At 36.1% G+C, this 144179-nt stretch overlaps 4 protein-coding genes across 6 annotated transcripts in view; 1 reads left to right on the top strand and 3 right to left on the bottom strand.

Annotated features, from left to right (window-relative positions):
- Positions 1-12665, bottom strand: part of LOC123534678 (uncharacterized) — a 21374-nt gene extending 8709 nt beyond the window's left edge. Inside the window, exons 1-5 of one of the 3 annotated variants that reach the window (XM_045317019.2) lie at positions 12433-12665; positions 7388-7513; positions 6457-6560; positions 4133-4210; positions 853-1006 (exon numbers count right to left, since the gene is read on the bottom strand). In XM_045317019.2, the coding sequence (XP_045172954.1) occupies positions 853-1006; positions 4133-4210; positions 6457-6560; positions 7388-7513; positions 12433-12515 (545 nt within the window). In that variant the 5' untranslated portion in view covers positions 12516-12665. The remainder of the gene's footprint in view (positions 1-852; positions 1007-4132; positions 4211-6456; positions 6561-7387; positions 7514-12432) is intronic. The other 2 variants (XM_045317020.2, XM_045317021.2) reach the window with 2 other exon arrangements.
- A 13739-nt stretch (positions 12666-26404) lies between these two features.
- On the top strand, positions 26405-56764 carry LOC123533978 (dCTP pyrophosphatase 1-like). The gene is made up of 5 exons (XM_045315990.2): positions 26405-26445; positions 26826-26864; positions 52755-52865; positions 54831-54865; positions 55757-56764. Coding segments are annotated over exons 1-5 (405 nt in total). The 5' UTR covers positions 26405-26443; the 3' UTR covers positions 55975-56764.
- LOC123533977 (uncharacterized) lies at positions 33663-52192 on the bottom strand. Its single transcript, XM_045315988.2, has 3 exons — positions 51823-52192; positions 40200-40395; positions 33663-38447 (listed from the first exon to the last, which is right to left on the bottom strand). The coding sequence occupies exons 1-3, from the start codon at positions 51847-51849 to the stop codon at positions 36532-36534; spliced, it is 2139 nt and encodes a 712-aa protein (XP_045171923.2). The 5' UTR covers positions 51850-52192; the 3' UTR covers positions 33663-36531.
- A 2984-nt stretch (positions 56765-59748) lies between the features above and the next one.
- Positions 59749-137609, bottom strand: LOC123534583 (two pore channel protein 1-like). The gene is made up of 25 exons (XM_053518980.1): positions 137530-137609; positions 119095-119201; positions 112308-112505; positions 111160-111273; positions 108160-108290; positions 104580-104668; positions 99541-99575; positions 96661-96719; positions 90703-90802; positions 89386-89502; positions 88891-88954; positions 88428-88537; positions 87725-87791; positions 87277-87321; positions 86180-86302; positions 78830-78902; positions 77534-77638; positions 74437-74508; positions 73444-73533; positions 72667-72758; positions 72115-72230; positions 70786-70876; positions 69786-69907; positions 66962-67039; positions 59749-63428 (listed from the first exon to the last, which is right to left on the bottom strand). The coding sequence occupies exons 1-25, from the start codon at positions 137597-137599 to the stop codon at positions 63321-63323; spliced, it is 2376 nt and encodes a 791-aa protein (XP_053374955.1). The 5' UTR covers positions 137600-137609; the 3' UTR covers positions 59749-63320.
- Between the last annotated feature and the right edge of the window lie 6570 nt (positions 137610-144179).

Genomic DNA, 144179 nt, shown 5'->3' with positions numbered 1-144179 from the left:
AAGCTAACGTGCATACTAGTAAAATTATAGATTATGCTGACTTCTACGGATATCAATGAAACTAAAATACACTGAAAAGTGTTAAATATCCGTATTTTCCTTCTTCTTTCAATATGAAATACCTTTGGATGGTCATGTTCTTCAAACCTGGATAAAAATTGAACTTGAAAGGACAGAGACAAACGAAACTGAGATTTTAGCAGTTAAAACTTCATATTACACGAAATACAAAAAGATGCTGCGGTTCAACTAATTTGAATTTACCCTGGTAACAAGGTAACCTACCTCCTTAAGTAATTAAATTCAATAAAATGTTAAATACGAAATTTCTTTCCAACAAATAAATTTTTCTTATCAAAAAATGCGAATCTGTTACTTAATATTGTGATATTAATGACTGACGTCATATCATTCATCTGCAAGAATGGCTAAACATTACAGAAGTCCACTTGCGAAACCTGATTTTAATTAATGAGCAAAACATTAAACATAGGTCAAAACTATTAAACTGTGCACTATGAGAACTGCAAGGTTTAGATTCCATAAAGAAAACGGTACTTATATAACAGGCTTGCAGTTTTGTATCATTATAAGTTGTTGCTGGTGATCTGTGGTTCGATCTGTGAATTGTCAGCCCTGACTCGCAGATCGGATCAGATCGCCACTTGTCTGACGATCCACAGCCCTAGTATGGTTCACAAGTAATGACCAGAAGTATGGTTCATATCTTCTTTATTTAGGTAGTCTTGAAATTATTGATAGACTACCTAAATTTACAAATGTACTGTCATCAAGAGTTTTGCTAGCTTAAAAGTGTGAAATCATTTCCAGGTTTACAGTTTTGTTCCTCACCTTTTCCGTACTGCTATAATTATGAAAGCCACTATGGTAACAATGAGTATAAGACCACATGCTATCCCTGCGTAACCTCCGCCTGATATTTCCATCTTCACACGCTTCTCCTTCTTGGGACCAATAACAGGATCTTCTTTATGATTAGGATCCACTGAAAAAAAGAAAAACTTTTAGTTAGGCTTCTACAAATCTATTTCCTCCTTAACTGTTAAGAAAGCTTAATCCTTACCCTGCTGAATTTCTATAATGAACTTGTCCATCTTCCAATTTGGACCGTACATTTACTGTTAAAAGGGGTGCTTACCAAAAAGATACTGACTGAATAGCGAACAATGCAGATCAAGATCAGACTGCACGGATGTGCAGGCTGATCATGATCTACACTGGTCGCAAAGGCAGAATCAATCGTGTCCGGCATGGTAAGGGTTAAAGCTAAAATGTAGGTACTGTGAAAATGACCAGCGGTACAAACTTATCATTATATGATTTGTGCAAGATTTTTAAAAAAAAAATTACCAAAAATATTGTGCAGAAAGGTGAAAACCGTTTTGAAAAAACCCCTGAGAAAATCATTATTCTTCCTGCTTTTATAACAATATCTAACTCTTATTTTCACTCACTTTACCATTTTTCAATGTCATAATTATTCACTTTACACTTTTCTTAATACATTCTATGCCAAACTTGGTGGAAATGAAGATATTAAATTTTTTTACCTGAACAGTTGGCAAATAGCTTTAATCACTGTGTATTATATTTCTTGGAAAAGGCAAGTTTTGTGATTTCTCAGGTGGCATCAAAGTTTAAACAAAATCTATTCTACATCTATTGCACAGAAAGTTCTCTTGCATCAAGAACTTGCATTAACTACAAACTCTGACCGGATTTCTGTCAAGTTCTCATGTCTCAGTAAGAGATTATGGAGACTGTGGGCAAATTTCATTGTCACAGGTATTCAAAACCATGACCTCTGGATCAAGGCACTCTACCACATCTTCCACTGTGCTCCCCTGAGTGGTGTGGTTACAACCTCAGCAAGACTTAAACGCATTACTTCCAGAATGAGTGAACAAGAGGACCATGATGGTCCTGAATCGCTCACCTCTTCCCACATGACCCAGTTTTGAGTATGACATCGTTTTTGACCAACTTTCATGAAGATCCCATGAAAAATGTGACCTCTAGAGTGGTCACAAGGTTTTTCTATTTTTAGACCTACTGACCTAGTTTTTGAAGGCACCTGACCAAGTTTCGAACTTGACCTAGATATCATCAAGATGAACATTCTGACCAACTTTCATAAAGATCCCATGAAAAATGTCACCTCTAGAGTGGTCACAAGGTTTTTCTATTTTTAGACCTACTGACCTAGTTTTTGACCGCACGTAACCCAGTTTCGAACTTGACCTAGATATCATCAAGATGAACATTCTGACCAACTTTCATGAAGATCCCATGAAAAATGTGACCTCTAGAGTGGTCAGAAGGTTTTTCTATTTTTAGACCTACTGACCTAGTTTTTGACCGCACGTGACCCAGTTTCAAACTTGACCTAGATATCATCAAGATGAACATTCTGACCAACTTTCATGAAGATCCCATGAAAAATGTGACCTCTAGAGTGGTCACAAGGTTTTTCTATTTTTAGACCTACTGACCTAGTTTTTGACTCCACGTGACCCACTTTCAAACTTGACCTAGATATCATCAAGATGAACATTCTGACCAACTTTCATGAAGATCCCATGAAAAATGTGACCTCTAGAGTGGTCACAAGGTTTTTCTATTTTTAGACCTACTGACCTAGTTTTTGAAGGCACGTGAACCAGTTTCGAATTTGACCTAGATATCATCAAGATGAACATTCTGACCAACTTTCATGAAGATCCCATGAAAAATGTGACCTCTAGAGTGGTCACAAGGTTTTTCTATTTTTAGACTTACTGACCTAGTTTTTGACTCCACGTGACCCAGTTTCGAACTTGACCTAGATATCATCAAGATGAACATTCTGACCAACTTTCATGAAGATCCCATGAAAAATGTGACCTCTAGAGTGGTCACAAGGTTTTTCTATTTTTAGACCTACTGACCTTGTTTTTGAACGCACGTGACCCAGTTTTGAACTTGACCTAGATATCATCAAGATGAACATTCTGACCAACTTTCATGAAGATCCCATGAAAAATGTGACCTCTAGAGTGGTCACAAGGTTTTTCTATTTTTAGACCTACTGACCTAGTTTTTGAACGCACGTGACCCAGTTTCGAACTTGACCTAGATATCATCAAGATGAACATTCTGACCAACTTTCATGAAGATCCCATGAAAAATGTGACCTCTAGAGTGGTCACAAGGTTTTTCTATTTTTAGACCTACTGACCTAGTTTTTGACTGCACGTGACCCAGTTTCAAACTTGACCTAGATATCATCAAGATGAACATTCTGACCAACTTTCATGAAGATCACATCAAAAATGTGACCTCTAGAGTGGTCACAAGGTTTTTCTATTTTTAGACCTACTGACCTAGTTTTTGACCGCACGTGACCCAGTTTCGAACTTGACCTAGATATCATCAAGATGAACATTCTGACCAATTTTCATAAAGATCCCATGAAAAATGTGACCTCTAGAGTGGTCACAAGCAAAAAGTTTACGGACGGACGGACGGACGCACAAACGGACGCACGGACGGACGACGGACACCGCGCGATCACAAAAGCTCACCTTGTCACTTTGTGACAGGTGAGCTAAAAATAACAGCATACAAAACTCATGTACATTTCAGATTCTTTATTTTCCGCACAGACGCTTCAAATATCAAGGAAATGCATCTACTTTCCATCAAAATGTTACAGGTCAAGATGTTTCTTAAGGAGCACTTTAAAGTTTAGTAAACAGATGATTATTTAGCAAAAATAAGATGACAAAAAGGAAGAAAGTCACTCAAAGGCTGTTATCAAAGACCAAGAAGGAGAATTCTACTAAGTAATAATATTTAGAGATAAAATATACCTGGAAGTTATACTGTAATGACAGTAGTAAAAGTAAAGTAAAGTAAAGGGTTTGTTTATTATAGTGTCACCCCTACTGAAAAGGCCAACCAAGAGACACCTACATACATTGAACAGCATTACTTCCCGATTCATATATTTTAATGCCAGGCATCAGACAGGTAAGCAATGCATATAATTATCGACTTGTTTTGGTGAATAAATGTGCCATTTCTAGAATATTTTTACTGTCTACATTCTCATGAAAAGCTTGATTCTTACATATTATACCTGCTGACATATGTGAACTGACTGATGGAGGTGTGGTCCTTATATCATATATGACACCAGGCTTCATTTCTGAAACGTGCAACAAAAATATACATGCACACATCAACACAACATAATTATGACAAGGAATCAACTAAACAATGTGCAAAAATAAAACAGTTCTTTAACCTTTACCCTGCTAAATTTCTAAAATGGACAGGTGAGGTCCATCATTCAATTTGGGCAATATCATTTATTGGAAGGCGTGTTCACTGAAAATTTACTGACTAAACAGTACAGACCATAGTACGTCCATGCAGGCTGATCTTGGTCTGCACTGGTCGCAAAGGCAGAAGCAGGGTAAAGGTTAAAAGTGATTAAAACCTACCCCAATTAAAACACAGATGTAAGATAAAGTCAATTAATGTTTTTCAGTGGATTACAGAAATATAATAGTAGATAAAACTGATAAGACTGTTAAGGTAGTTCTGCACTTTCGGATCGAATTTTTTTCTACAATGTAGAATTTGATTAAACTCTGATTTTTCAGAACTTCAGAATATGCTAAGAAAATTCAATAAACAAGAGGACCATGATGGTCCTGAATCGCTCACCTATCTCCACATGACCCAGTGTTCAACTATGACATCGTTATTTCTATTATTTGACATAGTGACCTAGTTTTTGAGCACATGTGACCTAGATATCATCAAGATAAAAAATTCTGACCAATTTTCATGAAGATCCATTGAAAAATATGGCCTCTAGAGAGGTCACAAGGTTTTTCTATTTTTAGATATTCTGACCTAGTTTTTAACCCCACGTGACCCAGTTTCGAACTTGACCTAGATATCATCAAGATGAACATTCTGACCAATTTTCATGAAGATGCATTGAGAAATATGGCCTCTAGAGAGGTCACAAGGTTTTTCTATTTTTAGACCTAATGACCTAGTTTTTGACCCTACGTGACCCAGTTTCGAACTTGACCTAGATATCATCAAGATAAACATTCTGACCAATATTCATGAAGATCTCATGAAAAATATGGCCTCTAGAGAGGTCACAAGGTTTTTCTATTTTTAGACCTACTGACCTAGTTTTTGACCCCACGTGACCCAGTTTCGAACTTGAACTAGATATCATCAAGGTGAACATTCTGACCAATTTTCATGAAGATCTTGTGAAATATATGGCCTCTAGAGAGGTCACAAGGTTCTCTATTTTTAGACCTACTGACCTAGTTTTTGATGGCACGTGACCCAGTTTAGAACTTGACCTAGATATTATCAAGATGAACATTCTGACCAACTTTCATAAAGATCCCATGAAAAATGTGACCTCTAGAGTGGTCACAAGCAAAAGTTTACGGACGCACAGACGGACGACGGACACCGCGCGATCACAAAAGCTCACCTTGTCACTTTGTGACAGGTGAGCTAATAAAAAAGATAGGGTCGTGTGCTAGACTGATTTGAAAAATTTGGACCTCAAATTATTTTTTATAATGGGAGTCTATGGGAAAATCGCAACTTTCGTAACATTTTCGCAAATAGAAATTTTTCTAAAATGTAGATTTTAGTGAAACTTCTCACAGTGGTAAATAGACATATGGCCTATAATATGGTGAAATAAAATGTATAGGTCGGTGTGCTTATTTTTTTAAATATTTGGCCATCATTAAAGTGAACTGTCCATTATAAGCTATATTTCAGACATTATTTTGAAGTATCTAACGTGTCACATGTTTTCATATGATATTTTAAGTTTAGAAAGGTAGAAACATTGCCATTTTAATAAAGTAACTCACAGGTTGCCATTAATTCATAACTGATTTTCATATCCGTACGCCGAATCCAGGCTTTCTTCTACGTTTTCCGGATAAATGACGTTACGCCATCACTTCCGGTTTATTAAACGTGCAGAACTACCTTAAAACTGAAGAACTTCTATCAATTTTTGACTTCAGCCCAGCAATCCTGTGTTGAACTACAGACCTGACAAGAGCAAAGGTGTGAAGACAAAAACCAATTTGAAAGAGAAAACAGAAAAGGTGTACAACAAAATTATTTTAAAGTTCTATCGATGGTGCATTAGATATGAGTTACCCCTTCTTATCTATCATCATAAAAAAAAACAACAAAAGAATATTTTGAAATAAATGTTTCACAGAACTGAAACTGTCCCTCAAATTCCCCTAACTTCTCTACAAAACTGATTCTATGCTAAATGAATGAAAAACATTTACTTTTCTACACAACACTTAGTGTGACAGAAAATACACCCACATTTACTGGTCTACAACATTTAGTATAACAGAGAATATATTAACATACTTATACATGATCCGTTTCTGGCCATGAGGAATCCTTTACAGCACTCTGTCTTCACATAATATTTCTTTATTGTTTCATTCACCTTTTTGTCACAGTATGTGTTGCTAAAAATAGGTCAAAATAGAAAATAAGTGCACTGCCAATTCATTTACATGTAATTTCATAGGCATGAAATCTAGTTTTGGTAAAGATGACTACTGAAAGCTTAATCTCAAATGATTTTGTCAAAATGTGGACTGGTACGAAAAACTTAACCAAGGTGTGATGATGATGCCCTGTTGAGTAAGGATAGCTCAGCCTCTACTTATTCCTTGAATAGTGGAGCTAAAAATGTGACCACTTCCAAAAATTCCTTCTTTATCTACATGTATATGAAAATTTCTGAGAAACTGCTTACCCCTGGAAAGATAAAATTTAAAATGATAGATATCATGCTGAATACTTGAATATATAATTAGAGGAAAAATACTAGAAATAATATATTTTTTGCTGGAATTAATGTTAGACCATTTTATATGAAATGGAAGTGACACATACATGAATACATTGTATATTCTATTTTGAATGCGGGTGCATCCTGACCTTTTTTGGGTACATTTTGACTTAACCATGTGGGTACATTTCAGTTTGGATATGTGTTGACCTGCACCCATGAGTTTGTTTCCCAGGTGTTGTGTGCTTTGTACATGTTATTTATGTGACAATTTGACAGACGACATAAAAGATTTTAGTCTTTCGTCCTACACCTCTGAGTCATGTGCTGAAGTTGTCATTTACTTGAGGGAAATAAAACAGCACTGGTAAGGAATACAGGAACGTTGGTTATATCAAATGACTGGGATAACATAGCTGTAATACTTTTGAAAAAAAAAATAACATTACAACCTGTTACCTAAATTTTTTGGGGGTAAAATTCTTGAAGTATACTTACTGATAGAAAGTGCAGTAGTTGAGACTAAGCCAGCCACATCTTGCTGTATATTTCTGTATGCATGGTTCTTTAACAACAACTTCATGGATCTCATTCTTGCCCAAAACATTTGTACATTTGTTACCACTGGGACAGAAAAGAGAAAATTTGTACACTTGTTACTGCTGGAACAAAGAAGAGTCTAACATTTATATACCTACCAATGGAATAATGTTAATATATGCTATTTTGGATCTCTGAGCTGAAACCAACCCCATATTGAAACCTATCCAGAAATCGTCCCAGAAATATGTCACGCTATAATATATTTAAATCAAATGCCACAGACTCATCTCTTACTTTAATATATTTTTAATCCATTTTTCTTTTGATCTGACATAAAACGAACTATGCAATACCATTTGAAAACAAGCTATACACACAAGTTTCAAAGTGGTACCACTGTCTGCAATATTTTGTCCACCATTGCAGTTGTCATATGACTGAGGTACTCTTCAATTAAAAAAAAATCTAGCGGTAAAGAATCCTTATTTATGGAAATTTTTGTGAATTTCAATTTAAACTGTCTAAGGTTTACTTTTATGAATGTTTATAAAAATGCCTGCATTGTATAAGTCAATTAAATTCATTACATATAAAAATATGTTGATCCTGATATTCAAAATTAACCATGTGCTACCAACTTTGCATAACGTCATCGATTTCTCATGAGAGTCAGCTTGCAAAATTAATGTAGTGGTTCAACCTGATTAGGTCTAAGGAAAAGTAAACAAGTGGGTTAAGCCGTAACTTAATGGACAAAAAAATAGCACCCAGGGATCAAATTTAAATTTTTTTCCCACAAGCATTTTTTTGTTAGTGCCATTTTTTTCCACTTAGTAGCAATTATTTAAAGGCTGTTTTACATGCTAAATTTATTAAGTTGTTTTGTTGCTGTTTGGTTTCATATAAAAGTTTAAAGTTCAGCTCCGTTTGCCACTTTTTCATGGTTCGAACAGGCCGAGACTTTCTGGTTTTGGAAGTACAAACCAAAGAACTTGATGATTCTTTGGACTTTTGGCTGGACTCGGGAAGTTTAAGTTCTTTTAGGTCACTGCCCGTGGTGTCACTAGCATTTTAGGTCTCCGCGGGACTCTGAAGAAACTTGTAATTTTCCTCCATTTTCGCAGTTGCCCCATTTTCGCAGTTGCGAATTACCGACCAAAATGAAAACAAATATTGTCTAGACGCTTACTTAGATATCCAATAATTACATTTCTGTAAAGCGACAAGCTTCTACCAGCAGTCACGTGATTATCGGTAAAATAACTACTAAAGGAGCAAAGGATAGTTTGAACAAATTTGTTGATTTTTGAACGTGATCGCGAAAATATTTGAGTGCCATGATTTCCTACTCACATCTTTTGATTCTTACTCGAAATTAGTCAGTTAGGGACCGCTAAATTCGATCCCTGCCATCACCCATAAGAATTTAAACAAGAGCTGTCGGAGGACAGCAACGCTCGACTATTCAACAGTCTTGTCAACTGAATGAATACGCAAGTCGAAAAAGGGGCATAATTTTGTAAAATGCAAAGTAGAGGTATTGAACCTCTGTACTGCATGTCATATTATGACAGTGAACAAGTGTGTGAAGTTTCAATCCTTTCCAATTTGTGGATACTGAGATACCAGCTTACATACAAAAACTTAACCAAAAACTGCTAAGTCAAAGGGGCATAATTTTGTAAAAATGCAAAGTAGAGTTATGGGACCTTCACAGTGCATGTTAGATCATGACAGTGAACAAGTGTGTGAAGTTTCAATCCAATCCAATTAGTGGATACTGAGATATCAGATTACATACAAAAATTTAACCAAAAACTGCTAAGTCGAAAAAGGGGCATAATTTTGAAAAAAAGGAGTAGAGTTATGGGACTTGCTTAGTGCATGTCAGATCATGACAGTGAACAAGTATGTAAAGTTTCAATCCATTCCCATTAGTAAGTACTGAGATACCAGCTTACATACAAAACATTAACCAAAAATTTCTAAGTCGAAAAAGGGGCATAATTTTGTAAAAAAAAAAAAAAATAGAGTTATGGAACCTGTGCAATGTAGGTCAGTTCATCACAGTGAATAAGTGTGTGAAGTTTCAATCCATTCCCACAAGTGGTTACTGAGTTAACAGCTTACATACAAAACCTTAACCAAAAATTTCTAAGTCGAAAAAGGGGCATAATTTTGTAAAAAAGCAAAAAAGAGTTATGGAACCTGTGCAATGTAAGTCAGTTTGTCACAGTGAATAAGTGTGTGAAGTTTCAATCCATTCCCACAAGTGATTACTGAGATACCAGCTTACACACAAAACCTTGACCAAAATCGGGATGCGGACGCCGACGCATAGGCGAGTCCAATAGCTCTACTATTCTATGAATAGTCGAGCTAAAAATAGCATCAGATAAGTCATGGTAGCCAGAACTACAACAAAACAGAACATTTGTACAATAGCTACCACTGGAATAAAAAGAATACATTTATACAGATAAAACCACTGGAATCTTAGCTGATGGCTAGAAATCAGGCTAGGCAGGTTTCGGTTACAAAACAGCTAGACATTGCCACTGATGCCACTGATGGAAGTTTTCATGAAAGAGGGCATGGACGATAGCTTGCATTTCCACTACTGTCCATGAACAAGCTCAATCAAAATTGAGCCCCGCAACATTTTTGGCAGTGGCTACGATTACGGTACCGTAATCCTAGCCTCTGGTTCTAGGATTACGGAAGTTCCGTATTCTTAGACAACCCTATGAGAATAGGCTAGGATTACGGAAGTATTTAAGAGGCATCAAATTTATGTTAGGACATGCATAAATGACATTGTAAACTTACTAATTTCACTAATATTTCCTGCTATCGATCGGCTGTTTTGGGTTAGTATAATCTTATCGCATAGTGCGGCAATTTTCCTTTGATCTTTGCAGCATGTTATACATAGTAACACACATTATTACTACAAAACTGTGCTGATATCTTACAAAACTGTTGCGATATATATCAACACGGAAATCTCTATGGAGTTCCATAAGAAAAAAAGTGTTCCGATATATATCAGCACAGTAAAACTGTTCCGATATATATCGGAACACTTTTTCTCTATTGAGGCCCTATCAAGGGAGTATAATTTTTTCCTTTCAAAGAAAAGATGATTTTAGCTCCAATTTACAGTTCACAGAGAAAGAATTGTCACAAACACCTACATTTATAAAGTAAAAGAATAAATAAACTAGAATATTTCAAAAACTTGATAGTTATTGCCAAATTCAGAAATACATGAAATATATGAAATTCTGAGATTTCTCAAATGTTTCTTTTTCTTTGATTTTTTTTACAAACAAAACAACAAGTTTTACAATATGTCTGGCCAATGAAAACCAATGCAGAAATTTGTTGGGTACTTTTATCTGGGGAACACATTTTCTAAAACAGAAGTTTTAGTGTTTCAGTCAGCGAGGCGCAGAAAGGGAATCAAAATAGTAAAAATAATAATAAACAAATTTAAATGAAAATGATATATATATTTTAATGATAAACTATGCGATAAAACAGTTATAATATGTAGTGCTCGTGTGTTACCAGGATATATCAGAGCTAGGGGTACATCTCGTTATTTTTCTCTTCACATATCTGTCTCGGCCTACCGGCCTCGACGATATGTGCAGAGAAAAATACCCTCGATGTACCCCTAACTCTGATATATCCTGGTAACACACTCTCACACATACTATAACTATTACTTAATGGCGGTGCGTGGAAATATTATAGAATTATCTATGTTTCGTATATACCTGAATTTTTTTCATCAAGTCAACACAAATGGTCTTTAATAATAAAATATGGTTAAAAATCATTTAATTCAAAGTATAGAATTTTTTTTTAAATCCAACTTTGACACTCGTATTTCTAATATTAATATATTTCCGAGCGCCGCCATTACGATTATGCTAACCCAAAACAGTGGATAGAAAACACGTAATAATAAGGCAGGCATGAAAAATTAAGTGAAATAAGTAAGTTTACAATACAACATCATTTATGCGTGTCCTAAAATATACTTTATGCCTCTAAATATACTTCTGTAATCCTAGTCTATCCTAGTTCTGGCTACCATAACTTAACTGACGCTATTTTTATTTTCTGATGGTTGCGTCCATTAAGTTATGGCGAAACCCAATTTGGTTAACTAACCAGTATCAAACCGCAACATCTCGCACACTTCTCTCGTGAGAAACGGATGACGTCATGCAACAGTTCAGAGCACGTGGTTATTTTTGAGAATCAAGTTCAAAATTTCACTTATTAATGCATTTATTTTAATCATAAACATAACCAATTCCGATAAACATTCATTAAAACATATCTTAGAAAGTTAAAGTTCTCAGAAAAGGTCAATAAATAACAATTCTATACCGATTATTGGTTTTCAAATGAAGAGTACCCTGATCAGGTGACAACTGCAATGGCGGACACAATATTGCAGACAGGGGTACCAATTTGAAACTTGTGTGTATAACTTGTGTTCAAATTACATTGCATGGATTATTTTATACCAGAGCAAAAGAAAACTTAATTAGAAACATTTTAAAATAAAAGGTGAGTTCATTGCATTTCATCTGATGAAATTATAGCGTGACAGACTTCTGGCACGATTCCTGGTTAGGTTTCAGTACGGGATTCGTTTCAGCGCAGAGATCCATAACAGCATATAAACATCTCTGAGCTGAATATTTTTAGCTAAGTCTATCCTCATAGGGTTATCTAGGAATATGGAACTTCCGTAATCCTAGAACCGGAGCCTAGGATTATGGTACCGTAATCGTAGCCACTGCCAACATTTTTAGTGTCGGGCGACCCATGGTTTTCCACTTTTTCTATTCAAAAGGTTTGCCTTACTGTAATGAATAGATTTGCTGTCTTTGATTTAAATGATTTAATCTGGCTCACTTTGTATCTTTGCCCAAATTATTATTTCACATGATAAAATAAAATAATTAGATACAAACCTTACAAAATACGCAATAGAAAGAAATATTGCCAGTAAAATCAAGGAATTTTTCTTGGAAACGCCAAGCATCATTATTGTCATCAGTTGATTAGACCAATCCTCTGAAAGTGGCTAACTAACAAACGACAATTCATCAAAGATGACTTGCTTTAAGTGGTTAAAAAGTGCAAATATGGACTTTGGTAACTCTTTGTTGACATTTTCGTATCACATGACCTTCACCTTTTACATGAAAATGAACTCAAAGAAAAAATCTTTACACAAGAAATTAAATTATATTAACCCAACGAATTTGAATTGCTACCGATTATGTAGTTCAAATCCGTAGTCTGTTCCACTGATCTGTTTTAGTTAATATGTAGTACAAGTATGAAAGTTGCTGCAAGATGCAGCGAAACGAAACTCTGCGCCAAACAAAGCAGCGTACGTAGTACTTATAGAACAGGAGATGATATAACGATACTGGTGTCCTTGTAGACCCTAGGCAACAGACAGTCTTATGAGGTTTCATGAATATGTTGGAGAAAAAACATTGCCTTTGTAGCCACGCCTTGTAAACTTCAGAGTTACCTCTTTAAGAGGTATATGGTAAACTGCTCTGTCGCAACTTCCGAGGTAGTGCACGTCGCGATAAAAGAACATCCACTAAGGTGGGTGTCATCATATGTTTTGCATTTTTACAAGCAGTGTATCGAATATCAAAAATCGGGTAATGGTAGGCGATGAAGATATGATTTAACTTTATAGAGAGCTTTAAGTTTGCTAATTCATTCTTAATTTGTGGTCGTGGTGATGTTTACCAACAAGCTGATTTTCTACATCTACATCTACATGATACTTCCAACAATCATTAACGATTATGACTGGAAGGCGCTTGTCTGGGCAGTGTTAAAAATGAGAAAACTCATTAGGTGCAAAGAATAAAAATTACTACAGGTGCTAAGTTAAAAAACATAGTGAAGGAAGTTACTGCAGATGTACAGTGGCCAGCCGCTCAGCAAATGTGTTGAGGCTGGGGCTGGACTGTACATATTGGGGAAGGCCATTCCATAGTCTGATTGTACGGGGGAAGAAGGAATTCATGTGGTATTGAGTACGGGACTGTGGAATTAGGTAGTTCAGGTTTCTGGTCGGTGTTAGATGGTTATGGTCGACGCATACATGATTTGTTCGGATTTTGTAAAAATAGATGAGAGAAGATTGTATGCGCCGTTGTTCTAAAGTTTGCCAGTTTAGGGTGTTAATCATCTGGGTTACACTGCTTGTATAGTTATAGTCGTTAAAGATAAACCGTGCAGCTGATCTTTGCACTTTTTCGACTTTGTATGAGAGGGACTTTTGCCAGGGGTGCCAGATGGATGAGCAATACTCGAGTTGTGGACGGACATAGGTGTTATAGGCTTTCTCTTTGACCTTTTTGTTTGTTGTCTGAACATTTCTTTTGATGAATTTAAGAGAGTTGTTTGCTTTAGAGGAAATAGTATTAATATGTTCAGACCAGTTTAAGTCTTTAGTTAGTGTAACACCTAAGTATTTAGCGGTATCGGTAGATTTCAGTTCCTTGTCATGCAGGGTGTAAGGAAACATGACAGGGTTTCGTTTGCGAGTAATTCTCAGCACCTCACACTTGTCTGGATTGAATTCCATTGACCAGTCCTGATTCCCACTTTTCAAGGGCGTACAAATCTTTTTGTAGTGTTTGGGCATCAGATGAGGACTTGACTGTAAGGTATACTATGGTATCATCTGCAAACAGTCTTGCCTTACTTCTAATAGAATCTGGTAGGTCATTAATGTAAGCCAGAAAGAGACAGGGCCCTAGGACGGATCCCTGAGGGACACCGGACAGGACAGGCAGGGTGTCAGAAGTGCAGCCGTCTACAACTACTCTTTGGGTTCGACCCTTCAGAAATGACTTTATCCACTGTGATACCAGAGGGTGGACACCCAGCTCATTAAGTTTAAATATCAATTTATTGTGATCAACCTTGTCGAATGCTTTACTAAAATCCATTACTATTACATCTGTTTGTTGACCTTGCTCAAGGTTGTCGTAAACTTCTTGTGTAAAGCTGATCAGTTGTGATTCACAGCTATGCTTATATCTGAAGCCATGCTGGTACTGGCTTAAGAGGTCATTATTGTCAAGATGTGTCATGATGTTGGAGACTAGAATGTGTTCCAATAATTTGGAAGCTATGCAGGTGAGAGATATTGGCCTGTAGTTACTGGCCTTGGATTTCGGGCCTTTCTTATAAACAGGGGCGACAACTGCACTTCTCCAATCTGGCGGGACACAGCCAGTTTCCAGGGATGACCTAAATATAATTGTAAGGATGGGCGCTATCTCGTGGTGTAGCTCTTTTAGAACTCTTGGTGAGAGTTCATCTGGGCCAGAGGCTTTGTTTGGAGAGAGCCCCTGCAGGAGTTTATCAACACCCTCTTCTGTAACGGAGATCATGGGCATGTTGGGTGCTGAAGTGTTTGTAGTAACTTTTTTGCAGAGTTGCTTCAAACTGAGTGGTTGTGGTTTTGAGAAGACCGACTCAAATTGCCTATTTAGTATATTGGCCTTGGTGGCAGGGTCAGTATATGTTAGACCCTCATGCTTAAGAGGTGCTACACCACAATTTTCTGTTTTCTTATGTTTTATGAAGGAATAGAATTTCTTATTTTTACCTGGTTGTGAATCGTCCATGAATATGACTGATTCTAGGTAAGACCAGTATGAGTTCCTTAGCTGTTTTTGGATGCTATATTTAAGGGCTTTGAAGGTGTTACTTTTACATGGGGATTGGTTGGATTTCCTCAATTTAGTGTACATTTTATCACGCTTGCGGATTTGCCTAAGGATCTTGGGAGTTAACCATGGGAGGTCGCAGCGTGTCTTAGTAGTTTTAGTTGGAATGTGTAGGGAACTAAGTCGATTTAGTTCATCTTTGAACAGATTCCAATCTGAGGCAGGGTCAGAGTGGTCAGAATCAGCGAATTTCTTTCCAAACTCTGATAGGTCCCTTTTGAAATCATCCCAATTTGCTTTGTTAAAGCATTTTATTGACCTTTTGGGCTGGAGGGGACGGCCTATCTTTATGTTGATTTCATGGAAAACAATGTCGTGGTCAGATTTACCTAGACAAGGGATTGTTTTAGTACATTGAACTAGGGAAGGGAAGTTAGTGAGGAACAGGTCCAGAATATTCTCATTTCTGGTTGGGATCTTGACCATTTGCTGTAGATTAAAGGAATTTATCCTATCAATGAAGTCCTCATACATTTCCTTGAATCTGCATTTGGACTTGGGGGCCTCAGATGACCAATCTATATCAGGTAGATTGAAGTCACCGAGTAACCAAATTGTACTGTCTTGGGGTACTTTAGAAAGGGATGACCATAACTCTGTGAGGGAGTCCTCATCATTTTCGTGGGGCTTATAGTATGTGCCAATGTATATATTCTTGGCCCCTTTGATAATAATTTTCGCCCAGGACAGGTTGCAGTTGGTTTTCAGTTCAGGTTGTTCTTGAGAAATGAGGTGTTTGGAGATTGCAGTAAGGACACCTCCTCCCTGGCCTGAGGTTCTATCATCCCTGAAAACCTGGAAGTTTAGGTCCTTGGGGAAGATTTCAGAGGTTTGGATATCTGGTTTCAACCAGGTTTCCGTACAAGAGATGATATCTGGTTTGACCTGTTGTATTAATTGATGGAGATCTGGGATTTTATTTTTTATGGACCTACAGTTAATATTAAGAATGGTTATCCTCTCGCTTTTGTCATGTTTGACTTTGGAGGGTTTTTTGACCTTTGTTTTGGGAGTGGAAGTATCTTTTGGGGAGGGTTTGAAATTTGGGGTATCTGAGAGTGACCTAACTGACCGATCTGGTCGGTGACTCGCATCTAAAATGGTAGAACTATAATCTAATTGGGAGTATTTGTTACTATCATTAAGGGAGTCAAGGGATTCAATTAGGGAGTAGGAATAGTTCGCCTGTCCACAGTATTGACAGTGCCAGGCAAACCTTGAGTCAGAAAGACGATCATACGTGCTGTCTCCGATACCTTGACAGTCTGTGTGGTACCATTGTTCACAGGTGTCGCACAGAATGCCCTTCTGGGTCCAAGTGACTTCCTCTTCACAGTGACCACATAAGTATTGCGATTTGGAAGTACTGGGTCCAGGATTTAGTTCAATATCTGGGCATTGACAGACCAACAAGCAGTGTAAGAATACCAGGGTCGTTTTACCTAGGACAGGCCTACTCCTGCCCATAACAGATCTAATGGTGTGGTTGACAATGGCATTCTTGGTTTGGACTCTCACTGACAAACCTGTAATATTGCTGGTGCTGACCAAGTCTGGGATCTGGTACTGTGCTGTTAACCTAAAACCAAGAATGATTATGAATAGGAACATGAGGGTTATGAAAAGTCTCATGTTTGGTTCAGTGGAAGTTACCTAGATCAGTCAGTGGGTAAACAGTACTGGCAGGAACTGTATAAAAGCAGACACGGTGTCTATAATTAAAGACAACCCGATGTTATACCCTGGAAAGTCCTCAAAACTAATTGTTTACCCGAATTGAGTATTACTCGGATAAACCGGAAGTGACTGAAAAAAAAATGTTACAACCGGAAGTACTACCTAAAATTCCACAGAATTCCTAAGACTAACAGAACGATGTAAATTAGTAGGTATGTTATATTTGGCGATTAATTGGGCACTGTTTTACCTGTTTGCAGTAAATTTGGCCATTTCGTCATGAGAGCACTTTCATTGTCAAATATTTAGATTTTAAATATATCAAGAAGCAAACCTAGTAGGCGTGAGATAGCTGTAAAATATACAATGCATTTGGAAATAAAATATGTACCGAAAATGGTTCGGGAGTAAAATTATTCACTTTTTATTGTGAGAGATAGCTCTGTCGTGAAGAAGATAGTCATGTCGCTAAGGAGATAGATCTGTGTTGCATGAACAGAGCTCTGTGCTCATAATTTAAACGTTTTAATATTTACTTTGGGTTGTCCTCATTTGAAATAATATAAAGTTACTGTTCCATTTGATATACATATGTATGAATTTTCCAAGCATTGTTATCCCCCGACGAAAGTCGGAGGGATATTAGTTTTGGCGTCGTCCGTCCGTCCGGAGACATATCTAGGAAATGGTTGAGAATATTTATTTGTAACTTCATATACATGTTTATCACTATGAGTTCTTGCGGCCCGTCAGGTTTCAGTCAGATTGCCCAAACAACACCAGAGTTATGGCCATATAACTATATAGGGTACTATAAATATGGGTTTTTCTGCATCATAACTTTTGATATATTTGACCTAGAACTATGAAACTTAAACAGAATTTAGATCGCCATAATGTGGTTGTGTACACACAATTTCGTTCGGATTTATTTGTAAATTAAGAGTTATTGCCCTTTAATTGTATAAAAATCCACATATTTGTACATAACAAACTTACCATTTTTAGAATTTCATTAAATTTCTTTCATTCTTTTCCATGAACATTTATTGTAAACATGTGAAGTTGTGTACCCACACCTGTTCACCCCTTTATTTTAGATTTTTTCAAACAAACTTCATATACATGTTCACCACTATGAGGTTATGAGGCCCATCAAGTTTCAGACAGATTGTCCAAGTAACACCAGAGTTATGGCCCTTAGAAGTTTCCAGTGTTAACTATATAGGGTACTATAGATCTATAGATATGGCAATTTCTGCATCATAACTTTTGATATATTTGACCTTGAACTATGAAACTTTAACAGAATTTAGAGCACTATAATGTGGTTGTGCAAACACAATTTCGTACGGATTTCTTTTGCAACTTCAAAGTTATTGCCCTTTAATTGTCTAAAAATCCACATATTTGTACATAACAAACTTACCATTTGGCAGAATTTCATTAAATTTCTTTCATTCATTTCTGTGAACATTTATTAGAAACACGTGAAGTTGCGCACCCACACCTGGTCACCCACTTGCCTTGGTCACACCCCTCCCCCTCCCCCTCCCCCCCAAAAAACATTTTTTTTTTCATTTCTTATTTTAGATTTTTTTCCAACCTTCCATGATTATTTATCAACATGCAAGTTGAACCATTCCCCGACCTCACTCCTCCACCCAGTCATGCCAACCACTGATTATGCATCCTCTGCCGCAACCCCCCCCCCCCCCACCCTCACCCCCCACAACCAACTCCGCCCTTTTACCCCCTTTTTTTCATTTCTAATTTTCCTTCAATATTTATAATCAACATGTGAAAGTTTGTTTCCTCTCCCGTTCCCCCGCACACCCACCCCCTAAAAAATAAACACATACATATATATATTTCCATTCCTTTTTTTTTTTAAATGTTCAAGCCTTCAACATGTTCAGTTGTGGCTACACGAACCTTGCCCTCAGCCATGTTCAAGGTATCTTACCTGTGTTCTCTTAAGGACATCTGTTCTTTTAAGTTCAAATGTACATGTTAAACAGCAACACCTGGTGCCAAACCACTCAAAGACAATATTTCGTTCCAGTTAAACTTCAAGCTCACATTTCAATTAACTGCATTTGATTTTAAAAGCTAAGCTTATTACAGTAAGCATATCCCATTCAAAATAAATTCTTTAGTCAGGATCAAAGTATTATACATTTATTATGTACTCTTTAATTAAACATTTGTTTTCTGTTAAATTGATTTTGACTAATGAAATTATTTGCTTCTTATTAACATCCTTAACTTTTTGCCGATTATCTTTTTTTGCCATTCCTCACCACAAACCCTTTCGGCGGGGGACACCAATTCATCGAATTTGCTTGTTTTGATAAACGTTTTTCATGAGGTTATAATTGTAAATTTTGAATAGTTGTACATTCTGTTTACTTTTTTTGCTCAAGTGAGTTATTGTGATCACTCGATGTCCGTCGTCAGTCGTCTGTCTGTCTGTCTGTCAACATTTAGCTTGTGTATGCAATAGAGGCTGTATTTTTCAATTGATCTTCATGAAATTTAGTCAAAATGGTTGTCTTGTTTAAATCTAGGTCAAGTAAGAAAATGTATTATCTTCGGTCAAAAACTAGGTCACTAGGTCAAAGTAAAGAAATACCTTATCTATGCAATAGGAACTGCATTTTACACTCTATCTTTATGAAAATTGATGAGAATGTTTGTCTGGATAAAATCTAGGATAAAACTGAATACGGGTTGACTGGAATAAAAAACCAGGTCACCTGGTTAAATCAAAGGAAAGCTTTGAATATGTGATAGAGGCTGAAGTTGTTCAAATGATTTTAATGAAATTTGGTCAGAATGATTGACTTGATGAAATCTAGGTCAACTTTTTATATGCGCTATCTTGGATCAAAAACTAGGCCACTAGGAAAAATATAAAAAAAATATGTTTGCAATTGGAACTGTATTTTATACCGGACAAATGCTATGCTGGCGATTTATGAAAAAAATTAAATTGAAAATTCACGAATTAAAGCCCGCGTGAAACTGCTTTTTGCCGTTTGCGCGGAATTTCATGCTAGCGAATTTAAATGATTTCACAGTATATGAATAAGGAAATACGATTACCGGCTGGGGCATATTTTTTTCTCTCACAATTTCGCAATTTAAAGATGCTTATGCTCTTACGTCATAATATGACAAAATTCAAATTCTAAAGAAAAATAATTTTACTCAGAATCTGAAGTCACGACCCTTTCGACAAACGCGTCTGACTGGTTCAGATAAAAGATAAATTGATAGAAATGAAAATAGCCGAGAATATTAGAATTTCAATTATAAAGAAAGTTCTTAAAATTAGAATTCGATCACTGCAGTAATTATGTCAGTAATTGTATGTTAATTTGAGGTTGTTAATTAAATGCGTACATTGTTAAAACATTAAATGCATTATGATTAGCCTCCACGTAAAGTTGTCCTATAAAGTTTATCTAGCTCGTAAATCAGTATAATTGTTTAAAACTTTCAAATTTTAGATTCGTTAGTGTATTTGAACGTACTCGTACATTGATAAAGTCACAGCGACTCTGATATTTGTACAAAGTATATGTTATTTACCGGTACGTACAAACAAACTGGTCGTGTCCTCAACGAAAAGCAATTATGGTATCATTATATTCAGATATGATTTTACAAGCCTTGTAAAATCATATCTGAATGTAATATAGTGTAGTAGGTAGTGTAAACAAGTATCAGAGCCACTTCCACTAAAGTTAAGGCAACCCTTGCTTTTCACAAGATAATTTCACGCACTAATTATTCTCTAACTGAATTTATCTTTTTTTACAGAAAAAAATAGCACCTGCCGATTCTAAGAAAATATAGCCCTCTGCTTAGTGCAGATTCATTGATCATGGGCTTTGAGTTAGAACCCCCTGACTATTTTACAATGTGTCTGTATGAGGACTTGATAGTTAGTTGCCGAGAACAAGTTAGTACTGGTGCTGAATCCAGAAGTATTTGTTAAAACGACACTAAATACAAAACAAGCAAAATAAATATAAGAAAATATAAGCAATATGTATTGTACAAATGATGTATAAATATAAAAATCAGATAATTGAATTGTATCTCGTAAGTGGACATAACTACTATCCGGATACATTCAACTGTTAATGCATCACAGAGCTATCTCCTTAGCGACATGACTATCTCCTTCACGACAGAGCTATCTCACATATTACAAAGTGAATAATTTTACTCCCGAACCATTTTCGGTATATATTTTATTTCCAAATGCATTGTATATTTTACAGCTATCTCACGCCTACTCGGTTTGCTTCTTAATATTAGTGAAAATCTAAATATTTGACAATGAAAGTGCTTTCATGACGAAATGGCCAAATTTACTGCAAAATCACCTTGTTGGTAAACATCACCACGACCACAAATTAAGAATGAATTAGCAAACTTAAAGTTCTCTGTTAAGTTAAATCATATCTACATCGCCTACCATTCCCCGATTTTTGATATTCGATACACTGCTTGTAAAAATGCAAAAAAAATATGATGACACTCACCTTTGTTGATGTTCTTTTATCGCGACGTGCACTACCTCGGAAGTTGCGACATAGCAGTTTACCATTTACCTCTTACAGAGGCAGCTCTGTAGTTTACCAGGCGTGGTAGTGTGAGCAGGATTTTTATTGTTTTATTTATTGACCTAATTATCGACTGATCATGACCCATATCTGCCATCACAAATACTCCACGCCCACAGGCGCGGAGAATAAACACGTGGAAGAGTCTACCAAAATCAGTGTGACTCTAGTTACCTCCACTGACATTCCGTACATATAGTCATAATAAAATCGGCGTAGTCTTTCAGGCATGATTGCAAGCATAATGATGATTAAATGGAGAAAGGAAAACTATTTTTAAATAGCAAATTTATTCTTGTACTTGATTTTGTGTATTACACGATATGCCATGTCATGAGCACTTCGCAGTACCTGAAGAAAGTCACCACTGACCCATATTATCGATTTGTTTTTCCTCATTGGTGACGTCACAGCTTTATTACGTCGCTATTGGCGCATTTCGATCATAGGGTTCAAATCGACTCACTTGTGCAGGGGTGCACATTTTGTGCCATATCTCATTTCATTCACCATCATGTACCGGTACCGGATAGCAGATAATGGGGAGCACAAGGTCTCATGCTAATTCTGAATGTATTAGCACAATGTTATTTGTATATTTACAAGAATGTAAAGTTAAATTACAACATTTGAAAACAAAACAGATCTGGGGAGAGATCTATTCATATGTATTCTCGTTGTGTTTGTTCCTTCATGAACACCCGGAATAAAGTTGTGGGGAACAAGTCGAGCACGACCTCACACTCTGCTAAATGCTGTATGATCATGCATGTATTTGATAGCTGTTTTTCTATAGGTTTTATGCAGAACACCTGATAACGTTTCTGTTCACGAGATAGATAAATTACATTGTACCTACAGCAAATTAAAATATTTCTTTCTTTTTTCATACTGTGAAGCTTATAATATATGTTCGGATGTTAATCACGCCTGTTTTCTGACATGGCTGAGTTGGACTTAATATCAGACTGAAATGAAATGGGTTGTACTACCGACTATGATAATGTTTGGATTGACTGATCAGTTATTTCAGATAATATCTTTATTTTTTTTTTTAAATATTTCCCTACATTTATATTCCTCTCTTTCACCATCGGAGTAAATTCCCTCTTATCTCTGATTAGCATATATTTTGAAAATACATGGTAATATAAGGAGTAACTTGCTAAAGGGTGTTCGAATCTAGACTCGTGCTGGACGCCCCTAGTGTTAACTAGGGATGTGACTCACACATAAAACTGCTGAAGATTTACAGCATTATTATATATAAGCATAATATTTACAAACAAAAGAAAACAATCCAGTAAATAAATCCATATTTCAAAAAAGAGAGAAAAAAAGATACAAATTGGTAAAACATCCCCTTATGCAGCGCCCAAGTTTCTCTTAAGATAACATGAAATCGAACATGTGTCAGACAGTCAGTCAGTGTTTAAGTTTAACTACGGTTCATCCGCCCTTTCAGTCACAATGAAGCATAAAGACTAGGTAGAGTACAGTTTCATGTTCTTAAATGGTATTTGTTCCCAAATAAGGATAAAGATTACCTCACTGCGATTCCCAGAAAGTGTCGACCAAACATAATGATTTTTGTTGCCAATTAATGACTATAAGTACAACGGCCAATAAGACTTGGACGAACTTAAGTACGAAAATTGAGCGGAGGTGGAGGTGGAGGAAAGCAAGCTCATCGGACTGGACCGGACGCGCGTGCCTTGCATTGACAATATAGCAGGAGTAGAGAAGGTAGACTTCCGAAGTATCCAGCAGAGCCGTGCGCAGGCCAGCAACTCAGGTCTTCCACAGTAGAGTCGCTTCCACACCCGTCGTTGTCGTCTATGGATCCCCTTCGCCATGGTCTTTAGACTGTTCTGTTACTACCAGACTTCAAGGGAAACACATTGAGCATGCAGTCCCTTTTAAGGATTGAACCATGTCGTTTGTTAATCTTCTTCATCGGTCTTCAGCAGATGTGACCCGTCACCACAGCGGGCTGCAGATGATTGTAAAAACAAACGTTCCTTTCGGGGGCCACTCAGTGTTTTAATTTTGAAAATGTTCTAAATTTTGTGCCAAAAGGAGATAGAGTTTGTCAAAAGTGATTTTTCTTCTTCAAACTTTTGTCTTAATTGTTTGTATATTATGCCTGGTTACACCATTGCGCACCTATTAAGCAAATCCATTAAATAGATCATTTAGTTGGCAAGTATGGGGGCTGTTAATGGTTATTTACAATTTTATAGGGGCCATCGTGTCCGAGTGTTCAAGGTTGCTGACTTTAAAACACTTGCCCCTTACCGATGTGGGTCTCACTCGGGTCGTTGAATTTTTTTATGTCAGGAAGTCACCAAGCTGGCTTACTGAAGGTCGGTGGTTCTACTCAGCTGTACCCGCCCTTGATGAAATAATGCTCGGGCGGCACCTGGAGTATTCATCCACCATCAAAGCTGGAAAGTCGCCATATGGCCTATAATATTGTGTCGGTGCGACATTAGATACAGCAAAAACAAAAACATACAAACAACAAAAACAATCTTATTTGTTAAACTATAAATTTGTCATGGATGACTGATTGACCTTTAATGTTGCAATTAGATGTCAATAAAATTCCTGTTTTATTGATTCTACCTTCATTCTTGAAATTTTACAATATATATTGTATGCAATCGCCATTGAAATTTAACTGGACTACTGATTATTTGCTTTATCTAGTTTTAGGGCAATGCCACGACTAACAGCTGGCAAATTTTACAACTTCATCTTTCATTGATAATGAGGCTGTAAGATAAGATATCTTTGCAGCAATTTTAAGCATCTCTAATATGACCAAAAACAACATCTAAAGACAGACCCAAAGACACAGATACGAATGATAAAATAAAAAAAATATCTTAAAATGAAAAAAAAAAAGAATTAGATAAGAAAGATAATGAAGGAAGTTGGATACGAACTATGAAATAAATTACATACACATATGAAATAAATTAAAATCAATTAATCTTTATCAATATTTTCCTTTGATCGTCTGCTTGTTTACATTACCTGTCATCTATTTTACACTGTACTTGTATTTAAGAAGTGTATTTCTTTCTTATTAAACACATTTTTATACAAATTTCTATCTTATTTCTACACCTACTTCTACGGGTTACTCCCCAACAATCAACGAAGATTATGACTGGGAGGTGCATTTTCGTACAAATCATTATAATTATTTATATACAAATAGTACATACTTATTAGTTTTTATTTGATATGATATCTTTTCATTATTCATACCGCTTTTAGAAATTGGATTTTATCAAGCTGAAAGTAAGAATACATGGTATATTAACTAAAGACTTTAGATATAATTATATGGTTTCCATATCATTAAAATGCTCCAATACTGAAAATGAGCATATTTTTAGTCTCAAGATTTAACTGTTAATGAAATAACGAAGGAACTGAATTAGTATATTGTGAACTCAATCTCTCCAAGTTTTATCCGTCTTTTAGCACTCTGTATACACAGGTGGCAGTAACGTACCTAGGATACAGTATAGGTCCATGAGCCATATGCCCTTAAATTTACTACAAATATAATGTTTTCTTAGGAAAAAAATGACAAAAAGCCATTTTAAAAAAAAATTTGCTTCTGTGACAATGAGCAATGAGAAAGGTGACCAAGAACAGTTTGACATGTGCATTGCTTCCAGGTCCGTATTTTTTTCAAAACAATATTTCCTTATTAATGGTTGGCCGCCTTTTCGGCAAAAGATTAATCTTTTAGAAAAACCTTACTTCAAAACCCAGTTCCAAACCGTTTACGCATCACGAGCGAGCAACGGCATACGAAACGATAATGATTTCTCCACCCGAATAAATCCCACACATTTTTCGCACCGAAGTCTCCCCCGTAAAACAAATCAAGTACACCATGTCGGTTAAAAATAGCACTGCAAGCAGTCAGAATAGGCTAAATGTAAACTAACAAGACTAAAAATAAGGTTCAATTCTACTTAATTACTTACCAGTTATTATTTATTTGAATTTGGTAAATAATCCTCGTGAGCCATCGCTGCTTGTTTATATTCGGGTACTCTTTGGATTTTATCGCTACGTTTGAAATACGTAAACTGTCTCCGCCAAAAAATGTTCTTTACAACCACCGTCTTGTCAACGGTTATCATGGCAGGCGAAGGTAATTTCCGAAAGCGAAAATGTTAAATAGCGAATTTGTAAGTAACAAAGTAGGATTTAACCTAGTTTTCGGTCTTGTTAGCTTGTGTTTATTCTGTTATGAACGGTTATAACGTTATTTTAAACTCGCACTGTGAGCTTGATGTGTTTTAGGGGGGAGACTTCGATGCGAAAAATGTGTGGGATTTATTCGGGTGGAGAAATCATTATCGTTTCGTATGCCGTTGCTCGCTCGTGATGCGTAAACGGTTTGAAACTGGGTTTTGAAGTAAGGTTTTTCTGAAAGATTAATCTTTTGCCGAAAAGGCGGCCAACCATTGATAAGGAAATATTGTTTTGAAAAAACAATACGGACCTGGAAGCAATGCACATGTCAAACTGTTCTTGATCACCTTTCTCATGGCTCATTGTCACAGAAGCAAAATTTTTTTCAAAATGGCTTTTTGTCATTTTTTTCCTAAGAAAACATTATAATTGTAGTAAATTTAAGTGCATATGGCTCATGGATCCATACTGTATCCTAGGTACGTTACTGCCACCTGTGTCTGTATACTGTTCTAATTCTCCGAAACCTCACTGTTTTAACTTTGCAAAATCCTTTTCTCCTTTATTTTATTCTTTTCTCTAAATCAATATCCGTTGAGTTTATTTTCCTTCAATTCTTCAAAGGAGATAGTCCGCGAAATTCCAAATTTCGACCCACACGTGAAATTCATAATTTTATCATGACATCACAGTACATTAGGGGTTCTAATTGACCAATCAGAGAGCTGCATTTTCGAGTACCTGCCAGTTTCCACTTGGGTATAATGGAGTATATTTACAATGAACATATAGTGACTTTAGAAATAAATATCACACTATTTCAGTAATCAAATTAAGATTTTTCACTGCACATGCCCCAGATGATGCTCCAAACAACAAAACTTTGAAGTTTCACTGAAATATTATATCGATTTAATACCTTTATTTTAGTTAAAAGTTTGAGATTTTACACAGGGAGTCTATGATAAAGTCCGAGTAAAATGTAATCAATACCCAAGTGAAATTAGTATCATTCCACAATGTTTTGGACATGTTGAAATTATGAATGGCTTTTAAATTCAGTGATGAACCTTCTCTTGAAAAAATGTAACTTTATTTTATTTTCCTCAGGCACAGTTAAGTTAATTGTTAACAGTAATTCAATGTCGACCTGCTGGAGATCCCTTTGTCACTTTTTTTTTTTTTTTTTTGCACCTGTGATTAAGGGGACGCATATTGCTACATTCACAGTTCATACAGCAATGCGGAAGGGGTGCATATTCAAGAAATCGATGGTGGGAAAATAAAAAACATATTCCTAAACTGATATAATACTGATGGACACCTGTAATATTCAGTATTTTGTGGATAAGGACGTGGTACTATGAATGTAATAGGAAAACAGAGGTCTTTGTGAAAGTACATTCAACACAAAATATTAAGCTTTTGTATAAGGAAAATACAGGTTTTTTACAATAACAGTGTTCCAAATAATGTTGAAGGGATGAGATTTTCTTTCTAACACACCAGGTTTGCTTAAACATGTAAAAATTTAACGCCACGTCTGTTCATCTCGGGATGGACACCATATTTCTCATTGATAAAAAATGTAAACAAAAAAATCAGAGTGGGATTAGCATTGCATGGGCATAACATGACATTCTACACAATGAATACCTTAGAACAGATATCTAAGATGCTACACAGGTCAGGCGGGTTAAATGCATAATGTCGATCACTTGAATTTCATCTTGAAAAGGTGGTTAATTTTAGTTTGTTTACATGGTTTTTAATTTTCCCACGACTTCTCGGCGATTCACTGCAAAGGTATTACTGCGCCGGACGAAAGGTAACTCTGATAAACAACGGGAGACAACTTAGGTGTCAGCACGTGTACGATTTTTAAAAATACATGTCAATGATAATAATTTCTTATCAAATAGTGAATCCTATTCAGATATTCGTCTTTAATATTAGAAAATTATTAATTTCTGTGGACATTTGTCAAAAAAATTACTTACAGTGGACTACTTTGCGCATCAAATTGGTTTCCGCTTCAGTTGTCAGTCAGGGGTGTAACTGTTTTAAGTTATGTAACCTATTTCAGTTACTTATTCAAGCATTTTATAACCTGTATTAGTTATAAAATATTGTTAACTCGGGTAAGTTATTCAATAAAAGTCTTTTTGCTCTTCTTACAAAGTGACCTTTATAGTGAAATTAGTAGCAAACTGTGATTAATCAAATTCTCTTTTAGTCTGATCATGACCTGATAAGCATAATGGGATGTTAAGAGTTTTATAGCTTTAAAACTCTTGCGTAAAACTTTATCAGCCTTGCGTAAAATTTTTTACTGCAGAGCTGGAAAGATAAAACGTCAAGGATTCAGGTAATAATAGCATTAGTCACATTCAAAATACGGAATTGGCACAGGAGGGCTTTATAATATTTTATGATAACTGAAACAAGTTATGAAAGTATAAGCAATAACTCAAATGGGTTATAAACTGCGATAACTTTAAACAGTTACACTCCTGACTGGTTGTGAGGCACTTCCGTTATACTTTTTGACAACAATAACAAAACACAAAATGAATCAATAAAGTCACTTATAAACCGACTGCTACTTAAATCAGTGTAAGTAAAGTTGTTGTTACAACATTATACATGTTCGTTACCAGTGATTTTTTTTGCGCCGATTTGACTCCGAAATTCGGCGTCTTCCCAACTGACAAAAATGGTCAAAATTCCCAAAAAATGCTTAAAAATTCCCAAAAACGAGATGATTTTTCCCAATTAGATTGATTTCTTGTGAAAGTTTAACTAAAATGATGCAAATAATCATAAAAATTCTGACTCTAATTATGGTTTATTCGCAGAATTTTGTTGCCAACTCGAAGTGCGTTGTTTACATAAAACGGGTCACGGCATAGTACGGCATTTAGTATGACTTTCATCACGGTCGCTAAAGGTTTCATGCGTCAAAATGAGTCGGAAAAACAATTGTTAGAAACTTACCTAAATTATCGAAAAATGTCGCATAATTCCAAATATTATAATAAGAAAATAAAATTTAAACACGCCATCGGTACTCCGGACATTCGAACATCTGTTGGTAAAGTTAAAGAGAAATTAAATTCAAATCAAACGTCAGAAAAGCAAATTGATCTGTCCAAGAAATCTGAGTCCCCACAAAATGACCCTCAGAAATCAACAGAAGCTTATGGTGACCCTAAGCTATCTGAGCCATCAGATTCTGTGACATCAGAAAATAACCTGTCTGTCCTGTCTGTTCAACCTCAGTGCATATTTGAATGAAATAAATTTACCTTAAAACAAAACTTTTCAAAATGATTTCTTTATTAATATTAAGGTTTGTTAATTTTTCCCAATTTTGAAGGTTATCGCGCTAAAAATTCCCAATTGAAAAGGCATGGGCTGTTGCCAAAAAAAGTAAAAAAATCACTGGTTACGTTATGAGATAAAGTTTATCTTGAACTGCATAATCCATTAATTACGTTTAGATGATATTGCATTTACAACTTATTTGACCCCGTTTTTTTACGTGAATGACAGCATTCATAACAGAGTTATGAAAAGTATGGTGGAGAATTCAAAGACAAATTATAAATGACATTAAAGTGAGGATAACTGTATATTCGTCCAGTTTTGATCATTGACATTCCTGCTGTGTATTAGTAACTTTTGTGAACAAGACTAGAATGTTGCTTTTGCACATATACACATTGATTGGACCTCTCAACCAAATTTCATACCTTATTTTAGGGATTTTTAAGACAATACATTTTCAAAAGTTTGTTGAATGTGTTTTGATATTTAAGTGCATTGTAGTTCATGAATACCAAGTTAAAAATTAATAATGGCAACATTTCTAGGCCTTTATTGTAAGCCACTAGACTTCTATAACGGTAAATGTTTAATGTATTCAGGGGAATATACTCTTTTAGTTTTGGAATGTGGCATTCCTTGACCACCGTATCTTTTCTTATGCACTAATTTGTAAACAAACTAAATAATGTGTTTTAGCTCACATATGCGAAATGAAAAGCAAGACAGTGAACTTATTTCACATTCTTTCTTTAAATTAGAATCTGTAGGACATTGATAAATGTTTGGACAAAGTGAAGCACTGTTATTTTCGCACCAAAAAGTCTTAATTGTTGACTTTGAATGTACACAAGAAGTCTTATGTAATTCAACAATAACTTTCTTGTTTCAGTTTTTCTCATTTTTATTTTAGTGAGCAATCCTTTGTGTACTTATAACAGTTGAAACAGTATTCATTTCATTTACCAAAACCTTGTACTTTTTTGCAGGTAAATTTTATAATACCCCACCCACTTTTTTTCTAATTTCAAAGTATGCGTCCCCTTAAGTTTAATGACATATTTTTGAGTCCTAGAGCCATAATTATGAAAAAAAAATCATACTAATATAACTACTCCCTAGACAAGCCTGGGTTTTTACCCTGCAGAAGCTATGTTTTCAACTACTTTCTTTACATGGCTAGGAAAAAATACAGCTATTTTCCCATTCAAACATTGCATTCAGTTATTCAAATGAATCGACTTTTGAAATTGGCAGTGGCTACGATTACGGTACCGTAATCCTAGCCTCCGGTTCTAGGATTACGGAAGTTCCGTATTCCTAGACTATCCTATGAGGATAGGCTAGGATTACGGAAGTATTTTAAGAGGCATAAAGTATATGTTAGGACACGCATAAATGATGTTGTAAACTTACTTATTTCACTTAATTTTTCATGCCTGCCTTATTATTTCGTGTTTTCTATCCGCCGTTTTGGGTTAGTATAATCTTAATGGCGGCGCGCGGAAATATATTAGAAATATGAGTGTCAAAGTTAGATTTAAAAAAAAATTCTATACTTTGAATTTTATGATTTATAAACATATATTGTATGTTATTAAAGACCATTTGTGTTGACTTGATGAAAAAAATGCAGGTATATAGGAAACATAGATAATTCTATAATATTTCCGTGCGCCGCCATTAAGATTATACTAACCCAAAACGGCCGATCGATAGCAGGAAATATTAGTGAAATTAAGTGAAATGAGTAAGTTTACAATGTCATTTATGCATGTACTAACATAAAGGTTTGATGCCTCTTAAATACTTCTGTAATCCTTGCCTATTCTCATAGGGTTGTCTAGTAATACGGAACTTCCGTAATCCTAGAACCGGAGGCTAGGATTACGGTACCGTAATCGTAGCCACTGCCTTTGAAATTACCTCAACATATTTTCATATATTTATCTGTTTTTCGACATCGTACCGAACAATACTAACAGCGAATCCAAAGTCTAACAATATCGCGTAACAACAAATAAAGATGTAAGCAGTCAGTAAAATCAACGTTCTGTACCATTCGCGAACAAAACAACCATTGCAATATGAGTTTTAACTAAAAACTACAAACTAACTGCCAAGGTACAAACTAACTGCCAAGGTTGTGTTTACATAGCACCAACATCAGCCATAATCCTTGTTTCAAATTCAAACTTTTTTTCTTTCTAAAATATCTAACCGCTACCATTTTGCTTCGTACGTCATATGTTTGCACATACGCACTCTAATTGGCTCACTATTTTTAGCTCGACTATACGAAGTATAAGGAGAGCTATCCTACTCGCCCCGGCGTCGGCGTCTTTCCGCGTCTCCACCTTGGTTACAGTTTTGGTGCACTTTCTCTTTTTTCATCATATCTCTGTAATTACTTGATGGATTTGATTCAAATTTGAAATACTTATTCCTTATCATCATCCACATCATCTGACATAAGGGCCATAACTCTGGCACCAATATTTCATGAATTATCCACCCTTTTCGCTTAGATTTTCAGGTTAAAGTTTTGATGCACTTCCACTCTATCTCTGTTATTACTGAATGGATTTGATTCAAACTTAAAATAGTTGTTCAGCATCATCACCCACATCATATGAGACAAGGTGTATAACTCTGGCACCATTTTTTCATGAATGATTCCCCCTTTTTACTTAGAATTTCAGGTTAAAGTTTTGGTGCACTTTCACTCTACCTCTGTTATTACTGAATGGATTTGATTCAAACTTAAAATAGTTGTTCAGCATCATCACCCACATCATATGACACAAGATGCATAACTCTGGGACCATTTTTTCATGAATTATTCCCCCTTTTTACTTAGAATTTCAGGTTAAAGTTTTGGTGCACTTTCACTCTACCTCTGTTATTACTGAATGGATTTGATTCAAACTTAAAATAGTTGTTCAGCATCATCACCCACATCATATGACACAAGATGCATAACTCTGGGACCATTTTTTCATGAATTATTCCCCCTTTTTACTTAGAATTTCAGGTTAAAGTTTTGGTGCACTTTCACTCTACCTCTGTTATTACTGAATGGATTTGATTCAAACTTAAAATAGTTGTTCAGCATCATCACCCACATCATATGACACAAGATGCATAACTCTGGCACAATTTTTCATGAATGATTCCCCTTTTTACTTAGAATTTCAGGTTAAATTTTTATGCACTTTCACTCTATCTCTGTTATTACTGAATGGATCTGATTCAAACTTAAACAATTGTTCAACATCATTACCCTTATCATATGATGCAAGGTGCCTAACTCTGGGACCATTTTTTCATGAATTATTTCCCCTTTTTACTTAGAATTTTAGGTTAAAGTTTTGATGCACTTTCACTCTGTCTCTGTTATTACTGAATGGATTTGATTCAAACTTAAAATAGTTGTTCAACATCATCACCCACACCATATGATGCAAGGGGCATAACTCTGGCACCAATTTTTTATTAATTATTCCCCCTTTTTACTTAGAATTTTAGGTTAAAGTTTTGATGCACTTTCACTCTGTCTCTTACTGAATGGATTTGATTCAAACTTAAAATAGTTGTTCAGCATCATCACCCACACTATATGACACAAGCTGCACAACTCTGGCACCAATATTTAATGAATTATGCCCCTTTTTGCTTAGGATATACTTATATAGTGTTTTGATACATTTTATCTTTACCTCTCTTATTACTGTAAGTTGATATTTTTGACATAGCCTCAGGCTATTGTGCAATATCTTCATCCACAATTGGAGTCATTAAACACTCCAGTGACAGCTCTAGTTTCCTCAGATGTGCCCAGTTTCACTATCCAGCATCGAAATAGTCGAGCACGCTGTCTCCTGTGACAGCTCTTGTTACCTGACCAATCGGCGACTTAATTGTATTACGGGTTTTTCCAGAGTCGCGTGATTTGTAATTTGACAGCTACTTTGATCGAATAAAGATAATAAAGTGTTGAAGACAACCTTGGCTTTACAGGAATTGAACTTTGCCGGTTAGATTATTGTTTTTATTCACCATTTGTATTGCAATGGTTGCTTTGTCCGCGGAAGGTCTAGAATGTTGTCTTTACTGACTGCGTATAGCTTGATATGTTGTTAGGCGATGCTGTTAGACTTCGCATTCGCTCTGTGTATTGTTCGGTACAATGTCGAATTGTCGAAAAACAGATAAATATATGAAAATATGTTGAGGTGATTTTAAAAGTTGATTCATTTGAATAACTTACTGCAGTGTTTGAGTGGGAAAAAAGCTGATGATATTTTTTTCCTGGCCATGTAAAAAAGTAGTTGAAAACATAGCTTCTGCGGGGTAAAAACCCTTGTCTAGGGAGTAGTTATATTAGTATGATTTTTTTCATAATTATGGCTCTAGGACTCAAAAATAAGTCATTAAACATAATCCACTCATGTGCCAGACCCCTTTGATACTTGCCTTGGGTTTTAGACCAGCTACGACCCTGCCCTGGCCTAAAATTGGTCAGATACAACAAAGAACATTGAACAAGTCTCAAAATAACAATTTAAATTTTAATAAAAATCAATCGTCTTTTAAAACAGTAGAAATTCCCATTAAGGGCTTGTGCTAGGGGGCAACTTCACTTCAGTGAAATACTACTGAATCTCCTTTTGATACATGTAAGGTTCATTTGAATTTATCTCATATTCGCAACAAAATTAGCATTTAAACCCAAGTCGGCAGCGATGACAATTTCATCGCACATTTCCTCCACTATTTTGGTCTTTCGTCTTCTGAAAGGACCTGCCACCCTTCCCCAAAACCATAAAAAAAGCATCTACACACAATCGGGTGAAATCAATAAAAACCTTGTAAAACTGATAAGAAGACTGATGGAGAAGTAAATGAGACAATTGGTGGAGAAGTAACTGATGAGGAGGAGGATAATCGGGTTTCATCTCCTGACATTTATTTCTAAATATTGGTTCCACCAGTGCTCTGTGTACATGTAACTCATTTACACATTGGGAACCAACATGTTTATTTTGTGGCGCATGCTGGAATATAGGTTAGAAGTTAAAAATAAACGTGTTTGTTCCCAGTGTACATAAGCTACAAAGAGCATTGTGGAACCAATATTTAAAAATAGATGGCACGTGATGATGGAGAGCAGTCACATGATATTTATATCGGGAATAGGTAGAACAGAGTAACTGTTGTGTCCAGCCAGCTTTACAAGGTTTTTATTGAAAAATGTCAGGTGATGATGTTTAAACACTCTAGAGGCCACAGTTTTGACCCGATGTAAACACCCTGTATAAAAAAGCCACAGTCTGCAAATAACTTATTGACAAACATGTCTCAAAACTAGGACAAGCTTTATAGTAAACAATGAGTCATCAAGATAAAACAGTATGCTGAACATAATAGGGAATGACATGTACGTAACAACTCCCCAACCCCTGACTTACTAAAAAATTTGGAGAGAAAAAATATGTTACAGTTTAAGCGTAATAGCCGATTGATCCTGCAGTAATATAACTATTTTCTTAATGCATTTGTGACTGGTATTGCAGTCGTGACTGAACAAAAAGAATCTAAAGCAATATCCTACCTAGCTGTTTTTAGGCCTTTGCCCAAATCACAGAATGTTGTTTTTTGTCTTAATTCAGAGAGAAGTATGTAAGAATTACTGGTACCTGTGGTAATACAGGAGCATGGACTTTGAAAATAAAGTACTACACATCCCAGAACTAGAAAAAATGAATCAAGATTTAAAAAGTAACAACTAAAATCACTTTATTGTCTGATCTGAATTGCTATGTTCCTGAGCGGAGTATTGTGATTTCTTTTTAACCAGAGTTATTAGATTGGGGTAGATGTCGGTCGGGCGGGCGGACGGTGGCGGCGGCGGTGGCGGTGGGGGCGGCGGCGGCTGGTCAAACTGGTGTTTCCGGTCAATAACTTTTGTTTCGGTAAAGATATTTGAATAAAACTTGGTATGTTTGTAGCTTATATCAAGACAAAGGCTGGGATTGATTTTGGGGTTTCTGGGGTCAAGGTCAAGGTCACTGTTACTTAAAATAGAAAAAGGGTTTCTGGTCAATAACTTTTGTTTCGGTAAAGATATTTGAATAAAACTTGGTATGTATGTAGCTTATATCAAGACAAAGGCTGGAATTGATTTTGGGGTTTCTGGGGTCAAGGTCAAGGTCACTGTTACTTAAAATAGAAAAAGGGTTTCCGGTCAATAACTTAACTTAGGAATGAGCTATCTTGATGAAACTTAGTGTATAGAAAACTTATATAAAGTTGTAGCTTGGGATTGATTTTGGGGTTTCTGGGATCAAGGTCAAAGTCATTGTTACTAAAAATAGGGTTAGGTTAGGGTTAGGGTTAGCATATCTTCTACATGCATGGAGGGATTTTGATGAAAGTTGGCACAATTGTTCACCATCATGAGACTGAGTGTCATGCACAAGAACCAGGTCCCTAGGTCTAAGGTCAAGGTCACACTTAGAGGTCAAAGGATACAAGAATGAAAACTTTGTCCGGAGCATATCTTCTTCATGCATAGAGGGATTTTGATGTAACTTGGCACAATTACACACCATCATGAGACGAAGTGTCTTGCGCAGTTCCCTTCTTTAGAATTACTTCCCTTTGTTGTTACTATAAATAGCTTATATTGTAACTTTTTCATTACTAGACGTAGGGAAAAATCGAGATCACTTTCCTGTAGTACAACATGCATGTTACATGCAATTTTGAGGTGTATTTTGACCAATCTCTACCTGGTAAGGATTTCTGTGTGGACTTACAATTTTTTTTTTTTTATTTTTTTTTTATTTTTTTTTTTTTTAAGATTAACTTCCCTTAGTTGTTACTATAAATAACTTATATTGTAACTTTTTTATAATTGACCATAGGGAAAAACCAAGACCACTTTTCTGTGGTACAACATAGTTGTTACTTTCTAATTTTAGGTGTATTTTAAGGTATCTCTACCTGGTAAGGAGTTTTTTTGTGGACTTAGAAAAACAAAAGAATTACAATGATTACTAAACAACCACAAAATTAAAATTACATCTGCAAATACAGGTGCTAGAGTAAAGAAATTTGCTGTGACGGGCGTATATTGTGACATTCTGGCACTCTTGTTTATTCTTATGAAAAGTGTTGAAAACCTGGTTTCGTGGCATTGCCGCGTTTCTTGTGTAATTCTTTGATATTTGATCATCTTCATGAGTTTCATCTATATTTGCACCTTTCTCAACATTTTTGACAAATAATTTCTGTTTCCTAAACATTTTCTAAATATTACCTTGTTTTCTAACTGTTGTGTGATCTTACAGTAGAGCACTCTAGCTTTGAATGCACCAAAAATTGGAACATGCTTAAGATGTAAAATGTTCCAGAATGTTTTTTAATCTCCCTGACTGTCTAATGAGGTTGAAGACACTTGACTGCCATCGTCTACATTTCCAAGTTTTTCAGCATGTTGAGGAGTATTTGTAAGTCTGTTAGATGACTTCCTTTGCTGCAGACTAGCATGGTCAAATGTTGTAGAAGAAACCTGATTATCCTCCTCATCAGCTACTTTTCCACCATCTGTCTCATCTACTTCACCAGTATTTTTATCTACTTCTTCACCATTCACCTCATCAGCTACTTCTCCACCATCCATCTCATCATCAGCTACTTCTCCACTATGCTGCTCAGCAGATACTTCTCTAGCATTCTCCTCACCAGCTACTTCTCTACTATCAATCTCGTCATCAGCTACTTCTCCACTATGCTGCTCAGCAGCTACTTCTCCAGCATCCTCCTCAACAGCTACTTCTCCACCATTCTTCCTGTCACCAGCTACTTCTCTAGCATCCTTCTCCATCTCAACTTTATCTCCAGCTTCCTCCTTATCAGCTGTTTCTCCACCAACACTATTTTGTCCTGTATACGTAGTTTCTGTAAATATATCTTCTGCCTCTTTAGCTTTTGTGTTATCCTTTTCCTCACCATTATCTGTTGTTAACTCTTTTGGAAAATTTTTAACTATGCCATCAGCTTTACTTTCTTTTGTGGATATTGTTTCATCATTCAGATCTTGAAATTTATCATTATCTGTTTCATCATGGAAAACAGAATTGTTTTCATCGTCTTTCAGCTCTGATTGAAACAGAATTTGCATTTCATTTGTTGGAACTGTGTCATCTGCTGCCCCAAGAGAACTGAAAGAATGAATTGCGCAAATTGTTGAGGTGTTACTTACTGTACTGATACTATGCTTTAGCTCTTGTCTCTCCTTAGTTTCTGCTTCTGTGACAATAGCTGAAGATTCCTCAGGTAATGTAGATGAAAGATATTGTGTTTCATTTAGATCAGTTTGTGGGACAAAACTTTCAGAGTTTAATCTCTTGGAATTCTCATTTTCTGCCGTGAGTTCATTTGTGACGGTAGTTGTGCTGTCTATAACTGAACTCTGAATTTCTGGTTGTGGAAAAGAAATGTTCCCCATGCTTTCAAATACCTCTGGCAATTCGTACGAAAGAAGGTTACTGCTTTGCAGTCCCTGAGAACTAATTACTGACTGGCTGTCGTCTGAATAATTATCGTCATCTAGAACCTTTGGTAGTTTGGCTGAAGTTGTGCTGACATCAGTCTGGCTACCAAATTCTGATACCAGAGGTCTCGGTCTGGCCCGTCTACTTTTTCTGCAGCACCAACAACTCAGGGACGGTCTGTCTGGATTTTGATTTATGTATTTCACTATATGTTCATATTTTGGTGTGAGAGCATTGATTAGAATAGCTTTAGCTTCACCAATGTCATTGAAATCATTTAAGGAATTGATAATGCTACTCCATATCATGGGTCTGCTTCTGTATAAACTTTCACTCTCAATAATATCTCCGTAAATATTATCTGTTATGATTTTTTGTTCCCACAGATAATCTGCAATATCTTTCAAATCAACAGTGTATTGCATCACACAGATGGCACATTCTGGTTTGTCTTTATATTTTCTCACTATTTCATCAAGTGATTTATAAACTTCCATGTACAGTTCTGGATGATCTTTTCCAATAACATGAAGAAACTTCTCTATAACCTCAGGTCCCCTGGCTTTTATCTTTCTGATAAGTAGTCTCGTTTGATCTTTTTGGCTCGGTTTTGAAGATATAACGCTGCATTCATCCTCACTGAGACATTCCATTGATATGAGGTCGTCGGGAATGTTTGATGTTTTGAACAGGACGTTTTCAGTAAATTTACTGATGTTTCTTTGTAAAGCTTCTGGTAGATGAAGTAGCCTTGAAACATCACTCTTGGATGGCTGCTTGTCTGAAAATCAGTTATTGTAGAAATTAATTGTGATAATTATCTGAGATGATATACAGTCTAACCTGTCTTAAGCAGCCAGCCAAGGGAAGCAGACAATTTGGCCGCTTAAGCCAGGTGACCGCTGATCGGAGGTGCAGCCAGTATATGTATTTTTCAGACTTCTGACCAGTCTATAGCCTTTAGGCCCATTTCTTTTTGGGTTTTCTTTTATTATTTTACCAGGATACAATGACGTGCATTTGCCTTCGCAATACGAATGGTATTCTTAGCAATCTAGAACTCCGGCGTGGTTTTTTTATTACAAAAATTGTTACAGACAATTTTCCAACTTCAAAACAAGTTTGTTTACAATTTTCGCCATTTTGGTAAGGGACCCTACTCTCGGCGCTTATTGTCTACGCTAAATCTAAGATTGCCGTTACGTTCCGTAAAAGATAGAGTGGTTAATTATTTTTTTTCAAACACAATTTCGTATAAATTTAAAAGTATTTTGATGACAAAAGTATAAAAAATCACCAATATTATGCTACTAATTAATTATCGAGTATTATCTTTAACCGAGGTCAAACTGTGAACAACAAATTTGACACGAGGTGACACGTTAATTGCCGAGAATTACTGGCCATTTGATCATAACAAAAGGGGATTACACCTTTGGTTATCAGTTTTAATTGAGAAGCTCATGTCATTTTGTCGTTCTTGTGGTGAAGTCACGCGAAACTTAGCAACCACGTGCTTCTCAAAATCGGGTATCTTCGGCGATTATTGCCTAAAAATAATTCGTTTTGGAAGAAAAATGGCCGCTGAAAGGGGTCAAATACGGCGGTCGGGAGGCAATTTCGGTGGCCGCTGGCCGCGGACGGCAGGTGGCCGCTGAATAAAGTGATAAAATAGAGGAAAATCCGTCGGGGGCGTCATAAAATGGCCGCTGAACGGAGGTGACCGCTGATCGGAGGTGGCCGTTAGTACAGGTTAGACTGTATTGATTTTGTCTTGTCCATCTGTCCGTCACAAAACTTTGTCCAAACTACTTTGACAGTACTGAGGGGATTTCAGCTTAACTTTTTATAGGAATGCTCACTAGCTTTACTAGTTTTACTTATTGTTGCCTTTTTCAGGTTGAAATGAATTTAGTTGAAAATATTGTTCAAATATTTACATACAGCTCTGGTTTAATTTTTGTTGATTTGTTATGGTTGCATACAATCTCTTATGCAATAAATGTCGTTTTCTTTTCTGTTTTCAAAAAAAAAGTGCTTTTATTTCCTTTTTAAGCTCGACTTTTCGAAGAAAAAAAGTAGAGATGTTGCACTTGCCCCAGCACCGGCGTTGCCGTTGGTTAAAGATTTTGATAAAGTCAAATATCTCTGTTACTATCAAAGCTTTTGATTGAAACTTAAAATAGTTATTGATAATCCAAGTCTATACCTGGAGAAACAACAATCCCCATAACTGATTTGAATTTTGACAGAGTTATGCCCCTTTTTAACTTTTTTGGTTAAAGTTTTTACTGACAAAGCTCCAATTCAGAGTCAAGCACTGAGAAAAGTCAAGCGTGCTGTCTTACGGACAGCTCTTGTTTTAGTTTAAACATATTTATTCCCAAGAATAACATAACATAGACTTGTATATTTACAACAACAAGTTAACATGATATTAAGGAAAGGATAAGAATGAAAGACATGTCTTATAGAATTCTTCTCTTGTTTTGTGGAACAATGAAAAACCATAAGCTCAAAAGGATAGACTTACTTTTTTGTCCAAGCAGTTTTTGTTTAGGTGGTTTTTGCGCTGCACGTCTTTTGTCTTTCTTTAAGGTTCGGTTAATTGTTCCAATGATTAATTGTTGACCATCTATCAGTGTTTGAATTTGACTTTCCAGGCCATCAAAACGCTGATACACGAGTGAGATATCTTCTGACAGTTGCACTTGATTCCGGATCATATGCTGAAATGTGTGATTCTTTTTTTATAAAGTCAGTAGATCTTTTTATAAATAAAGTTGTTAATATTATCGTAAAGAGTTTTAAACTCGATTATTCGAAGAATATGAAGAGCTATACTACTCACCCCGGCGTCAGCGTTGGTTAAAGTTTTTATGAAATGGTAATACCTTGTACACCATAAAAGATATTTACATCAAACTTAGAACACTTGTTTATTATAACAGTCTCTACCTGTAGGCAAGAGTACATAACTCTGTCAACTATTTTGGCTGAATTATGGCCCTTTGTGAACTTGGAAATTGGTTCAGATTTCGTACAAGTCCATGTGTTGTAAAAACTATTTGACCTATGGCTTTGAAACTTTGATCTCCATCTGTAGGCAAGAGTACATAACTCTGTCAACTATTTTGGCTAAATTATGGCCCTTTTTGGACTTGGAAATCAGTTATTTTTTTCATACCAGTCCATATTTGTCATATGGCTTTAGACCAGGCTTTGGAACTCAGATTGACCACTTGTTTACCATCATAGTCTACATAATTATGTAGGCAACACTACATAACTAGTACAAGAACTTTAGCTCAGTAACTGTTATGGCCCTTTCTTGACATAGAAATTAGTTAAGTTTGGCATACCATTCCATATTTTGTCTAAATTGTTTAATATATGGCTTTGAAACTTTGAACACTTGCTTACCACCATGGTCACACATTATCATATAGTGCAAGACTTATCCAAATCCACAAATACAGGTACATTGTTTGTCTTATCTCTTTATCTCCTTTAGTCTGAAAATCTCTGGTAATATTTTGACCCCATACTTCCATCAATTCTTCAAGTAGGTGAGCGCACTGTCAACAGACAGCTCTTGTTTCTTTCCCAATCACCAAAACATTCCAAAGTTCCCAGTTATATTTTTAGCTCGACTATTCAAAGAATAGGTAGAGCTGTTGGACTCACCCATGCGTTGGGGTCCGCTATGATGTCCGGATTTGGTTAACTTTTTGTATGTAGGCTGGTATCTCAGTAACCACTTGTGGGAATGGATTAAAACTTCACACACTTATTTACTGTGATAAACTGACTTATATTGCACAGGTTCCATAACTCTATTTTGCTTTTTAGCTCACCTGAGCACAAAGTGCTCAAGGTGAGCTTTTGTGATCGCCCTTCGTCGTCAACAATTTGAATGTTAACACTTTAGAGGTCACAATTTTGACCTAATCTTAATGAAACTTGGTCAGAATGTTACCCTCAATAAAATCTTTGACGAGTTCGATATTGGGTCATCTGGGGTCAAAAACTAGGTCACCAGGTCAAATCAAAGGAAAAGCTTGTTAACACTCTAGAGCAATTTTGGCTCAATCTTAATGAAACTTGGTCAGAATGTTACCTTTAATACAATTTTGGATGAGTTTGATATTGGGTCATCTGGGGTCAAAAACTATGTCACCAGGTCAGATGATAGGAAAAGCTTGTTAACACTCTAGAGGTCACAATTTTGGCCCAATCTTAATAAAACTTGGTCAGAATGTCACTCTCAATAAAATCTTGGACGAGTTTGATATTGGGTCATCTGGGGTCAAAAACTAGGTCACCAGGTCAAATCAAAAGAAAAGCTTGTTAACACTCTAGAGGTCACATTTATGAATATATCTTCATGAAACTTGGTCAGAATGTTAATCTTGGTGATCTCAAGGTCCAGATTGAATCAGGTTCATGTAGAGTCATAAACTAGGTCGCCAGGTCAAATCAAAGGAAAAGCAGGAGGCCACATTTATGACCATATCTTAATGAAACTTGGTCAGAATGTTAATCTTGATGATCTTTAGTTCAAATTCAAATCTGGGTCAGGTGGGGTCACAATCTAGGTCACCAGGTCAAATCAAAGGAAAAGTTTGTTAACACTGTAGTGGCCACATTTATGACCATATCTTAATGAAACCCGGTCAGAATGTTAATCTTGATGATCTATAGATCAAAACCAAATCTTGGTCAGGTGGGGTCAAAAACTAGGTCACTAGGTCAAATCAAAGGAAAAGCTTGTTAACACTCTAAGAGGCCACATTTATGACTGTATCTTCATGAAACTTAATCAGAATGTTAATCTTGATGATCTTTAGATCAAGTTTGAATCTGGGTCATGTGGGGTCAAAAACTAGGTCACCGGGTCAAATCAAAGGAAAAGCTTGTTAACACTCTAGAGGCCACATTTATGACTGTATCTTCATGAAACTTAATCAGAATGTTTATCTTGATGATCTTAAAGTCAAGTTTGAATCTGGGTCATGTGGGGTCAAAAACTAGGTCACCGGGTCAAATCAAAGGAAAAGGTAGTTAACACTTTAGTGGCTAAATTTATGACCATATTTTAATGATCGCGTTGTGCCCATCGTCGTCAGTTTTCCTTCGTCAACAATTTGACTGTTAACACTGTAGAGGTCACAATATTGGCCCAATCTTAATGAAACTTGGTCAGAATGTTACCCTCAATAAAATCTTGGACGAGTTTGATATTGGGTCATCTGGGATCAAAAACTAGGTCACCAGGTCAAATCAAAGGAAAAACTTGTTAACATTCTAGAGGCGACATTTATTATAATATCTCTTAGACTATGAAACTTGGTCAGAATGTTAATCTTGATGATCTTTAGGATAAATTCAAATCTTGGTCATGTGGGGTCAAAAACTAGGTCACCAGGTAAAAAAAAATCAAAGGAAAAGCTTGTTAACACTCTAGAGGCCACATTTATGACTGTATCTTCATGAAACATGATCAGAATGTAAATCTTGATGATCTTTAGGTCAAATTCAAATCTGGGTCAGGTGGTATCAAAAACTAGGTCACCAGGTCAAATCAAAGGAAAAGCTTGTTACCACTCAAGAGGCCACATCAATGAAAATATCTCTATGAAACTTAGTCAGAATGTTAATCTTGATGATCTTTAGGTCAAATTCAAATCTGGGTCAAGTGGGATCAAAAACTAGGTCACCAGGTCAAACAATCAAAGGAAAAGCTTGTTAACACTCTAGACACAACATTTATGACTGTATCTTCATGAAACTTGGTCAGAATGTTAATCTTGATGATCTTTAGGTCAAGTTCCAATCTGGGTCATGTGGGATCAAAAACTAGATCACTTGGTCAAATCAAAGGAAAAACTTGTTAACACTCTAGAGGCCACAGTTGTGACCCAATCTTTATGAAACTTGGTCTGAATGTTTGTCTTGATGATCTCTAGGTCAGTTTTGAAAGTGGGTCATGTGGGGTCAAAAACTAGATCAGTAGGCCAGATCAACTCTGGTGAGCGATATAGGGCCATCTTGGCCCTCTTGTTACAAAATTATGCCCCTTTTTAGCTCGACTATACGAAGTACAAGGAAAGCTATCCTACTCGCCCCGGCCGGCGTCGGCGTCTTTCCGCGTCCCCACCTTGGTTAAAGTTTTGGTGCACTTTCTCTTTTTTCAACATATCTCTGTAATTACTTGATAGATTTGATTCAAACTTGAAATACTTATTCCTCATCATCATCCACATCATCTGTCATAAGGGCCATAACTCTGGCACCAATATTTCATGAATTATCCCCCCTTTTCACTTATATTTTCAGGTTAAAGTTTTGATGCACTTTCACTCTATCTCTGTTATTACTGAATGGATTTGATTCAAACTTAAAATAGTTGTTCAGCATCATCACCCACATCATATGAGACAAGGTGCATAACTCTGGCACCATTTTTTATTAATTATTCCCCCTTTTTACTTAGTATTTCAGGTTAAAGTTTTGGTACACTTTCACTTTACCTCTGTTATTACTGAATGGATTTGATTAAAACTTAAAATAGTTGTTCAGCATCATCACCCACATCATATGACACAAGATGCATAACTCTGGCACCATTTTTTCATGAATTATTCCCCCTTTTTACTTAGAATTTCAGGTTAAAGTTTTACTACACTTCCAATCTACCTCTGTTATTACTGAATGGATTTGATTCAAACTTATAATTGTTGTTCAACATCATCACCCACATCATATGACACAAGGTGCATAACTCAGGCATTAATGATTCCCCTTTTTACTTAGAATTTCAGGTTAAAGTTTTATGCACTTTCACTCTATCTCTGTTATTACTGAATGGATCTGATTCAAACTTAAACAATTGTTCAGCATCATTACCCTTATCATATGATGCAAGGTGCATAACTCTGGCACCAATTTTTTTTTATTAATTATTCCCCCTTTTTACTTAGAATTTTAGGTTAAAGTTTTGATGCACTTTCACTCTGTCTCTGTTATTACTGAATGGATTTGATTCAAACTTAAAATAGTTGTTCAACATCATCACCCACACTATATGACACAAGCTGCACAACTCTGGCACCAATATTTAATGAATTATGCCCCTTTTTGCTTAGGATATACTTATATAGTGTTTTGATACATTTTATCTTTACCTCTCTTATTACTTTAAGTTGATATTTTTGACATAGACTAAGCAGCTATTGTGCAATATCTTCATCCACAATTGGAGTCATCAAACACTCTAGTGACAGCTCTAGTTTCCTCAGATGTGCCCAGTTTCACTATCCAGCATCGAAATAGTCGAGCACGCTGTCTCCTGTGACAGCTCTTGTTTGACTTAGCAGTTTTCGGTTAAATGTTTGTAAGTTAGCTGGTATCTCAGTACCCACTAATGGGAAATTGATTGAAGCTTCACACACTTGTTCACTGTCATGATATGACATACAGTACACATGTACTATAACTCTACTTTGCATTTTTACAAAATAATGCCCCTTTTTAGCTCACCTGAGCATAAAGTGCTCAAGGTGAGCTTTTGTGATCGCCCTGTGTCCGTCATCGTCCGTCAGTCGTCAATAATTTGACTGTTAACACTCTAGAGGTCACAATTTTGGCCTAATCTTGATGAAACTTGGTCAGAATGTTACCCTCATAAAAATCTTGGACTAGTTCGATATTTGGTCATCTGGGGTCAAAATCTAAGTCACCAGGTCAAATCAAAGGAAAAGCTTGTTAACACTCTAGAGGTCACAATTTTGGCCCAATCTTAATGAAACTTGGTAAGGATGTTACCCTTAATAAAATCTTGGATGAGTTTGATATTGGGTCATCTGGGGTCAAGAACTAGGTCACCGGGTCAAGTCAAAGGAAAAGCTTGTTAACACTCTAGAGGTCACAATTTTGACCCAATCATATTGAAACTTGGTCAGAATGTTACCCTCAATAAAATCTTGGAAAAATTCGATATTGGGTCATCTGGGGTGAAAAACTAGGTCACCAAGTCAAATCAAAGGAAAAGCTTGATAACACTCTAGAGGTCACAATTTTGGCCCAATCTTAATGATACTTGGTCAGAATGTTACCCTTAATAAAGTCTTGAATGATTTTGATATTGGGTCACCAGGTCAAATCAAAGGAAAAGCTAGTTAACACTCCAGAGGCCACATTTATGACCATATCTTTATGAAACTTGGTCAGAATTTTAATCTTGATGATCTATAGGTTATGTTCAAATCTGGGTCAGGTTGGATCAAAAACTAGGTCACTGGGTCAGATCAAAGGAAAAGCTTGTTAACACTCTAGAGGACACATTTATGACTGTATCTTCATGAAACTTAGTGAGAATGTTAATCTTGATGATCTTTAGATCAAGATCGAATCTGAGTCATATGGGGTAAAAAACTAGGTCACCAGGTCAAATCAGAGGAAAAGCTAGTTAACACTTTAGAGGCCACATTTATGACCATATCTTAATTAAACTATCTTGATGATCTTTAGGTCAATAGGTCAGGTGAGTGATACAGGGCCTTCATGGCCCTCTTGTTTGACTTAAAAGTTTTGGGTTAAAATTTTGTATGTAAGCTGGTATTTCAGTATCCACTAATGGGAATGGATTGAAACTTTTCACACTTGTCCACTGTCATGAGCTGATAAGCACTGTGCAGGTTCCATAACCCCGTTTTGTATTTTTCAAAATTATGCCCCTTTTTTGACTTTTGTTGACAGTTGACAAGGCTGTTGAATAGTCGAGCGTTACTGTCCTCCGGCAGCTCTTGTTGTGATCTGTTTTTCCCCAATATTCATGTTTTCAGGTCTACATGTTTTGGTGTTAAAAAATTCACAATTTGGTACTGGTATCAGACAGTGCAAAAAAAGGTATTAAGAAATAAATGGTAAATGGAACTACACATCTTTAGCTTTTTAAAAAAAAAATCTTAAGAGGTATTGTTGTCACTTAGTCGTCGGCATTGGTTAAAATTTTTGTTTAGGTCCACCTTTTCTCAAAAACTATAATAACTATAGCTTTTAAACTTTTCACACATGTTTATAATCATTAGATGACAGTGTAGGCCAAGAACCGTAACTCTGATAAGCATTTTATCAGAATTATGGCCCTTCTGTACTTAAAAAAATTGAAAATTTCTTTGTTAAAATTTTTGTTTTGGTCCACTTTTTCTAATCTGTTTGCAGATCCTGTGTTTTGTTCACAGGAGACAATTCCTGAGGCTATTCAAATTTTGTGTAATTATGTCATTTTTCTTCACAAAACACTGGTAATCAGAGCCAACAAAGATTGGTCAGAATATATAGGAGAAATGGTTAAAAAAAAATATTTTTTTTTAAAGATTTGCTAGTCGGTAGTTGACTACACTTTTTCCCAAAAACTATAAGAGCTACAGCTTTGAACCTTTGCACGCTTGTTTATCATCATTAGATGAGTAAGTAGACCAAGAACCATAACTATAACATGCATTTTGTCAGAATTATGACCCTTTTGTACTTAAGGTCTACTTTGAGCACTAGCTTTAGTACTTATGCCAAGGACCATTAGTCTGATATGCATTTTGTCTGAATTATGTCCCTTTGTTTACGTAGAAAATTTGAATTTCATTTTATTTAGGTACTTTTTTCTTGAATATGGCTTTGAAACTTTTATCACTTGTTCATTATAACAGTCTTTATCTGTAGGCGTAACTCTGTCAAGTATTTTGACTGAAATATGACCTTTTTTAGACATAGTGTGCAACCTACTTTTTTGACCAATCAGAGCGAGCTATTTTTCAAAAAGTGTGGCTTCTTATTCCTTAAGACCAATGTGACTGTAGCAATAATTTTCGAAGAGAAGAGCTCTACACGCTGAAGAGCATCGAGTGAATGCGCATGCATACCAATGACCGCCCCTTCATCGTATTTCAAAGGAAGACGAACCATTTTTGTTAGTCAAAGATAGGCGGAGAATCCGACATGACTGACGGCAATTCTGATTGGTCAGACGTAGATTTCACACTATGTCAGATAGAGTCCATGAAGAGAATTCTTCAAGAAAAAGAAACCTCAGTCGGTCACGCCCAGGTATCAGTTTCTTTTTCACGAAGAATTCACTTCATAAACTCTATCTCTAATTTGGAAATTGGTTCAGTTTTCGTACAAGTCCATGTTTAGTCAAAATTATTTGACGTTTGGCTTTGAAACTTTGAACACTTGTTCATCGTCAAGATGTCCATCCATAGTCAAGGGAGTTACTATGTCAAAGATGATTTGGGTGAATTTGGGCCCATTTTCTCTAGACTTTTCAAAGAAAAAGTAGAGCAATTGCACTCGCCCTGGTGTCGCCATCGCCGTTGGTTAAAGTTTTTGATAAAGTCAAATATATCTGTTACTATCAAAGCTATTGACTTGAAACTTAAAATAGTTATTTACTATCAAAGTCTACACCAGGAAAAACAATTCCCATAACTCTGATTTGAATTTTGAAAGAGTTGTGCCCCTTTTTAGCTCACCAGAGCACGAAGTGCTCAAGGTGAGCTATTGTCAGGCGTCGTGCGGCTTGCGTTGTCCATCAACATTTGCCTTAGAGACTCCATCAGTAGCTGGCTCTGTATAGCAAGAAACATAACTCCATCCTGCTTTTTGCAAGAATTATGGCCCCTTTTGGACTTAGAAAATATCAGATTTCATTTTAGAAAATATCAGATTTCTTGGTTAAGTTTTATGTTTAGGTCAACTTTTCTCCTAAACTATCAAAGCTATTGCTTTGAAACTTGCAACACTTGTTCACCATCAAAACTGACTCTGTACAGCAAGAAAAATAACTCCATCCTGCTTTTTGCAAGAATTATGGCCCTTTTTGTTCTTAGAAAATCAAATTTCTTGGTTAAGTTTTGTGTTTAGGTCAGCTTTTCTCCTAAACTATCAAAGCTATTGCTTAAAAACTTGCAACACTTGTTCACCATCAAGAGATGACTCTGTACAGCAAGAAACATAATGCCATCCTGCTTTTTGCAAGAATTATCGCCCTTTTTGGACTTAGAAAATATCAGATTTCTTGGTTAAGTTTTGCGTTTAGGTCAACTTTTTTCCTTAACAGTCAAAGCTATTGCTTTAAAACTTGGAGCAGTTATTTGCCATTATAAGCTGACTCTGCACAGCAAGCACCGTAACTCTACATTGCTTTTTGCAAGAATTGTGGTCCCTTTTGGACTTAGAAAATCATGGGTAGGACAATAGTTCTTTTAGACAGAGACAAAAAAATCAGATGTTGGTCTGCACCCGCAGGGCGGTGCTCTTGTTACACAGTTATGCCCCTTTTTAATTTAGAATTTTTTGGTTAAAGTTGTATAAAGTTTTTACTGGCAAATCTCTAGCTCAGAGTCAAGCACTGAGAAAAGTCGAGCATGCTGTCTTACGTACAGCTCTCGTTAGACTTGGAAAAAAACTTTAGTTTTTTGTACCAGTCCATATTTTGTCTAAACTGTTCGACGTATGGCTTTGAAACTTTGACCACTTTCTCCATAATTATGTAAGCAAGACTTCATAACTAGAACAAGGATTTTGGCTCAGTTATGGCACTTTTTTGACATAGAAATTAGTTAAGTTTTGTGCACCATTCCATATTTTGTATAAAACTTTGATATCTGAAAATCTGGTGATATTTTGACCCCATTCTTAACTAATTCTTCAAATAGTAGATCGTGCTGTTAACAGACAGCTTTTGTTTTGTCATCAATGAAGATGAGTAAAATGGCCAAGAACCATAACTCTTTTCTTGCATATTGTCCAGCACTTGTGGACGAGCAATGGCACCAGCATTTGGTACTCTTGTTTTTCTTAAACATGGCTCCCATGTTATTATAAAACAATTGAAAAATAATACTAGTATCACACTGTCCTTGGCTCTATTCCAAAATAGTAACATTGCATGTTTCATAAATTAATACACAAGTTGCTATTTTTACATTCCAGTTTGCAGTAACAAGGCTTTGTACTGTGTTATCCAGATATATGATGCTCTACCATAATTCAGTTTTATCAAGTATACAGAATTAAAGTAAATTTAAGAACAAGATACAATATATAATAGGGTTATTATAACAGTTCATGTACCTTGATTAATAATGTTGTATTCAGCTTGGATGGATTTTGCCGGGCCTTTATCTCAGGAGGCACTTGTGCCAAGTATAATCCGAACTTGCAAAATCCATGAAAGCTGATTGCTTCATTGCAGATCATAAGGTACTGTTTTGATACACATGTACCTATTTCTAGCGTAATATTAGTAAAAATCTACTATGATTTTCAATAAAATTAAATAAGACTGAAAACTTGTTTGAAAGAGTGAACTTTATGATGTGTTGAATTTCGAGACGCCATCAGTACATCATTTCTGATTGAATATTTTTCCGTATCTGATGGAACATGAAAACAGGGTTTTGTATTCGTTAGAGAAATACATGCTATATTTGAGACAGAAAATTCATAGGTATTGATTAATAATGTTGTATTCAGCTTGGATGGATTTTGCCGGGCCTTTATCTGAGGAGGCACTTGTGCCAAGTATAATCCGAACTTGCAAAAACCATGAAAGCTGATTGCTTCATTGCAGATCATTAGGTACTGTTTTGATACACATGTACCTATTTCTAGTGTAATATTAGTAAAAATCTACTATGATTTTCAATAAAATTAAATAAGACTGAAAACTTGTTTGAAAGAGTGAACTTTATGATGTGTTGAATTTCGAGACGCCATCAGTACATCATTTCTGATTGAATATTTTTCCGTATCTGATGGAACATGAAAACAGGGTTTTGTATTCGTTAGAGAAATACATGCTATATTTGAGACAGAAAATTCATAGGTATATATAATAAAAAAATATTTATAATAGGTCGAGGCATTAAAACAATACAACATTAATAGCTATGATGTGACTTTTAACAAATATCACAAATATCCGACTTTAACAAATATCACAACTTTTAATATTTATAGAACATACATATATAAATTATACTCAGACAGTTTACAATAATTAAAGAATAATAAGTAAAGGTAAAGACAAACATAGCATGTAATTCAGACAACATAGTTATTGAACAAGAAATGATAAAAGAAATCACAGTTAAAGAATAGTTTAAATTACAGTCAAACTTTGCTCTCTCGAACTCAGATATTTCGAGCACCACCCTTGGCTCAAACGCATCATCAGGTCCCGGCAACATCCCTATATAAAGAGAGGATATTTGTTTGTTTTAGTGTAAGGTCGAAATATATTTCACCGAGTGAACACTATAATGCAATATTTTCACGAGTGGCGCAGCCACGAGTGAAAATGTAAATTATGGTGTTCATGAGTGAAATATATTTCGATCTTACACTAAGACAAACAAATTTTCTATTTATTTTATGCATTTTTAATGGTTTTAACCAAATTATATCCAGTTTGTCCGCGCAACGTCACGTGCATCGTATCATGACGTCATAATACCGTGACGTTAGAATATCTTTGTAGAAAAAATGTAAATATTTCTATTATATTTCCTGATTTGTTTTACATTTATTTATAAAAGAATTCAAATATTTATGATCCTGTTATTATCTTTATACATTTATACCTTTACTGACATATATTTTGCAAGGAATTTTCTTTTATTTATAATTCATATTCTTTCGCATTCAAGTGTAGTTCCGTACAAGTGAAAAATAAAAATGATATTTTCACTGTTTGAAACAGTGAAAATATCTATTTTATTTCACTGATAAATTTCAGTATTCCACTGAAGAGCATAAAATAATGTATATTAATTGTAAGCTCGAACTGCCCGTAATTCAAACAAATTTTGATGGCCCTGTCAATTTAGTTCGAGTGGACGAAGTTCGACTGTGTATCACACAGTTAAATTCGCAAAAAAAAATTACTTATAGATAAAAGATGAGATAATTTAAGATAATAATAGTGGTAATAAAAGTTTACTATTCTTACCAAAGTAAAGTAAACAAAGGTAATAATAAAACTCAGTGTGCACTGTTGTAGCATTTAATGGAACGATAAAATTATTACATGTACTGTTGCAAAGAAGTGAATAATACATTTGTATTTATAATTCCTTTAAAATACTTACGCCATTAAAAGTTAAATTCCAATCCATTTTGTTCAGTAGCAATAATTCTTTTTTCCAAAATGTCTGTAAATAGAAATTAACCTGGTTTAACTCCACCGCAAATAATCAGTGCAAGAGTAAATTGTTTATTAGATAAAAATGTTACTGTTCATATAGGTTTAACAAATGCAAGCGTAAGCACTTTATTAAAACACATTAAACACTTCCTGGTGATAACACTTACACAGTTGAAGTTTAACCTGAATACTTATTGATTGAAATATTTCCTCTTTGTATTGCATTTTTCTTATAATATCAATTAATTTCCCTCATTTTAATTCATATATTTATATGTAGCCTGTAATTTACGTCGCACTAGGCCATCCTAAAAAATGGTTGTTTCCTGTGCTGTTGTATATAGTTTATGATGGGCCATTATTGTTTTGCTTTCAGTCAGTGCAGAAATTAAACAGTGTGATATTTTCACTGTTTGAAACAGTGAAAATACCATTTTTATTTTTCACTGGTACAGAACTACACTTGAATGCAAAAGAGTATGAATTATAAATAATCGTGAATTTCCTTGTAAAATATACATCATTGAAGATATAGATGTATATAAATACTTACAGCATCATGAAGATAAAAGTCCCATCAACGTTGCGTGTGTAAAATGGATATTATTTGTTTAAAACGTTACAAAATATGTAGAATGAAAACAAATTGAAACAACAAATATTCTCTATTTCATCAGTAGACAAGTTTAAGCTTTTTATATGATTTTGGCAAGAATTGTTCATCTGATTTTCATCAGTCAGGCATGTTAAGAACTGATTAATCAATGCTGAAATTTTGACTGATCCCCATCATTATAAAATGAGACAGGAACTTTAGGCATATCCTTAAAAGCACAGATAAGAAAATTATAAATGTTTTTTGTTATTTTATTGTAGACGGGAGCTGCAACAAAAGTTTGCTGCAGACAGAAACTGGGGCCAATATCACACTCCCAGGAACCTGCTCTTAGCTCTGGTTGGTGAAGTTGGCGAACTTGCAGAGATATTGTAAGTCCTACATTTGTCTTAACCCTTACCCTGCTAAATTTCTTTAAATGTCACATGGATGTGCAGGCTGATCTTGATCTACACTGGTTGCAAAGACAGAATCAATCGTGTCCAGCATGAAAGGGTTAAATGTTTAGTGCCCTCAAAATTAGGGAGCACTTAGAATTTCACTTGTCTGTCCATCTGTCCGAATTTGTGCCACATGTATTTCAAAAAGTGTTTGACTTAGGATAATAAAACATTACAGGAGTATTAGTCAGCATATGAGGTTGTACACCGTGGGTTTTGGTTGATATTTCACTCAGCCAGACCAGAGATATGACCCTTAACTTAGTCAAAATTATGCATAAAAATTTTTGCCTGCGTCTCAAAAAGTTTTTGATTTAGAGTCGTAACACATTACAGGATTGTTAAACAGCAGTAGACGTTGTGCATGTGATGCTCTTTTGGTATTTCACTCGACCAGACCAGAGCTATGGTCCTTGACATGTACTTGTACATGAAAATACACACAAAGTGCTTAAAAGTTTATGTTGCAGTTGCCTTAAAACATACTTAACCTAGTCATGAAACCATGTACAGTGACAGGAAGGGGAATTCAGTGTCCTATGGACACTCATCTAGTTTTTTTTTTTAAGCTCACCTGTCACGAAGTGACAAGGTGAGCTATTGTGACCGCTTGATGTCCGTCATCAGTCGTCTGTCAACAATTTCTAAAAACATCTTCTTGAAAACCACTGTGCAGAACTACACCAAACTTCACAGGAATGATCCTTGGGTGGCCCCCTTTCAAAATTGTTCAAAGAATTGAATTCCATGCAGAACTCTGATTGCCATGGCAACAGAAAGGAAAAACTTAAAGAATCTTCTTGTCCAAAACCACAGGGCCTAGGGCTTTGATATCTGGTTTGTAGCATCATCTAGTGGTCCTCTACCAAGATTATTCAAATTATCCCCCTAGGGTCAAATATGGCCCCGCACCGGGAGTCACATGGTTTATATAGACTAATATAGGGAAACTTTGAAAATCTTCTTGTACAAAACCACATGGCCTAGGGCTTTGATATTTGGTATGTAGCATCATCTAGTGGTCTCCTCTACCAAGATTGTTCAAATTATCCCCCTAGGGTCAAATATGGCCCCGCCCCGGGGGTCCCAAGTTTTACATAGACTTATATAGGGAAAAAAGTTTAAAAATCTTCTTGACTGAAACCACAACACTTAGACCTTTGATATTTGGTTTGTAGCATTGTCTTATGGTGCTCAACCAAAATTATTCAAATTGTACCCCATGGGTGAAAAGAGGCCCTGCCCTAGGGGTCCCAAGTTTTATATAAAAGCTTTAAAAATCTTCTTGTCTGAAACCATACAACCTAGACTTTTGATAATTGGTATGATGCATTGTCTAGTAGTCCTCTACTAGAGTTGTTCAAATTATGCCCCTGGGGTTAAAAGAGGCCCCACCCTGGGTTTACTTAGTTATTATGCGAGTTATATAGGAAAAATACTTAAAAAATCATCTGATCCTATTTCCAAGACTGTTTAATTATAATTACCTGATGACCCCAAGTAATATGATGTCACTTGACTGTGACCTTGACCTACTGACCTACTTTCTTGTTTTTCAAGATACAGCCTTGAAATTTTGATGACATACACAGTTTTGCACACAAATCATAACTGACTTTCTTAATATTTTATCATCAGTTTGACATTTGAAACATGTAGCTCATATTACTCAGGTGAGCGATCCAGGGTCAACATGACCCTCTTGTTAAGTTGATAACCACTCTTACAAATTTCGGATTACATTTAATATGCCAATTCCAAACATGTGTAAATACTTCCAGTAAACTTGAAAAAGAATGGTCGTGTTGTTTTTTTAAAACAAAAACTCTTGCATTTACACAAGATCAGTATTAGATATTATTAATTGTTTTTCACAATCATAATTTTTTGTTTCAGCCAGTGGAAGGGAGAGGTGAAGGAAGGATTACCAGGTATTGATTTTTGATGCTTTCTATGATTGGGGACGTCCGTGTTCTAATGATTATTGTCCCTGACCTGGAATCTCTTGCCTCTCGATACTTTAGGTTAGAAACCATGCTAATGATGAAGAATTCTTCCTAGGTGTCCGTTCACTTCTGAAACAAAGCCCAGAGGGGCACGTGGCGTCTTCCTCTACCATTAAAGCAAGAATGCAGGCAGACTAAACTGTGTAAGTGGGTTTAAAATCCAGCTAACAAAGTAGACAATTGTTTTATGTAAGGAAACTCTCTAGCTGGTATTTTACCTGGGTGCGTTGTTGATTCTGTCTTGAATCATCAATTCAGAAAGTTCATTAAACCCCCATAAACAAAGTTTAGGACGAGGTGTGGTGGAGTCATTGTGTTGGTGGTTGCATGCATCCGTTTTAAGTACACTAGTGTGTAATTATAAATACTGGCCAAGTTCAATTTAAATTACAATCCATAAAATTTTGGTAGAGTTTCAACTGTTAATGTTTATACCCATTAGATAACTTTTGAAAGGACAATTGAGCCATGCCATGAGAAAACCAACATAGTGGGATTGCGACCAGCATGGATCCAGACCAGCCTGCGCAGTCTGGTCAGGATCCATGCTGTTCGCTTTTAAAGCCTATTGGAATTGGAGAAACTGTTAGCAAACAGGATGGATCCTGACCAGACTGCGCGGATGCGCAGGCTGGTCTGGATCCATGCTGGTCGCAAACCCACTATGTTGATTTTCTCATGGCACGGCTCAATTGGATTGATTCATTTTTGGTAATCAGATACATGATTATAAAATGCAGGCCAAGATCAGTGTTTGTTACAATCCACCAAATTGTATATACTCAAATTTTCATCAGGTCTGTGTTGTTGTTATAGATTTTACAGACTCCGAGAAGGAGCATGTGGGTCAAGAGATGGGTGATGTTATGTTGTACCTTATCCGACTAGCAGAAAAGTGTCACATAGACCTGCCTACCGCTGTGCTGAAGAAAATCAAGCAGAACGGTCAGAAATATCCCGCGGATCAAGTTTATGGAAAAAGTCACAAATACACTGCATATCAGGGCAATGGCGATAACTCAAAGCAGACTTGAAACAGTGAAAAGTTTGTAATAGTTTGCAGTCTTTTTGATAAGATAGATTGTATGTGAATGTAAAAGACTCGATAGTTATGCACTAATCTTGCTTTTCTCCAGTATGATGAAGAGGTGTTTATAATATTCAATGTGTTACATCAAACGAAATCAGTTCAACTTGCCAGAAAGAAACAAAGGCTTTTATGAAGCTTGATTGAGCAGTTCTAGAATTTGTATATTTCTGGTTATAAATTTTCTGCAGTTTTTTAAGTGTAATGCAATTTTAGAAATTTGGTTTTATCAGTCTTTTCAAAATGTTTTTAATTGGCAGAAATAGATTTTTACATATATATTCAATTGAGAATTAAGAGTGTAAATTTTCAGTACAAAGCTTTTTACATTATGATGAAATAGTAGACAAATCTTTGAATAAGCTTGAATCATTTGAACTTGCTAACCTCTATAATGAACAATGCTAGGAAGAATATTTATAATAAAGATTTATCATTATTATTGTTATTATTATAAAATGTGCTTGCTGTTCAGAGGTTATTACTAGTAAGAATTTCAAACATTTTGGATTGAAGGTGTTTACTCTGAGGTTTCACTGTATATCAAGTTAGTTTTACTGTTGCAATAACTTTATTGATTTAGTTATGAAGTTAATAGTGAAGGATAAAGGTATGCATTATGAATGATATATTTTTAACATTGAAAATATTTTTAAATGTAAATGCAATACTTTGTGATGTTTATTTTAAATGTGTTATCGTATCAGTTGAACATCAAAATAAATTGCATTCTTATATATGAATGTCACTTGAATATAAATGGCATACTCCCAACATTTTTTGACAAACTTGCTTACACTACAATAGAACTTGAATGGGTTATGAACGGTGGTAATTTGATAGCTTTATAGAAAAATTATAATCCAAGGCCTTCAAGTGCAGTACAAAAAAAAAAATGTTTGACAGACACCCTGTTTGGAAAGTAAAACACTTTGTGGCGAGGAAGCTATCCTGCTGTGCCTTGAAATATACAAGTGGCACTTGCCAAAATTCCTGTAACATAAAAATTGAGAAAAAAAAATGCAGTGCTGTGTATCCTTATTCTAGTAAAAAATAGCGATATACTGTAAATCATTCAGTTTTGTTTGGCAAACAATTTTGTGGTTTCAGTGAAATGGACTACCTCGTGGGGACAAAAATTCACAGATTTCAAATTTTTAAGCCCCTTTCAAAGGAGGGGTATATTGTTTTGCAGAAGTTTATCGCTCCGTAGACCAGTCAGTTTCTGGATGATAACTCAAAAATGGTTGGGCGTAGGATCATGAAAGTTGATCATGATCAGCAGATGACCCCAGTTGATTTTAGATGAGTAAGTCAAAGGTCAAGGGCACAGTGACCTGGAACAGTTAAACAGTTTTCGGATAGTAACTTGAGGAACGCTTGGGCCTAGGATCAAGAAACTTAAAAGGGAGGTTGATCATGATCAGCAGATGACCCTGACTTAGATCAGTAGGTCAAGGTCACAGTTAAACCGTTTCTGGACGATAACTTGAGAACACTTGGGCCTAGGATCACGAAACTTAATAGGGAGGTTGATCATGACCAGCAGATGATCCCTAATGATTTTGAGATCAGTAGGTAAAAGGTCAAGGTCACTGACCCGGAACAGTTAAACCGTTTCTGGACGATAACTTGAGAACGCTTGGGCCTAGTATCACGAAACTTAATAGGGAGGTTGATCATGACCAGCAGATGACCCCTGTTGATTTTTTGATTAGTAGGTGAAGGTCACTGTTAAACCATTTCTGGACTATAACTAGAGAACGCTTGGGCCTAGGATCACGAAACTTAATAGGGAGGTTGATCATGACCAGCAGGTGACCCCTATTGATTTTTCGATTAATAGGTCAAAGGTCAAGTTCACAGTGACCCGGAACAGTTAAAACCATTTGCGGACAATAACTTGAAAAATAAAACAGATTACTGAATGCATCAAGGGGGGCATTTCGTGTTCTACAAGCTCTTGTTGCCAGTCGAGGTAAAATATACAAATTGAGAAACTTGATTTAATGAAATGACACAACCATGAAAGCTACGAAATTAGATTCCCACAAATGTTAATGATTTCAAAGGGTATATCAATCTAATTAAGATATATTGTATAAAAAAAACTGTTATAACATTATTAATGCACAGAAAGAGGTTTTTCGTCTGTAGAATAATTTCACATGTGCATAGCTTGAGTGAATTATTCTGAGTGTATTTATTTAGGTAAAACACAATTTTACTATACATTATTTCGTATAGTAGCACTCTTTCATGGCCGCAACAAAAACATTGACGTCGTCACACGTTAGCATGATGTCATTTTAGCGTAAGCATGTTTTTAACAGAAACAAGCATATTAGAATAAAACCTAACACATGGGGGTGATTACTGGACAAAACAAGAGGGTCATGATGGCCCTATATCGCTCACCTGATTACCATTGCACTTAATGATAAGATCAAGTTTTGACATAGATCACATAGACATACACTTTAAGTATCATCAGGATAAATATTTTCTTGTAACAGTCCCTTTTGACCTACGAGTCACATACTAGTCATAACCAATAACCATACCAAGTTTGAGTGTCCTTGGCTCAAATGCTGCATTTTTGTACTAGCATAACTATTCCTTACCCTGGAAGACTTGAATAACAAGAAACGCGGCAGTGCCACGAAACCAGGTTTTCAACACTTTTCATAAGAATAAAAAAGTATACTGAATCACAGTGCACCATTTTAAAGCACAACTCTAACCCTAACCCCTAACTCTTAACCCTAACCCCAACTTTAGTAACATTGACCTTGACCTTGATCCCAGAAACCCCAAAATCAATCCCAAGCTACAACTTTATATAAGTTTTCTATACACCAAGTTTCATCACGATAGTTCATTCCTAAGTTAAGTTATTAAGCGGAAACCCTTTTTCTATTTTAAGTAACAGTGACCTTGACCCCAGAAACCCCAAAATCAATCCCAGCCTTTGTCTTGATATAAGCTACATACATACCAAGTTTTATTCAAATATCTTTACCGAAACAAAAGTTATTGACTGGAAACACCAGTTTGACGCCGCCCGCCCGCCAGACCAACGACATACCCCAGTCTAATAACTCAGGTTTTACGAAAACCTGGTTAACAATTAAAACCAATCTCATTAGATGCTGCTATATTCATTTACATAAAATAAAGGAAGGTAATTTGTCATAAATTCAGTCAAAAGTCAACTACCCTGATTGAACCGAGATATTATGCCAATACAAGTGTGCAAGTTTTATTAAAGTTGATTGTAAAATGAGGTCTCTATCATGTTCACAAGCCAAAAATGGCAGATTTTGGCCCTTTAAGGGGCCATTAACTCTGGAACCCATGATGGGATCTGACCAGTTTTCGAAAGGAACCAAGATATCATGCCAATACAAGTTGAGTGCAAGTTTGATTAAAGTTGATATCAAAATGTGGTCTCTTATCGTGTTCACAAGCCAAAAATAGCAAATTTTGGCCCTTTAAGGGGCCATAACTCTGGAACCCATGATGGGATCTGGCCTGTTTTCGAAAGGAACCGAGATGTTATGCCCATACAAGTAGAGTGCAAGTTTGATTAAAATCGAATACAAAGTGTGGTCTCTTATCGTGTTCACAAGGAAACTGTGGACAGACGGATGAAGGGTGATCACAAAAGCTCACCCTGTCACTACGTGACAGGCGAGCTAAAAACAACAAGAGACATACATAAAAATCTTTATTTTTATTCTCTCCTATAATACTTCTATTCTCTTTCCTTCGTATTATAATGTTAACATATATAGCTTCAGACAATAATTAACATAACCCTGGTAAATCATCATAATAGAAGGCATAGAATAAACAAGTTTCAGAATTATTGCACCAATGGGTTATGCCTATTTAATACAGATAGACATTCTTCTGTAACAAAATATCAATAAATTCATAGCAACTTCTGATACTGTAGACCAAGTGATATTTGCGGAAGCTTTATTTAGTGATCTTGTGTTCACGATGTTAACAATTTACAAAAGGCGTTTTATTTTGGATTTTTTGAATTTACGGCATTGATTTTAAATGGTACTGAAAAAAAAAACCATTGTGAAAATCACCAAATCTACAGTAAATCTGCATCACCAAAACTACTTCAAGTAATTGGTATACTGTAATATTTTAGTTCCTTAATTTCAAAGTCTTATGTCAACAGCTGTATTTTCATATTATCTTCCGACAAATGTTTCCAAACTTGTCCTAAATATTTACGCCTGCCTGTATTTATTATTATTATACCAGATTTATATAGCGACCTTTTCATGATAAACACATTCAAAGGCGCTTTACATATAGCAAATGCAGCCACACAGGGTGCGAAATTATCCTCTACTAGCACAGACACAGAGTGATCTGACCAGAGAGACAGAGTGAGATAATGCCCACAGAACAGATACAGAGAAATCCTTTTTAGATACAGGCCGGTCCGGCTAACTTAGCCTAGCTCTTTGCGAATAGACAGTCTGGTTCTTTAATGTGCCCGGTGTATAGCACCGATACACGTGAAGCCAGCTTCCCTGGGAAGAACCAATACAGGCCTCTTTCAATTTCCTTGTCACACTTGCAGGTATTATGAGCAAAAACAACCATATTACATACTCGTTACTATTCCCCTTTAAGTTCCACTGCTATCGAAAACGTCAATATTTTTCCATACACCGACGCCTGAATTTCATTATGGGTGCATGACGTAATTCAGTGTGTGTTGTTGCACTATTTTTTTCTATTTAGTTAGTATTGTCAATCCTACATAGGCTATTGAACATATTCATGATTTTTACATAATATTTATACATGTAGATGCGTATGTAATAAAAAGGTTATTATCTTTGCATCAGGAAATATGCACTCATTCTTCAGTGGAAGAATATTGCGCTCCTAAAGTCGCGCAATATTTCCGCTGAAGAACTCTGCATATTTCCCGATACAAAGCTAATAACCTTTAGTTACTATGGTACTGTTACTGGTATGTAATTAATATATTAAATAGGCCGAATCATTCCAGCCATTGCATAATTATACAAACATGCTAATTATGTGACAAGTCCATAATATGCTGTCATTACTGAAATATCCCATATGTTACTCGTAGTGGTATTGCGAGAACTAATACCTTTCTTTTTTTTCTTGACATGATATTTCTATCTTCAAAAATCAAACATCAGTACGAATGAAAACTGTAAGTAAGACTATTTTTCTGCATGTATTTGATTTTAAATCGGGGGCCAATGTTCATTGAAAATATAATAATATCCAATCTACAGATTAGAGTACATACAAAACAGACATGCAAAGAAAGTGGGAACAGATGAGAAAAATGTCTCTCAACATTTAACAATGAATTGCACATATTGCAGCAATAACCACATGGTTATCAAGACCAGTACATGTAATTCATATGTGTACAGTCTACACTTGGCAAAAACAGGTGTTTAACCTTTAGCCTGCTGGTGGAAAGCGATTCAACCTTTTCATGTCCATTCAAGCTGATCATGGTCTGCACTGTTAGCTATTCAGTCAGTAAATTTTCACAGAACAACCCTTCGAATAATAAATGGTATTGCCCAAATTGAAAGATGGACCATTCCATTTTAGAAATTCAGCGGGCAAAATGTTAAAATTTACATTAACCAAGTCACATATAGAAGTCATTCAAAAAGGCAAAACAAATAGTAATATAATCATAACATGATGTTATCAAAATATGTTTATCAGGCCTGTGTGTCGAATTTTGTCCGAGAAATAGATCATGGTCAAGTATGTTTCTTTTTGTGGAATGTCTATTAAGGCCATAACCCATACTTTTAACACAACAATGTATTTTATACCAACATGGAAATTACATAAACTGTGGTTTTATATCCTTTACTTAAAGTCCTTTGTATTCTTTGACTGTCCAGAGTATAACTACAGAAATACAGAAGACATTTAAAGGTGCATGCTAGAATTTGGGTGAAATTTTCCCAATAATAGAGTTTCTTAAATCTTTGGACACTGAAAGAGAATCATCTAGGAAACAAAAATATGCAATAAAATCATAGGTCACTGGTATTGAAAAAAGATTTATTAGGTCACCGGTATTGAAAAAAAAAAGAGAGTTATTTGCCCTTGAAAACTGCATTCTGGGGAAAATATAAACAGACACTAAGAGGAAGTGCAGTGCCCAAGAACCATAACTCCATTTAAGTTTTCAAATTATCTCCCTTTTGTACTTTAATCCTTCCTTGTTCACAACATAACTCCAAAATTTACTGACACTGTTTCAATGAAAGATTGGACAGTTCACATGAATGTGACTCTACTTTTTTCAAGTTATCTCCCTTTCTGTACCCAACTTATTTCAACATGGAGGAACAACAAACTTTGTATTTAAATCCAATAACTGCAAATTCATAGTGGCTAACAAATTAAACAAACTTTTATGGCAAAGCACTCTTCCCTATAAGCACATTTAAAATAAAAATGTCTTGGACACAAAGCACATGAAATGACAATATAATATGATTTTTTTATAACAAGTACTAAAATGTGACCATTTTGAATGTTATTATAACAAGTACTAAACTCAAACTACAGTAATACTAGTATACTGAAAAGCTGTACATGATTGCCTCCCAATAAAACACAGACTGCTGAACAAAAAGATGCTTCACCAAACAATTTCAAATTTGTTCCTTACACGCTGCAACATTTAAATAAAGTTTTAGCTTCCTGGCTTTAAAAGAATCTATTAAAAATTACACACAATGTAATATTGTCATGTTACTTCAATTAACACAACATGTTAAGCACTTTATGTACATTATATACATTTAACATAATTTAAAAAGAAAAAAGCAAATGTACAACATTTCATATAAAATATGACAAAACAAAAATGACAAAAATAATTATCACATGTTAGTATCACAATATTGCTTGAAATTCTGTTGCAGAATTAAAATGAAACAGTCCAATAAAAGTCAATGATATTTCATCTTAAATTAAAAAATAATGCATATTTTAAAACAAATATACAATACGGGCCTACACACGGAGTATACAAGATATGAACACAAGTCGTTAGGCAACATCTGAAGTGCTATTTTCTGATAATTAAGTGGTGTCAGTTAATCAGGAAGCTGAAATATCTTCAGAAACTAGCCTGCAACAGCACTTATCTATACAAGTTCTTTTTTTCAAGTCTTAACCATAAACCTTTGGTTTTGTCTTACAAGCTCCCTGGACCCTGAAGCTCGTGTCTTTCAATTACATAATTCCATTATGTGAGTTAGCCGTAGATCTACGGCTTCGTCTCATTTCCTCAAGTCCATGAATAACTTCCTCTCTCTCGGCAGATTCTTCCTCCACCCACGACTATAAAATAACAAGGAACATATATATTTTACATTAAAGATACAAAGGGACATTATTACAGCTGAAATCTACAATCTGATATTTTTTCTATAACAGCATGATTAAAACAAAAGATTTTCAAGGATATCAACATTTCTAATTATTGAAGCCATTATTAGTCAGCTTGGCAGCATAAACTTTTCAAAGATTTGAAAAAGAAAAATTAGTTCAAGTTAAAGCTTTAGATAGTTCAACACGTTTGATTAACCGGAAGTAATAGCGTAACGTCATTTATCCGGAAAATGAAGAAATAAATTGGGATTCGCGTACTGAAATGAAAACCACTTTCTGACTTGATGGCAACCGGTGAGGAAATTTATTACAACGGCAATGTTACTATCTTTCTAAAGTTAAAACATGATATTCAAATATCTGACATGTTAAATAATTCCAATAGATATCTTGAAGTCAGCTTGAAATGTGCGGTCTCTTATCACGCACAAATATTTAAAAAACAAGCACACTGGCCTATACATTTTATTTCACTGTATTATAGGTCATATGTTTATTTACAACTGAAAAGTTTGATTAAAATCTACATTGTACAAAAAATTCTATTCGCGAAAATATCAAAATATTGGTTTTCTCATAGACTCCCATTATGAAAACTTGTGTTAGGTCACAATTTTTCAAATGAGTCTAGCAAATAATCAAGCACACAACCCGATGTTTTTTTTATTTGCCAAATTTTCTAAGTATATTCTGAAGTTTTGAAAAAACAGTATTTTATCATATTCTACATTGACCCAAAAGTGCGGTAAATATAAGACAAAATCTGCATCATTATCTCTTACACAGAAACTATGAAAAGTGCAAGGGCGTAGCGCCCATTACGCAGTTTACGCAACTGCGTAATACTTTTTTGGCTGACTTGACTTTTTGAAATATGAAATATTGAAGAGCATGTTTTTTTTTGTTTTTTTTTTTAAAATCAAGTTCATATCCAATGTATTTCATTTACTACACGTATAATTTATAAACATGATATGGTGTAAACGGGTTTGAACTTAGTGCAAGAGTACTGGGTACCGAAAGTAACCTAAATCAATAATCTGGGTCAGTTTTGACACCTGCCAAAATCATTAAATGTCACATTTAACTCCGTCTATACCGATGACGTCACTCCTACGTAGCACTAACTTATCGTTTACATGTATGTGTAGCGATTCGGTTCTGGTCACTATTTAGAGTACAGCATTATATTAATATAATACACGTACGAGTACGCAAATATCTAACTGAATTTTTTTTTCATACTTTGTAATTTCTGTAAAAATTACAGATTATATATGTGATAAATATATATCTATATACATGTATATATATTACAAAGGCATTTTTGAGCTCTATATAGATCTCTCTATATATATTTTTAATAGAGATGAGCTCCAGAAAACCTCCTCGACCTCTTCCTGGACAAAAGTCCATTTTTCAGTGTTTTAAAACCCCAAATTCTACTCCAGATGACAGTGAAAGTTCATCAACTGTTCCTGCTGATAATTCTCAGTCATTTTCGGATGACAACACAAAATCTCCCAGAGTCCACATCTTCCCCAAAACAATTTCAGGCAGATCACTGCCATAATGATGGGTACTCAGCGGTTTGCTCCCTGGGTGCGCGGTTTCTAGACATTGGAACCATTGTTGTCACAAGAAGACTCCGGATGTCTGATTCCATGAAAATGCCGACTTTAATATCAAGGTTTGAGCCTTCGCGGAGTTGGGTAAAGCCTAAAAGCACTCACAGCAAAAGCGGGGCAGCTAGGCGTGTACCTGACCTAGTGTTTGATACTGAAAACTACCCGTATTTAAGGTATAGTCCTCCAGTCAATGGTGTTTTTTGTGCACACATTTTTCTTTGTTTTTTTTTGTTTTGTCTTTAATTCATCTGAAAACACTCTCGTTGCTAAGCCCCTTGTAGACTGGAGCAATGTGTCTAGGATTATAGGGATGCATAAAAAATCACCTGATCCGTGACAGTAATGCAATGACTAAAGCTGACAAATTCATGAAAATATGTCAAAATCAAGAAAAAAGTGTTGTTGAGTTTGGCTCGAACGCTTACAGTAACAAAGTCGATAAAAATAAGAAAGCCTTGACATCTATTGTTAAAACAATAGTTTTGCTGGGAAAACAAAACATAGCCTTTCGTGGTAAAACAGAAGAAAAAAGTAACTTCAGAGCTTTGATAAATTATCGCGCTGAAGTAGACAGTGATTTGCACGACCATCTAGCAAATTCTCCCAAACATGCACAGTATTTAAGCCCCTCTATTCAAAACGAATTCATACATATATGCGGCAATCAGATTTCGGACTCTATCGTGCACCGTTGCCAAGATGCGAGGTACTTTTCTATTCTTGCAGATGAATCTGCTGATGTCAGCAATACAGAACAGTTTGCTTTTTGTCTGCGTTATATTGAACGTCAGAGTTCTGGGAAGCATGTGCTCCACGAGGATTTTCTTTCATTTGTTCAGACAATAGAAACAACAGGTGAAACACTACACCAGTTGCTACTAGATGAAATACACAAACACAACCTGAACCCAAACTTTATCGTTGGACAAGGTTACGACGGTGCTGGGAACATGTCCGGTTGTCACCGTTGAGTGCAGGCAAGATTTTCTGCAGAATTTCCAAACGCAAAGTATATTCACTGTCGCAACCACCGTCTAAACTAAGCAATATGTCATGCTTGCAGGGTAGCGTTTGTGCAGTCGATGTTTACCGTTGTTGGGGATGTATTGTTTTTTATCACAAGTTCTCCGAAACGTCTCGGAGTTTATAGCTCTCATAACGATGACGGAGAAGCCTTAAAGAAGTTCTGCCCAACACGGTGGTCTCAGCACTCGGAAAGCATCACTGCTTTCTATACCCACTTCAAGTCAATTCTAGAAACACTTACTGACCTTCAAGTTGGCATGGACACCAAAACTGTCCACAGCGTCAAGCCTTCAAAAGGCTGTCCTGTCTTTTGACTTTGTTGTCGCTTTGTGTTGCGTCAGCGGTCCCTTAGATACATTGAATCCTTTGACGGATTCAATGCAAGACCCTCAATGTGACTTGGTCAAAGCAGCACAGCATGCTAAAGTTCTTCATGGGTTGCTATATGCGTTTCTTAAAATGCACCAGAATGCGTCTTTTCATGTTCTTTTTTTCAAAATTTTCCCGGGGGAGGTCCCCCGGACCCCCACAGGTGGCAGGGGGAGACCCCCTCCCACACTCTCCCCCCCTCGGCACTTCGTGCCTCGTACAGCGTACATTTTTCAAAATCCTGGCTACGCCCCTGAAAGTGTACATTAATAATGTAGCATGGATCCATTAATGTAAAACATTTTTAAGCAGACCATTTTAGTTCAGTTTTTTAGCCTTCTTCTGTCTTTAAATATAAACATAAAGGAATTCAAATCATGTTTACAAGACAGAAGTAAATCAACTTAAAATCAATCACTGTAAAGTTGAAGTATTTCCCAATATTACATATAAACAAACCTTCACTTCATCCTGGTACATTCTTAAACTGAAATCTTCTTTACTTCGAGTTCTCTCCCCTCTGTATAACAGAGGTGTCTGTAAAGGAAAATTTGCTGAATACACTGTAACGTGAGATATTTTCGCAAGACTAAAAGTTTGCTTTTTTAAACTAAGCATCAGCTCATGAGGTAAAATATTCATTATGTAGAATAAATTTATAAGGAAGAATATTCACGATGTATGGCCAATTTCTGAAACATACAGGAATATGTATAACAAAAGCACCAATTTCTCGAGTATAATTATTTTCATAAATAGTCTGTTAGTGAGTAAAACAAAATCAAACCCTCATGAAAGTTTCCGACTTTACAATATATTCTTAACATCAGTTTTATATGACAAAAATATATAATTATGAATGTTAAGATGATGTTAAAAATATAAAGGTGAATCATAACAATCATGTCTTACTACCAAAGTATTACTGATCTTGTTATTTACAATTTAAAACATTAGTGAATACAGGCCTTTAACACTCTCACAAGCATCCTTTATTCTGAACCCAATGCTAAGCTTACAGAAATGTCAGAAGAGTTTGCTACGCTAAGCCAAAAAAGAAATGTCAGACAAGTTTGCTATGCTGAGCCCAATGCTAAAATGTCAGAGGAGTTTGCTATGCTGAGTCCAATGCTAAACTTACAGCAATGTCAGAGGAGTTTGCTATGCTCAGCTCAATGCTAAACTTGCAGAAATGTTAAAGGAGTTTGCTATGCTCAGCCCAATGCTACACTTACAGAAATGTCAGAGGAGTTTGCTATGCTGAGCCCAATGCTAAACTTACAGAAATGTCAGAGGAGTTTGCTATGCTGAGCCCAATGCTACACTTACAGAAATGTCAGAGGAGTTTGCTATGCTGAGCCCAATGCTACACTTACAGAAATGTCAGAGGAGTTTGCTATGCTGAGCCCAATGCTACACTTACAGAAATGTCAGAGGAGTTTGCTATGCTGAGCCCAATGCTAAACTTGCAGAAATGTCAGAGGAGTTTGCTATGCTGAGCCCAATGCTAAACTTACAGAAATGTCAGAAGAGTTTGCTATGCTCAGCCCAATGCTACACTTACAGAAATGTCAGAGGAGTTTGCTATGCTGAGCCCAATGCTAAACTTGCAGAAATGTCAGAGGAGTTTGCTATGCTGAGCCCAATGCTAAACTTACAGAAATGTCAGAGGAGTTTGCTATGCTGAGCCCAATGCTAAACTTACAGAAATGTCAGAGGAGTTTGCTATGCTGAGCCCAATGCTAAACTTGCAGAAATGTCAGAGGAGTTTGCTATGCTGAGCCCAATGCTAAACTTGCAGAAATGTCAGAGGAGTTTGCTATGCTGAGCCCAATGCTAAACTTACAGAAATGTCAGAGGAGTTTGCTATGCTGAGCCCAATGCTAAACTTACAGAAATGTCAGAGGAGTTTGCTATGCTGAGCCCAATGCTAAACTTACAGAAATGTCAGAGGAGTTTGCTATAGCAAGCCAAAATGCTAAACTTACAGAAATGTTAAAGGAGTTTGCTATGCTGAGCCCAATGCTAAACTTAAAGAAATGTCAGAGGAGTTTGCTATAGCAAGCCAAAATGCTAAACTTACAGAAATGTTAAAGGAGTTTGCTATGTTGAGCCCAATGCTAAACTTACAGAAATGTTAAAGTAGTTTGCTATGCTGAGCCCAATGCTAAACTTACAGAAATGTCAGAGGAGTTTGCTATAGCAAGCCAAAATGCTAAACTTACAGAAATATTAAAGGAGTTAGCTATGCTGAGCCCAATGCTAAACTTACAGAAATGTTTAAGGAGTTTGCTATGCTGAGCCCAATGCTAAACTTATAGAAATGTCAGAGGAGTTTGCTATAGCAAGCCAAAATGCTAAACTTACAGAAATGTTAAAGGAGTTTGCTATGTTGAGCCCAATGCTAAACTTACAGACATGTTAAAGGAGTTTGCTATGCTGAGCCCAATGCTAAACTTACAGAAATGTCAGAGGAGTTTGCTATGCTGAGCCCAATGCTAAACTTACAGAAATGTTAAAAGAGTTTGCTATGCTGAGCCCGATGCTAAACTTACAGAAATGTCAGAGAAGTTTGCTATGCTGAGCCCAATGCTAAACTTGCAGAAATGTCAGAGGAGTTTGCTATGCTGAGCCCAATGCTAAACTTACAGAAATGTCAGAGGAGTTTGCTATGCCGAGCCCAATGCTAAACTTACAGAAATGTCAGAGGAGTTTGCTATGCTGTGCCCAATGCTAAACTTACAGAAATGTCAGAGGAGTTTGCTATGGCAAGCCCAAATGCTAAACTTACAGAATGCTAAACTTACAGAATGCTAAACTTACAGAAATGTCAGAGGAGTTTGCTAGCTAAACTTACAGAATGCTAAACTTACAGAAATGTCAGAGGAGTTTGCTATGGCAAGCCCAAATGCTAAACTTACAGAAATGTCAGAGGAGTTTGCTAGCTAAACTTACAGAAATGTCAGAGGAGTTTGCTATGGCAAGCCCAGATGCTAAACTTACAGAATGCTAAACTTACAGAAATGTCAGAGGAGTTTGCTAGCTATACTTACAGAATGCTAAACTTACAGAAATGTCAGAGGAGTTTGCTGGCTAAACTTACAGAATGCTAAACTTACAGAAATGTCAGAGGAGTTTGCTATGGCAAGCCCAAATGCTAAACTTACAGAATGCTAAACTTACAGAAATGTCAGAGGAGTTTGCTAGCTAAACTTACAGAATGCTAAACTTACAGAAATGTCAGAGGAGTTTGCTGGCTAAACTTACAGAATGCTAAACTTACAGAAATGTCAGAAGAGTTTGCCTGACTGATGATATAATTGCCTGTCATAATCAGGTCTTGATTATCACACATATGTTTCTCTTCCACACTCAGACTTATCTCCTTGGTTAACTTCAGGTGATCTGTAAAATGTATTGCATTCAATTAAGCTGGAACATACAGTAACTGATTACTTCAATGAAACACAGTTTAACTTGCCTTAGCAGTGACCTGTATTTAGCAGCCACTTGCTTAAGCAGCCAGTCAGCTAACTTCCTAAACTGAGTTTTGTTTTAATTTCAACTTATCTCAAGCAGCCACCAGCCTTATACAGCAAAATTGTGTTGCACCCTGGACTGGCTGCTTAGTACTGTATGTAGAATTTTTAAGAATGAGAATATCTAATATAGAACAAAAGATACTGTTACACTACTGTAGTCTATACATATTTGTTATGTTTTTGTTTTTGTTGGGTTTAACGTTGCACCGACACAATTATAGGTCATATACAGACTTTCCAGCTATAATGGTGGAGGAAGACCCCAGGTGCCCCTCCGTGCATTATTTCATAACGGGCGTGTACCCGGGCAGAACCACCGACCTTCCGTAAGCCAGCTGGATGGCTTCCCCACATGAAGAATTCAACGCCCTGAGTGAGGCTCGAACCCGCATCGGTGAGGGGCAAGTGATTCAAAGTCAGCGACCTGAACCACTCGGCCACGGAGGCCCCTAAGATAACTTGACATTTACTTACTTCCGCAATGAATACTCTCTAGTTTCAACAACAGTTATTGTTAAAAGTAATTAAAAGCACAGTCTCTAAAAAAAATTTATTATCCTTAAGTAGAATTAAGATACTTCAGTCCTCAAATATTCTTTGAAGTCAAATTAAAATGGAAATCAATTAACAAATGACAATGTTATATTTTTTTACTCATTTCTAGGGCATCTTCAACAAAGAAATCGACAAAAATTAGTTCACCACAAAAAAGAATAATTTTGCAGTATAGTATATACTAACCATCAATATCTTCCAGATTCATTGTTCTCCTGTACGTAATTCTGAATAAAAACAACTCGAGGACAAATGCAACCACTATGTTCATCACAACCTGACAAAGAAAGGTTTATGTACATGTATTCAGCCATTTCTATGTACACATAATTACCATTCTTAATCTAAAGAATAAAACTTTCGTAACTGCAATGTGGATAATGAAAGTTAATAACATTTGAAATTAATGTACATTAATTTATTGGTAAATATGAAAATGAGTCCACAGAATAAAGATAACTGCTGAAAGGTTTTTATGTACATGTATGGACAAAGGAACATAATTTTGTAAGGAAGTCTGACAAAAATCCAACATTTTGGCACAGATGAGTAGGTTATTCCAACAGAGCAAAGTCCCTTGTAGAAATCAAAATTGCTACATTGCCATAGGCTGTACTAGTCTTCAATCTGATATTATTTGTTTTGGGTTTAGTGATGTTTTTCAACAGAATTTCAGTTATGTAATGGCCAGCAGTTAACCTAGCCAGTGTTCCTGGTTTCTATACAAGTTATTAAAGGTCCATTACTAAGGGAAAGTGAGTTGGCAATTTTTATCATAGCCAGTGCATAGACTTCTGCAAGACACTAAATAATGAAGATTGGCAGGTCAAAATTTACAGAAGGTCTTTGGAACTCAAAGAAATGTATGTGTATTATGTTGAAATTTCAATGAATCGACAGAATGACCCCCCAGGTCTTTTTAACTTTCTTCATACTTCATAGAAAAATAATTGTACATATATTGCAATTTATTTCGAATTTCTACATACCAACTTTCATTTTCCAATAAAATGAAATAGTTTCTGTGCTTTTTAAAAGAAATTAAAATGTTCACTTTCCTTAGTATTGGACCTTTAACCTGTTCTCTGCAAGTAACTACCAACTTCCGCAAATGAGTCAGAGGTGGAAAATGAATAATTTCAGATGCAGTGTCTTTAATCAATCATTATGAAGAACATATGCCTAAGCCAAGGATAGAACTTTCAATCCTGTAAACCGTAGGTATATGCTCTCCCTATCGAGCTAAGCAGGCAGACTCAATCTGACAAAACAGTATTAGTGTAGACTACTAGTAATTTTTGTGACATTTTTATTTTATGTTCTGATAGACAACAAATGTGTTCACATTGCTAAGAATTCGCCCTTATTGGTTGTTTATTCTACTGGAGTGAAAGATTCTTCAGATTCACAATATTTTGAATTCGCAAACCACAGTTCATGAATATCAGCTAAAATAAAGCCATTACAATTTTACCCAACTTACAGTATTTTTCAAAAAAAATAAGACCAACTTACCATCATAACGATATAAAAGCTCATGAAGTAGGCACGTGACCACTCACTGACATGGTGAGCATACCCTTCCATTATAATATACCAGTTGTTCACTACAGTCAACTCAAATAATGTCACTGAAATTGAATTCATAAAGTTCTGAACAGTGTTTTTTTTAAAATGTAATTCATTGATTTAATTAAGGTGATATTATTTGTTGCATATTTATTAAATTAGAACTCAACAAAAATGCGCCCAACAGAAGTAGCTTCTTTTACCCAAACCAAGAAGTATCTTGCAAACAAGGTTGTATGATTTCTAAGTAACTGAAGTTGTTAACCCTTAGCCTGCTGCAGGCGAATTTAACAGCCTTTGCAAACAGCTTGGAACCAGATCAGACGCCGATTAAATCGGCGTCTGATCAGGTTCCAAGCTGTTTGCTACTCTGACAATATTTCTTCCATTTTTGGAGCAAATTGAATGAACTTTACAATTTTAGCAGACGACATTTCCAGCAGCAACAATTTATCTAGCATGCTAAAGGTTAAGAAAGAAATGTTGAAGCAAACAAACCTCCCGAGATGAAGATGTCTTCGAAGTTGTTGAGGTAATAGTAACCCTGAGATGTGTTTGTCCTTGCATAGTAGGATTCTACACTTGTGTTCCTGAAAAAAAATAAAAAATTTATTGTCATGTTTTAACATCATCCCACAGAAGTTCACTTAAAACTAATAATAAAACTTGTATATTGACAAAGGGCTGTGGAAGCCTAATAAGCCGTCACTTTTTTTACTTGATTTCTAAAACTCTAAAAAATTATTTCAGACTCGGGCAGTCACCTGCAAAGAATCCGGCATTCTATAAGCCACCTCATACAAAAAAATTCAAGCTTAGGCAAGGCCTGAACCTACAGCCTCAAGGCCCCAGGCAAGCAATTCAGTGTCACAGTCACTTGTCCATAGAAGCTCAATGCTTGGGTTGTTGTGTCGTGACAAAATTGTATCCACTACTGTAAACTGTGGGGTCTCTGTGGCCAAAAGAATAATGTTATTGACTTGTGATCACTTGCCCTTGACTACTTTGGATTCCAAACCCCATTTAAGCCTGGAATACTGGTAGCTTCTGTTTTGTAGCACCTTAGGTCTGACTCCACCAATCAAGCCAAGAAGATGCCACATAAAATGTAAATTTTGTTAGAGTGATTTAAACAGAGCTATCCCTGAATATGATCAATACTACAGATACACCACTGTCAGATGAATCAATGACCACTAACTCTTCAATGCTTGGATATCTTGAAAAAATGTTACTAAAATTTGTTTGGGTGTGTATACCAAAAGAAGAACTCACTTGCAGCAGTTTGTAAGATCTGTTTTCAGATAAACTTCCATGGCAATGATGGCAAAGAAATAATACACCAATATAATCACTATCACCAATCTGTAAGGAAAGTAGAAATATATATATAAAGTAATCTGATGTGAGATATATTAAAATTCTACCAAAACAATTGCAACATGCATTCAAACTTGAGAAATTCCGTTTCCGTAACATCAGGACCAAAGAATTTACCACATGAACTATAAGTATAATTCATTTTAAACATTCTGCATGGTATTGTATTTTTTATATTCTTGGCTTGTATATAAAATCACCTTTCAAACAGAAGTTACTTGAGAAACGTCCATGAGAAGAAATCAATTCAGTTTTTTCCCCACATTTTTGGGTATGGCATATCCTGTGTTCAACTGAATGGAAACATTTGAACAAATACTACAGATGCCTATGTAAGGAATATACAGAACAAATTTGGCGACCATCCATCACTGGCCGACTCATTGAAAGGAAAATGTTAACTATACACTTAACAGGTCAACACCAGTTGCTTGATCTCCTTTAGTGAATTACTATGACTCCAGACAATCTGCCAAACAGTCTAAATACTGCCTGTTACCTGATGTGTTTACTGTAAATCAGATATTTTTCATGCACCGAAAAATTAAATGTGAAATTAAAATAGATTTACATGGGCCACTTTTTGCAATAAATGGTCTTCTTACTATAATAATAATAACAATAATAGTAATATTAGCCCTTTCTTGAGTATTTATTTTCTCAAATCTGGACAGTTAGTAAATATACCAAAAAAGTTCCTCTTGTGAAAATATCTCATTTTACAGAATGCTCAAACTTGTGCTAAGCAGCCAGTCAGTGGACTGACACAATATAGCTGCTTAACTTCAATTGAAATTTAAAAAAAAGTCCATTTGGGAACTTTACTTCCTGTCTGCTTAATACAGGTGGCAGGTTTAACTGTTTATATTTAGTAAAGAAATTACAAACCCTGACAATCTGTTCATCAGCATAAACAAAGTTCCCAATACATCTCTATACCTCTTTTTAATCTTGAATAATCTGAAAATACAATTTACATAGAGACCTAAGATTCAGCTGGTTTACTGTATATGAGCCGTGCCATGAGAAAACCAACGTAGTGGCTTTGCGTCTAGTATGGATCAGACCAGCCTGTGCATCGGCGCCATCTGGTCAGGATCCATGCCGTTTGCTTTGAAAGCCTATTGCAATTAGAGAAAGCCTAAGCAAACAGCATGGATCCTGACCAGACTATGCGGATGCGCAGGCTGGTCTGGATCCATGCTGGTCGCAAAGCCACTATGTTGGTTTTCTCACGGCGCAGCTCGTATAAGGTTTGTTTGTAAGCTTATTTATAGTCGCCACCAGTAATCCATATGGGCAACTCCTCCAGAAGAATGTTAGTCGTGCTAGTAGGAGAATAGTGCAAGATACAGAAGACGCTCCAATACCAGAAGCTTCCCTGGTTCTTTAGCATGCCAGGTGTAAAGTAATTTTTAGTTGGAACTCGCAACCCCTGGTTTCGTAGTCAAACAGTGTTACCACTGGACCACTGCGTCTGCTCTTGTATATGAGGTAATTATAGCATCGCTTTTATTTCACAGTTTGAATGACAACACACTTATTCGCTTGATTGTGTCCATACTTCATTGATGCTTATACTTCTGACTTGCGAAAAGGTAGTTTACAATTGAAAATTAATAAGTAAAAAAAATTATTCTTTTTTTCTATCTATTTACAATATTGATGAGACATCAAAATTTTACCTTGAGATACAACATATGGCATTTTTATATCTACAAAGTGGATTAAGTTAATCGAAAAAAAGGGCTAACTGAAACTGCTGGAAAAAAATTGAGAGAGGACCCTAGAAGGATGCAACAGATCAAGTTGTGTAATTCTGACCAGTAGTTCCAGAGGAGAAGATTTTTTTGTTAACTGTGCTTGACCGACATGGAGCCATTCACCTGTACTAACAGCCATACATGTGATCTCCCGCGCGGGAGGGTCAAAATCCCGATTTTTTCACCTTGCCTCCCGTCTCCCGACCAAAACCATACTTCTCCCGCTTTTCAAAAAAAAAAAAAAAAAAAATCAATGACTGGGTTGATAATTACCAAGGAGTGCCAAACATGTTTACACGGTAAATCAAAGTGTCACGGACTGTTGTGTATTATACTTGTTTGACACACATATAGCTGGAGGAAAGAGTTGTTTTTTCACAGGTGAATTATTAATTTGTTTGTTTTGATAAGGGATTAGACAAGCATGGCCTTTTCCACCTGTTTCACGGGCCGAATACTGCCCATTCCCAATGCCATTTAAGCTCCAATTTTTACCAATTTGAAGCAAAAAACTCCCAGTCATAAGAAATAATTCCCAACAGAAATGAATTTTGATTATTCAAAGAAAAATTTTGCTCGGTAAAATCACATAAATAATTGTTGGAAAAACCAACCCATTACTATTTTTAGAACAGGAGTGTTATTTCCCTTTACGGAGTTACGTCATTTTCTTCCAATGTTTACCAAATTAATTTGCTACTACATTGGACTTATTTCATTGAAAATTGGATGAAAACACACACTCATTTATTTGATAACATCAATCTACATTATTTTGGTAAGGGTAAATACATGTCGATTAGGGGTGGGCGATATACCGCGGTAGACCGGTTATTGCGATGTTTTTTCCGACGATACGATATTGCGATATGATTTTGGAATACCGGTTATTTTATAACATTAAGTAACACTAACGTGCAGGTAGCAGACTGGTTTACAGCTATTTTACGGACCCAATTCCACATAATAAAACCAATAAGAAAATTTAGATAAATATAATTTTGTATTTGTCAGCGACTCATTAGTAATTTATCTATCAACTAGAATTTATTATTCATACAACAGCTATACCACTTTCCTCGTTTATAATCGTTGAATTGAGCAACCTGTGTTATATGATTGTATCCGTAAACCGAATGTAGTGCCGCACAATAAACTAAATAATATTTTGATGCAGTCTACTTTCGCTTTTGAATATTCGGTAATACTCCCCATAATCTAGTCAAAACTTTTTATTTTTTTGTTTACTGGTATTTTTATTTATTGAGAAGGTCGAGTAAACACTCGTGTTGTTGATACTAGTCATTTTACTCATTTTTAATTGAATAAATTTGAAAAAAAACAGTATGATTCGTCATGTTTTTGTTCATTAAATAACTGGTACAATATATCGCAGTATATTGCAATATCCACATACAATATTGCAATATATCGCAATACCGATTTTCGTGGCAATACCCACCCACATTGTTGATGCATTTCTGTTTTCTATTTTTATACGAAAGTGGGTGGGGTAAGGAATTTACATAATATATGAGTTGTATTCAGACCAATTTAGAGCTTCGTTTTTTTTAAGTCCTCGAGTAGAATAATGCTAATGCATCTTCACCTTCATTTCAGACCTAAATTGAGACTTTGTTTCTACAAATTTAATCTGTTAAGAAAGTTTAAAGTTAGAACAAAAGGGAGCTTCTGTAAGATAGCATGCTCGACTTTTCTGTGACTGACTCTGAATTAAAGCTTTGCCAGTAAAAGGGGCATAATAGGCAATAGCTTTGTATGTAACAGAGATATTAGACATTATATAAAACTTTAACAAAAAAATGAAGTTAAAAAGTGGCATAACTCTGTCAAAATTCAAATCAAGAGTTATGAGGATTGTTTCTTCTGGTGTAGACTTATATACATTATTGTGTGGCCAAAAATGTTGGATTTTGCCTCTAAATTATGTGTCCGCGCGCTTAATTTATGTCGATAAAAAACCTCCAGTTTTGAGACCCCAACTCCAGCTGAAAAATGGCAAACCTCCAGTTTTGGGATTCTGAACTTATCACATGTATGCTAACAGCTCACCCTACACCTTCAGTTAAGGTGAGCTAGAAAAAGGCCATTAACAGCAATGCATTAAGCTGTTTGAGCAATGACCCTATCCAGCCACTGTTATCAATATGCACAAAGAGCTTACCTTGAAGTTTTAGAAATATGGAACATTTCAATCTTACCTCAACAGTCTAAATGGTCTAAGCACCGTAACATAATAGAAACTGTCATAGTAGGCCTCTCCTAAAATACCGGCTAGACTGAGTATTGTCACCAGGAAATCAAATCTGAAAGTTTGACATAAAAGGTAAAAACCACAGTTTTATTCTATTCAAGCAGTTAACAAGCAGGATGGAAAACAGTTAACAAGCAGGATGGAAAACAAAGCTAAATCAGTAGGAATACAAGACAGCAAACACAAACAAGTAGTATGATATAACTTATATTCTAACACGATCCGATTCGTTTCTCTATTAACCCTTACCCTGCTATATTTCTAAAATGGACTGCTCCATCATTCAATTTGGGCAGTAATTTGCAAGTTGTTCTTGGTCTGCACTGGTCGCAAAGGCAGAACCACTTGCCACCAGCAGGCTAAAGGTTAAACAAAGAAGGTTGAAAGTTGCGTGTTATACAACAATTCATTTTTCTGATGTCACAATTATTACATCATAGCATCAAATGGCATAGCTGTGTGCTGGAAAAGAAACCAACAGAAAACAAGTAAATAATTGATGGATACCGTCAGTGATGTACTTAATAATCATTGGTAATATGTTAGAATCGAAATAATTGTCTCATTTAGTGATTTGAGCCATGCCATGGGAAAACCAACATAGTGGGTATGCGACCAGCATGGATCCAGACCAGCCTGCGCATCCGCGCAGTCTGGTCAGGATCCATGCTGTTCGCTAATAGTTTCTCCAATTCCAATAGGCTTTAAAAGCGAACAGCATGGAGCCTGACCAGACTGCGCGGATGCGCAGGCTGGTCTGGATCCATGCTGGTCGCATACCCACTATGTTGGTTTTCTCATGGCACGGCTCATTTGCTGTTGAATAAAAACATTCTCATTCATATGCATATTATTATATCACTCCGGCTACCCCCTCCTGATAAAATTCTTTCACATCTGAACTCCAAACGAAGATTTTTTTCAACGACAAATCACAAAATGAGATATATTATTTCTTGAGCAAATTTGATACATTTTCTGGCAACTGAAAACAGGCAAAATATGACCATTCTGAAGGCTGATAATGTTTACTGTGAAAACGTAATTTTGTGGGCAAGAAAGATTGTGGTTAGGGCAAAAATGACCATTTCCAGGGGATATAAATTTGTGAATTTCTACTTCTTTTTTAACTTAAAATGAATGGGAATTTTACTGGTTTGTTGAAATTTAATTCTGCGAGACTGATCCAACCATAAAATACACAAAAGTTAGTCTGTAGCAAATATTAATAACTCATACTCACATATCCCAACCATTTGTAAAATATTCAAGAGGACCTTTCCCTAATATCTTTATCATAGCTTCAACACAATATACTGAAAACAAAAAAAAAGAGAAAATTATACAAGTCCGTATAGAGCCATTGTATAGTATATAATAGTGAACAGATAAAATTTTACAAATCTATCAGCATGAATTCCTATCACACTATATAAACACCAAAAGGCAACATAAGCAATTCCGAGTTCATTCATCATTTGTATTTACTTTTTAAGATAACTCTTTTTCAGTTTTTGAAATATTTAAAGAGAATTCCTATAGTTTTTTTCCTTTCATAGAATTTTTTTTAATTCACATATTGAGGGTTCAACGCAATAAGATATGCCCTTATTGCGTTGAACCCTCGATATATGATAGGAAAATGTGTGCTGAAAACAATGAACAAATAAAAACAATAGGTCACCAGGCTTGTTTTTGTGAAAAATTGCTTTGAACACACCCACTGTTGCTGAAACTGCCAGCGGTTTTTCAACATTTTCATAATTTTCTGCTTTTTTATAAATACCAACCAAAATATACATCCAGGCAGCACAATACGGTTTTTTTCTTATTACAGATTTTATCATATACTTACTTGATATCATAGTCATATTTGTAATACTCTATCCTTACAATGATGGGTACAAATGAAAAAAAAATTGTTTCATATTTACTTTTGTGAACTTCATTCAATGAAAAATACCCATAGTGAAGAATATTTTTTTAAATTTTGAAAAAACTCTTTCATAGAATTTTTTCCTTTTTATCTTGTGTATAGATAATTGTATTGTGAGCATAACAAGAGCTGTCAAAGGACAGCAACGCTCGACTATTTAACAGCCTTGTCGCTTGAATGAATAAGAAAGTCGAAAAAGGGACATAATTTAGTAAAAAAGTAAAATAGGGTTATGGAACCTGCAAAGTGCTTATCAGCTCATGACAGTGGACAAGTGTATGAAGTTTCAATCCATTCCTATTAGTGGGTACTGAGATACCAGCTTACGTAAGAATTTAACCCAAAAACTCCTAAGTTGAAAAAGGGGCATAATTTTGTAAAATGCAAAGTTGAGTTATTGATCCTTTGCACTGCATGTCATATCATGACAGTGAACTAGTGTGTGAAGTTTCAATCCTTTCCCATTAGTGGATACTGAGATACAAGCTTACATACAAAAACTTAACCAAAAATTTCTATGTTGAAAAAGGGGCATAATTTTGTAAAAAAGCAAAATAAAGTTATGGGACCTGCTTTGTGCATGTCAAATCATGACAGTGAACAAGTGTGTGAAGTTTCAATCCATTCCCATTAGTGAGTACTGAGATACCAGCTTACATACAAAACCTTAACCAAAAAATTCTAAGTCGAAAAAGGGGCATAATTTTGTAAAAAAGCAAAATAGAGTTATGGAACCTGTGCAATGTAAGTCAGTTTATCACAGTAAATAAGTGTGTGAAGTTTCAATCCATTCCCACAAGTGGTTACTGAGATACCAGCTTACATACAAAACCTTAACCAAAAATTTCTAAGTCAAAAAAGGGGCATAATTTTGTAAAAAAGCAAAACAGCGTTATGGAACCTGTGCAATGTAAGTCAGTTTATCACAGTGAATAAGTGTGTGAAGTTTCAATCCATTCCCACAAGTGGTGCCTGAGATACCAGCTTACATACAAAAACTTAACCAAATCGGGACGCGGACGTGGACACCGACGCGGACGCATGGGCGAGTCCAATAGCTCTACTATTCTATGAATAGTCGAGCTAAAAATGGCTAAAAATGTATGGGTCACCAGGCTAAATTTTATGTTAAGACCGCTAGAATACAACACCTGTTCGGACAGAAATGGCGCTAACCTGCCCAAATTAATTAAATGTATGTCTGCTAAAAGTTTTAAAAAAGTTTTAAAAATTCTTGATTCTTTATATAATTGCATACTAAATAATCTGAAAGGTGATATTGTCTTATCAGTACTAAGTCAATTATCTTACATTATATGAACAACACTGTCTTTATACTAAAATGCGATGTGAAAACACAACCACAAAAATAGCAAGATACCTGTCAGGCATGATACTTGTCAATACAACATATACCAGTATCAACATTTGATTACTGATATAACTTATCAAAAATGTTATTTCTATAAATTCCTCATTAAATTGTCTGTAACATTTCAACAAATGTTTGACTCATTCAGTTCCATAAAGTGGGCATGAATTCTTGCAAAAATGCAACATAAAAAACTATAGAATTCCTTGGTAAGGTCATAAAATTTTTGTTCCTAAAAATATCTTTTTGATTCTGGAATAAAACATTCATTCTTTTTTCCTAAGTACTCTAAAAGCCTTCTTCAAACTCTTTAATAGTTGCTCATAAAAAACCAAAATCTCTATATTCCTAAAAAGCATTTCCTCTAAAATACACTATCAATTCCTTTGAAATATTCTCAAAACTACATTTTCTTTATCTCTTTGAAATAATGTTCATCCTTTTACTGAGCAGTGAATTATTATGTTTACTGTAAAATCATTTATCACATGTTTGACGTCCCAGCAGTGTAATAAAGCCGTTAATTAAAAATGATAATACACTAGTGTAATAAAGCTTTGACGTCGACGTCATTTATAGTGTAGGAGACATTGGTCAAATTGACTTGTTAATATAGTAAAAGGAAGTAGAATTTTTGATGTTTCGACAGGGAAGGCCTACATGTGATAAAAATAATATTACATTTTGTGACTTTTCACATTGAGTTTATTAAACTCGTTGAATAAAATTGATAAAATGCTCGGCAGAGCTTCGCATTTTATTATTTTATTCAACTCGTTTAATAAATTCAATATGGAAAGACACTCATGTAATATCCTCTATTTAACTTTGTTGGCAAAAAAAATTGTGCCCTAAACACCTATTTCAGGAGGATAAGAATTTATGTATTTCTTGTTTAGAAGATAAAATTATATAGAGGATATTACACAAGTGTATTTTCATACTGAATTTATTAAACCAGTTAAATAAAATTATAAGATGTGAGGCTCTGCCAAGCATTTTATCAATTTTATTCAACAAGTTTAATGAATTCAATGTGGAAAGGCACATACATGTAATATTCTTTTTATCACATGTAAGCTTTTCTTGTTGAAACATCAAAAATTCTACTTTCTCCACCCATTATAGACCAACTAAATTCGACCAGCGTCCCCTATACTTAAACGACATCAACGTCAAAGCATTATTACACTAGTGTATTATCAAATTTATGTAACGGCTTAATTTCATTCCCACGATGTCAAACATGTGATAATAAGAATTTGATTTCTTTGTTCGTATTTAATTTCGTCGACTGATACAATCATGAAATCCACATTAACATACATGTCAAGTTCCCAGTTCAATTTTCCAGGAGATATCAGTTGAAAATTCAGCAGATTTGATGAAACTCCGGGAGTTTTATCGACCGGCATTTATTAGGAAATTTTAGGTCGAACATAATACTGTAAAACAGATTAGATCTAAACCATATCCTTTCTGACTTGATTAATTGATTTGGGCAATGGTTTCAGGGGCTGTAATTTGCATTTTATCCCTATCATGCTGGACACTATTAATTCTGCCTTTGCGACCAGTGCAGATCATGATCAGTCTGCACATACCTGAAGTCTGATCATGATCTGCACTGTATGCCATTCAGTCAGTCACCTCTTTTAACAGTTAATGGTACTGTCCAAATTGAAAGATGGTTCATTATAGAAATTTAGCAGGGTAAGGGTTTAAACATTTATTTCAAAAAAGTATTAATTTAAATTTATTCAATTACCGGTATTATCTTTCAATAAGCAAAGGAGAATAGTATCCAGTGAATAATCTGCAGGTCTTTTTGACATTCCTAGAATTTTAGCCCACGAGCAGTAGTTAAAATAGATTGGAAATGATCTATTTCACCATTTTGACTTTATATAGTTTAAAAAATTTTGAGTTAGTGTTTTTACTCAATAAAAATGAAAATAAAAATACAAAACCATAGCTGTCAAAAATGTTTAAACCTATTTCAAATTGTTGACACTTCTGCCATTGGTGGTAATGATTCCCATCACTCCAATTTATCTACTCAATTTCAAATGTATTCAAATCTTTTCCCATCTAAAATTTCCATATCATGACATTATGTAAACTCGCCAATTAACACAATCTAAAAATAACCCATACATATACCTGTCTACTGATGTCATCAGAGCGTGACCTTGTTAAACATTTATCGATAGAGTGATAAATTACGTCAGCCACAGTGTGTAATAGTGATTTAATATTTGATGCTTGGAATTTTGACCACTGGAATGTAAAAACTGTCTGGCTAAGGCTGGCATCTGTCCAAAATTACACTAAAGGTATGTTTATTATGGAAAAATGATTTTCCGGGAGATATTTAAGTTTTCCGTACGTCCGGGAAATTGGGTCTGAATCCGGGAAACTCCTGGACTATCCGGGAAACATGACATCACAGTGTATAGACTCTCTGTACACCCAAACGGAAGTCGCCAACAACTAGGCATTCACTTTCGTTTTTCAAATTGTTGGAAGCTGTCGGTAGTAATTATTTTTATGTTTTTCTGTGGCTATTTGAAATAAATACTCTTCTTGTATATATTTTTCAATGTATGATAAATGTCTCTGCAACAAACTGTCGTTAAATAGACACTGACACATGAAAATAAAACGTATTTTCACCAAAAACACAACTGGTCATAGCAAAAGACGATGCATTCAGGCTAAAATGCCCGTTATTTAGGAAGTGCGATGGAAATACGTGTCAGAACCGCTTCTGAATGTTACATTATCAATCCATGCACATGAGTTTATACCTACAAATATGAATTTACACTCCTAAATAGTTGAAATATTGTTTAATTCAACATGCATCTGAATTATGCACTGGCCGCCTAGTCGCAAAACTTTATATAAAAACTGTTCCACTATTCGCCAAAACACTGTACGCCTATTCAATAAAGAAATGACGAAGTGTTTGGACTTGCTGGCTCTATACACTGTACTCCTTGAATTAAGAAATATAAATTTCGTATTGTATTTTACTTGCGACTGTGAAACAGTATTTATTAGTCTGTTTCACCAACGATGTCCTTGTCTTGGACAAGAAATAAAATCTTTATACGTGTTTCCGCTAACATTCTAGAAAAATATATATTTATTTCGCTCAGTTTGACGGACACTTTGTTTGTTTTTCTTTTTTTCTTTGTTTTTTAGCTCGACTGTTCGGGAATAGGGGTGCTATTCTACTCGCCTCGGCTTCCGCGCTGGCTTTCTTGGTTAAATTTTTTCGGCAACCTTTTTTGTCATCTTTTTTACTTTTGCTTAAACCTTACTGTATCTTCGCATAAACATTGTGCAGCATACAAACGAAGCCTTTTTATGCAGGGTCCCTGTGTCCATTATACCCAAGGTCAATGTCACTCAAGGTATTGCACTTTGTGTTTGACATTATTTTTTTTTTTAATTTAAGCTACGCCTACAGACACACGCGCTATGAATGTTTATACGTGTTTCCGCTCACATACGAGAAAAAAATATATATTTATTTCGCTCAGTGTGACAGGACACTTTATTTTTTTTCTTTGTATTTTTAGCTTGACTATTCGGGAATAGGGGTGCGATTCTACTCGCCCCGGCTTCGGCGTTGGCTTTCTTGGTTAAAAGTCTTAAGGCAACCTTTTTTTTCGTCACATCTTTTTTACTTTTGCTTATTCCTTACTGTAACTTCGCATAAAAATTGTGCAGCATAGAAACAAAGCCTTTTTCTGCAGGGTCCCTGTGTCCATTATACCCAAGGTCAATGTCACTCAAGGTATTGTACTTGGTGTTTGAAATTAATTTTTGAAGTTAAGCTCCGCCTACAGACACACGCACTGTCTGCCTGGTTGCTTTGTACAGTCAAAGTGTGCAATGAAAATGAGTCCCGCTCATCTATCTTTCAAGACGGTGGTAGCTTTATTCATATTATTTATACATGTAGATCAACTGATGTAATCACTAGGAGCCAGGTCATTTTCAGTTTGTTATGTAGCGAATACTCAACAATTATGAATGAAAACGAAAAAGAACCGGGTGTTAGCTTCGATCTGCTTGATTTTGAATGATATCAGCGATGCTTTAGAGCCGGATATTAAAATAAACAGAAATTACCAGTTACCGCGCCGACGGCAACTGTTTTTTTTTCTGTGAGAGATGATAAAGTTCCCGTCGTAAAGTCCGAACAAGTCTCTGAGATGCCGAAAATTGATCAAACACCGAGTTGTGCCACGTAACGATTAAATGAATTATGCGCTAGTGATTTATGTGTAACGAATCTAGTCATTATTGCAAAAGTCAAAAATCAATTTCAAACACTATGCAGGTTAGAGTTTATTAGTACGCACTTACCAAATTGAGTTAGGCGCACAGCTGCGCCGTGCTAGACCATTTTATTTTGATAAATGCTTACTAATAAACACTAACGAAAAGTGGAATCGAAACTGCAGTAATAGCATTTAAACTGGTCCATGACTGTTACGAAAACGAAAGAAGTTATAACTATTATATTTTAACTTTTGGTTATCATAAAACAAAGTCAAAACATTGAAATATAAGAATGAAAAGAAGTTTTGAATAGGCGTACAGTCTTTCGACTAAGCGTTCAGTCCGGATTTTAAAAATTGTGATTAGTGGGCCAGTAATATATCGAATAGTGGGACAGTGTAATCGGCACATATGTCTCTGAAAAACACATTTTCCTAAAAGCGTATTCGTTACCATAGAGTCATGCTGGTATTTATCGACGCGTAAGATATTTATCTATGAATTAGCAAAGGTTTCAATTCTTTGCAAAAGCTTGAGATACATGTATTTCAAAGAACTGACAGTTTCATTACAAAATCGAACAAATACCCACGCGTCATTTGACTTGAAATTAAGTATATTAAGAGTTTTAACAGGCGTGTTTGGTATCCACGTAAACAGTAATTCCATATCGATACGTAAAATAAAACATACACTTACTTCATGCTATATTAACGAAATAAACAATGAAAATCCAAGCCATCCGCGACAGCAAAAAATTGTGTTTTGATTTCTGAACGCCTAGTTTTTGGCGACTTCCGGTTGGGCGTACAGAGAGTCTATACACTGTGGACATGTATGCATTAAATTAGTCCCCAATGAGTATTAATGATTTTACAGTACACATTTTTTGTTTTGTTTCTGGTTCTTGGGGTTTGGGGGTTGCGATAGGGGGGAAAAGTTAAGCTAATTCCAAAACATTTTATATAAACAAGGAACAAACTTACCACAAACAAAGGCAATAGATGTATAAGACAGATTATATGTATGAGAGCTGACTGACATCCCCTTCATTGAGAACTGTATCGTCTCCACCAGTATAGATATAAAGTTGGCTGATATAATCAAATCTGTAAACAAGTGTGAAATATTACAAATCTGACAATTTTTTTCCTTCTTTTTTGCTCAAATTTTTACAACGGAACTTGAAGTCCTGTTATGCTTTGAAAATGTCTTCAAAACAGTAGTGCAGTATTGGAAGCACATTGAAACTTGTGTATAAAGACCAAGTTTGGCTTGAGAAAGCAAACACGAGTTGTCCCTGGAGGTAGCGCGCTACTGTTTTGATGTCACATTGTGAAGTTTGGGAATATTCAATATCTGAGCAAACTAGAGCTGGAGTGACTTTTATTCCTGTAATACAGCTTTGTCAAGCTAAAAATCATTTGCTTAACTGCAAGGTCGTCTTTATTCACAAGTAAATAAACACTGCTGATTTCAAAACTGAAAATGAATTTAGTGGTCTTCAGAGTAAGGTTGCTTCTATAATCAAATGGCCCTAAGGTTTGTCTGTTTGTTTTCAAATGTCAAAAGGTATAACAGTACCACTCCTATTTCAACTAGATGCCCACTGGCAACATGTTGAGCTCGCCCTTTGACCCCTAACTGTGACCTTGACCTTTGTGATAGGAACCTGGGGTTTGCACACGACACGTCTCATTTAGTTAAACATTCATGCCAAATATAAACAAGATTCCTCAATGCATGTCAAAGTTATGGGCCGGACAAGATCTGACATGACCTTTGACCTCCAACTGTGACCTTGACCTTTTAGAAAGGAACCTGCGGTTTACGCATGACACACTGTTTCACTGAGGTTAACATTCATGCCAAAAATAAACAAGACTGCTCCATGCATGTCAAAGTTATGGTCCGGACAAACAAATCTGGATGGACGGAAGCACACACATACACCGAACAGCCATTTGGACCACTATGTCTTCGCTTCCGCAAGCTGGCTTGACAAAAATGAAACAGAAATTCTACAGAAAGGTATCACTGTAATCCACAAATATTAAAGATAGAACATGCATCGTAAACTTACATATTACTCTGTCAAACCATTTCCAAGTAGCAAACCAATGCAGATCTGAAAATAAAATCATCCTGTGCTAGTGAATAATAAAAGTTTTAAACACAATTAAAATGTTAGTTATGATCTTTGATGTAAATACGGAAAGTCAATAATCTTTTGAAATAAACACTGGATATGATGAATGATGAATGATCAACCCCTTCTATAAATATATTACAACACTTACTAAAAGTTGCGACAAATGTTGGAGCCTCATTACCACTGGAACAGTTATTAATACTGAGTAAATCTAGAATCAGATGCAGCTTGTTGTTTCAATGCTAAACTATGGTATTTTGTTCTTTTATTCTTATAACTTTATAACAGTTTTGCACTGAGCCCTCCATCTACAACCAGTGACAGATTATTACATGAAAGACAAACACTACTTGTTATCACTTACATTTAAATGACTTACCTTTAAAAATCCTGTTACATGGATGTCTGAAGTTAGAAGACCATAATTCCTCCTCCACAGAGGTTGACTGAAAAACAGAATACAGACATTTATAAAGAACTTTAGTCATCTGTATCTATCACTGGTTAAAGTATCAGACTTAGACATAAGTAAATCATTGAGTAATACTATATCGTACAGCATCTATAATAATGTAAACACATCAATAGGACATATATAATGTATTCTGGATATATTTCACCTAAGCTTTGTATCGTGTCAGTGTAGAAAAGAGACATACACTGTATCTGTATTTCCTCTAAGTTTGTTTGTTTTTGGGTTTAATGCCCTTTTCCAACAGTATTTCAGTTACGTAATGGCAGGCTGTTAACCTAACCAGTGTTCCTGAATTCTGTACCAGTAAAAACCTGTTCTCTGCAAGTAAATGCCAACTTCCCGGCATGAATCAGAGGTGGAGGACGAATGTCAGACACAACATCTTTTATCAAATCATCACAGAGAACAGAGAACCCCTCGCCTGGGGATCGAACTCACAACCCTGTGATGCGTAGATCTGCGCTCTCCCCTACTGAGCTACGTGGGCGGGCTATTTCCTCTAAGAATTCAACCATTGTTCCAGGTTATTTTTTGTTCTTATTCATACCACTTTCAATCTAATAACTTAAACCATCATGATTATTACCAAAACTACAGTAATTTTTACCTTCCATTTTAGATCACAGAAGTCATATATTTCGTAGAATTCTTCTAAACTTAGTTTTCCATTCTTCTTTGTATTTAAAGCCTTGAACATCAAATAGCCATCTTTTCTACCTGTTCAAACAAAATGCATTTGTACATAACTATGCATAATTATCTTGTAAGAAAACTTGTTCATAAAGTTTATTCAAGTAGGCCGTAAAACTGAGGAAGCAAGCATAGAGCAGTTTCAACTTTTTGGCAAAATAGATTTTTTTATTAGATCTGTGGTCTCTTTTATTTTCTTTAAATCTTGTCTTTTATATTTCCCTGACAGAATTCACATTGTTTTACTATGCCTGAAAGCGAATTTCCAGATGCAGATTGATTCCCTTAAAACATTAGCCACATTTTGGGAAATAACACAAAATGCTAACTGGTGTGTAAGCTCATTTGATTAGTACAAATCTTCACAGAACAGAACTTACTAAGGTTAGGTCTGAAGTATTCCAGAAGGCCCATAAATGCTCTCAGGGTGATCAGCTTCTGTTCCTGAAATCAACACATTGTATCAGTAAACAGCAAAACATGCACATAACGACAACACAAAGTGGTCCAATTCTGACTAAAATGACAAGCCTGAAAACCTACATTCTAAAGCCTGAAATATTTTTTTTTCCATAGAATTATATAGGAAAATACTGGCAGTCAAAAGCTTGTAATCAGGACTAGTCATGAAAAATCCCAGTCTAAGGTGGTTTTTGACTTACATATTAAATGGAATACAATGTAAATGTTAAAGTCAAATAAAACTGCAAGTATACGTAGTGACCTTTTGAACCTGCGATCTTTCGCATAAGTTTAACTGTGCAATATCAAATTCATCCCAGACCCCATGTATCAAACAAGTTGCACAGTCAAAAATAAAAGAATAAATTATACAGAATTTTTCAAACCGTAAGAAAGATGTTGAAATGACTTACCTTTCTAGTGGCTAGAAGCTTAAATGCAAGGCGACAGCCTTCCCGTTTATGGAAGAAGAGTTTACGTAGTTTTTTCTTCTCAAACCCTGAGAAAGTGTCATACACCACAGCCAGAAACTGTGAACAAGAAATATAACAGAATAAATAAGCGCAATACTGTGACATCATTTAAATTAGCTGGCATGAAATTTCGCGCAAACGTGAAGAAGGACTGTTTCGCGCGGGCTTAAATTCGTGCATTTTCAACTTTAGCAATGAAAAATATAATCAAAAAATTATAATAGCGCGGTCTTAAATTCGCGCATCGGTCCTAGCGCCAAATACACGAAAATTCGTCCTACGCGAATAAAAATTATTTCACAGTATATAAATTGATGATTTGGCATCTACTATCATAATCTGACCTAGGCAATTTGTACACAAGTTTTTGACATTCTGCGGTAGTTATTCGTACCACAGAGAAGTCACCGAGACGACTTACTATGAGCAATGAATTAAATGCAGCTCATACAGCAACCAAAACAAACCAAATTTAAGAGAAACAATTTGTTCACAAAGACCATTTTTTTTCAATTTCCAAGGGTGGTCTTTACAGTGATGACTGTACTGTAAAAGCAGAAATTTTCACAAGGGTTTAAATTTTGCTATCCTCGCGTAAATTTTCACCATTAGTATAAATCAAATTAAAATAGGATACCATTTTTACAATTTCGCGGAATTTTGACCCAGCGAAAATATGTGCTTTTAGTACTTACAGTATTTGAGATTAGAAATCAATGAAAAATTCATATTCAAATGAAACAGCCAAGTAGTATTTAGTCTACTGAAGAGCTTTAAGTACAACTGCCCTATTCAATTGTTTTCCTCTGCATTTTATTAAAAGCTGTTGATATTCTCACTAAAATAAATGTTGTACTGGAAAAATGATACAATACATCAAAACAAAATCTATTAAGAGCTGTTAGAGGAGACAGCACTCTCTGTGGAAACTAGAGCTATCACTGCAGTGATTAATACCACTGCAACATTGCTTTGTCAGAGGAAACAAAGACATTTCATGAGTGAAATTTCTGAATCATAAAATATTTCAAATAAATGAAGGAAATTGAATGGAGAGAGGGTGGGGGCAACTGTCCAGCTTCAACGGTAGAAGACCCAGGTTCTTTCTGGTTCAAAATATCTTGGACATTGGCAAACTTTGCTAGAACAATTAACCTTTCACTAGCCAAGAAGATATCTTCCTCACACGATAACACAAACAGAGATGGAACTCAAAGAATCACTGGAAAATTTGTTTCAGAGAAATATACTACTTACCAAGTTCATTATAAAGTATAATTCTATAGCGAGGTAAACTATAAAGAACAGTGCTGAGAACCTGCTATCATTGTAGGCTGGTAACATAACATCTGGATAACTGAAAATAAAATGTTTTTGATGTTTTACTACTTAAAATTTACATTTACATTCACTATGCACTTTGTGTATAAAGAAAATAATGCTTATTGTCATATAAACAACACTGGTAAAATAGTATGACCCCTTTCTGTGAGACTGCACATGTGATCTGACATTGTTCACAATGTCTATAAGCAAAATGTCTTTCAGTATCAAATTAAAACATGCATCAAGGAGCTATTTGCCATAAAGCTTGTTAATGTGTGTACATGATATACTGTGAAATCATTTAAATTCGCTGGCATGAAATTTCGCGCAAACGTGAAAAAAGACTGTTTCGCGCAGGCTTTAATTCGCGCATATTCAATTTTAGAAAGAAAAAAGATAAAATTAAAGTGGCATTATGCGCATCTTACTGCACATACTGTGTTTTTGGAGAATGTTTTATAAAAGCAATTTTCGGTTGCTGTACATTTAAATGCGTTAAATTAACGGTAATGCCGCATAAGTAATTGAAGTTGATGCTTTAGAAATAAGGTTATCGGACAAATGAAATTATAGTTCTTTTCTGCAATCTTCTACGCAGTGATTTCCCTTACCTAAAGATAAAGATTTCTATAGTTGAAGGGAAGCAACTCCTGCGTGCAGTTTGACTTTTCAAAAAAAGACTGCACCAGTCAAAATAAGAAAAGTAATATTTGGAATGTTATTATTTCGTACTGGTAACAGGACGAGTTTGGTTTATTGGGTTAAAAGCTATAATTTCCTCCACCCTTTTTACACACACATTTATTTCTGCTGATTTTTTACTTGAAAAATGCGCATATTTCCACTTTAAAAAAAAAAAATCTTTTTTTTTCTGATGAAATTGCTAGTACCGCATGTGGCATTACCACGTATGGCCTTTCAATTAGAGCGGTCTGTTTTATGGCCTTGTTAAATAAACAGTATGACAGTCCAACAGATAATTGTTGTTAATTGACACTATGGTTAGGTAAAGTGTGACAGAGTATAATAATAATAATAATAATAATAATAATAATAATAAAGACTTTATTCATAGAGGCAACACAGTTAGGTCTAGCCCAATCTTCCCTGTGAGCCTCATACAAAACACATATTTACAACGGTACAAAATGAAACAAAACAGAGGTTGATAATGACAATCACATGGTATTTACATGTAAACAATCTTATTAAAGAGAGACCAAAAACAAGCTTTATAATAGATGAAGAGATGCTTCATGACAAATTTTTAAACAAAGGAAATAGATATAAACATAACATCTCACAATTTCGATGACTGTACAAAACAACAACATAATAAAGTCATCATAGACAAAATTTGGAATAATTACTTTACAAAAACTTGAATATGACACTATAATATTATTGCTTATGAACTTTGACCTATAGAAGACATTCTCCAATGATTATGTATTTACAACCTTCAGAGTAGCAAAGGGTGTTTAAAATAAATGAGGTGTTTGAAGTCTTTATTATGAAAGGCGCCTGTCCAATTACTCTAAAACGACAATGACATGTGCGAATGATCCTCCGACATTTCAAATATGTAACAGTGGATAGGTACTAGTAACCTAACCAATGTTCTTGAAAGTTGTATTAGCCTGTTTTCAGCAAGTAATTGCAAATTTATCCACATGAATCCGATGGCAAAATTAATTTATACAATTACATAGTTTCCTGTGAAGATTAAATGACGACTGAAGATATATTTCGTATCATTTGTAAGACGATGACAACGTTATATTTCTAGCGTAGGCCTACAGTAAGTAACTGAAGCGTTCGTAAAGAATAGCTAATTAATCAGTTAAAATCATTAATCTAATCAGACTTCATATTCCTTTTCTCGCAAATAAGTTCCTATCAAGACAACCTTCAGCTGCAGATCAACTATGGCGTTTTCAGAAAAACTTAAATATGAAAGTCTCATAACATACATACATTTCGGAGAGGAAATGAATTCGGATGGCTATGTACTAAATGGATTAATAATAGCGCGGTCTTAAATTCGCGCATCGGTCCTAGCGCGAAATACGCGAAAATTTGTCCTATGCGGAAAAAAATGATTTCACAGTACATAGTACTTTTATGCCTAACTATAATTGTGAAATATATGCAGATACGACTCTGATGAATTAATCAAGCAGGGGTTGTGCCACATTTGTTACAAGGAAGAAATTACCAAATTTGTATTTTTCGACAAAGTCAAAATTGACCATAATATGCACATAGCACCTTGATGCACTAAGGGGCCAAATATACTTACAGATGTACACACACATTTAAACCTCGGCATCATAAAACAAGAGCTGTCCGTAAGACAGCCAAGCTCGACTATTCGAAATATTGTCCCAGAAGCAGGAAAATATTACCCAAAAAGGTTAAATATCAAAAGAGTTTTAAGTTCAAAAGAGGGAATAATTTGACCAAAATGCATATCAGTTATGAGACTTGCTGCTATCAACTAGTTTTATAACCCCGAAGGCACATGTGAAGTTCCAATTCAATATCTGCATTAGTTTTGGAGATAGAAACTTGCATGTAAAACTTTAACCAGAATTTTTAAAGTCCAAAAGGGGGCATAATTTGCCCAAAATACATGCCAGAGTTATGGGACTTGATCCAGTGAGGTTAGTAATTGATCTAAAAAAAGAAAAAATAAGTTTCAAACCTATATGCCTTTTAGTAATAGCTGTATGTACTTGCACGCAAAACTTTAACCAGAATTTGCTAAGTCCAAAAGGGGACATAATTTGGCCAAAATGAAGGTCAGAGTTATGGGACTTGCTGTTATCAACTAGTTTTATAACCCTGAAGACACATGTGAAGTTTCAAATCAATATCTGCATTAGTTTTAGAGATAATAACTTGCATGTAAAACTTTAACCAAAATTTTCTAAGTCTAAAAGGGGGCATAATTTGCTCAAAAAACATGTCAGAGTTATGGGACTTGACCCAGTGAGGTTGGTAATTGATCTAGAAAAAGAAAAAATAAGTTTCAAATCTATATGCCTTTTAGAAATAGCTGTATGTACTTGCACGCAAAACTTTAACCAGAATTTTCTAAGTCCAAAAGGGGGCATAATTTGGCCAAAATGAAGATCAGAGTTGTGGGACTTGCTGTTATCAACTAGATTTATAACCCCGAAGACACATGTGAAGTTTCAAATCAATATCTGCATTAGTTTTGGAGATAGTAACTTGCATGTAAAACTTTAACCAAAATTTTCTAAGTCTAAAAGGGGGCATAATTTGCTCAAAATACATGTCAGAGTTATGGGTCTTGACCCAGTGAGGTTGGTAATTGATCTAGAAAAAGAAAAAATAAGTTTCAAATCTATATGCCTTTTAGAAATAGCTGTATGTACTTGCACGCAAAACTTTAACCAGAATTTTCTAAGTCCAAAAGGGGGCATAATTTGGCCAAAATGAAAGTCAGAGTTATGGGACTTGCTGCTATCAACTAGTTTTATAACCCCGAAGACACATGTGAAGTTTCAAATCAATATCTGCATTAGTTTTGGAGATAGTAACTTGCATGTAAAACTTTAACCAAAATTTTCTAAGTCCAAAAGGGGGCATAATTTGCTCAAAATACATGTCAGAGTTATGGGACTTGACCCAGAGAGGTTGGTAATTGACCTAGAAAAAGAAAAAATAAGTTTCAAAGCTATATGCCTTTAATTGATGGCTGTATGTACTTGCATGCAAAAACTTAACCAAGGTGTGACGCCGACGCCGACGCCGACGCCAGGGTGAGTAGAATAGCTAGACTATTCTTTGAATAGTCGAGCTAAAAACTAGAAAATGCTTTTGTAAAAAAGCGCATGTCTCCCCTAATGCAAAGTCCTATAGGCAAGAAGTCAATAGGGGTCAGGAGCGAAAGTCAAAGAGACACTGATGGTTGGCTGCAACAGGGATCATCTACTTGGCATGTCCAGTCATCCCACTAAATTTCAACACTATTGGCCTAGTGGTTCTCAAGTCACTGTTCAGGCTCCTGTGACCTTGACCTTTGATCAAGTGACCTCAAAATAAATAGGGGTCATCTACTCTGCATGTCCAATCATCCTATTAAGTTTCAACATTGTAGGTCAAGTGGTTCTCAAGTTATTTCCAAAAAAAGATTTTACATGAACAGGCCACTGTGACCTTGACCTTTAATTGACTGACCCCAAAATCAATAGGGGTCATCTACTCTGCATTAATCATCCTATGAAGTTTCAACATTCTGGGTCAAGTGGTTCTCAAGTTATTGATCGGAACTGGTTATCAATGTTCAGGCCCCTGTGACCTTGACCTTTAACGGAGTGACCCCAAAAACAATAGGGGTCATTTACTCTGCATGAACAATCATCCTATGAAGTTTCAACATTCTGGGTCGAGAAGTTCTCAAGTTATTGATTGGAAATGGTTTTCCATGTTCAGGCCCCTGTGGCCTTGACCTTTAACGGAGTGACCCCAAAATCGTTAAAGGTCATCTACTCTGCATGACCAATCATCCTATGAAGTTTCATCATTCTGGGTCAAGTGGTTCTCAAGTTACTGACCGGAAATGGTTTTCAATGTTCAGGCCCCTGTGACCTTGACCTTTCACAGAGTGACACCAAAATCGTTAGGGGTCATCTACTCTGCATGACCAATCATCCTATTAAGTTTCAACATTCTGGGTCAAGTGGTTCTCAAGTTACTGACCGGAAATGGTTTTCCATGTTCAGGTCCCTGTGACCTTGACCTTTAATGGAGTGACCCCAAAATCGATAGGGCTCATCTACTTTGCATGTACAATCATCCTATGAAGTTTCAACATTCTGGGTCAAGTGGTTCTCTAGTTATTGATCAGAAATGGTTTTCCATGTTCAGGCCCCTGTGACCTTGACCTTTGATGGAGTGACCCCAAAATCAATAGGTGTCATCTACTCTTTATGACCAATCATCCTATGAAGTTTCAACATTCTGGGTCAAGTGGTTCTCTAGTTATTGATTGGAAATGGTTTTCAATGTTCAGGCCCCTGTGACCTTGACCTTTGATGGAGTGACCCCAAACTCAATAGGGGTCATCTACTCTTCATGACCAATCATCCTATGAAGTTTCAACATTATGGAACAAGTGGTTCTCTAGTTATTGATCGGAAATGGTTTTCAATGTTCAGGCCCCTGTGACCTTGACCTTTGACGGAATGACCCCAAAATCAATAGGGGTCATCTACCCTTCATGACCAATCATCATATGAAGTTTCAACATTCTGGGTCAAGTGGTTCTCTAGTTATTGATCGGAAATGGTTTTCAATGTTAAGGCCCCTGTGACCTTGACCTTTGACGGAGTGACCCCAAAAACAATAGGGGTCGTCTACTCCAGCAGCCCTACAACCCTATAAAGTTTGAAGGTTCTAGGTCAAATGGTTCTCCAGTTATTGCTCGGAAATGAAGTGTGACGGACGGACGGACGGACGGACGGACAGGGCAAAAACAATACGTCTCCTGGGGGAGACATAATAAAAATCTTTTGTCTTCTAAAATGTTACAATGACATTAATGGTAGGCAAGAAAAATGATCTAACATGTCTGCCTGTGTAAGACATGTTAGATCTGTCTGAGTAAGACAATGTTTTCCGAACCCCTGGATCAAAACCTCACTCCCAACTGTCCCTTCAGTACTGAAAACCCTGTCGACATGTAAAATCTTTATAATCTTACTATTTAAGTTAAAAAATACACAAATTCCAGTACCAAGGAAATAACTGTTTTGACCAAATCTGCAACTTTCTTTCATGGCTGATAAAAGTAACTGATTTCACAGTATTTTGATATGTTCAATTACTTAAAAATAAACTAAAATTTGCAGTACTTACTTTGCAGTGGTAAGAAGAATAAATAAACTTATAAAACTGTCCTTTAATGTTCCAAAATACTGAAAAAGAAAGAAAAACATCTTCCTATTTTCATGAAGAAATATTTTCATCTCACACTGAACAATGAATTTAACTACTGAAAAGAACTGATGTCACAACAGGAGTTTTTGGAAGAACAGTGCACTCAACTATTCAAAAATGTTAATAGGTAAGTGAAAAATGACAGATATTAAACAGTGGATGCAGATGATTTTTGTTTGCCTTTGTGGTGTATATGTGTGTTTTTGAGTGGGGAGGGGGAGGGGGAGCAGGTGGGGCATGTAATGCAAGGTTGGGATGTACCATGAATCAATATGTAAAAGTGTCTGTGTGGAAGGTGTGGGGACAGCATAGGGAAACTTAGAAACAGTATGATATATAAGGTCTATACAAGTATAAACAAGCAAATTCGATGAATTGGAATCCCCCGCCGAAAGGGTCAGAGTTGAGGAACGGCAAAAAAATATATCCTGCAAAAAGTTAAGAATGTTACCAAGAAGCAAATAATTTCATTAGTCAAATCAAATTAAAAGAAAATGAATGGTTTGTTTGGGTGGGGGGGGGGGGGGTGAGGATACAACAGTTTACATGTTGATTATAAATATTGGTAGAAAACGAAAAATGAAAAAAAAAAAAAAAAAGAAAAAAAAAAAAAAAAGGGGGGGGGGGGGGGGGGGGGGGGGGGGAGGGAGGGGGGTGACCAATGTAAGGTGGTGACCAGGTGTAGGTACACAACATCACATGTTTATAATAAATGTGCATGGAAAAGAATGGAAGAAGTTTAATGAAATTCTTCCAATTGGTTGGTTTGTTATATACAGATCTGTGGATTTTTAAACAATTAAAGGGCAATAACTAAATGGAAAATTGACCAATCGAAAAAAAACTTGAAGGGCATCGTCGCAGTATCTTGGTTCATGTCTACTTCAAGTTTGATGAAATTCTACCTGCTAGTTACTGAGAAATGGCTGCAGACGGACATTTTTCATTAAATCAAGGGCAATAACTCTGAAGGAAATTGACCTATCAAAAACAAAACTTGACGGGCATCAGCGCAGTATCTTGGTTCATGTCTATTTCAAATTTGATGAAATTCTACCTGTTAGTTACTGAGAAATGGCTGCAGACAGACATTTTTTATTAAATCAAGGGCAATAACTCTGAGGGAAATTGACCAATCAAAAAAAAAACTTGACGGGCATCATCGCAGTATGTTGGTTCATGTTTATTTCAAGTTTCATGAAATTCTACCAAGTAGTTACTGAGAAATGGCTGCGGACGGACGGACAGACGGACGGACTGACGGACTGACAACGCCATTTCAATACCCCCCTCCCGATTTCATCGGCGGGGGATAAAAATGTAAAAAATATGGGTGGAGGAAAGGATGGCAGAAAGTGGTGGAAGGGGCTAAATTTTTTTAGTAAAATTGAGAGGCTTGCCATGCCAATAAGAGTACAATAGCCCTTCCTATTCTTTGTACATATAAGCTAACAAGAGCTGTCTGATGACAGCGCGCTCGACTATTCGAAGAATTGATTGAAGAATGGGGTCAAAATATTTCCACAGATATTCAGACAAAAGAAATAAATAGATTAGACAAACAATGTTCCTGTATTTCTTTGATTTCGATAAGTCTTGCACTAAATGGCAATGTATGAACCAATTTCAAAGTCCAAAAAGGGCCATAATTCAGTCAAAATAGTTATGTACTCTTGTCTACAGATGGAAATCATAATGATAAACAAGTGTTCAAAGTTTAAAAGCCATATGTCAAAAAGTTTTGACAAAACGTGGACTTGTATGAAACAGAACCAATTTCAAAGTCCAAAAAAGGGCCATAATTCAGCCAAAATAGATGACAGAGTTATGTACTCTTTCCCACAGATAGAGAATATTATACTAAACAAGTGATAAAAGTTTCAAAGCCATATGTCAAACACTTTACAAAAAATATGAACTGGTACGAAAAACTTAACCCAAGATTTCTAAGTCAAAAAGGGCCACAATTCAGCCAAAATCCATGATGGAGTTATGTACTCTTGCCTATAACTGGCTATGGTGATGGTAAACAGGTGTTGAAAGTTTCAAAGCTTTATCTCAAAAGACTTTGTCAAAATATGAACTGGTACGAAATATCAACCCAGATTTCTAAGTCAAAAAGGGCCATAATTCAGCCAAAATCCTTGATGGAGTTATGTGCTCTTGCTATAATGGCCATGGTGATGGTAAACAAGTGTTGAAAGTTTCAAAGCTTTATCTTGAAAGACTTTGTCAAATACGAACTGGTACGAAAAACTTAACCAAGATTTCTAAGTCGAAAGGGGCCATAATTCAGCCAAAATCCATGATGGAGTTATGTACTCTTGCCTATAACTGGCCATGGTGATGGTAAACAAGTGTTGAAAGTTTCAAAGCTTTATCTCAAAAGACTTTGTCAAAATGTGGACTGGTACGAAAAACTTAACCAAAGTGTGACGCCGACGCCGACGCCGACGCCGACGCCGTGGTAAGTAGGATAGCTCTACTTATTCTTCGAATAGTCGAGCTAAAAATAGATGAATATCACAAGTCCAGAAGTACAATTTACAATGACAATCAGTTTATACAAGTTTGTGAAAGACGTATAAAAACTTCAAACAGAAAGATACCTTGAAGATACTTAAAAATAAACAGAGTTTTGACCAAAAAAATCTGAAAAATACACTATCCGAAGTAAAAACAAATATTCTTTTAAAGACTATTTTGAGAAAATTAGCACAATATACTTTGAAATCTATGAAATTAAGCTTCCAGATAATAAATCAGCTAAATATGAAAATATCTGTAAAAATAACTTACAGGATTATTTGGCACAGTGGAGAATAGATAATATCCTGTGAAATAAATAAACATATGCGTTCTAAACATTTCTACGGGTATTATACATTCACATCAATCAGTCACCTGCATAGACACCTCAACAGGCAGATCACAATTTGGTCATTTTTGTTTTTTCTTTTGGGATCAGTGTGGTTTTCCCACAGTATGTCAGTTATGTTACAGCAGGCAGTTAGCCTAATCAGCTGTCTTTGATTCTACTCTAGTACTAACCTATTCCCCACAAGTAACTGACTTCTCCAAATGAACTGGAGGTGTTGAACAAACAATTTCAGCCACGATTTTTTAAATCAAATCATCAAAAAGAGTGTATGCCTAGTCAAAGGATTAACTCTGCACCCCACAATCCATATATGTGTTAGCACTTGGGGTAGAACCACAGACTTTCCATAAACCAGCTGGGTGGCTTCCACACAAAGAATTCTACATCTCAAGTGAAGTTTCCAACCCACATAGGCGAGTGGCAATAGATTAAGAGTCAGCAACCATATGCTTGGCCACAGAAGCCCCCAAAATTGAATGAAAACCAAACAAGCATGGTTATAAATTATCCATCTATCTCTCATGTAGGGAAAATGCCAACATCACTGGAAAAAGTTTAGACTTCTGAAACAGCCATTGGGTATTCTTAACCCTTACCCTGCTAAATTTCTAAAATGGACTGGTCCATCATTCAATTTGGGCAGTACCACTTATTATTCAAAGGGGTGTTCACTGAAAACTTATTGACTGAATAGCAAACAGTGCAGACCATGATCAGCCTGCACGGACTGACGTTCAGGCTGATCTTGGTCTGCACTGGTCGCAAAGGCTGAATCACTTGCTGCCAGCAGGTTAAATGTTAATCTAGCCTGATAATGAATACAATTGTTCTTTACATACATAAATACTCAACTAATCTAGCAACAAACGTGTTACATACAAAGAATCTATTGTGTATAAAATTAAATATAAAAGGAGTTAAAGAAACACTTCATTTGAAATGATTATGTTAAAACATGCAAGTGATAAGAAAGTACTTAATCTGAGGGCATTTAGCAAAACCACAAGGGCAAAGCTTTTAACCCTCACATTATCAACACAGTATAATAACAAGAACTGTGGGAGGACAGCAACGCTAGACTATTCAACAGCCTTGTCAATTGAATAAATACAAAAGTCAAAAAAGTGGCATAATTTTGTAAAAATGGGAAACAGAGTTATAAAACCTGCACAGTGCTTATCAGCTCATGACAGTGGAAATGTGTGTGAAGTTTCAATCCATTCCCATTAGTGGGTACTGAGATACCAGCTTACATATAAGAATTTAAGCAAAAACTGCTAAGTGGAAAAAGGGGCATAACTTTGTAAAAATGCAAAGTAGAATTATTCAACCTTTGCACTGCATGTCATATCATGACAGTGAACAAGCGTATGAAGTTTCAATCCATTCCCATTAGTGGGTACTGAGATACCAGCTTACATTCAAAACCTTAACCAAGAATTTCTAAGTCGAAAAGGGGGCATAATTTTGTAAAAAAGCAAAATAGAGTTATAGAACCTGTGCAATGTAAGTCTCAGTTTATCACAGTGAATAAGTGTGTGAAGTTTCAATCCATTCACACAAATGGTTACTGAGATACCAGCTTACACACATAAACTTAACCAAATCGGGACGCGGACGCCGACGCATGGGCGAGTCCAATAGCTCTACTATTCTTTGAATAGTTAAGCTAAAAATCAGCAAAAGGTATTCTGTGAAATTATCAAAATTTGTGGGATACTAATTTTTGTCGATTTTAAGGTTTGCATAAATCCACAAAAATTAAATCCCATGGAACACAAATAATCTCATTCATTTATCTTCAAGAGTTGAAATCCATGAATAATGATGTGGAATAACCATTACGACCCAAACCAAAAATTTTATGTCAACTAAATTGAACAATTTCACAGTAAGATATTTTGTGATTGAACAAGAATAAATGGAAATAATTTTTTCTCTACTCTGGGAGCAATTTAAAAACAAGAGGGCCATGAAGGCCCTGTATCGCTCACCTGACCTACTGACATAAAGATCATCAAGATTAACATTCTGACAAAGTTTCATTAAGATGTGGTCATAAATGTGGCCTCTAGAGTGTTAACTAGCTTTTCCTTTGATCTGACCTGGTGACCTAGTTTTTGACCCCACATGACACACATTCGAACTTGACCTAAAGATTATCAAGGTTAACATTCTGACCAAGTTTCATGAAGATACAATCATAAATGTGGCCTCTAGAGTGTTAACAAGCTTTCCCTTTGATTTGACCTGGTGACCTAGTTTTTGACCCCACCTGACCAAGACTTAAACTTGACCTAAAGATCATCAACATTAACATTCTGACCAAGTTTCATTAAGATACAGTCATAAATGTGGCTTATACAGTGTTAACTAGCTTTTCCTATGATTTGACCTGGTGACCTAGTTTTTGGCCCCATCTGACCCAGATTTAAATCTGACTTAAAGATCATCAAGATTAACATTCCTCCCAAGTTTCATTAAGATATGGTCATAAATGTGGCCTCTAAAGTGCTCACTAACTTTTCCTTTGATTTGACCTGTTGACCTAGTTTTTTGCCCATCTGACCCAGATTTAAATCTGACTTAAAGATCATCAAGATTAACATTCCTTCAAAGTTTCATTAAGATATGGTCATAAATGTGGCCTCTAAAGTGCTCACTAACTTTTCCTTTGATTTGACCTGGTGACCTAGTTTTTGACCCCACATGACCCAGATTCGGCCTTGACCTAAAGATCATCAAGATTAACATTCTGACTAAGTTTCATGAAAATAAAATCATACAAGAGGACCATGATGGTCCTGAATCGCTCACCTCTTTCCACATGACCCAGTTTTGAGTATGATGACGTTTTTTCTATTATTTGACATAGTGACATAGTTTTTGAGCTCATGTGACCCAGTTTTGAACTTGACCTAGATATTATCAAGATAAAAATTCTGACCAATTTTCATGAAGATCCACTGAAAAATATGGTCTCTAGAGAGGTCAAAAGATTTTAATATTTTAGACCTACTGACCTAGTTTTTGACCGCAGTTGACCCAGTTTCAAACTTGACCTAGATATCATCAAGATGAACATTCAGACCAACTTTCATACAGATCCCATGAAAAGTATGGCCTCTAGAGAGGTCACAAGGTTTTTTTATTATTTGACCTACTGACCTAGTTTTTTATGGCACGTGACCCAGTTTCAAACTTGACCTAGATATCATCAAGGTGAACATTCTGACCAATTTTTATGGAGATCCATTCACAAGTATGGTCTCTAGAGAGGTCACAAGGTTTTTCTATTTTTATACCTAATGACCTAGTTTTTGACCGCACATGACCCTGTTTCGAACTTGACCTAGATATCATCAAGATGAACATTCAGACCAATTTTCATACAGATCCCATGAAAAATATGGCCTTTAGAGAGGTCACAAGGTTTTTCTATTATTTGACCTACTGACCTAGTTTTTGATGGCACCTGACCCACTTTCAAATCTGACCTAGATATCATCAAGATGAACATTCAGACCAATTTTCATACAGATCCCATGAAAAATATGGCCTTTAGAGAGATCACAAGGTTTTTCCATTATTTGACCTACTGACCTAGTTTTTGACCGCATGTGACCCACTTTCGAACTTGACCTAGATATCATCAAGGTGAACATTCTGACTAATTTTCATGAAGATCTCATGAAATATATGGCCTCTAGAGAGGTCACAAGGTTTTTCTATTTTTAGACCTACTGACCTAGTTTTTGACCGCACATGACCCAATTTCGAACTTGACCTAGATATCATCAAGGTGAACATTCAGACCAACTTTCAAACAGATCCCATGAAAAATATGGCCTCTAGAGAGGTCACAAGGTTTTTCTATTTTTAGACCTACTGACCTAGTTTTTGAAGGCACGTGACCCACTTTCAAACTTGACCTAGATATCATCAAGGTGAACATTCTGACCAAGTTTCATGAAGATCTTGTGAAATATATGGCCTCTAGAGAGGTCACAAGGTTTTTCTATTTTTAGACTACTGACCCAGTTTTTGATGGCACGTGACCCAGTTTCGAACTTGACCTAGATATCATCAAGATGAACATTCTGACCAACTTTCATAAAGATCCCATGAAAAATGTGACCTCTAGAGTGGTCACAAGCAAAAGTTTACGGACGGACGCACGCACGCACGCACGCACGGACGGACGACGGACACCGCGCGATCACAAAAGCTCACCTTGTCACTTTGTGACAGGTGAGCTAAAAATAGGCCTCTAGAGTGTTAACAAGCTTTTCCTTTGATTTGACCAAGTGACCTAGTTTTTGACCCCACCTGACCCAGATTTGAACTTTACCTAAAGATCATCAAGATTAACATTCTGACCAAGTTTTCATGAAGATACACTCATAAATGTGGCCCCTACAGTGTTAACAATCTTTTCCTTTGATTTGACCTGGTGACCTAGTTTTTGACCACAGATGCCCCAATATCGAACTCGTCCAAGATTTTATTTAGGGTAACATTCTGACCAAGTTTCATTAATTTTGGGCCAAAACTGTGACCTCTACAATGTTAACAAGCTATTCCTTTGGTTTGACCTGGTGACCTAGTTTTTGACCCCAGATGACCCAATATCGAACTAGTCCAAGATTTTATTGAGGGTAGCATTCTGACCAAGTTCCATTAAGACTGGGCCAAAATTGTGATCTCTAGAGTGTTAACAGTCAAATTGTTGACGACGGACGGACAGATGGATGGACGGACGACAGACGATGGACACAGGGCGATCACAAAAGCCTAATAAAATGTGAAAGCCTTTTTTTTCACTTGCACAGAAGTTTGTGGTTTTGACTCAAACAGCTCTTTTGCCAGGTTCTTAAATTAATGATTATTTAGCTGTTATAATCTAAACAACATATTTGAGGTGTATATATATGATGGGAGAGTTAGAATTACTTACCTAAGATAGAAAATATCAGCATTATAAACAGCAACAGTACTAACATATCAAATATAGGAGGCAGCGACTGCAGCGTCTGACGTGCAATTCTGAAGAATGGAGAAAAAACCCTGAAAGTATCTGCAAGACAACTACAGAAGACAGAAAATAAAGCTACGCCCTATAATTACTTAAGTTTTCAGTATTCTTTTTTATAAATTTCAAATAAGACTTTGTATTACTGAAATTTCAAATATTTTATTTGTGCTCATGCATTGTTTTTAAGAGCTTTCAAAAATAGCAAGTAAGTAAGTAAGTAAGTAAGTAAGTAAAGACTTTATTTAACGAGGCTACATATTTGGTTTCCCAATCTTCCATGTGGGCCTCAAAATTAACAAATAAATTAAACAAGGCAGTCTGAAAGACAGCTAAATCCCCCGCCACTGTTATGGATAGTGAAAGGGTAAACCCTTGACCTTTAGCTGTGACCTTGACCTTGAACTGACATGGCTGACTCATGAATTCTGCACGTCTTGATGAGGTTATCATTTGACCCTAGTTTCATGAAAATCCTTCAAGGGGTTTAGGAGATACCGAGCTCTAGCCTTTGACCTCGAGTTGTGACCTTGACCTTGAGTTGACATGGCTGGCTCATGAGTTCTTGATGAGGTGATCATTTGACCCAAGTTTGATGAAAATCCTTCAAGGGGTTTAGGAGATACAGAGTGAACACAAAATGGAAGGCTCAAACCTTTGACCCTATGTTGTGACCTTGACCTCGAGCTGGCATGGCTGACTCATAAGTTCTGCACATCATTTTGATGAGGTGATCATTTGACCCAAGTTTGATGAAAATCCTTCAAGGGGTTTAGGAGATATAGAGCGGACACAAAATAGAAGGCTCAAACCTTTCACCCTAAGTTGTGACCTTGACCTTGAGCCAGCATGGCTGACTCATGGGTTCTGCACATTGTCTTAATGAGGTGCTCATTTGAACAAAATTTTATAAAATTCCTTCAAGGGGTTTAGGAGATATAGAGCGGACACAAAATGGAAGGCTCAAACCTGACCTTGAGTTGTGACCTTGACCTTGCGCCGATAAGGCTGACTCATGGGTTCTGCACATCGTCTTGATGAGGTGATCATTTGACCCAAGTTTCATGAAAATCCTTCAAGGGGTTTAGGAAATATGGAGCGGACACGAGAGAGAGACAGACGGAAGGACGGACGGAAGTACGGACGGAGACCATTCCTATAACCCCCCACCACTTGTGGCGGGGGATTAATTAAATACAGCATGACATAGCTTGAAACCTTTGAACTCTGACCTGGTTCTAAGGTTATTTTTAAAGTCGAGTTATGAAATTAAATGCAGAATAAGACTCTTTCATTGGTCAATGCTAAATCTAAGCTCTGGGCCAACCAATCAGCTGCTCGAATTTTGAGATTGGTCGCCAAGCATAGTTTTATAACTCAGGACACTGGTGACCAAAGGGTTGAATCCTATCTATTTTGTATCTGGTAGTCAAAGACCTTTGAAACTCTCACAAGAATATAGAGCTAAATCTTGCTAATTCTCATGAAAACAACATACAGTCTTTTATTAGTGATTGCATTCAAAGTGCAATTTATTAAACTTTAGCCTGCTGGCTGCAAGTGATTCTGCCTTTGCAACCACCGCAGACCAAGATCTGCCTACACATCCGTGCAGGCTGATCAGGGTCTGCACTGTTCGCTATTCAGTCAGTAAATTTTCAGTGAACACTCCTTTGAATAATAAACGGTACTGCCCAAATTGAATGATGGACCAGTCCGTCACAGAAATTTAGCCAGCTAAAGGTTAAACAAGCAAATTCGATGAATTGGTATCCCCCGCCGAAAGGGTTTGTGGTGAGGAATGGCAAAAATATATATCCGGCAAAAAGTTAAGGATGTTACTAAGAAGCAAATAATTTCATTAGTCAAAATCAATTTAACAGAAAACAAATATTTAATTAAAGAGTACATAATAAATGTATGATACTTTGATCCTGACTAATTTAAAGAATTCATTTTGAATGGAATATGCTTACTGTAATAAGCTTAGCTTTTAAAATTAAATGCAGTTAATTGAAATGTGAGCTTGAAGTTTAACTGGAACGAAATATTGTCTTTGAGTGGTTTTGCACCAAGTGTTGCTGTTTAACATGTACATATGAACTTGAAAGAACAGATGTCCTTAAGAGAACACAATCAATAAGATATCTTGAACATGGCTGGGGGCAAGGTTGGTGCAGTGTGAGTGTGTGTGTTGGAGGGGGGGGGGGGGGGGGGTTGAACGGGGGAGAACACAAAACTTCACTTGTTGATAATAAATATTGATGAAAAATGAAAAAAAAAATTTGGGTGAAGTTGGGGGGGGGGGGGGGGGTGCAGAGGATAAATGGATTAATGATCGGTGGTGGGCATGACTGGGTGGAGGAGCAAGGCGGGAGAATGGTACAACTTGCATGCTGATAAATATTCATGGAAGGTTTGAAAAAAAAATCTAAAATAAGGAATGAAATTTTTTTGGGGGGGGGGGAGGTAAGGTAAGGGGGTGACCAAGTTTGGGTGCACAACTTCACATGTTTATAATAAATGTTTATGGAAAAGAATGAAAGAAATTCAATGAAATTCTACCAAATGGTAAGTTTGTTATGTACAAATATGTGAATTTTTATACAATTAAGGGGCAATAACTCTGAAGTTACAAAAGAAATCCAAACGAAAATGTGTGTGCACAACCACATTATGGTGCTCTTAATTCTGTTTAAGTTTCATAGTTCAAAGTCAAATATATCAAAAGTTATGATGCAGAAATTGCCATATTTATAGTACCCTATATAGTTAACACTAGAAACTTCTAAGGGCCATAACTCTGGTGTTACTTGGGCAATCTGACTGAAACTTGACGGGCCCCATAACCTCATGGTGGTGGACATGTATATGAAGTTTGTTTGAAAAAAATCTAATAAGGAATTATTTTTTTTTGGGGGGGGGGGGGTGACCAGGTGTGGGTACATACCTTCACATGTTTACAATAAATGTTCATGGAAAAAAACGAAAGAAATTTAATGAAATTCTACCTAATGGTAAGTTTATGTACAAATATGTGGATTTTTATACAATTAAAGGGCAATAACTCTGAAGTTACAAAAGAAATCCAAATGAAATTATGTGTACACAACCACATTATGGTGATCTAAATTCTGTTTAAGTTTCATAGTTCTAGGTCAAATATATCAAAAGTTATGATGCAGAAACTGCCATATTTATAGTACCCTATATAGTTAACACTAGAAAGTTCTAAGGGCCATAACTCTGGTGTTACTTGGGCAATCTGCCTGAAACTTGACAGGACGCATAACCTCATAGTGGTTAACATGTAAATGAAGTTTTATTTAAATATTCCCAACCACTTCCTAGATATGGCTAGGGACGGACGGACAACGCCAAAACTATATCCCTCCGACTTTCATCGGGGGATAACAAGGAAGTAGGCATGTAATAAATAGTCATTTCCTGAGAAAACAGCCAGTTATGATTCTTTCATTTATTGCAATTTGTAAATATATATTACCGTCTAACTCCTCTACAATAATGAGAATTGAGCAGAAATATTGGCCTCAATGCCCGAGTGACACGGAAATGGTTGGTCTGACGTATCAACACGACAACTGCCTCTATCAGCATTATACACAACATACATGTCTGCAAAGGGAAAAATGTAAATCTTAAGGTACTGACTATTGCAAATTTAACATTCTGATTCAAGTTTAATTGATACACCATATAATTCTCTTAGTAACACACCTAAGAGCAATTGACCTTACGCCAGTGTTGATTGGCAGGTTCCAACTGACCAATCAGATAACAGAACTGATAAGCCTTGTTGTTAGCCGCCATTTTGTCCGTCAAACTTAGTGCCGGACTCACCAGTCAAAGAATATAAATGCCAGCGAAAAATCGTCCAAAATGGTAAAAAGGTGACGTTACGACACTTTACATCAGACACAGGGAAGAGAGTGTAATACTAGAGCGCTTCCCTTTTCCAAATCCACTCTCAGACCTCGAATATTGTCAACGATGTATCAGGCTCTGTGGACGTCCTCAAGAATAGTTGATCTTAAAAATCTTGTAAGAGTGTTTTAAAGCAAAGCAATTCAACTTAGCACTCATTGTGTTATAACGTTTTAATCATTTCATTTTTAAAAATCAGTGTAAAATTCTATGAAAATTAACTTTCTTATTGAACAAAAGTGCCTAGTATTCTTTATTCAATAGTAAAAATATTCCATCAGTTACCAGAGTAACTGGTATGTACTGATAAAACACAAGTATTTGATGTTCTATATTATTTGAATGGTAACGTGTAAATATTATGCCTTAATGTACCGGAAACATGATTTATGCATTTTTAAGGTTTACATCAATCTCCCACTGGTGTATGTTAAGTCATACCTGGGTGATAATACAACAAATAATAAACATGATAAAAAAATATGATTAATATAAGATTATTTTAATGAGTCTAATCAAAGTTTTGACTTAGCACTCGGTGTGTGCTTTCGTTTTAAATTTCATTTTAATAGACAGCGTAAACTTCGTCTAAAATTCCAGAAAAATAGCATATTTCGTATAAAGAAGATATGTTCTTAAACAAAAAATTATACATTCATTCTGTTTACTTTATAAAGAAATTTGGTAGGCTCAAACATTGTTTAAGCTGCGATGCGCCGGTATATGTCTTGAAATATGAGTATGGACTATATCATCGCCTTGGACTATATCTTATTTATTTATCATTTACACGTTTTAATTCTAATAAGAGAACTTTCTTTACTTATACTTAAAACACATCATGTCTAAGTATTAGACATTAAATGCTATGTATCTGAATAATGTTGAACAATGATATGAGCATCTTAAATGAGTTCCGGTGTTTCAAATCCGACGTTTCTTAAATGACACAAGTGACAATTTTTACATGTAAATTACCTTATTTAATTTATCTAATTATTTTGAAATAGGATTCAGAATCCACAGTCTGATTTCAACCTTAATTAATAAAAATCAATGTTCTAGTCTGCTTGATATAGTCATACCCTACATGATTTCCGAGAGATCGAAATTTGACGTTTCTATAATGAAAAAGAAACGGACAATTAAAAAACCCCCACAAAATCAGCTATAATGGTTTCAGAGATTTCCGTCTTTTTTACGTGTTTTCTGCTCGCCCCCCTGCCTTGTTTAGTTTTTCTTATACTCGGGTGCAGTTCCCGGCTTTTAACAACAACGTATCGTTGTTTTTTGTAGAATTTATGTTTCGCTACAGAACATCCACTTATTAACGATTGTGTTTTGTCTTTTAACTTTAAAAATACGTGTGAATTGAGGTAGCGTACGCCGAAATCAACTAGAATGTCCGGAAAAATATTTCTGCCGTCGCCATTTGATTCCTTTGTTTGTCGGGCCTAGCATGAATTGTTCCCCCTGAAAACTGGTAGGCGTGGCTACAGGCTATCTGGCGTAAGGTCAATTCAGCAGTTATTATTGCATTTTTCTAATGGGGGAATTTGTTATTAAGTGAATATGGAATAAAAACTAGAGGTGCTTTTGAGAAAAGCGCATGTCTCCCACGACTGCCTAATCATCAGAATAGTAAGTCTGTCTTTATATACTGTTTGCAGCCTATTGGTATCTGTTGGAGTTGGAGTAACCTGTCTACAACTCTGTATCAGTAATTTGTTCAAGGGCCATAATTCCGAAGTGCCTGGGCTGATTTGGCTAGTTATCGAACTTGGCTGAGGTCTTATTGGCAAACGCATTTTGTTCAAGTTTGGTGAAGATTGGATGAGAAATGTTCGACTTAGAGTGCGGACAAGCTTTGTGACAGACAGACACATAGACAGGAGTAAATCAGTATGTCTCCCACACCACTGTGTGGTGAGAGACATAATTAAACTTCTAATGAAAGAATTCCAACAATTAAAACACTGCAACAATGAGATATTGTATTTATGACCTAAAGCATGTATTCACCTCATGCTTAAATATGCGAGTGGATTATAATTAAGGGCTTTGATAACGAAATATAAGGTTAGTTATAGCACAGCCTTGTCCTTTTGAAACCTCTTGAATTACAGAAAACAAAAGCCAGTAAATGAAATCAAGATGAACCTATATAAAAACATCTAACCAACAATCAGCTTCGACTAAAGGAGCTAACAGGAATAGGTGGAAAATTTGATACTAATGTTAACGAAACTTCTCCATATTGTTTATTTACCTTCCTTTCATCTCATCCAACAAAACGTTTATCACAGGCATGTAGAACACTTCCAAATACAAAATATTTTCGAATCAATTTAAAAGGAACTTTTTTATGCTTTTATTTAATTTATTTAATTAAGTAAGGGCATACAATATAAAGATGACCTCTTTCTATACAAAATGAACAAATCTCTAACAGTTGCAATACAAACCAGAGCTATTCTGGGTTTGGTTTTTTGCTTGTGCACCACCACTGTGCAAGACTATTACTTTTCTTAATGATTACTAGTAAACATATTTTGCTTACCTTCATAACAGTTCTAGGATGGTGGAAATACACTTTCAAGCCCAACCATTTCATCCTTATACCAAGTTCTAGACTGAGAACCAGTAACAGCAAAATCTCTAGGGAACCATGCACCTGCAATAAAGAAGAAGTTATGAACAAAGAACACATTACTCAAACAAGAGGACCTTGAAGACCAAGTTTCACTAAACTGACATACATCTTACACAAGAAGACCCAGTTTCCAATCTGACCCAGATTTCATTGAGATAGACATTCTAACCGTGTTTTACGTAAATCAGGTAGAAAATGTGGCCAATGGAATGTTTTTCTACGATCTGACCTAATGGCTGAGCTTTTTTTTATCCAAAGACTGCCCTGTTTCTTATGCCAGCTATATTTCATAAAGACAAACATCTCTCCAGGTCTCATGAAATAAGGTACAAAATGTGGCCTTTAGAGTCTGGAAAATGTCTTTCTAATACCTTGTAGATTTTTCTTTTTGAAAATCAGATAAGCTACAAAAGCCATGCTTCTGTGGTACAAAAAGACCTATAAAACTGAGACATATTAAAATCCTCACCATTTCCTGAACCATGGATATGACCCATCTATGAATCATGGATGTGATGAATGTAATGTACTGTGAAATCATTTAATTTCCTGGACATGAAATTTCATGATGTTGGTCTAAACGGCAATTTCGTGGGGATACGAATTCGTAGATTTCAAATTTTGAACATTAAATGAATTGGAATTATTACTTGTTTGTTGGGATTAAATTTCGTGGACTGACTCAACCTGAAAATTAGTCCCCCACAAATATTAATGTTTTCACAGTAAACTGTATCCTTTAAAATAATACAAACTCTTTGTCTTAGTATTTCCTACTATATGAAACTGTAAATTTTGTTTGTTTATGTACATGTTTAGTTGTTTGTTATGGTGTTATTGTTCTGATCGCACGATTGTAAAAACCCATGATCTAAATAAATCTTGAACCTTGCATATCAGATTACAAAATACAACAAACTAAGAACATAACATCTACATTTTTATTTACTTTCATGAGGCCCACATGGTAGATGGGGACACCCAATGTGTAGTCTTGTTAAATAAAGTTGTTACTTACTTACTTACTAAACAGATAATTTATAACAAAACCTCACCCCTACTGGTAGTCTCAGAAAGTCAACAGCCGGTCTCTCACACGCTGCCAGCAGAAGTACGAGCACTGCTGCTCCAAGGTCCAGAACATGGAACCATCTATTGTGAGCAATCTGGTATGCAGGCAAAGCCTCATGGCTTCTAGGGTGGGTGTAGAATTTAACATTGTTCTCACCTTCTTGGAGGTATATGGCTGCTTCCTAAAATAAGATACAAATTGAAAATGTATCAAAATTCTGAAACATTCAAAACAAAAATAGTATCTGGTCGACACAAGACTTCTCTTGAAAAAGACAATACATGACATGGAAATTTAACAAAGTGACCCATTATCCCTGGACATATTTTATCTAATAACTGGTACTGACCATTCATATGAGATTTCATTAGTAAAGATGTAGTCCAGACAAAGATAAAAAAAAAAAAACTTTAAGGGGCAATAACTCTGCAAAAAATAGTCTGAATGTGGCTAATAACATGCACAACTATGCTACATACTGATCACTCCTGTGAAGTTTCAATGAATTCTGGCCACGGGCTTTGAGTAGCTAAATGCAGACAGGCAGAGGTGAAGCCAAAAAAGAGCTCCAATGATCTATACATCCCTATAAAATCGAAAATATTGGAAAAGAGAGCAATTTTGCTGATTTAGCATTTTTTATTTTTTTGTCTGAAAATTTATCTTACTAAACTCAAGATTTTAATTGCTTTAGAGGGCTAAATTTATGCGAAAAAAATTTAAAACCTTGAGTAAAAAACAGTGTTTTAAACTTTGCAATATTTTAGTCAAGCAAAAAGGTCAGATATTACAGTAAATAAACTGTCTTCATTTAACCAAAACTGCCTTAATTTGATAAAAAAAATTGCTAAGGTTTAAGAGGAAGCCTGATAACTTTATGGTGATTTTATATGATGCACAGTTTTTAACTTTATCCAGAGACCCAGTATTAAAATTAATTGTCACATGAGGAACAGATGTAGTTAGATAATTGTATCATTACTGGATATCACTTAACGTTTATGCACATTTTACAATCTAAAACAGGAGACATAACTAGTCAGTGACATATATCATCAAAGTCTGTTGCCCTCAAACAAGAGTAATGGCTAAGGGAACTTGCCTAAAGAAAATAGCTAAGGGATAGGGCCCTTGCCTAAAGGACATAGCCTAGGTAACAGGGTTAGGGCCCTTGCCTAAAGGACATAGCCAAGGTAACAGGGTTTGGGCCCTTGCCTAAAGGACATAGCCTAGGTAACAGGGTTAGGGCCCTTACCTAAAGGACATAGCCTAGGTAACAGGGTTAGGGCCCTTGCCTAAAGTTACGAAATAGCTCATGTTAAAGGGTTAGGGCCCTTGCCTAAAGAAAATAACCAAAGGTAAAGGGTTAGGGAAAAACTTACCGGTAGGTTAAAGGGTTAGGGCCCTTGACTGAAGGACATAGCCTAGGTTAAAGGGTTAGGGCCCTTGACAGAAGGTAATAGCCTAGGTTAAAGGGTTAGGGCCCTTGACTGAAGGTAATAGCCTAGGTTAAAGGGTTAGGGCCCTTGACAGAAGGTAATAGCCTAGGTTAAAGGGTTAGGGCCCTTGACTGAAGGTCCTTGACTGAAGGTAATAGCCTAGGTTAAAGGGTAAGGGCCCTTGGTTAAAGGGTTAGGGCCCTTGACAGAAGGTAATAGCCTAGGTTAAAGGGTTAGAGCCCTTGACTGAAGGTAATAGCCTAGGTTAAAGGGTTAGGGCCCATACCTAAAGGACATAGCTTAGGTTACAGGATTAGGCCCATACCTGAATGAAGTAGCTTAGGTTAAAGGGTAAGGGCCCTTGTCTGAATGTGACAGCCTAGGTTACAGGGTTAGGGCCCATACCTGAAGGTAGCTTAGGTTAAATGTTTTGGGCCCATACCTGAAGGAAATAGCTTAGGTTAAAGTGTTAGGGCCTTTGTCTGAAGGTAACAGCTTGGGTTACAGGGTTAGGGCCCACCTTTGAAGGAAATAGCTTAGGTTAAAGGGTTAGGGTCAATACCTGAAGGAAATAGCTCAGGTTAAAAGGTTAGAGCCCATACCTGACGGAAATAGCTTAGGTTAAAGGATTAGGGCCCATACCTGAACGAAATAGCTTAGGTTAAAGGGTTAGTGTCCATACCTGAAGGAAATAGCTTAGGTAACAGGGTTAGGGCCCATACCTGTAGGAAATAGCTTAGGTTAAAGGGTTAGGGCACATACTTGAAAGAAATAGCTTAGGTTACAGGGTTAGGGCCAATATCTGCAGGAAATAGCTTAGGTTAAAGGGTTAGGGCACATACTTGAAAGAAATAGCTTAGGTTACAGGGTTAGGGTCCATACCTGAAGGAAATTGCTCAGGTTAATGGGTAAGGGCCCTTGCCTGAAGGAAATAGCTTAGGTAACAGGGTTAAGGCCCTTGCCTAAAGAAAATAGCTAAGGGTAAATGGTTAGGGCTATTGCCTGAAGGAAATTGCTAAGACTGCATGGTTAGGGCACTTGCCTCAAGGAAACAGGTAAGAGTAAAAAGAAACAGCTAATGGTAAAGGGTCAGGGCCCTTGCCTCAAGGAAATAGCTAAGACTGCATGGCCAGGGCCCTTTGCTGACGGAAATAGCTTAGGTTACAGGGTTAGGACACTTGCTTGATGGAGATAGCTAAGGGTAAAGGGTTAGGGCCCTTGCCTGAAGGAAATAGCTAAGGGTAAAGGGTTAGGGCCCTTGCCTGACAGAGATAGCTATGGGTACAGGGTTAGGACCCTTGCCTGATGGAGATAGCTATGGGTACAGGGTTAGGGCTCTTGCCTGAAGGAAATAGCTAAGGGTACAGGGTTAGGGCCCTTGCCTGAAGGAAATAGCTAAGGGTACAGGGTTAGGGCCCTTGCCTGAAGGAAATAGCTAAGGGTAAAGTGTTAGGGTCCTTGCCTAAAGGAAATAGCTAAGGGTAAAGTGTTAGGGTCCTTGCCTAAAGGAAATAGCTATGGGTACAGGGTTAGTGCCCTTGCCTGAAGAAAATAGCTAAGGGTACAGGGTTAGGGCCCTTGCCTGAAGGAGATAGCTAAGGGTAAAGGGTTAGGGCCCTTGCCTGACAGAGATAGCTATGGGTACAGGGTTAGGACCCTTGCCCGACGGAGATAGCTATTGGTACAGGGTTAGGGCCCTTGCCTGAAGGAAATAGCTAAGGGTACAGGGTTAGGGCCCTTGCCTGACCGAGATAGCTATAGGTACAGGGTTAGGGCCATTGCCTGAAGGAAATAGCTATGGGTAAAGGGTTAGGACCCTTGCCTGACGGAGATAGCTATGGGTACAGGGTTAGGGCCCTTGCCTGAAGGAAATAGCTATGGGTACAGGGTTAGGGCCCTTGCCTGAAGGAAATAGCTAAGGGTAAAGTGTTAGGGTCCTTGCCTAAAGGAAATAGCTATGGGTACAGGGTTAGTGCCCTTGCCTGAAGAAAATAGCTAAGGGTACAGGGTAAGGGCCCTTGCCTGAAGGAGATAGCTAAGGGTAAAGGGTTAGGGCCCTTGCCTGACAGAGATAGCTATGGGTACAGGGTTAGGACCCTTGCCCGACAGAGATAGCTATTGGTACAGGGTTAGGGCCCTTGCCTGAAGGAAATAGCTAAGGGTACAGGGTTAGGGCCCTTGCCTGACCGAGATAGCTATAGGTACAGGGTTAGGGCCCTTGCCTGAAAGAAATAGCTAAGGGTAAAGGGTTAGGACCCTTGCCTGACGGAGATAGCTATGGGTACAGGGGTAGGGACCTTGCCTGAAGGAAATAGCTAAGGGTACAGTGTTAGGGTCCTTGCCTGAAGGAAATAGCTAAGGGTAAAGTGTTGGGGTCCTTGCCTAAAGGAAATAGCTAAGGGTAAAGTGTTAGGGTCCTTGCCTAAAGGAAATAGCTATGGGTACAGACTTACTGCCTTTGCCTGTGAACTTGACAGTTCAGACAAGATTCTTGCATGTGACATACCATCTCATCATGCTTAGGTCCTAACCCTCTACCCTTAGCTATTTCCTTCAGGCAAGGGCCCTAACCCTGTACCCATAGCTATCTCTGTCAGGCAAGGGCCCTTGCCTGAAGGAAATAGCTATGGGTACAGGGTTAGGGCCCTGGCCTGAAGGAAATAGCTAAGGGTACAGGGTTAGGGCCCTTGCCTAAAGGAAATAGCTATGGGTACAGGGTTAGTGCCCTTGCCTGAAGAAAATAGCTAAGGGTACAGGGTAAGGGCCCTTGCCTGAAGGAGATAGCTAAGGGTAAAGGGTTAGGGCCCTTGCCTGACAGAGATAGCTATGGGTACAGGGTTAGGACCCTTGCCCGACAGAGATAGCTATTGGTACAGGGTTAGGGCCCTTGCCTGAAGGAAATAGCTAAGGGTACAGGGTAAGGGCCCTTGCCTGACCGAGATAGCTATAGGTACAGGGTTAGGGCCCTTGCCTGAAAGAAATAGCTAAGGGTAAAGGGTTAGGACCCTTGCCTGACGGAGATAGCTATGGGTACAGGGGTAGGGACCTTGCCTGAAGGAAATAGCTAAGGGTACAGGGTTAGGGCCCTTGCCTGAAGGAAATAGCTAAGGGTAAAGTGTTAGGGCCCTTGCCTAAAGGAAATAACTAAGGGTAAAGTGTTAGGGTCCTTGCCTGAAGGAAATAGCTAAGGGTAAAGTGTTAGGGTCCTTGCCTAAAGGAAATAGCTAAGGGTAAAGTGTTAGGGTCCTTGCCTAAAGGAAATAGCTATGGGTACAGACTTACTGCCTTTGCCTGTGAACTTGACAGTTCAGACAAGATTCTTGCATGTGACATACCATCTCATCATGCTTAGGTCCTAACCCTCTACCCTTAGCTATTTCCTTCAGGCAAGGGCCCTAACCCTGTACCCATAGCTATCTCTGTCAGGCAAGGGCCCTTGCCTGAAGAAATAGCTATGGGTACAGGGTTTGGGCCCTGGCCTGAAGGAAATAGCTAAGGGTACAGGGTTAGGGCCCTTGCCTAAAGGAAATAGCTATGGGTACAGGGTTAGTGCCCTTGCCTGAAGAAAATAGCTAAGGGTACAGGGTAAGGGCCCTTGCCTGAAGGAGATAGCTAAGGGTAAAGGGTTAGGGCCCTTGCCTGACAGAGATAGCTATGGGTACAGGGTTAGGACCCTTGCCCGACAGAGATAGCTATTGGTACAGGGTTAGGGCCCTTGCCTGAAGGAAATAGCTAAGGGTACAGGGTAAGGCCCTTGCCTGACCGAGATAGCTATAGGTACAGGGTTAGGGCCCTTGCCTGAAAGAAATAGCTAAGGGTAAAGGGTTAGGACCCTTGCCTGACGGAGATAGCTATGGGTACAGGGGTAGGGACCTTGCCTGAAGGAAATAGCTAAGGGTACAGGGTTAGGGCCCTTGCCTGAAGGAAATAGCTAAGGGTAAAGGGTTAGGGCCCTTGCCTAAAGGAAATAACTAAGGGTAAAGTGTTAGGGCCCTTGCCTGAAGGAAATAGCTAAGGGTAAAGTGTTAGGGTCCTTGCCTAAAGGAAATAGCTAAGGGTAAAGTGTTAGGGTCCTTGCCTAAAGGAAATAGCTATGGGTACAGGCTTACTGCCTTTGCCTGTGAACTTGACAGTACAGACAAGATTCTTGCATGTGACATACCATCTCATCATGCTTAACATTTGTGTAAAATTTCATTGGATCCAATACTAAACTGTTTGTCTTTTTCAATTAGAAGTCATCTGAAACATCCCTAGCGTTTCAATGGAAAATCCAAGGTGCCCCTCAGGGCATTATATTTTAGGCAACTGCTGGAACCTATACAGAGCCACCATTATTTCAAAAGCCAGTAGGTTGACTTCTTTTACATGACAACGGAGACTGGGTTTGAACCCACATAGACCAAAGGTAAAGGACTTGAGGTCAGCAATCATAACCACTCAGTCATGGAGGTCTCATTGTTATTTTATAACCATACATTTTATCAACAAACTAGATGTATGTCCATAGAACACAGGTGCCTATACCCCACTCCTGTCATTGTGCATGGTTTCATGACTCCCAAGTGATTTTTTTTAAGATACTCTAAAGATCTTTGTGTGTTTTTTTTCACTAAGTGAAGGACCATAACTCTGGCCTAGCTAAAAGAAATCCCCAAAAGAACACCAGGTGCAAAACTTCATATGCTATAAAATAATCCTCTAATGTTTTATGACTCTGGGTCAAGTACATTTTGAAATAAATGGGGCACAAACTTTTACATTTTTACTATTAAGTCAAGGGCCATAACACTAATCTGACTGGTAAAAATCTAGAACAAAATCAAAGGTGTACAACTTCACATGCTGAATAATATTCCTATGATATTTCATGACCCTAGGTCAAATACTTTTTGATATATGATTGTGCCACACAACTGTTATGCCTTTTTATGCATATTTTTGACTAAGTCAAGGGCCAAAACTCTGGTCTGGCTGAGTGATATCTCTAACAAAACCCCAGGTGCACAACTTCACATGCTGAATAATATTCCTGTAATGTTTCATAACATTGGGTCAAATACTTTTTGAGATACATGCGCCACAAACTTAGGCCCTTGTTATGCATATTTTTTTAATAAGTCAAGGGCCATAACTCTGGTCTGGCTGTGAAAGATCCAAATTAAAAACTCCTGGTGCAAAACTTCCCATACCGAATAACAATCCTGTGTGATTTGATGACTCTGGGTCACACACTTTATGAGAAATGAACAACACAACTTTGGACAGACATACAGTCAGACAGACAAAGGCAACTCTAAGTGCCCTCCCAAAAAACGCTGGACCACTAACCAGATAGTTGAGCTTCCACGCCTTAGAATGTTTACGACTGTGAGGAACCGGTTGAACGTCAAGTGCGAAATTCCCAGTCTCACCGATGATGTCATTATTTGGATCGTCTGAAAAATCAAACATTGCTTTACTCGTACTTGAAAAATATACATCCATTTAAACTTTTGATGAGCAAATACACCATATTACTTCTTGTTCTAAAGTCCATTTTTCTCCATGATACATTTGTTAAAAATTCCCTCTTATCCTTTGCTGTACGAGCCACTATTTATATTTCTGAAAACTTTTTATCACACAATGACCTATTCATTATTTTTGAACATTTTTTAAACGCACTTAAATTTTGTGCTGTAATTTTATGAATTTGCCTCTAACAAGCAATGATAAAGATAACATTGATCAATAAGCAAGATAACACCCTAAAATAGTGTGCTTGTTTTCCCCGTGATTAGGTACAAGGTACTATCAGTATTACGTTATCAAATACTGTCAAACCATTTAATTTTGTGAGCAATATAATTTATATACAAGGGCAGATTCAGAAGTAATGTCACTTCTATACATTTGTACATTGCTGCATTATTACAGAATCAATCAAGATGTAAGTCAATTCAATTTTGAATACAAGAAAAAAACATTAAAGCCCTGCTCCACGGCTATTCAAATTCTATTGTGTGCATGCAAGACATGATTACAATAGGTAACAGTTAACTGCTACGCACCACACTTTAGCACGCAAAAGCACAGGTATTTTATATAGAATTTTACATAAAATATACCCTATTTTTGACAGGTGTCACCGTTTATAGTCAGGATTTTCATGCTTTTTTCAGTGACAACTTAAGGTTAAAAGGTAGGACTGGAGCAGGCCTTTAATTTCTAGGGTTATTTTGTTTTGAATATATAGAACTTCAAAATTCATCCCTGACAACATTTCGCCACAAGCAAAAATAGAGTTTCTTTTATATAAACAGTAAAATACTGCCAAACAGATACATCTTACAGAAGCTCACAGAAGTTACCTCACATGAGCTACCTAATAGAGGTATCTCACATGTATCCAACAGGAGCTATATCAGGAGTTTCTCACAAGTGGTATCTCCTATCAACAAAACATAACCATCCGAATACAGACTTCATATCCATTTTGGCCAAATCACAAAATTAAAGCCCACAAAATGAACTGATTTCACAGTGCACCAACTATGCTACTACCATTTATATATACAATAGCTGCGTTACACCCAGTACACTTTAACAAAAGACTAGATCCATTATGGGATATGTGTATGCAAGATACTTCCTTTACAAGGATTACTGCAAAAACATTTAAAAGAATCAAGTTACCAAGTTATTGCAAAAACATTCAAATGCATCATGTTACCAAAAGCACACATGGCAAGTACTTACTGAATTTAGATTTAGGCCAGGAAATCAAGGAAAAGATTAATATTACTCAATACTTGATATCAGACCAAACCTGTAAATGGGCAAAAGACGGTCATGATGACCCTAGATCGCTCACCTGAGTAATATGAGCTACATGTTTCAAATGTCAAACTGATGATAAAATATTAAGAAAGTCAGTAGGTCACATTCATAGTCAATGAAATTCAGTTTTACAATTTGTGTGCAAAACTGTGTATGTCATCAAAATTTCAAGACTGTATCTTAAACAAGAGGGTCATGATGACTCTGGATAGCTCACCTGAGTAATATGAGCTACATGGCTTCCACATATAAGTAATACTAGTATAATTATGTGCCCTTGATGAGGGATGAGGTAAATATAAAAAAATCTCTAATATTAGAGATACACTAAAAGTGAATACAAAAAAGTGTCTTACCGACCCATGTTACCACAGAAAAATGTATTTACTTTTTACATAGGACTGATAATAAAAAAGTTAGTAAAATACCAAAAATATTGAAAATCTAAAAATAGGATTTCTAAAAATAGACTAATTCCTGGAATTCAAGGGGAAGAAACTCAGTACAAAAGTTTAAAACAAGAGCTGTCTGACGAAAGCGCGCTCGACTATTCGAAGAATTGATTGAAGAATGGGGTCAAAATATTTCCACGTATATTCAGACAAAAGAAATAAATAGATTAGACAAACAATGTTCCTGTATTACTTTGATTTCGATAAGTCTTGCACTAAATGACAATATATGAGCCAATTTCAAAGTCCAACAAGAGCACCGCCTTGCGGGTGCTGACGCTCATCTGATTTTTTTTTGTATAATAGAAATATTGTCCTACCCATGATTTTCTAAGTCTAAAAAGGGCCATCACTCTTGCAAAAAGCAGGATAGAGTTATGTTTCTTGATGTACAGTGTCCACTTATGATGGTGAAAAACTGTTGCAAGTTTTAAAGCAATAGCTTTGATAGTTTATGAGAAAAGTTGACTTAAACATAATATTCAACCAAGAAAATGATTTTTCTAAGTCCAAAAAGGGCAATAATTATTGCAAAAAGCAGGATGGAGTTATGTTGCTTGCTGTACAGGGTCAGCTTATGATGGTGAACAAGAGTTGCAAGTTTTAAAGCAATAGCTTTGATAGTTTAAGAGAAAAAGTTGACCTAAACATAAAACTTAACCAAGAAATCTGATATTTTCTAAGTCCAAAAGGGGCCATAAATCTTGCAAAAAACAGGATGGAGTTATGTTTCTTGATGTACAGGGTCAGCTTATGATGGTGAACAAGTGTTGCAAGTTTTAAAGGGATAGCTTTGATAGTTTAGGATAAAAGCTGACCTAAACATAAAACTTAACCAAGAAAACTGATTTTCTAAGTCCAAAAGGGGCAATAATTCTTGCAAAAAGCAAGATGGAGTTATGTTTCTTGATGTACAGGGTCTGCTTATGATGGTGAACAAGTCTTCCAAGTTTCAAAGCAATAGCTTTGATAGTTTAGGAGAAAAGTTGACCTAAACATAAAACTTAACCAAGAAATCTGATATTTTCTAAGTACAAAAGGGGCCATAAATCTTGCAAAAAGCAAGATGGAGTTATGTTTCTTGCTATACAGGGTCAGCTTATGATGGTGAACAAGTATTCCAAGTTTCAAAGCAATGGCTTTGATAGTTTAGGAGAAAAGCTGACCTAAACATAAAACTTAACCAGGCAACGCCGACGCAGACGCCGACGCCGACAACCGCTCAAGTGATGACAATAACTCATCATTTTTTTTCAAAAAATCAGATGAGCTAAAAAGGGCCATAATTCAGTCAAAATAGTTATGTACTCTTGCCTACAGATGTAAATCATAATGATAAGCAAGTGTTCAAAGTTTAAAAGCCATATGTCAAATAGTTTTGACAAAACATGGACTTGTATGAAAACAGAACCAATTTCAAAGTCCAAAAAGGGCCATAATTCAGCCAAAATAGATGACAGAGTTAATATGTTCTCTTTCCTACAGATAGAGACTATTATACTAAACAAGTGATAAAAGTCTCAAAGCCATATGTCAAACACTTTACAAAAAATATGAACTGGTACGAAAAACTTAACCAAGATTTCTAAGTCAAAAGGGGCCATAATTCAGCCAAAATCCTTGATAGAGTTGTGTACTCTTGCCTATAACTGGACATGGTGATAGTAAACAGGTGTTGAAAGTTTCAAAGCTTTATCTCAAAAGACTTTGTCTAAATATGAACTGGTACGAAAAACTTAACCAAGATTTCTAAGTCGAAAGGGGCCATAATTCAGCCAAAATCCCTAATAGAGTTATGTACTCTTGCCTATAACTGGCCATGGTGATGGTAAACAAGTGTTGAAAGTTTCAAAGCTTTATCTTAAAAGACTTTGTCAAAATATGAACTGGTACGAAAAACTTAACCATGATTTCTAAGTCAAAAGGGGCCATAATTCAGCCAAAATCCTTGATGGAGTTATGTGCTCTTGCCTATAACTGGCCATGATGATGGTAAACAAGTGTTGAAAGTTTCAAAGCTTTATCTCAAACGACTTTGTCAAAATGTGGACTGGTACGAAAAACTTAACCAAGGTGTGACGTCGACGCCGACACCGTGGTGAGTCGGATAGCTCTACTTATTCTTCGAATAGTCGAGCTAAAAAAGGATACTTCCTTTTGGCTCTAAGCCAATCAGAATGAGATATAGTGAAATACATCAAAATTAACCTTAAATTCTAAGTAAATGGGGACATAATTCAAGAAACATTGGTGTCAGAGTTATGCACCTTGTGTCACATGATGTGGGTGATGAGGTGGAACATCTATTTTAAGTTTAAATCAAATCCATTAAGTAGTAACTGAGATACAGTGAATATACATCAAAATTAACCATAAATTCTAAGTACCGGTAAAAAGGGGCATAATTCATGAAAAATTGGTGTCAGAGTTATGCACCTTGTGTCACATGATGTGGGTGATGAGGTGAAACATCTATTTTAAGTTTGAATCAAATCCATTTTGTAATAACTGAGATATAGTGAAAATACATCAAAATCAACCTTAAATTTAAAGTAAAATAGGGACATAATTCATAAAAAATTGATGTCAGAGTTAAGCACCCTATTACCTCACATGATGTGGGTGATGAGGTGGAACAACTATTTTCAGTTTGAATCAAATCCATTTAGTAATAACTGAGATATAGTGAAAATACAACAAAATTAACCTTAAATTCTAAGTAAAAGGGGACATAATTCATGAAAACTTGGTGTCAGAGTTATACACCTTGTGTCACATGATGTGGGTGATAAGGTGGATCATCTATTTTAAGTCTGAATCAAATCCATTTAGTAATAACTGAGATAATAGATTTCGGGACAGGACGGGACGGGACGCGACGCGACAAAACTGACTCCTATATACCCCCCTCCAAACATGTTTGGTGGGGGTATAATAACTGTGTATGTCATCAAAATTTCAAGGCTGTATCTTAAAAAACAAAAAAGTAGGTCAGTCGGTCAAGGTCACAGTCAAGTGACATCATATTACTTGGGGTCATCAGGTAATTACAACTAAACAGTCTTTGAAGTAGGATCAAATGATTTTTTAAAGTATTTTTCCTACGTAACTCACATAATAACTAAGTGACCCCAGGGTGGGGCCTCTTTTAACCCAAGGCGCATAATTTGAACAATTTTGGTAGAGGACTACTAGACAATGCATCATACTAAATATCAAAAGCCTAGGTCATATGGTTTCAGACAAGAATACTTTTAAAGTTTTTTTCCTATATAAGTCTATATAAACTTGGGACCCCCAGGGCAGGGCCTCTTTTCATCCCAGGGGTAAAATTTGAACATTTTTGGTTGAGGACCATAAGACAATGCTACAACCAAATATCATAGGTCTAAGTGTTGTGGTTTCAGACAAGAAGATTTTTTAACTTTTTTTCCTATGTAAGTCTTTGTAAAACTTGGGACCCCCGGGGCGGGGCCATATTTGACCCTAGGGGGATAATTTGAATAAACTTGGTAGAGGACCACTAGATGATGCTACATACCAAATATCAAAGCCCTAGGCCGTGTGGTTTTGTACAAGAAGATTTTCAAAGTTTTCCCTATATAAGTCTATATAAACCATGTGACCCCCAGGGCGGGGCCATATTTGACCCTAGGGGGATAATTTGAACAATTTTGGTAGAGGACCACTAGATGATGCTACACACTAGATACCAAAGCCCTAGGCCCTGTGGTTTTGGACAAGAAGATTTTTAAAGTTTTTCCTTTCGGTTACCATGGCAACCAGTTCTGCATGGAGTTCAATTCTTTGAAAAATTTTGAAAGGGGGCCACCCAAGGATCCTTCCTGTGAAGTTATGTGAAATTCTTCCCTGTGGTTTTCAAGAAGATTTTTTTAGAAAATGTTGACGGACACACGTCACACGGAGGACGACAGATATTGAGCGGTCACAAAAGCTCACCATGAGCCTTTGGCTCAGGTGAGCTAAAAATACCATTGGCAATTAGACTAGTTACACTCTGTACTTCGGTTGTGTCACTAGTTGCACTTCACATTTCAGGTTTGTAAAACTAGTAACACTCCATTTTTCAGGTCTGTTCCTTAGGTCACACTCTATGTTTCAGGTGTGTAACCTGTTACACTCCATATTTCACGTGTGTAAAACTAATTACGCTCCATTTTTCAGGTCTGTACCTTAGTTTACACTCCATTTTTCAGGTGTGTAACCAGTTACACTCGATATTTCAGGTGTGTAAAACTAATTACACTCCATTTTTCAGGAGTGTACCTAGTTACACTCCACATTCCAGGTGTGTAACTAGTTACATTTCGTAATATTAAGGTCTGTAACTAATTACACTCGATATATTTCAGATGTGTAACTAGTTACATTCCATAATATTCAGATGTGTAACTAGTTACACTCTATATTTCTGGAGTGTAACTTAGTCATAGGTTCTATGCCGTCTTAACAGCTGATCGCATGTACTGACATGCTGCCGTTTGACTGAGGCCCGATAGGGGTTGCCGAATTCAGAGCTCTATGTATAGATCTTGTGTGTACCTAGGTGTTTAATATTTCAGGTGTGTAAGGCAAGGCAGTCCAATTCTTACAGTATATCAGGTAAAAAAATCATCAATACCAGACTAACAAATGTCACCAATTCATAGTGTCAGAGTATATATTAAGAAATAATGAGTATAGTTTAGGTAGTTTTCGAAAAATTATCTACAATGTAGAATTTGATTAACTTAAAAACATTCAGCAAAATTAATCAAAATGATAAGAGGCATGTGCTTGATTTTTTCCAAGACAGATTTAAAAAATTTAGATCTTACTAAATTTTTCATGATGGGAGTCTATGGGGGAAGAATCATGTCTTTCATAACATTTTTGCAAATAGAAATTTTTCTACAATATAAATTTTAATGAAACTCGTGTTGTGGCCTATAATTTAGTGAAAAAAAATATATAGGTTCATGTTCTTAATTTTTAAGATATTTGACCATGATTCAACTGAACCGCACATTTGACGCTAATTTTAAGATATTATTTTGAATTATTTAACGTGTCAGATGTTTTAATATCATATTTAAACTTTAAAAAGATAGTAACAGTGCCATTGTGATAGATTTACTCACATGTTGCCATTTTAAATTCATAAAATGATTTTCATTTCCGTACGCCGAATCCAGGCTTTATTCTACGTTTTCCGAATAATGATGTTACGCCATCACTTCCGATTTATCAAACTTACAGAACAACCTTAATATACAGTATAATTAAAACAATACATTATAAATATGCTTTAAACTATTTCAGAAACAATAACAGAGACTAGATCAAATGACATCACACTATCACAAGGTACTGAATGTTCCCTTATTAAATACCCCTTTGGTGGGGTTGGGGGGGTGGTGGGGGGCATTTTTTTTTTTTTTTTTTAATAAAAGAAGGGGAAGCATTGGGGAAGGATACTGACACTTGTTTTGTAGAGTAATATATACGCTATCATTACAAAAACTACAAAACATGTGTCAGTATACTGATATAAACATTGAATTCCGGAAAAGGACTGCCTAAAGGGGTCCATCTTCCGGACAGTCAAACGCCTTTAAAAACTCACCATTTTCAAAGGACTGTTACACAAGTTTGTTTTGATGCATTTGCAATAGCGTGCAAGTGTTGACATTTCTCATAACTAGGTTGAACACAGCTTTCAGCAATTGTTTATTTTTATTTCTTTACAAATGGCATTTATTTTCAAAGGGGGACAACTTTTTCAGAATATTTTAAGTACGGGACAGTACGGCAGAACATGTAATGGTCAGTTAAAATATTGGTAACGATGTTGTTCGTTTATCAAAAATTTCTGTGTTTTGGTGGTATACTCCTAAACCTTAAGATTTACAACATTTCAGTGACCTGGTCCTCTCAGCTTTCTTGTGATCTTATGACTATTACGATGATTATGGTATACCTTTATCAGCATGCCTATATCATAAGGTAGAGATAGCATAAAAAGCTGTGAAATGCAGGCAAATGTCCATATATTTCTCAAAACATAGATATATTTACAATATTTTAACCAGAAGTGTATAATTATGAGCATTTGATATTTTCATATAAAAGGAAATTTTGTGATCAAGGAAATGTAATTCTTCTTGAACATGTAGAGCAGAAATATTTAAGAGACATAATAAATTGGATATTTTCTTTTTGGGTGTATTCAATTTAACATTCAACATTGACCTGGATTGCTAAACAATGAGCGATTTTACTGTAAGCTCAAAATATAGAACATCTGGAACAGTCTGATAACCTTCAAATATTATGCTGAACAGAATGCAAATATTAAATCTCTGACTGTGGCTTGATGGTCTGCAGGTGCCATTGCTCGTCTGCAAGTGCTGGACAATATGTAAGAAAAGAGCTCTGCCAGTAAATGGGGCATAATAGTCAATAGCTTTTAAAGTAACACAGATATTGGACGTTATATAAAACTTAAAAAATATTCTAAGTTAAAAAGGAGCATAACTCTGTCAAAATTCAAATCAGAGTTATGGGGATTGTTTCTAATGGTGCAGACTTTGATAGTAAATACCTATTTTAAGTTTCAAGTCAATAGCTTTGATAGTAACAGAGATATTGGATGTTATATAAAACTTTAACCAAAAGATTCTAAGTTAAAACAGGGCATAACTCTGTCAAAATTCAAATAAAAGTTATGGGATTGTTTCTCCTGGTGTAGACTGTGATAGTAAATAACTACTTCAAGTTTCAAGTCAAAAGCTTTGATAGTAACAGAGATATTCGACTTTATAAAAAACCTGAACCGTTAAAAAGGGGCATAAATCTGTCAAAATTTAAATCAGAGTTATGGGGATTGTTTCTCCTGGTGTAGACTGTGATAGTAACAGAGATATTTGACTTTATCAAAACTTTAACCAACGGCTACGGCGAAGCCGGGGTGAGTGCAATAGCTCTACATTTTCTTCGAAAAGTCGAGCTAAAAACGCAAGAAATACTGATTTTCTAAGTATAAAAAGGGCCATAATTCTGACAAATTTGTATCAGAGTTATGGTTCTTGGCATACTTAGTCACCTTAAAATGATAAGCATGTGTGCAAAGTTTCAAAGCTGTAGCTCTTAGTTTTTGAGAAAAGGTGGACCTAAACAAAAATTTTAACCAATACGGTGCAGCGGCCTATTGTCTGGAAAATACGGTAAGTCTTGAGTCAAATGTATTTAGTAATAACGGAGACAGAACGAAAGTGTATCAAAACATTTACTTACATCATTCTGATAACATGCAGGCTAGAGCTATGGTTTTCGGCCTACACAGTCAACTAATGATGATAAACAAGTTTGCAAAGTTTCAAAGCTGTAGTTTTTGAGAAAAGGTGGACCTAAACAAAAAATTTAACCAAGAGACTCAAAAAGTACAAAAAGGGCCATAATTCTAACAAAATGCTCATCAGAGTTACACAGTCAACTAATGATGAATAACAAGTGTACAAAGTTTCAAAGATATATCTCTAAGTTTTTGAGAAAAGGCGGACCTAAACAAAAACTTTAACCAAGAAACTCAAATGTTTCAAAAATAAAAAGGGTCACAATTCTAACAAAATGCATATCAGAGTTATGGTTCTTGGTCTACAGTCATTAAATGATGATAAACAAGTGTGTAAAGTTTCAAAGCTGTAGCTCTTATAGGTGGACCTAAACAAAAATTTTAACCAACACAGACAATCAAGTGATGACAACACCTCGTAGATGTTTTTCAAAAATCAGACAAGCTGAAAAGGGTATAATTCATGGAATATTTCAGCAAAAGTAATCATTAAATTTTGTATATTATGAGGCCAATAGTGGATTTTTTTTCTTCATTTTTTGAATCAAATCCATTTAGTAATAACTGAAATAAAGCAAAGTGCAGCACAACTTTAACCTGAAATTCTAATTAAAAGGGGCATATTTCATAAAATATTGGTGTCAGAGTTGTGGAAATTGTGTAATATGATATGGATGATGAGCAATCATTTTAACCTTTAGCCTATATTCGGTCAGTAAATTTTCAGTGAACACCCCTTCGAATAATAAATGGTACTGCCCAAATCGAATGAAAGACCAGTCCATTTTAGAAATTTAGCAGGGTAAAGGTTAAGTTTGAAATCCATTTAGTAACAACAGGATGTGGTGAAAAAACATCCCAATTAAACTGAAACTCTAAATAAAAAGGGGGCATAATTCATGAAATATTTGTGCAAGAGTTATGGACCTTGCGTCATGTAAGGACAAAGATGTGAAAGAATTTAAGTTTGACTAAAATCCATAAAGTTACAACTGACCGAGTATTACAGTGGCAATACAGAAGTCCACTACCATGGCCTTGACCTTTAACCGATAAGCATAGATCATGTGTTGACACATGTTGTTTCATCATGGGGAACATTTGTGTGTAGCACTAAGATAAAGTTATGGTGCAGAAACAATTTTTACTTGAACTTCAATCTATATCTATAGTCTACACATTGCCCTTTACACATACATGTATCAAGTTTTATGACCCTACCTTGAATACTTTTTGAGATATTGCAGGATCCAGATTTGCAGACTGACAAATGGACAGACAGAGGGCATTCCTATAGTCCCCTCTGGCAGCACTGGTAGGGGACTAATAACAAAGATATAATCAAAGTGCATCAAATAAAACCTGAAATTCTAAGTAAAAAGTAAAAAGGGGGCATATCTCACAAAATATTGATGTGAGAGTTATGGCCCTTGTGTCATATGATGTGGATGATGATGTGGACAAAATCATTTCAAGCTTGAATCAAATCCCGATAAATAAACATCACGCAGTGAACATGAGTGCCAGCTGGTACCAGCATTCATTGTGTGAAAATATTTATCGTATGAAGCAGGCAGCCACATCTGACGTAAACGAAATATTTTGTAAATGGAGCGAATTTTTTTGTGACAATTGCAGAATTCCTCACATATTCTGTTGACAGCACTTATGATCCAGTACTATCATGAATATCATAGCGAAGAAAAATATGTACAACAAAATTCTATGGGAAAGTTGAAAAATAGTAATTCAAGGTAGGTGTACAAGAATTTTCTGGTGAACATTTATATCTTGTGTGTATTAAAGCCATTGAGACATCTATGACTTATTTTAAAAACTAGCTTAGACAAGTTTAACCTCTGTTGTATGATAAGTGTCTGTCCAAAAATACAATGATGATGAAATAATGTTACACAGGCACGTAGTAGTTGGAGTGGGGGAGAGGGGGTAGGTATTAGTGTCTGTGGACTCATTCATTGGGAATGGAGTGTCATTTTGGAGAGCTGGTGAGCTCTGAAAAGTCAAGGGGGAGAAGTGTAGAGGTTGTAGGTGTAAAGGCCACTTCAAACAGCCTTGCTGTTGGGTTAACCCTTTAGTGACGTCATTAGAGTATCTGCCTATGGATCATGAGGTCAGGAGATCAATCCCTAGCAGGGACCTTGGTATTTTCTCTCACAGGTTTTACTTTAAAGTGAACTTTGTGCAAGTTTTCTTTATAACTAGTTTTATTATAGTATACAGATTATATAGAACATCAAAAATAGTATGTTTAAAGAATCAAGCAACACACAGTGAAAAGGTGACAGTGACATAGGCCTACTGACGGTACAGAGCCTTGCTGTTAGTTCTTGCTACCATAGCTTAACTGACGCTATTTTTATTTTCTGAAGGTCACGTCCATTAAGTTATGGTATAACCCTGTTTGGTTACCTAACCAGAGTCAAACTGCTACATCTTGCACAGACTCTCAAGAGAAACTGATGACGACATGCAAAGTTAATAGCACATGGGTTATTTTTGAAAATCAAGATCAACTAAAAATCAAGATCAACATTTTGTATATTTTTTAATTTTATTGAATTATAAATATAACCATTTTCAACAAAGTTGATGACAAATATAGCTTAGGCCTTTATTTTTTTATCTTCTGGTTCTTGGGAGCGCCCACCTGATTTTTTTGATTTTGAAATAAAAATAAAAGTGATTTTCACTGATTTTAATTTTATTTTTCCCGCCGATAGTCCGGAGTGAACATAAGCGAAAATAAAATTGTAAAAGGCCATTTTGTTCGTTTCGCTAAAAGCGCTGTGCCCTGCCCTTTTTTAGCGCTGCCATTCTGCCCAAATCGCCGACCTTTTGCTTTTCTTCAGCGCCATTTTGCCCTTTCAGCACCGCCCCTTTGAATTACCCACCAATTATTTGTTAAAAAAGGAGATGTCCAAAAAACTGTCACTCGATATGCAGATATGACATTCGGCGACTTCACACAGGTGCTGTGTATTTGCCTGAGGCATGCATGCAGAGTAATGGTAATTAAAACGATCAAGAGACGATGACCAACTGAAGTGCAAAAATCAACAATTAGAGAAGTCTGCAATCAAAGCAAACTTGAAAACAGAATAAAAAGGGAGAGAAAACACAATTTAGAACACAGCCTGCTGTTTATAAAATGGCCAGTAATTACAGGCAATTGGAGTGACACCTTGTGTCAGTTTTGTTGTTCACAGTTTGATCTCTGTTGGAGATAATACTCGTTCTTTAATTAGTATCATAAAATTTTGTGTTACTTTATCACGTTTACGTTTATCATCTCATTGCCTTTGTATCGAAACTGGTAGATGGAATCAGCCTGTAAGTACACCTATAAATGAAAGAATATGTAATGTTTGTAACTTGTTAGAGGATGAATATCATTTCGTAATACAATGTAACATGTATATTGATTTAAGGAAACGATTGATACCACCATACTTTTGGAGACGCCCTAGCATGTATAAATTTATTGAACTTGTAAATTCAGAAAATCCACGCATTGTAAAAAATTTATCTAATTATATCGAAAAAGCATTTACAACAAGAACAAATCTTTTGTATAGCCTATAAATATCCATATAGAAAAGGTCATAAAACGTTTTGGTACAGTTATTCAGGGTTTTCCCTCGGTTTTTTTATTTGGGAGTCCATGGACTCCCATGGCTGCTAATTTAAGGGTCCCTAATAATTTTTGGGGGTCCACAAATTATTGATCTTGAAAATGCACATTATTACTAAAAAAATTTATCCTAAAACCGAATGAACTTGTATCTTTTTAATTTAGATAGCAGCTGATTCAATATTTCGGAATGGTATCTGTCAAAATGTCATGAGCTTCTCAATCCAGACTGATAACAAAAGGTGTGACAGTCTTTTTGTTATCATCAACTAGCCAGTAATTACCGGCAATTAAGTGTCACCTCGTGTCAGTTATGTTGTTCACAGTTTGATCTCGGTTAAAGATAATACTCGATCCTTAATTAGTATAATAATTTTTGTGATTTATTAATATTTTTTCATCAAAATACTTTAAATTTATATGAAATTAATTTTGTTTAATAGAAAAATAAACCATTCGATCTTTTACGGAACGTAACGGCAATCTTAGATTTTAGCGGTGTCAGTTAGCGCGGAGAGTAGTTTCCCTTTACCAAAATGGCGAACATCGGTAACAAAACTTGTTTCGAAGTTGGAAAATCGTCTATACCTGTGTATAATGAGCACCCACGATTCGGGGATGGTCCCGGTGGTAAAAAACTGCGCATTTTATGTGGGTATCTGCGCAAAGGAGGCTTCAGTGCAAAGGAGTTTCGTGACCGATTTTGCGGGTCCAGTGGACGCAGAGGCACTACAAAATGCGAGTTCAAAGCAGTCAAAGCGCGTCAGGGACGCAGAAAACCTGCGTCCGGGAAAACCCTGGTTATTGTGTAGTTATAAAATTGATAAGTTAAAGCAAAATGTATGTGACCATTTTTATTTCTGAAATGTAGGAATGATGCAAGTGCTTGTCACTTATAGTTGTCGCTATTATTACTACATTGTATTAATATCATTATTTGAATCAAATTTTTTACAAATGTGTTATTACAATGGTTTTGCCAATTTCGGCGAAGATTCCACAAGCCAGTTCTTGTAAGGCCCTTTCGCTTTCTTGCTTACAAGAACGGTCATCCGTGGAATATAAATATAGCTTTAGTCATGTATTCATTCATATTATAAATTATGTAGTGTATTGAAAGGAAAATGATCTTGATATTTCGTTTTCTTTTTGTTTTCAATCAAGATCATTTTACCGTTATATATATATCACAATCTAGTATAGTTACTATTAGATAGCCTTTATACGTTAATACGGAAACATTTAAATCTTTGATGAATCTCTTTGACTTGTCAGATTGAAGCATAAATATACATGAATTGTTGAAGATGTTGCCAATTGTTATACGAATCATTTGTTTATTGTGTTATGAATTAAATGTTCACTGTTGCTATGTATATATAGCGTACCATGTACCACATGGGTCTATGACCTTCTGGTTTAATGAAAATAAAAACTTTGAAAACTTTGAAACTTTAATATCTATGATTTTTTATCTTTCTTTCATCAAAATAATATATATATTAAATCTATATGAAATTAAAATTGTTTAAGAAAAACAACAAACACTAGATCTTTTACGGAATGTAACGGCAATCTTAGATTTAAGCGTAGACAATTAGCACGGAGAGTAGTTTCCCTTTACAGTAATGGGAAAAATCCTAAATAGACTTATTTTGAAGGTGGAAAAGTGTCTAAACACGTGAATACTACGCAATCACGATTCGGGAGGTGGTCCTGGGTATCATAAATCTGCACATTTTACATGAGTATCCATGGTATGTTCAGTAATATGATGAATGTATAATGACATTCATCGAAAAACAAAGTCAAAACATTATTCCTGTTTGTTTATATAACATGCAGTTTGTCTTATGATTACATTCATTCTTTTCGTCTTGCAAGTTTTCTTCATTAGAAATATCATAAAATGTTAAGTTCTGCAAAGGATTGTTTAAACTTTTGCACACCCCCTTACATACAATGTAATAACTTACAAAATAGACATTAATTTTGTAACCAAAAAACATGGAAATCTACATTTTGATTTTTGTAGACAAAGGTGTATATAACGCACAAAATGCACCATGCCCCTTTTTAGCAACACCCTGCCCTTTTTAGAGCTCTAGAAAAATCCCTATAAATGCACATCTTTCCAATTAAAAAAGAGTCCTTTCTGTCGATAATTTTCGTTGTGCATCTGCATGATCGAGATCAAATATGGATTCTGCTGCATACTTCAAAGTCTCTATGAAGTTACTGTTTGGAAAAAGAACCAAATATGCAAGATTCCATTACATTATTCGATAGGGCGTTATCTTGGCAAATTTTTAGAAGATGAACATGTACTGATCGGACAGGTTTCCAGTGATAATTTTGATACTGAACTAGATACCCCAGTTGCAGGTTATTCGTGGTTTTGGGTAGGTGCATAGGTGCATAATATGTAGATATATTTTAAGAAGTCCAAAGACATAGCATATACAAGTAAAACAGGTAGGTTAGTAGAGTAGAAGGGGATCTATTTTCTTGGAGTAGCAGAAGATTGAGTAACAAACCTCCGACCTAGATGAAGCAGGTCATCACTAGAAATGCTCTAAAACTTAACAAAAAAGGAAAAAATAAAACTGTAGAAAATAAATATGAAGAGAAGCGAGCAGAAACGGTTAAAAAAGAATGTTTCTTAAAGAATGTGCTGATATTTGCGGCACTTAAAAAATAAATGTTATTTTCGTGCTTTTATTTTTTTGTTCATCTCGACTCTGAAAGGATTTGAACACTTTTATTTTTATTTTCTCCTCCTACCCAAGATCCTGGCAAAAATCTCCCGAGAACCAAAAAATAAAAAAAATTCTGGCCTTAGAATATTTCAATTCAAAGAAAATATCAATAATTAACGATTCTATACAACCTGACTAAAGCACATCTCCTATTACGCTACGCATAGGATCTGAGAACGACCTATTCATAGCCTCGTTCTGACGGCCCTTTCGCTAGCCAATCAGAACTAAACTTACAAGATTTTGCAAATCTACCTGTAGCCTTGACTTGATATTTACAATTCTTATGTCGTAATGTGTCAGATAGCCGGTTAGCTCAGTAGGTAGGCCACTTGCTTTGTAAATGAGGGGTCCCGGGTTCGAGCCCTGGAATGGTTGTCCATTTTTCTTACTCTTCGACATTCGAACAAGTCGTCTGATTGGTTAAATTAAAAATAGCAATACTGGAAATCCAAAATATACAGAAGACGTATGTGAATGGGTCGTTATCAGATCTTCGTTTAGAAGATCAGGAACTTAAGTCAGACTGCGATTATATATGGCCTATTTGTTTTCAAAATGAATACCGGATTCGTTTCAGCTCAGAGATCCCTAAAGGGTAACTAAAATATTTCAGCTCAGAGATGTTTATATGCTGTTACAAATCTCTGAGCTGAAACGAATCCCGTACTGAAACCTAACCAGGAATCATGCCAGAAGTCTGTCACGCTATAATTTCATCAAATGATTTTAAAATGAAATGCAATGGTCTCACCTTTTACTTTAAAATATTTCTTATCCATTTTTCTTTTGATCTGGCATAAAATAATCCATGCAACATAATTTGAACACAAATTATACACACAAGTTTCAAACTGGTACCCCTGTCTGCAATATTTTGTCCGCCATTACAGCTGTCACCTGATCAGGGTACTCTTCATTTTGAAAACCAATAGGTGATATAGAATCTTTTTTTATTGACCTTTACTGAGAACTAAAACCTCCTCAGATAGGTTTTTATGAATTTTATCGAAAATGGTTATGTTTATGATTAAATTAAATTCATAAAATTCTTGGGCCATGTCTCTTCCTGGTATATATCAATGACTTACCAGACTCGGTCAAATGTAACGCAAGAATGTTTGCAGATGACACCATAATATACCTTACCATCAACTCCATTTCAGATAGTGTATCTCTGCAACAAGACCTCACTAACTTAGAAACCTGGGAGAAGACATGGTCCATGGAATTCAACCCGGACAAGTGTGAAGTCCTTAGAATCTTTAGAAAGAAAAATCCCGTGGTCTACCCCTACAAACTTCACAACATAGAGTTAAAAACTTGTGAGGCAGCTAAATACCTAGGCATAACCATTTCCAAAGATCTAAACTGGTCCAAACATATTGACAATATCACTTCCAAAGCAACTTCCACTCTTCGCTTCATACAACGGAATGTGAAAACTGACAATAAAAAGGTCAAAATTGCTGCCTATAACACCTATGTCCGCCCTCAACTTGAGTACTGTTCAAGCGTCTGGCATCCTTGGCAAAAAACCCTCACTAGCAAAGTCGAAAATGTCCAAAGGTCAGCTGCTAGGTACGTCATGTACGACTACAGTTACACCAGTAGTGTTACACAAATGCTGAAAACTTTAGAACGGAATACACTCCAATATAGAAGGTTACACAACTCATTAGTAATGTTTTATAAAATAAGGACCCAGACAGTTGCAGTCGATCAATCTCATCTTATTCCAACTAGAAACCTAAATTACTTAATCCCCATGTCTCACACTCAGTACTTTTCTAACTCCTACTTCCCAAGGACCATCCGTCTCTGGAACTCCCTACCAACTTATGTTAAATCTAGCCCCAGTCTCGGTATCTTTAGAGAGAGGCTGGCGGTGGTCAGTATGTAATTCTATTGCCTCTGCACCATTTTAACTGTAGCATACTGTCTTTTTTAGCTTTTATTATTTTAACATTGTAACATATCATTTTTTTAACAACTGTTTCTCTGACAGCGCCGCCCAGTGATAGTCGGAAATCGACGGTTGGGTGAAAGATGTAGATGTAGATAAATAGGTAAAATTTTTATCCTGATTTTCAAAAATAACCACATGCTCTGAACTGTTGCATGACGTCATCAGTTTCTCACGAGAGACTGTGCGAGATGTTGTGGTTTGATACTGGTTAGTAAACCAAATGAGGTTTCGCCATAACTTAATGGACGCGACCATCAGAAAATAAAAACAGCGTCAGTTAAGTTATGGCAGCCAGAAGTACCTAAAGGGAGTCAGTGGCACAATGGTTAGCAGGTTGGACTACAGCAGTCCAGGTTTGATTGCCGGTCGCGGCTGATATCCCGACCTGTTTTTAGTGCTGGGTGATTTACTTAAACTGGTACTGTTTCCAGCAGTATCAGCCTTGACTGGATGCTAGGGACGCCTGCCCTGGGCTTGGCTGGAAGTAAGTTGTTCCATCCAATGATCCATTCCAGGTGGTGACTTTCGTCGAAGTTAAACATGAAACTTTATTTTACCTTTACTTATCTACGACAGCATGTATATAAACATCTCTGAGCTGAATTTATTAAGCTATAGTATATCGTAGATCTTTGCTGACAAATCTAGAAGTGCATATCTGAATTTCATGTCTACTCAAATAAGATAACAGTCTAGAAACTTTCTCTTTCCTAAAGAACTTTCCTAATGAAACGTGTACAAATGCTAAATATCTTTACTTAATGCATAGATATCTTGATATTCTTGGTGAATTTCTTCTGACAGTTCCTGTTCCATATTCCCCGCCATATTGCTTAGTGTTGATAAATACCGTACGGTAACGTAATGTGTACTTGCGGTACGGTTAGGAACGGTAAATGCTGTGCTGGCTGTTCAATTGTCCGAGGAAACTTAAAGTTGTGACTAGAACTTTTTTTTCTTGTGGTATTTGCTGACATAACTGGCTTATGTAAGCTAAAGCATTTTCTCTAAGTTCAAATTTTCATACAGTTTTGAGACAAATAATGTGTGATTTCCGAACATAAACCATTCCCATTGTCGTGCGGGGCCCATGGTACAGCATCTACGCACCTGGCTATCTTAACTCTGTTACTATCGATGTAGAAATGTCAGACCGTCTCTAAGGTGTTGCAGACACGGTGTGCCTGCCGGCTTGTTAGTTAAGGTGAAAAAGAATTCTAATAAAAGTCTACCATCAACTAAAGTGTCTGTGAGCCTTGAATATAAAATATGACAAAAAATGTTACCATGTAAGAGTAAAGCCGGAGAAAATAAGCTGAAACGACTGCTTTCTGGTCTAGTACTCGCATGACAGACATTGTGTCTGAAATCATTAGTCCTCCACCTCTGATTCATGTGGGGAAGTTGGCAGTTACTTGCAGAGAACAGGTTTGTACTGGTACAGAATCCAGGAACACTGGTTAGGTTAACTGCCCGCCCGGCGCCGTTACATGACTGAAATACTGTTGAAAAACGGCGTTAACCCCAAAACAAACAAACAAACAAAATACAGTCGGGTGTCAACATCACAATATAAGCTATGGCGGGGGTCGTGGGTTCTCGAGCCCCACTGGGGTCACGACCACGCCTTCTCATATGACACCAACCAGTATTGGTTTTTCCAGGAAGCGGACTCGAGAGTGGTTCAAATACGCCTGAAGCTTTCATCACAATCGAGCTAAAATTAATTGGTATAAGCTAACATATAAAAGAGCTGTAAATAAAGAAATTTCATTAGTACATAGTTTAAAACAAATTACCACATAATAATCTGCATAAATTCTTAAATACTAAAATTATTTAAACAATTAGAATATAATTATGTTAAGATTGCATATTATCCTTAACTACACCAATTGCACACGTAAAATGCTAAGAGACAAGGCAAATAAAAAGATGGTTTAAAAGAAGCATTTAAGTATCACACGAGAGCTTATTAAATGTGAACTTTTTATCAACTCCACTACTGGGTATAGTTAGCGGTATAACCACAAGAACTTAACCATTTTTAACAAATGCACAATAAATGAATTTATAAGTGCAAAGAGATCAAAGTAGTAGAAATCATTTTTAAGTACATATATACATATCTTAAAACAAAAACAAAAAAGTTCTCAAGCAATCATACCACAATACCACAGGGCTCTTACTGACGTTTGTACGTCTAATCTGTCCAACCGGTGAACTCGTCCAGTTGACAACAGATAGGTTTTCCTATGGTAAATAGAAAAAGTGCAAAGGGCACTAGTGATAGAATGAGATGAGCAATAACTTAAAAACAACATAAAAAGCACTACAGGAAACACAAAAAGCAAGTGAGAAAAACAATATAGTGGCTTTGCGACCAGCATGGATCCAGACCAGCCTGCGCATCCGCGCAGTCTGGTCAGGACCCATGCTGTTCGCTTTCAAAGCCTATTGTAATTAGAGAAACCGTTAGCGAACAGCATGGACCCTGACCAGACTGCGCGGATGCGCAGGTTGGTCTGGATCCACGCTGGTCGCAAAGTATATAAGTTGGTTTTCTCATGGCACGGTTCAAGTGTACCAAAAAGTTGAGCTGAATAAACTGAATAAAACAGACAGCAACAGAAGGCAAAATACATGCAGGAGTGTAGGCTGCTACAAACATATGCCAGACATTCAAACATATATATGACAGCAGAAATTATTATCATGACAAGAAAAATCATGTTAGCATAGAAGCAACAAAAAATGAAACAGTCACTATTACATGTTTAGCACATACTGACTAGCATTAAAAGCACAAAAGAACACACAGCACATCGGAATAATAACAACACAGAACAGTCATTTTAAACAAGCAGTCCATGACTCTGTAGGTTTGAATTTGTTTGTTTGTGACAGGCTGAGCATTTGCAATTGTTACCATTCCAATTTGACACCATTGAACTAAAATTACAGGACTGACGGAAGGATTCAGGAAGAGAGTTCCAGAGTACAGGGGCTGCATACCTAAAAGAGTTCTTACCAGCTTCTTTAGTAGATTTCACTCGAGGGATCTGTAACAAATTAGAATAACAGAAATTATATCGACTGTTTTGTTTTTGAATAAGATTGTTCAGAACTGGTGGAGATAATCCATGAAATTGTTTTATAAGTTTCCAGTGCCATGGTTCTCACACGCCTTATATGTAGAGAAGGTAATTTGGCTTTCATTAAGAACCTTTTCTTTTTTGTGTGTATTTACTTGAATGTATAGATGGAAGATGTGGACGAACAATAGCTTTGTACGAGTATACCAGGGCTTTGATATTTTCGTTGGTTTATTATTGTGATGTCGCGTTTTCTGAAGTTAAAAGCTTTCTTTTGCATTTAAAGATAATCTAGTGGTGTCTGTGCCAGTTTAGATCTGTAGATAAGTAAAAAAAACTTTTAACCCTTACCCTGCTAAATTTCTATAATGAACTTGTCCATCTTTCAATTTGGACAGTACCATTAACTGTTGGAAGGTGTGCTTACCAAAAGATACTGACTGAATGGCGAACAGTGCAGGTCATGATCAGACTGCACGGATGTGTAGGCAGAATCAATCATGTCCAGCATGCTAAGGGTTAATATATTTTGCGTTGGAGACTGGTTTAAGATATGGTCATTGAGTAGATATTTGGTTTTTGCTGACATTTTTTTAGTTCTTTTATTGTTTTTTTTTCTATGACGTGTAGTGCCTGACATTTGGAATGATTAAACTCCAAGTCCCTCTCATTTTCCCATTTTTCTAACCTTTTTTTAAAGATCTTTCTTGGGGGAGGGGGGGGGGAGGCGGGGTTAAGATGGTAAGATGTGGGGTCCTTTATAAGTTTTTCCCCATTTCATATTTCACATCACAATTTAAAATCATTATGTCTTTTCAATATTTTTTCTGTCACTTTTTCCTCTGCATTGTTATTTCTACTGTCGCATACTTATAACATTTATATTATTTACATACCACTTATCACATCCAGCTTGAAAACATACCTTTTAACACATTGTGTACCTAAATTGGAAATCTAAGGAACTGAATTCGAGCTTGAAATAGAAAAAGAAATTTAAATTTTCAAAATGTCGCAGTTTGAGACGGCATGTTCTGTGCAAGTTATAAGATCGAAATTCTTTCGAAAGGATGACGATGAGTTTCGCTGACATTGAATCATCAGTTCGAGCCAACTAGGAGATCGAAATTAAAATCAAAAGAAAACTACAAAATTCGAGCTAAAATTGAAAACAGAGGCAGCTGGAAGATTGAAATTTAAATATTTCGAGCTAGTATGAATTTCTAGTCTTTCGGCATTTTGAAAATTTGAATTTCGATATATCCGATATGATTTGAATTATGATCTTGAGCAAATTTTAGTTTCAGTACTACATTGAAAATTAGCTGTTCAATTTTTGAGCTGTCTCGACATTAAATGCTAGCTCGATATTCGACGGTAGGCCTACAAGGTCGAAATTTTCGATTTGGGTTTGTGAATAATTATTATAAATTTCGATCAATGGTCTTGGTTTGGTCGCGATTGTGCTGAAAGTTCATGGTAGGGTCGCTGTAGTTACACCAAAATTGTGCTGAAAGTAGCCCTGTAGCTGTTTAATCATTTGCTGAAGGTAAATACATCGCAATTGTGCTGAAAGTGCTATTCAATTATTTGCTGCCGGTAAATATACCGCAATTGTACTGAAAGTAGCCATGTAACTGTCCATGGTTTGGTCGCGGCAGTTACACCAAAATTGTGCTGAAAGTAGCCCTGTAGCTACTCAATTATTTGCTGACGGTAAATATACCGCAATTATACTGAAAGTAGCCATGTAACTGTCCATGGTTTGGTCGCGGCAGTTACACCAAAATTGTGCTGAAAGTAGCCATGTAACAGTTCATGGTTTGGTCGCGGCAGTTACACCAAAATTGTGCTGAAAGTAGCCATGTAACTGTTCATGGTTTGGTCGCGGCAGTTACGCCAAAATTGTGCTGAAAGTATCCCTGTAGCTATTCAGTTATTTGCTGACGGTAGATACGCCGCAACTGTGCTGAAAGTAGCCATGTAACTGTTCATTGTTTGGTAGCGGCAGTTATACCAAAATTGTACTGAAAGTAGCCATGTAATAGTTCATGGTTCGGTCACAGCAGTTACACAAAAATTGCGCTTAAAGTAGCCCTGTAGCTTTTCATGGTTTGGTCGCGGCAATTACACCAAAATTGTGCTGAAAGTAGCCCTGTAGTTGTTTAATTATTTGCTGACGGTAGATACACCACAACTGTGCTGAAAGTAGCCATGTAACAGTTCAACGTTCGGTCGCGGCAGTTACACCACAGTTGTGCTGAAAGTAGCCCTGTAGCTATTCAATTATTTGCTGACGGTAGATACACCGCAATTGTGCTGAAAGTAGCCACGTAACTGTCCATGGTTTGGTTGCGGTAGTTACACCAAAATTGTACTGAAAGTAGCCCTGTAACTGTTATTTGGCTGCAGCAGATACATTGCAACTGTACCGAAAGCAGCCCAGCAACTGTTTGTTTTGGTCGCGACAGTTACACCAAAATTGTACTGAAAGTAGGACTGTAACTGTTCATTTATTTGGACGAGGCAGTTGCACCGCCATTGCACCTAAAGTAGCAATGTAACTGTTCAATTATTTTGTCGCAACCTCATGTTCTGAAAGTTGCCCTGTAACTGTTTATTATTTGGTCGTGGCAGATACACCGCACTTGTCTTTGCAGATAATATTTTAAGCAGATTGAGTCAGCATGTGCAATTTTATTACTGCACGTTATATCAAATAGTACGCCGTTTTATTTCAACATGGTGTTTTAGAGCTACGCCAGTTAGGTATTTGATAATATGGCCCATTTTGATCGACCCGGACAAATTGATGATCTCGTCTATGTTTAATTGACACGAACAAACTGATGACCAGGGCCTGACCTGTCCACCGTCAAGCCTTAATATATCAATTTGGACAAAAAAATATAGATTTTATCATGAAACTCGTGACATAAATCTATATTTATGTTTAATGTGTACATCTAACGTTAATAATAACGACAGTGACGCATCGAACCTTATTAAATTAAAATAACAAAATTATCAAAGATATAATTAAAAACTCAATTTTATCAGATTACCATTTCAAAGAGTGCAGGTAATCTCCGTAGATTAGCAGAGATATTTCGTAGGTTTTTATAAAATAATCAATGTATTTGTAGCTGTAAAATTCCATTAACCTTTAAATGCGCGGATTAATTAAAATCAGAGAGCTATAAAATAAATAGATTGTGTATTTTATACTTCTTTGTTAATAAATAGTCATTTGAACAATTTCAATAAACATGATAAAACTCATAATAATAAACAATATTTAATATTTAATGTTTAATTGCCATTCGCCTTATTCTTTTCCATTGAAAATTATGACGTTCATTTCGTATGAACAGCAAAAGGAAAAACGCGAAAGTTACGTCATCGCTATTTGTGATCACAGACACTTGGGGTTCGGACCTCCACACACCCCATTCTCCTCCGTCCCTGGTTAAGTTTAGCCAATATATTTTTGCATTTAACCATGTATTGAGCATAGACGACGATCATAAAACGCATTTTGTAACATTTCAGGGTGGTTTTAAAAAAAATGTATTTTTACCATCAATGCTCTCAATATTACAAGATATGAAACATCGCACGAACACTAGGGAAACAATAGCCAGTTTAAGTTTTAAACGAACCCCTACCAATGAATCACTGGTATCAACCGTCAGATCTGTTACCGTTCTGCCAAATGACACCGGTCCCGACAACTGCCATTTGTATTCCGACGAGAAATCAATAAATAATATAAATCAATCAATCTAAATTCTATGGAACACTTCCTTGCGAATTGATCCCTGCTTTGAACTGCGCATATCATTGCCGGGTACCAAAATTGATACCGTTTCGGCTACATTATACCGGATTATCGCTTCAGCACGTGTTACACGAGGTTTGTTTACATTAAGATGTGATGATCTGGTTTAACACAACCGTAAGAGTAACAATTTTGGTACCAGGTTCATGACATGCGCTACACAAAGCGAGGGTCCAGCGCAAGCAAGTGTTCCCATTGTTCGTGCGATGTTTCATATCTTGTAATACTGAGAGCATTGATGGTAAAAATACATTTTTTAAAAACACGCTGAAATGTTACGAAATGCGTTTTTTGATCGCCACCTATGCTCAATACATGGTAAAATGCTAAAATATATTGGCTAAACTTAACCAGGGGCGGCGGAGAATGGGGTGTGTGGAGGTCCGAACCCCAAGTGTCTGTGATAGAATATTTCTCATTGCAGAGTTGGTGCAGCCGTTCTGCGCATGCGCGGAATTATTATCAAATGGAA

Source organism: Mercenaria mercenaria, chromosome 12 (assembly GCF_021730395.1).
Source record: "Mercenaria mercenaria strain notata chromosome 12, MADL_Memer_1, whole genome shotgun sequence".
In the NCBI taxonomy this organism is placed as follows: domain Eukaryota; kingdom Metazoa; phylum Mollusca; class Bivalvia; order Venerida; family Veneridae; genus Mercenaria; species Mercenaria mercenaria.
The sequence above is the reverse complement of the archived record's forward strand: the minus strand, read 5'-3'. Positions and strand labels throughout refer to the sequence as shown.

Coding starts and splice junctions, on each gene's coding strand:
- LOC123534583 (XM_053518980.1), bottom strand. CDS start 137,599: ATGGCGGGGAATATGGAACAGGAACTGTCAGAAGAAATTCACCAAGAA. Junction 87,322..87,724: donor ATGTAACAGGATTTTTAAAG/GTAAGTCATTTA, acceptor TTTTATTTTCAG/ATCTGCATTGGTTTGCTACT. Junction 73,534..74,436: donor CTGATGAACAGATTGTCAGG/GTTTGTAATTTC, acceptor CTTTCCTTACAG/ATTGGTGATAGTGATTATAT.
- LOC123533977 (XM_045315988.2), bottom strand. CDS start 51,849: ATGGATTGGAATTTAACTTTTAATGGC. Junction 40,396..51,822: donor GGAATTTAACTTTTAATGGC/GTAAGTATTTTA, acceptor CACACATTTCAG/CATATGATCCGGAATCAAGT. Junction 38,448..40,199: donor AAAACTGCTTGGACAAAAAA/GTAAGTCTATCC, acceptor ACTGATTTTCAG/ACAAGCAGCCATCCAAGAGT.
- LOC123533978 (XM_045315990.2), top strand. Junction 26,865..52,754: donor GAACCTTCTCTTGAAAAAAT/GTAACTTTATTT, acceptor ATTTTATTGTAG/ACGGGAGCTGCAACAAAAGT. Junction 52,866..54,830: donor GGCGAACTTGCAGAGATATT/GTAAGTCCTACA, acceptor TTTTTGTTTCAG/CCAGTGGAAGGGAGAGGTGA.